Genomic DNA, 144,179 nt, shown 5'->3' with positions numbered 1-144,179 from the left:
ACAACCAACTTCAATTTTAAAAAAAGATCCCCTACGAACATAAGTGGAACAGGACTGTTGCTCTTTCCTCTGGCCTGACCAATTTAGAAATTGGGGCGATACAAAGAGATGTCTAATTTCCAATGAATACAATGGACCGATTTCAAGTTCGGTTCTCATTATACTCTTACCTTGGGAAAGCAATATAGAAAAAGAAATCTGTTCTTAAAACATCTCGTGTGCTTATATTCTGCTTCAACAGCACCAAAAAACAAACAAACAAACCATAATATGGAGGGTGCCACATAAAACTTGCCCCAAATTTACTGTCATTTTTTGTTTTAATCTTTCATTGGTTGGATTATAATAATGATCAGCTCTGTAACAGGAATCGCCGAACCTCACAGCAATGAAATGAAACTACAACCTTCCCCAAAAAAGTTACATTTTGCAATTTTATGAGCAAATAAATACCCTCTTCGGCATGTTATGATTGTCATTCCTTGTTTGTCTTTTCTTTTTTTAAAACTGAAATAAATCGGAAAAGTACATATTCTACTCTCCAATCCTATAGTTGCAACTTCAGTAAATGATTGCATTTGATCTCATCAGTGATTTAATTAAACAAGTACATTTCTATCTTTTCCCTGGTTTAAAGGAGCAAATGCAGTAGCTTAAAGCCTTTACAGGTGTGGCACTGATAACTTTCTTTTTAAGAGAACAATGATATTAGAAAGTAAGAAAAAAAAAAAAAAAGTCTCATAACTTTTCAGGGCATATAGATTTATAGGACAATTAATAAAGAACGTTCTTTCCAGAAAGGAACATGTATCTTGCTAAGTACTGTACTTCTGCTTTGCAAATGGCGATGGGCAAATGTTATTTCTGTTTTAAGTACGTCATTTTAAGTTCCGAGTTAGAGCAGCTCTGTGTTATGGATGGCCATAGGTTGCACTACAGCAGCATGTACAGGATCTAATAATAATAATTTTATTATTTACACCCCACCCTTCCGCCTGGGTTGTCCCAGCCACTCTGGGCGGCTTCCAACAAATACAGTGGTACCTCTGGTTACGTACCTGATCCATTCCAGGGTGTGCTTCGCACTCCGAAAAATACGCAACCAGAGTGGGGTATTGCGCGACCTGCGCAGAATGCTTCTGCTCATGCGGCGAAACCCAGAAGTAAACACTTCCGGCTTTGCCATGTTGGTAACCCGTGCCGTTCGCAACCCGCAGCGAACGCAGCATGTACGACTGTACAAAAGCATAATAAAACATCATTTAAAAATTCCCTATACAGGGCTGCCTTCAGAAGTCTAAAAGTTGTATAGTCAACAAGTGTGTGTAACAGACTCGCTATACTTGCTTTGTGTAGCGGCTCTTATTGGTCCATGAACTAGGGAAACCTTTTGGCTAAGGAAAAAAATGTATATTCTAAATAATGATGTAACAGCACTCTATGCAGTGTTCACTGGTTGCTGAAAAGAAGGTGTAAGGAAATGAAGACAAGGGATAACATACCCTCCAACATTTCTCCGGTGAAGATTGGAGGAAGGCAGAGAGCCTTCCCGGTAGTGGCACCCACCCTGTGAAACACCCTCCCATCAGATGTCAAGGAAATAAACAAGTATCTGACTATTAGAAGACATCTGAAGGCAGCCCTGTTTAGGGAAGTGTTTAGTGTTTGGTGTTTTGTCGCTTTTTAATTCTGTTGGGAGCTGCCTAGTGTGGCTGGGGAAACCCAGCCAGATGGGCGGGGTATAAATTTATTATTATTATTATTATTATTATTATTATTATTATTATTATACATAATACCTAAGAAAAAGCGGGGCATTTCAGGATCACATCAGAAACTGGGATGGCTTCTGTAAATCTGGGACTGTCCTTGTAAAATAGGGGCACTTAGTGGTCCTGGGACAGGTAAAAGTAAAGGGACCCCTGACCATTAGGTCCAGTCGTGGACGACTCTGGGGTTGCAGCGCTCATCTCGCATTAGTGGCCGAGGGAGCCGGCGTACAGCTTCTGGGTCATGTGGCCAGCATGACTAAGCCACTTCTGGCGAACCAGAGCAGCACACGGAAACGCCATTTACCTTCCCGCTGGAGTGGTACCTATTTATCTACTTGCACTTTGAGATGCTTTCGAACTGCTAGGTTGGCAGGAGCAGGGACCGAGCAACAGAAACTCACCCCATCGCAGGGATTCGAACCACCGACCTTCTGATCGGCAAGCCCTAGGCTCAGTGGTTTTTTAACCCACAGCGCCACCTATGTCCCTGGTCCTGGGATAAGGTAAGGTAATTGTTGCTCAACAGACTACTATTCATATTTAGTAGGCACAAGTTATCAGGCTTCTCAAGACTGTTCAGCAGTTTACCCTTTTGAGCCTTGCAGCTCTTTAAGTAACAACCAGCAATTTCAAGGCCCCCTTCATGGAATTTGTAACTCTTTCCTTCCTCTTCAAGAGACAGAAGAGGGCATGTGGAAGAGTTTGCATTGTGCAGAGTCTCAAGCAGTCCTCAGATTGATCTCTCACAGCAAAAGGGCAGCACATCTCAGGGGCAGAACACAACTGTGTTTGTTAAGGTGTCTTGTAAGTCAGGGGCATGCTGTTGGAAACATTTCCCTTGTGTGTGTGCGCGCGCACGCACACACACGCAACAACATATTCTTGACTCATAATTACTAAGTATAGAACTGGCACTTTCAAAAGCATTTAATGTCCCCCATCTGAAACTCAGGAAGAATGGTGATGAAACAGTCTTCTTCCTTGGTAATCACTCGTAGTCGAGTAAGATTGTCTTCCTTGAACATGGTTTTAACAATGAGTCCTTAAGTGACTGTGGAGGCCAATTCTGGATCCACACGTCCTTCCACAGTGGGGACAAAGGTTTCCAGGCGGGAGTTCATCATGGTGATGGTTTGCCAAGCGTGCCTTCCTCTTAGCACGTTTCTCCCTTTTGTCCTGAGTTTGAGCTTCTTCAAAGCCCATGACACCTTTGGTAAAGGCTGTTCTTCAATTGGAGCACTCGCAGGCCAGTGTTTCCCAGTTGTCTGTGTTTATACTACAAGTATACCAGTACACCAGCCTTCACCAACCCAGTGTCTTGGACTACAGTTCCCATCAGCCTGAGCCATAGTGGCTGGGGCTGATGGGAGTTGTAGTTCAAACCAGCTGGAGGGTGCCAGCTTCCTGTTCTTATTTATTAAACTTCAGTCCTACATTTCCTTCCAAGGAACTTCGGGTAGCAAACAACTAAGTAAAAAAAATTTTTTTTTTAAGAAAGCAGATTTAAAGCGTTATCTAGAAACACTGACCCAGGGGGGACAGCTGCCTCCCTAAATCAAGTAAATTAAAAAAAAACCTAAAAGTAGAAATAATCAGAATATTGGAAATTGAAATGCTTGCGGAGGTCACATGGTTGCTGCTGTGGTGGATTCTAGCGATGCAAGTGGTAACGAGACCGAACGATAGGCGTGGCTTCCACAAACTGACCAATCGTGTCGCACGTAGCTCGGTTCTGGAACAGGACAGGTGGGTGCCCTGCCCCGCCCTCATAAATCCTGGCTGCACCTGTGCAAGAATCATACCACTAGGCCACCTTTAAATTATTTTAAGATAAAATAGAACTAGAAACAAACCCATTCTCTTCCCCCATCTCCCCACAAGCACAGCTTGTGAGAGATTACAGAGGAAATTTTATTCCTCTTGCTTCCTCCCACACAAAAAAGCTCATGGATCTATTTGTCTGCAACGTGACAGGCAGACTCCACTCTAGAGGGACTCCAGTGCCTTGTAAATTTCATCCATTTTGGTCCAAAGGGGGGAATATTATTTTTATATTCTTCATAATTGTGAATGGGGATGACAGTGCTTCATCTTGTGCTGAGTGGCTCAGAACCCAAAACACACATCAAAGCAGAGAGAAACCCTTGGAAACAGATCAGAATTTTTAAAATTGCACAAGTGCAGATTTCAGGCAAATCTTGGCGCTAGTGCACACTTCCGTTATACAGTGGGAAATAGCTATTAACCAAAAACTGCCAAGGAAAGGTTGAGAAACAGGTTGAGAGGGCTTCCTTTCTCCTTCCCACATTGCATTACATTGAAGAACATGTTTGGTATGGCTTGTGACACAATGAATGTGTTTATGCCTAGCAGGTTTGCAGCAGCAACAACAAAATGCCAGGCAAAAAGGAAACCCAATGTACGAAAACAAATTTGAAGTGAAGAGCTGCAGAACTGGAATTCACTGGATGATTCTGTCATTAGAAAAAGAAGCCGAACCGAACACATATTAGTGGAAATAACATAAGAAGAATGAATTGTATTAGGGTTAATTGCTTTGCACAAATACGTATATTAGGCAAAATTGCATCTCAAAATGTGTCAAAATGTGGAGAAATTTGCCTTTAAATGCTGGTGAAGTTTCATGAGAACTTTGGTGGGGGAGAGAAAGAGACAATAATTACAAACTGATGCAGAAATGTGGAGAACTGAACTTTGATTAGAAAAATGAGAAACTGGGGGGACGGACGACCCAAATGTCCCATTCCCTAATCTAAGACCAAAATGTCGTCTCCCAGCAATAAACATGGAAAGAGCGGCACTGTCTTTTTCTGATTACCACATCTGCATTTCCTGTGTGAGGAAAAGCAGCCATTTAAACATTTTATTCGTGCATTTATTTCATATATTTGTATCCTGCTCTATCATTCCAAAGGGTTCAAACACAGGCGTGCCATGCTCAATTGACAGAACTGCACCTATATTTCCACATGTGAGTTAGGTTAATTTTCAACCCTAAATTCAGAAAGGAAAAACCTGCATGTCAGCTGGGGTCATCCAGCAGTGAAGGAAGCCAGTCGGGCGCCTGGGACAGCGCGCCCAGGGGCAGTGCGACCCACCCATAGGGGCGGGGTGCACCACAGGGCCTCCAGAGTCTGCCTGCCTCTTCCTACTCAGCCACCCTACAGCTGGGGGGAGGCAGCGGGTGGACCATTTGGGCAGTGTAGAGCCTGCATGCACCCAAGCCACTGCGTCTCTCCCAGGAGAGATGCATGGTTCGGGCGCGCTGCAGGCCCCGCAGTGAGTGCCACCCAGCATTTTGTCACCCCCCCTCAGTGGTGACACCCGGGGAGGTCTACACCCACAGCACCCCCCCTTCCTCTGCCCCTAGGGTCATCCTTCCAATATATCGTTTAATCCATGACAAATCATAAAGATGGTTGCTCCATTAAGAAATTCATCTGTGGTTGAAACTGAGTGAATTCTCACCTTTCTTGGTCTACTTGTTACAATCTGATAGCATTTATGCTACAATAAACTGGATGTGGGTGGCACTGTGGGTTAAACCACAGAGCCTAGGGCTTGCTGATCTGAAGGTTCGAGGTTCGAATCCCTGCAACCAGGGGGGGGGGGTTCCCCGTTGCTCGGTACCAGCTCCTGCCCACCTAGCAGTTTGAAAGCATGTCAAAGAGCAAGCAGATAAATAGGTACCACTCCAGCGGGAAGGTAAATGGCGTTTCCATGTGCTGCTCTGGTTCACCACAAGTGGCTTAGTCATGCTGGCCACATGACCCGGAAGCTGTACGCCGGCTCCCTCGGCCAGTATCGTGAGATGAGCGCCACAACCCCAGAGTCGGACACAACCGGACCTAATGGTCAGGGGTCCCTTTATCTTTACCTTAAACTATTTACACCTATGGTGCTTGAAATGTCTTTCTCCTTTTTTTCCTGCTGACTCACAGTTTAGCAAAGCAGCCCATGCAGAGCGTCAAACAACATTCTGTTGCTCTCTCCTCCTAGTCCAGGCATAGGCAAACTCGGCCCTCTAGATGTTTTGGGACTACAACTCCCATCATCCCTAGCTAACAGGACCAGTGGTCAGGGATGATGGGAGTTGTAGTCCCAAAACATCTGGAGGGTCGAATTTGCCTATGCTGGGACTAATCTATAGGTGTCACTGAAGTTCTGAAATACTTCCAGTTACAGGTGGGTAGCCGTGTTGGTCTGCCATAGTCGAAACAAAATAGGAAATTCTTTCCAGTAGCACCTTAGAGACCAACTGAGTTTGTTCTTGGTATGAGCTTTCGTGTGCATGCACACTTCTTCAGATACCAAGAGAAGTGTGCATGCACACTTCTTCAGATACCAAGAGAAGTGTGCATGCACACGAAAGCTCATACCAAGAACAAACTCAGTTGGTCTCTAAGGTGCTACTGGAAAGAATTTCCTATTTTGTTCTGAAATACTGTGTGCAGTTTCAGTTGGCTGCCGTTCCAATAGGAAGGGCCATAGCTAAGTGGTACAGCCTCTAGTTTTTAAGGAGAAAGTATTTAAGGAGAAAGTATTCATCAAAAAAACTAAGATCATGGCCACTGGTCCCATCACCTCCTGGCAAATAGAAGGGGAAGAAATGGAGGCAGTGAGAGATTTCACTTTCTTGGGTTCCATGATCACTGCAGATGGTGACAGCAGTCACGAAATTAGAAGACGCCTGCTTCTTGGGAGAAAAGCAATGACAAACCTAGACAGCATCTTAAAAAGCAAATACATCACCTTGCCGACAAAGGTCTGTATAGTTAAAGCTATGGTTTTCCCAGTAGTAATGTACGGAAGTGACAGCTGGACCATAAAAAAGGCTGATCGCCGAAGAATTGATGCTTTTGAATTATGGTGCTGGAGGAGACTCTTGAGAGTTCCATGGACTGCAAGAAGATCAAACCTATCCATTCTCAAAGAAATCAGCCCCGAGTGCTCACTAGAAGGACAGATCCTGAAGTTGAGGCTCCAGTACTTTGGCCACCTCATGAGAAGAGAAGACTCCCTAGAAAAGACCCTGATGTTGGGAAAGATGGAGGGCACAAGGAGAAGGGGACGACAGAGGATGAGATGGTTGGACAGTGTTCTCGAAGCTACTAACATGAGTTTGGCCAAACTGCGAGAGGCAGTGAAGGATAGGCGTGCCTGGCGTGCTCTGGTCCATGGGGTCACGAAGAGTCGGACACGACTGAACGACTGAACAACAACAATTCAGGCTCAATCTGCAGCATCTCTGGGTAGGGCTAGGAGAGACCCCTGCCTGAAACCCAGGACAGCCTCTGCCGGTCAGTGTAGACTATATTGAACTAGATAGACCAATGCTCTGACTCAGTATGTCAGTTTTCCATATTCCTAACTTTAACAGCAACACGCACCCTGCGCAGAGGAGATTCATGGTCCGCTGTTTTTATCAAAAAGAAACATTCATCTTCCAAATCTCAGACTGGAGAGCTAAAATCACAGCTAAAGCATTCCTTCTGTGCAGCAAAGCCCTGCTAGTTAGAAATTTCATGGAAGCATGTTTTTCCCCCCCATCTCTCCCCCAGGAACCGTTCATTCAACACGCACAATAACGATTGTTCCCTTTACTAAGGCTGAACACAATAACCAGATCTTTATAGAGGATAATTAACAGCCAGCAGTAAGTCTTAGCATTAATTCAGTTGAGTATGAATGACTTATGAAAATTCTCTTTGCTGTCGAAATAATAGGCTATCATACCATTCACATATGTTTGGCTCTTGTGCAATATTGTATTTAATGGATTTCATAATTCAATATGAGGAATTAAATGGGCAATGATATGATTTTATGTACATTCGTATTTATAGAACTATTGATGAATATGTTTCTCCTGCTGTCTGTTCTTAATTAAATCTATCATTCATTTGTACTTGTCAGATAACTCTTTCCTGTCTTGCAATCTTTTAGCACAAGGAGAATTGAGTTACAGTGAACCAGGAGATGCTTGGAGAATATTCTAGATATTGTGGAGCTAGGCAGGTGTAGACCTGGGGGCATGGTCTGGAGGAAAGACTTCCTTGGTCCCCTCCCTTGTAGGGCCAGATCATCTTCGAGTATTTTGTTGTCCTAATTTTTAAGCAAACAGACTTAAATATTTGCAACTCCTGGGCTACAACACGAACCAGAAAGTAATCATCAGATATTGCACTTCAATTTTGCATTCTGCAATTTTTATTTTTTTTTATGTTTTGGAAGCCACCCAGATGGGTGAGGTAATAATAATAATGATAATAATAATGATAATAATGATAAGGTTATTTTCTCTTTAAAAATCCCATATTTTAGGATAAAATAGGCTCAGACATACATACACTTAGATAAAACATTTGCGGTAAATTTTGTGATAAACTTAAGTGCATGTTTAAATACACATTGTTGGGGATTTCCTTTCTTTAAAAACATGCACACACATACTTATTATTATTGTTGTTGTTATTAATTGAATTTATATACCGCCCTATACCCGGAGGTCTCAGGGCGGTTCACAAAAAGGTCACACTATATGAAATAAAAATTGAAACAGTAATCTAATAACACCCCCCCCAAAAAAGAGCCACATTTTAAAGGGTATAGGATGTTGATCAGGTCAGCCAAAGGCCTGGTTAAAGAGGAACGTTTTTGCCTGATGCCTAAAGGTGTATAATGAAGGCGCCAGGTGAACTTCCCTGGCGAAAGCATTCCACAGTTGGGGAGCCACTGCAGATAAGGCCCTGTTCTCATGTTGCCACCCTCTGGACCTCTCAAGGAGGAGCCTCTCAAGGGCTTATGAATGTGCATGTGTGAAATTGCAATGGACCAGAAATAGACAGATCTGTCTACTCCTCCTATCCTGTGTTTGACATGGCCCGCATGCATAGTTTCTACACAGGCTCATGCCAAGCCTTATCCAGCCTTCTGCCTCCCACTGCTACTGCTTCGTTGCAGCAGCCGTAGGGGAAGTGGAGGTATCTCACTGAAAAGGAACAAAGCGCAGGTCAGTGCTGCATGCTATTGTGCCCCCTTCCTTCACCAGACAGTTGGCAAACCTCATAAATCCTCTGAGAAGATTGTAGGTGTGACCTGACCATGCTGTGAAGCATATTTGCAGCGAGAACGGACGCCGTTGGTGGAGCTAGGTGGCATCTGCCTACTAAAGCACTGCCTTTTGAAAGCAGTCGCTAAAAACTGGCCTGTTTTTAACATTAAAAAAAAAACTTCCCTATACAGAGATGCCTTCATTTGCCTTCTAGAGGCTGCATAGGTTACTTATCTCCTTGGCTCGATAACTCCATACCCTCCAATGAAAACAGGGACATCCTACCATGCTTTCCAACATATCTCCGAAGAAAATAGGGACGTCCTAAGGAAGTGGGACATTCTGGGATCAAATCAGAAACCGGGACAGCATCTGTAAATCCAGGACCATCCCTGGAAAATTGGGACACTTGGAGGGTCTGTTTAAATTGGGGGGGGGGAGAGAGGGGTTCCTCTGAATTCTCTAGGAGGGGGGGAAACACAGGTGCTACCAGAAAAAAAATGGGGAGAGTACAGAAGGAGTAAAGAACATTTCTAGGTGGGTGAACTGTTTCATACCTATTAAGATCTCTGAAGAGTACATGTTAATGATAGGAGTCCAACATTGAGGGGAGGCAAAGTAGAGGGGATAACTCCTTGTTTGAGGTGTGCTTGGCCCCCTGCTCCCCCTTTCTGGTGCCACTCATGGGAGGAAGGTGGTCAGTAGCCAAATATCTGTGGTGGAATGGGGTGAAAGGATACACCCCATTCATTTTCTTTTTTTGTCCCCCCTGCCCCACTCCCCCCACTCAGATCAGATCCAGGAATAGAACATGTGACATTTTCTAGGCCAGGAAGATGAAGGCAGCTCCAGTCATATAGTTCTTCCCTCAGACAACTGACTATAGTTATAATTATAGTTAATAATTATAATAGTTAACATTATATAATTATAATAGCAGCTATTACAGCTATTTCCCCATAACAATTATAATGTTTATGAACATGCTGTGACATCACAGCAGTTGAGCGAATGCTTCTCTTAGTATTTGATAGGCCGCCTAGAGCATTTTCGGGTGTATAAACGATGCATTCTGTTCCTAAAGGATTTGCAATCTAAACACTTATTACATTGACTGCTGTCCCAGTTTGAAACATATGCTCTGTACTTACAACCGTGTGCCACTGAATAAAATTGATTTACAGTCTATCTTAACAGTTCATGCAATATGCTCTATCTCCTAACCATTTAGAAAAACACAAGGAAGGGGAGACATAAAATGGATAAAGGCAAACGGAATAGCTCTCACAAAGTTAATAAACAGGAAGCAGCGCTTTTTTTCTAACTATTCAAAGTAGTCACTTCACAAAGCAGAGCACAGCTCCGCCAAGCTCTAGAAATTAGTGCTTTAGGCTGCATTCTTGTGCACATTACCTGAGAGCAAGTCCCTTTGAACTCAACAGAGGTTAATTCTGAGAAGAACTGTGTAAGGTTGCCTGTTGGTGGCTCATCATAACCAGCACACATTTAAAAATAGCTCTTAGCCCTTAAATGGATATGTTTCTATTCTATAATGAGAAAATAAATTGTGATCCAAACATGCCACCATAAACAGCAAACACCATGCACCATCATATTAAGGAAGCCGCATCAGGACTTTATTTCAGCTGCCCGGTTAAGACCAATCTCTTTACACAGGCCTTTTATGCTGTTTTATGGGTGTGTGATGTTCCCCGCCTAAACACTTTGTTTATTGTGCGGTGCATAAGCCTATAAAATGAATGAGTAAAAAGAAGAAGAAGAAGAAGCAGCTATTTTTTGTTACTGCCCCTCCTTTCACAGCTGATGGATTTGATGTTAAAACTGTGTTTTATTTCTGGGCTGGCTAGGTACTTATTATGGCTGGTTTTATTAATGTTGTGGTTATATTGGAATGTTTGTATCGTATTTTATCTCATCACTGTGGAAATTTTGTATTTTCGTGTACAAGCTGGCTTGGGAGACTTCTGTTCGTAAAGATGCCCTATAAATGTGAAATATGCCCAAATCAATAAAAAAATACAATATATTGTCATATCCTGGTTTATAAAAACAGGTCAGGACTACTGAAAAATCTGCATTTCTTGACTACATGCAGATTTCCACAGAATAGAAAGACCTATAGCACAATCTTATGCATGTTTCCCCCCCCACCCCAAAGTTCAATTGACTTCAACAGGACTGACTTCCAAATACAGGGGTACCTCAGTTTTCGAACGTAATCCATTCCAGAAGACCATTTGAGTTCTGAAACATTCGAAAAACCGAAAACTCAATACCCGACAGCGAAGCCTCCGGATCTTGCGCTCAGTGGAAGCCAAGCTTCATGTTCGACTTCCGAGGCGTGTTCGAAAACAGAAGCATTTACTTGCGGGTTTATGGCATTTGAAAACCAAAATGTTTGTCAACGAAGACGTTCGGAAACCGAGGTACCACAGTATGTGTGTTTAGCTGTAGGTTCCATTTATAAAAATTTTGGACCTAGAAACCGCACACATTATCTAGAAACAAAGCCAGGTGGTTAGGTTGTGTGGATTTATTTCATTTTTTTTTTCAAAAGGAAGGAGACATTGTTTTGCTCAGTGCATTAGGAGGAACACCTCAACTGTGCGAGTAATTGCTACACAGAAAGCGATCCTCACAGATGGTGCTTACAGAAGCTGAAAGAATCCACTTTTTGAGGGGGGAAACTGTGGGAGCCTACTGAGCATCAGTCCTCCTGACAAGAGATGAGGGTAGCATGAGAAACTCTTGCTGTGACAATGACCAGTATCACCTAGAACCAAGCACCTATAGCATATAGCAATCTGTGGAGTACTTATAAAACCAGGTAAGATTACCTGGAGCATTACAGGAACCTGCTATCATCAAAAGATGTGTTAAATTACAGGAACCCCCCCCCTAAAGAAAGCAGTGTGATTGTCTGGTAAGCACAGAAATGCTGAAAATAAGCTACTGTTGTTGTGAGGGAGGAAGTTGCCAAATCAAAGTGATCACAGCCTGGTTCATGAGAACATTTGGATGGATTTGTATTCCAATCAGTTTTCAGAGTCAGATTTCTGAAGTGTTCTGTAACGTTCTTTATAGCGTTCAAGTGTTGCCGCTGAATTTTTATACGGTTAAGTAACAGACCAAAAAAAAATTGGGGAAAACATCTTTAATATAAGTGTTTTGATTTTGCTCAGCTCAGAATGCAGTAAAACTATTGATTTATCTACACTTTGATAATGCTATTGGCTGCTGTGTGTAAATTCTGTTTGCCATGCGAGAGATGGCACAGGCCAATTCGCTTGGAAACTCTGTGAATAGGTGCGTGCCTGAACTTTCTCTGTGGTTTATCAGTGCTATTTTTCTAGAAAAAGAGGTGCCAGAACTCACCATGAACACCTCCCTTGTTCTCTTATAATGGCAATAGCGCCCACCTGAGAGGTGCTGGAAATGAGTTCTGGCTGGCCACATGACCCGGAAGCTGTCTGTGGACAAACGCCGGCTCCCTTGGCCTATAGAGCGAGATGAGCGCCGCAACCCCAGAGTCGGACATGACTGGACCTGATGGTCAGGGGTCCCTTTACCTTTTTAAGTTCCACCTGAAGAAAAAGTCCAGCCGTAGATCATTGCATAAGTGGAAAGGTTGGCATAACTTAATATGACAGGAGACCCTCCATTTTGAATTTTCCTGACCCTGGTACCAGTCTGATCTCAAAAATTTATCCTGGAAGATATTTAGAAATATCCTGAGCTCCTCACACCTTATACGGTATAAGGATCGGCACATGTAATTCAAGCTACCATTAAAATCTGCTTAACACCTGAATGGATGCCATCATGATAATGGTGGGATAACTTTGAGACAGCAGCCAGACAAGCATGGCCGGTTTTGTCATTTTCACTAAAACCATGTTCTTTCCACTGTTAATTAAGCAAGATGAGCAAAGTGGGAAGGAAGCAGGAGACTCTGGGATACAATAGCACAAGGAAACTCTGGAAATTATAGGAACTGCTCGTCTCAAAGCCCCCTCCCTTCTCCATTGGAATGCACTGACTAAAAATAGTACGAAAACTCTAGTTTTTGAATGCTTAGTTACCTCTCAAAGCTCCGACGAGAATTCCTCAAGGAAGCCACACCTGTGTCACATTAAGGACAGGTATACCCTCCCTCTCTCCCACCCACCATTTTAAAACTTTCTATTAGGGCGAGTTCTGCGGCGAAATTGTCACGTTCGCTTCTGTCAGCTTACGAGAATAGTTATAGATGCTTTCACTCCTTATATGTATTTCAGGATTTTGCTGGCTGCTTGAATTGTAATGTTGCTGTCTGAAGCAGCATTTATCTATTCTGTCACTTTCAAGTCCTATAATAAACCAAGCTTTCTTTATGCCTTTTTTGCGGGGGGGACTTCTTTTGGGCATAGGATAATGTCAGTCGGCAGAGAAACCAACCCCCACGGCAGGTTGCCAGGAACGGACAAGACAAGGAAAAGTTCTTACCATCTGCTTTTATTCAATATTCACAGAGGGTTGGGAATGCAGCCTCTCGGAATCTCCACCCTTTTCTCCCACTTCCTCATTTGTCAACAGCAACACCCCCCTCTTACGGTTGCTGCTTAGGACCATCTGTCTCCAAGCTCTTTGCTCTCCTACTTTCAAGGCCTGCCAGGTTCTGGGAGTTGGTGGGTCTGGAATTCTTTCTAGTGATAATGTGTCAGCCAGCTGCTCCGTCTCTGCTATATTAAAAAAAAGTTCCCCATTATATCCAAACTCAGGAAAGTGTGGTTTGTTTAAATGCGAGTTAGTTCTAAGTAGGATCAAATCACAAGTTTCTGACTCCAGATTTTTCACCAACGTAGTTGGTGATTTTTCACCAAACGTTGTTAGTTGAAACTAACTACGTTTCCCTCAGTTTGGATGCAAAGTTTGGAACCTAAAGCTTCCACTCTCCTCTCTATAGCCACAAAAAGAAATAATGGCTCACTGTGTCTTCTTCACACAGTAAGGAAGGAAATCTTGTGTGTCAGTTTATTTGGGGATTGTGAGGTTAACTTGATAAACCTGACCTGTCCGGGGTTCAAATTGTGAGGGAGGAAACCCATTTAAGATACGATGGGTGCTTGCTTAGGAATGGGCTGCCCAGTTAAAATTTTGTTTCATTTTTATCATATTACGTATTTATTTTCACTTTGTTTTATGATGTTTTTAATTTTTGTAAACTCAGATAAATTGATAGAAATATCCACCTTTAAGCCAAAAACTAGCCATTTCTACATACAACCATCAAATATGGGAAAATAAAAATATATTTTTTAAAAAAACAACCACTCAGGGACATTTAAAAGGTGGCCGGGGGTGGCGGGCGGCAGAGTGCCTGCTGCCCAGGTACAGGGAATTACAAACTTATATAGCAATTACTTTGGGTTGTGCTTGAAAGAATCAGGTAAGACATTGTTGCAATAGATTGCATTTTGCCATTTCCCTTCTCTCCCTTCTCTTACTTTACAGCAAGCTGGGACATTTGATAACTTGATCACTTTGAGAAACTGTCAGCAATTTTACATGGCCACCTAATTGGAGCTGCAAAATAAGTGGTCATTTACTCCTCTTATTATTGTTATTAAAAAAAAAAACAAACAGGCAGCCAAGGTATATTCTTCTGATTTTTTTAATAGACACATCAAGCAACATCATTCAAGAAGTGTCCCCACCCCCCTGCCCAGATCACCAGGCCATTACAAAACTGAGTTTGCTTTTGAGCCTAATATTTAATTGAGTTTTTGCTATTAACATTTGCCGACACTTGAACATAGGAAATGTCAACACGAAGCGGTAATGCCATATAACGTAATGGATGCCTTTTGTCTATATTCTGCTGTAATGGATAGAAGACAGATGACAGCCTTACTTTTCAAATCCCTGCCATGTAATAGTATGATTTCCTCCCCACCCGCTTCCTCCCCGGTCTTGCTTCTTGACAGCCTCTCTTTTAGTTGCTGTAAAGCAGACTCCGTATTTGAGAGACTGTGTGCATCTTTGTAAGTTAAAAATGGTTTCTCTTAAATGGCTTTCAATGGAGCGGAAAGCCAGTAGTCTCCAGCCTCATGTCAAGAATTACTGTCAAGAAAGTGGACCCTGGCGCCAATTACCTTGTCCTACAAATGTTCCATATTCAAATACGAAGGCAGCTTCCCCCGGCAATTCTGCTTTATGATAAATCGAAAGTTCAATAAACTGGTTGAAACAAACTGGTCTCGTCAGAACAAATGGCAACGCTAGTCCTGTAGCTGTACAGTCGTACTTTGGATCCCAAACACCTTGGTACTCACACCTTTTGGCTGCCGAACGCCACAAACTTGTAAGTGAGTGTTCTGGTTTGCGAACGTTCTTTGGAACCTGATTGGCTGCAGGAGCTTCCTGCAGCCAATCAGAAGTGGCGGTTTGGTTTCCGGACGTTTTGGAAGTCAAACGGACTTCCAGAACGGATTCCATTTGACTTCCAAGGTACGACTGTACTCGTTAAGGGGCATTGATGAAGCCGCATTAGGGATTCCTGGTGTGGTTAGTGTTTATGAACATATGAAGCCACCTTATAGGATGGCCAGACCATTGGCCTATCTCAGTGGCCGAGAGTGGATCTCCAGAGTCTCTGGCAGAGGTCTTCTCTGTCACTTGCTATCAGTGGCGTGCGGTCAGTTGACTATGGGGACTAGGCTAGTTTCCTAAATGTTCCCGTGGAGCCTCCCTCAGGGGGGGAGGGATGATGCTCCAAAGGCTCCAAGAGTCTTCCCGCCACCTTCCCAAAGCCTGCCTGACTTTGGGAAGGAGGCAGCAGGTCTCCAGCATCCTTTCAGAGGCCTGGTGCCTCCTTCCCAAAGCCCAGGAAGCTTCTGCCCACCTTAGGGAGGGAGGGGTAATGCTCACGTGCATGAGGTCAACCCCCCTATCACCCTCACAAGCTGGCACCTCTGCCCCTAACTGCTTCCTATGAAAAAATCCACTGCACGCCACTGCTTGCTTCCTGATCTTGTTACAGCTGGAGATGCCTGGCCTTCTGTGTGCTGAACCACTGAGCTACGTATGGCCCACCCCCTCCTTGCCAGATGTTTGCTGTGTGTTGCATGTGAATGCCTTTTTGTGTATTAGGCATTCCCCCCCCCCAGCAGCTGGGTGCCACCTACCGGTAATTCAGCAATTCTGTCAGCACATCATGCTCTTTACAAGGACATTCTGACCAAAATGCAATGAACAGACACCTTTAAAAAGTGCGAATTGTGATTTATGGAGAACAGATATACTTTAGGCAGCTGCTTCTAATAAGCAATGCCAAGTAACCATTCCTGTGAAGGCAGCGCTGATAACTATGCAAACCGTAGGGCTGGGGCAATATACTGATATATCATCCAAAACCAGTTTGAAGTTGGTTTCATGATTTTTGACCTGGCAGTATATTGTGAATCATGATGTGCGCTTGCATGCTATGCAAAAAGTCACAATGTAGGGAAAACCGTGAAGCCAGCGAATGCTTCTCTCGATTCCTGTAGGCCCTGCTAACTCTGCCAGATCTGCTCTCCTCTGCCTCCTGCAGGAAGCAGCAAATCACAAGAGCAGGCACTGGTTTTTCTATTGCTGGAAAACCGGTGAAGCCAGCCAATGCCTCTACATCAGTGTTTTTCAACCACTGTTCCGCGGCACACTAGTGTGCCGCGAGATGTTGCCTGGTGTGCCGTGGGAAAAATTGAAAAATTCAAGAGAATTACTTTATATATAGTCAATATAGGCACAGAGTTAAATTTTTTAACATTTTCTAATGGTGGTGTGCCTCGTGATTTTTTTCATGAAACAAGTGTGCCTTTGCCCAAAAAAGGTTGAAAAACAATGCTCTACATAACTCCACCCTGATTTCAGACATTGTGATATATTGGTATATCACGATGTTTAGCTGGTCATATATCACAATGCTGAAAACCAGATATCGCCCAGCCCTAGCCCCAACCTCTGTAGAAGTAAATAAAGTAATAAGGAAGAAAACCTAACAGGCCAATCCACATACCTACAATAGCTTAACAAAGACTGAGCATTCTCAGTGGATACAGAATACTGACCATCTTGTGGCGGGAAAACTGGCAAGGGGGATACAATGGAGGGCTTAAATAACTGGCAGGAAACCCACCCTCATTCATTCATTCATTCATTTATTTCCTTTGTAAACCAAGAAAGCTCCAATAAAAATATCTTTTTAAAAAAAGAAAGAATGCAAAGTCATCTTATCTGAATCTGAAAATGCAGGAATGACCTTATATACTGCAATTTTAGAGTTTGTATGCAGCATCCCTACACTCTGTCACAACATTTAAGTTCTATTTACAGAAAGGGCCCCTGAGCAACCGGCACCCACAAACATGAAAAACTGGAAGTGCAAACTTCCAAGTAGTCATTGCCGCCCAAAACATTGCATTGGTCAACATTGGTCAACCCGCCCTGTGGAACACCCTCCCACCAGATGTCAAAGAGGAAACCAACTACCAGACTTTTAGGAGACATCTGAAAGCAGCCCTGCTTAGGGAAGCTTTTAATGTTTAATACCAGTAGATTATTGTATTTTAACATTCTGTCTGAAGCCGCCCACAGTAGCTGGGGAAACCCAGCCAGATGGGCGGGGTATAAATTATTATTATCATTATTATTATTAATAATAATAATAATAATCTTCTGTGCTCTTGAAATTTTTAACATTGCAGCTGTGCAGGCCTGCTGTTCTGCGTTTCAGCCAGCCATGCCTTCCTAGGGCAGACAGAGAATAAAGAACAGGCATCCTGCACCATTAACAGAAACTTCAACAGGTATAGCTTGTCATGTTGTACCTTTTCTACACAACTATTAAAGGTGTAGGAGCCAAAGTCCTCCCTATGCCCTACTCCAGTACACTCCAATCCATTCTGCCCCCTGAGCTGGCAGGAACCTTGAGCAATAAGACATCACAAGCCAACATTTTGTTGTAAGTCCTACTTCGTAAATATTCAGGTCAGGTCCAACTTTTATTGCTTACGAACCAAAGACCTTTGCAAAAATCCATACAGGCACAAAGGTATGCAATAAATCACATTTGCAAATACAAATGCTATTTATATACCATGTGTATAAAAACATAGTGGATATGTGCCAGAAGGGTTTTTTAAAAAGAGTAAACAATTTTTTTAAAAAATGGGATGAGAAAAACAAGCAACGCAAAGCAATAAAACAAATGATAAAGTTATAATCAAATCAGAGCATCACCATGACAACTCTGTATAAGCTATCTCTCAAAGCACTTTTGCACAGATCCTTGCAATCTCTCAAAGCACTTTTGCACAGATCCTTGCAATCTCTGAAAGCACTTTTGCACAGACCCTTGCAACACCCAATACAAATACCGACATCTTATAAATCACCAAAGAGTCAGTTATCTGTCGGAAGGTAATCTATCTTTTCAGGGATCATTTTTGAGTGTGATCCCATTAGAATAGTACCTAGAAACTTAAAACAGGGGCCTGGGCAAGCATTCCAGTACAGAGAGCAGAGCCTGCCTTAGATTATGTCGAAAGTACAGTAGATGCTGGGGAAGTAAAACCTCCATGCACTAGAAATCCAAGGGAGGGAGAAAGAACTAACTTGACGATCTCCCTCTTTGAAAAGAGAGAGAGAGAGAGAGAGAGAGAGAGAGAGAGAGAGAGAGAGAGAGAGAGAAAGGCCTACGGAAAGGGGGTGGAAGGTCTGATCTGGGACTGATAGAATAAGTGTATTTATACACTCCCCCTTTCAGAAATAACCCAGATGCAAGCAAAGCCTGTAACCAGTTTAAAATCCAGATTCTCTGGGAAAACTTGCTTACCAAAAAGATCAGAAGATACGAAGAGCATTACAGTCAAGGGTTCTTGGAAATTATCTCCTAATGCCTAGTTGAAGACAGAACTAGTCCGTGGTCTCCCTCTAGCTTGAACCTCTTAGTGGGATTTGATGCTGACAAATCAAAAAGGGGCATATCTAGAATTTGTTCGCTTCTGATAAAGGGGGAAAAAACAAACCGGGAAATCTTTATCATCTTAATCAAAGGATCTGCCACCCCGAGCTGGGTCTGTGTCTTGTCCCTTGGCCCCGGGCGACTCCTGTGTGCGAGAGGTTAAGGGTTTGTTAAAGCATATCGGTTTTGATTAAGTGTCACACATGGTGTAAAACAGCCTCTTTATCGTCGCAAGGGGAGGTTGGGAGGCCAGGCAGTGCCTTTTTGTGAGCTTCTAATATAAATTAGATGTCTTAGGTAATGGGTGGTTTTCAAACAGGATTGATCTTCTTGTGGTCCAGGGAATGTAGGTGTGTTTGGTGGAATGTCACAAAAGCAAGATTCTTGGCACCTATACTAATAGGCTGGTTACCCCCTCCTTTTGGAGAAAGGACTTGAAATGTATCACATTGGAATCTCTCTTTCTCCCCTCCCCTTTCTAACTTTTTCATTTTCTTGATGTAATGGGCAAAGGTCTATGTCTCCTTCACTCCTTTAGTATTTCACTTCTTGTATCACTCAGTGAATCGTAGAGCCACTCCATCGACACTTACAACTCCCCCAAACTTGCATGAACTTAAAGATGAAGCTATTGCGAAGTGGGTTGTGTTATCTGCTTTTTTAAAAATATCAATCTACTGCCTATATTTCTATGTATTAAAAAAAAAAGACAGACCACAGCCCCCCGCTGTTCACCAAAACCAAATGATTTCCATCCAGTGAGAATCAGAAGCACAAGAAGCGTAGAGATGGTAAGCGGTTAGAGATGCCTTGATAATCATAACAACTCAATGACATCTCTAAAGGCATGAAACGCAAGCGTAATCTTTATGGAGGAGGTATTCCACCTTGCTTTGTGCAGACAGTGGCCGTGGCTATAAGCATAAACTCAGCGGGAATCCACAGTTCAGAAACTTGACCCTTGGACCTGAGGAAAGGAGGTATGTGTTGAATAAATGTCTCTTTTATAACTTACCAATATGATACAGAGCATTGACAAAGCAATGACAAACCTAGACAGCATCTTAAAAAGCAAAGACATCACCTTGCCGACAAAGGTCCGTATAGTTAAAGCTATGGTTTTCCCAGTAGTAATGTACGGAAGTGAGAGCTGGACCATCAAGAAGGCTGATCGCCAAAGAATTGATGCTTTTGAATTCTGGTGCTGGAGGAGACTCTTGAGAGTCCCATGGACTGCAAAAAGATCAAACTTATCCATCCTTAAAGAAATCAGCCCTGAGTGCTCACTGGAAGGACAGATCCTGAAGTTGAGGCTCCAGTACTTTGGCCACCTCATGAGAAGAGAAGACTCCCTAGAAAAGACCCTGATGTTGGGGAAGATGGAGGGCACAAGGAGAAGGGGACGACAGAGGATGAGATGGTTGGACAGTGTTCTCGAAGCTACTAACATGAGTTTGGCCAAACTGCGAGAGGCAGTGGGGGATAGGGGTGCCTGGCGTGCTCTGGTCCATGGGGTCACGAAGAGTCGGACACGACTGAACGACTGAACAACAACAACAACAGAGCATTGGGGGGGGGGGGGCGGAATGCTTTTCTATTTATGAGGGAGGAGGAGGAAGAACAAACAAAGAACATCTGCTCGAGAGTTGCAAACATGTCCGTGAATGAGAAATGTAAACAAGCATTGTTGCTAATTTGGAGCATGTGAATAGCTGACTTAACGGTGCAATCCTATGCATGTCAACTCAGAAGCAAGTCCCATTGAGTTCATGGACCTTGCTTCACCTCCCTGGGTGTTTTGGCATTGAATTCCAATAGGCCTCTTGCCAGAGCTGTCAACCTTCCTTTTTTTTGCATTGGGAAACGGTGCTGGAATAAGGGAATTTCCCGCAAAAAAGGGAAAGTTGACAGCTATGCCTCTTGCTTGCCTGGATAGTGTCTATCTAGAAACAACATTAATGTAATGTAATGTAAAATATACATTAGGGGCTCCACCCACTTTTGCCTTTGGAACCACCCACCACTAAATATTGCCCAGAAGACAATGTACCCCTTGGGCGGTGAAAAAAGCTTCCAATTCTTGGTGCATAGGATTAAAGTCTGCTATAATTTGTCGTTTTGGATTTTCACTTGGTGCCTCTCTGCTTATTTATCATTATTACGCCAGGGAGGGATGTCAATTATTTCTGTCTGCCTTCTCTGTATGTTAGAAGCCTAGCCCCCAAGTCCTCCTCCTTCAAACACGGTTGTGCTTTGAGAAAAATACATGTCAGATAATAGCTGAAAATATAAGATGGTATTGGGTGTACATGCAGGTTCCACTATCTGCTCACTTGTTGTGCAAAAAATCAAGTTATCCGAACATAAAGAATTATGTCCAAACCTCGCTATACACACTGTAGATTCAGATATCCAAACAGCCAGAGTTTGCCCACTTCCTTGTTTGCACTTTCGCTGGTCCGCAGCAGCCATTTTCAGGCAGGAAACTATGGACAGAGAAACTGGACAAATCAGGGAACAGGAGAGATCAGACAAATCAATTGTTCCTTTGTCTCTCTTTTGCCGATTGGCTGAAGCTATTTCAGGAAGAAACCATGGAGGAAGGGGGGGTGGTGAGAGATCACAAGATTAGGAATGCTGCCATAGGACATAATGGAAATTGCTAGCTTGTTATACTGCTCAGCTAGTAAAATAACCTGAGGATTTTTTTATTTTTAAGGATGGGGGAAGGTGTTTTTTGTTTTTAATGAATTGCAGCCCATTAGAAATGTGTGATGGCCTGGGACTCGGGTTCAGACTCGGAGCCGGAGGGAGTAGCAGCCTACACCGGACCCTCCGCCTGGGACATTGGCTGAACCAAGTCTGGGGCCTGGTTCTGAGGAGCCTCAGTCTGCTCAGCCTCCCCTACAACAAGAATCAGCTGAGCCAAGTCTAGGGCCTGAGTCTGCCTTGGTTCCAGATGCAGGGGATACCTCATTGCCATCAGCCGGGTCGTCACCAGCAGCTGGCCCACTGCCGGCTGGGGCTGAGGCGGCTCCTGGGTCCAGTAACCCACAGGCATCTCCCAAGCTGCAGAGACTCAGGGCTGATAGGAGAGACCTGAGTACTCGCAGGAGGAGTGCTCGCCTCCAGGCAAGCCGAGGGAATGAGTCGCCAGGGGATCGGGGCCGTCCGTTACCCCGTTCTAGATAAAAGGCAGCCAGACCCAGCCCCGGGTTGTGGGAGCAACATTGTTGGTTGCTAGTTCCTGCTTGAGACCTGTCTTGCTTTCCTGCCTGAGCTCCTGACCTGCCCAGGTTCCCTGCCTGCATACCTGTTCCTGACTTCGCCTGACTCCCTGCCCTGCACCCAGCTTCAGCTACTACGGACTATCCCTATGCTGAACCTTTGACCACGGACCGGACTTTGACCTCGCCTCTTGGGTAACCCACGGGACCAGCACAAAATGAATAGTTCTGTATACAGTATTTTAAAAACAAATTGCATACTCTCCAACTTTTCTCTGAAGAAAATAGGGAGTCCCATTCCATAATGATAATTTTACTATCTTACTATCTTACTGGGTTGCACCAACCACTCTGGGCAATTTCCAACATATATACAAACATAATAAAATATTAAACATTTTAAAAAAAAAAAAAAACATTTCTCTATACAGGATTGCCTTCAGACAGCTCGGGGGGTTGGATAACTCCATAGACTCCAACATTTCTCCAATGAAAATAGGGACATCCAAAGGAAAAGTGGGGCATTCCGGGATCAAATCAGAAATCGGGACAGCTTCTCTAAATCAGGGACGTCCCTGGAAAATAGGGACACTCGGAAGATCTGAAATTGAACTGTTCATTTTCCCACCGTCACATTGCAAAACAAAAGGATTTGGAATTGTCTCCTATTTTCCTTGCACAGGGTTCACCACTATATGGCAAAAAAGGTATTGTTTTACAAAATATGTTTATCTACTAAATCACAAGGGGGTAAAAAGTAGGGTTGTTGTTGTTGTTCAGTCGTGTCCGACTCTTCGTGACCCCATGGACCAGAGCACGCCAGGCACGCCTATCCTTCACTGCCTCTCGCAGTTTGGCCAAACTCATGTTAGTAGCTTTGAGAACACTGTCCAACCATCTCATCCTCTGTCATCCAAAAGTAGGGTAGAGCTGTGTAAATCAGTCTATAATCCAGATCCCGCAAGTAATCTAAACATAACAAAGGCATGATGTCGCACCTGTAAAAGAGGTGATCTAAGTAAAAATATTTTTTCCAGAAGTTGTAGAATGCAGGCGCTGAAGAATTATCAGGGAATTAGCAGGCGTGACTGTCCACATTGGAAGGGTAGCACCTCTTTTTACAGTTACAGTTTGGCCTTTGGGTTCATGGTAGCACTGCTTTTAGAAGTAGCATTCGGATTTATAACTCCGGCCTCACAGTTCTTTCATAGCTACCTTTCTTTTTAAAGCTTAACACTGTCGCAGAAACGACATCCGCACACACGGGAAAAGCAGAGGTGGCAAATACCTTGGCAGATATTTTCCAGCTGTTAACAGAAAGGAGCACCGTGGAATTCTCCAAAGTAGCTGCATTTACAGCTGTTTCACTTCTGTCGCTGTATGTATTCTAAGAGTTTGAAAAGGCTAGGAATCGCTCTCAGCCATGGTTGCTATGTGATTTGAAAACTACACCTGTGATTGTGCGATCTCCAGCCAGTCGGTGCTGTGGATTCCTTAGGAAGATACCTCTGGGGCATAATTATTTCATATTCTCCAATCCTATACATCTAGTTTTTCCACTCATGGCAGCTGACATGCCATTGCCCACACGCTCAATTCAGCTTCGAGAGAGCTGGTGTCTTTATATAATTTATTGATCAGCCAACCATGTATTACTTACAATTTTCAGGCACTGCCTTTGTTCTTGAGAGAGATTATAGTAGCAGTCACGTGGTCATACTTAGCTTGACCCGAAAAGATTCTTTACCTTGGGTGTGCTTTCTGATTTATCTCCTGCTGTGATAATATTACGATTCACTCATTTGGAGTCACTTTCGTACCTTAAACGGTCCTGTAAAACTCAACAGTCCTGGAGATTAAAAACAAAACACAAACTAAACTAAACCATGGGAGTTTTTCTACGCTTTCCTGCTGGTTTGAGAAAGGGGGCAGGGGAGAAGAGACAAGAATGTATAATGTGTCTACATACTTGGGTCGGCTGAGCAAAAAGGAAGATCGCCTCCAATTCAGTTTACCCTTCTTCGTTCACACTTTCCAGATCCTTTGTTTCAAAAGAGCATGAGACAGCTTTGTTAAGAACAGCCCTGACTTATAATAGCTGTTATTTTTGCTCTGAGCACCTATAGCTGATGAAGAAAATGGGCCTTAAAACTCTTAAATCGATATTTTGTTTCAATCAAATGTATTATTCCACTGCATGTTTCTCATGCAACTTTTCAAGTGTGCAATGCTTGAGGATTCTGTTGTTCTTCAGCGAAAGGTGCAGTGATCTCTACTGCTAGAAAGTGATGGGGGACAAAGGAATGGGAGAGTCAGGATGGGAGTCTTTCCAGGGGACCAATGAAGCACTAGAATACTCCCAAATCCTGGTTGTTGAAGGATGTCAAACTCAGCATATACAGTGGTACCTCGGTTTACGAACTTAATCCGTTCCGGAAGTCCGTTCTTAAACCAAAACTGTTCTTAAACTGAGGCGTGCTTTCCCTAATGAGGCCTCCCGCCGCCGGTGCCCTTCCACCATTGAGATTCCGTTCTTAGACCAAGGTAAAGTTCTCAAACCAAGACACTATTTCCCGTTTTGCAGAGTTTGTAAACCAAATCGTTCTTAAACCGGACTGTTCTTAAACCAAGGTATCACTGTAATGCAAATTTATGAAAGCTCTCATGTCACATCCTCTCAGACGCTCTATAAAAATAAAAGCTCTCTTTTGTAGGTCTTACAATTGTGATAAATCACAGCTAGAGTAACTAGATCTTCTCAGGTTTGCAGGCCGTCCAGTTAAGTTTGGGGTCTTAAGGTGTTATCTTAGATGACTGGTGCTGGACTGGACATGTAAGTATTCCATTAAAGCAGGGGTAGAGAACCCTTTTCAGCTGTCAAGTGCAATCTTCTGGGGCCCACATGCCAGGGCTGGAGCAAGAGGCAGAACAACAGATGCAACTCTTAGCTCTGTAGACTACAAAGTCAAAGATTTCTGCAGATACTCACACACATCTTTCCAGCCAGGCAAACTGAAGACACGACCAGTATTCAAGGACACATTTCACCAGGGCAAAAGCACACGATGGTGTGAACAGGGCTGGTCAGGGGGCATGGCCGAAAAGAATACTGAGGATCAAGCAGAGGTCCGGCAGGTCCTATTGTCCCACATTTTAAAATACAGGACATAGTTCACAGTGAACTAATGATTAAGCCACAAGGGGCTACTAAACGGCTCAAGGACCACCTCTTCCCATATGAACCTACCCCAACCCTGAGATCATCTTCCGAGGCCCTCCTTCGTGTGCCCCCTCCTCGAGACGTTCAGAGGGTGGCAACATGAGAACGGTCCTTCTCTGCAGTGGCCATCTGTGGAATGCTCTCCCCAGGGAAGTTCACCTGGTGCCTTCATTATACACCTTTAGGCGCCAGGCAAAAACGTTCCTTTTTAACCAGGCCTTTGTTTCATCTTATTGACATCCAACACCCTTTTAGAATGTGGTTCCTTTTGGGGGGTATTGTTTTTTGTTTGATTTTGTATGTTGTGGTCTTGTTTGTGAAATGCTCTGAGACCTCCGGGTATAAAGCAGTGTATAAATTGAATTAATAACAGTAACAACAATAATAAATATAGCCCATATCAATATGCTAAAAGAGAGAGGAAAACCACATGTGGTTTCTGAGGAATCTTGACATCTTTCATCTCATAGTCCCCATATCAGAAAGGGGACAAAGGCCTGCAGGTTTTCAGCTTAGAATCACAGCCTTGTAAAGTTGGAAGGGACCCCAAGAATCGTCTAGTCCAACCCCCTGCAATGCAGGAACCTCAATTAAAGCATCCTTCATGACAGAATAGAATACAGGTAGGATCCATGATTTCAGCTTTAGTCGCTGCTTAACTAAACCACAGCTGGTACAAGTCATTCAGCACCATCAGACTCAAAGCGTATGGAATAGTTCTCTTTGAATCACTAATGTTGACTGTTTCCCACTGACTTTGGCCACTCACCTTCCCAGCCTCTGAACAAATCTGTGCCTGGTAACCTGCTTTTGTAAGCTGAATATTCACCACCATGAATGCAAAAGGCAGTTTGGCTGGAGACAAGTTAATTCCGTAAGGTCAAAAGACTTCAGGGTGAGTTGCGTTGAAACTGTGGCAATACGAGAGCCTTGTTTTGCATCCTTGCAAAATGTTTCTTTTCATATTATGTTGGATTCTTGTATCAATGAGGATGCTCAAGCTGTGATGCCTTAAATGAGCTCCCTTCAAAGCTATAATAATACGGTCATGATTGCCCGGCAATTTCTGCTATGGGCAAAAGCCTTACCTGCTGAGAGCTGAGAGCCTTCTGCACTTTGCTTTAGCCCTGGCAGCTCAGGCAGAAAAAGCCATGAGACGGTAACCTGCTGGATAGCTTTTGCCACATGACTTTAGGCCACAGACTGGACGTTGAAAGCTATCTCAGCTAGCTACATTTCTTCTTTTCTTCTGGAAGTTTTATTATAGGAAACCACAGCACAACTTATATACAACTTGTATCACAAAGCCTTCTGTATTTGTCAGCAGTGTTAACAACTACCAGATCATTGGGGCTGTTAAAATTACTTTCATAGGAGAAATACTCTTTTTCTTTAGATGTACTACTTACCCACAGGTATTATTGCTATTAGTGACTGCTTAGAACATACCCTGGTGCATTTTAAACTTTGATCCTATGTTTTTGTTCGTAAGCCTGCTTGGTATTTGGAAGAAATTTAACTATGAGGGCACCCATCTCTGTACTGAATGGGGTTGAAATGGAATTGCTACTTTGGGTTTTAAAACTAGGGTTTATCTCAAGGTTTTCTTAAGAAGATTGACTGTTCAGCTCCTGCACCAGGTAGGTCTCATTTCCAGTTCTCAAGTTACAAAAGATCAGGGGCAGGGAGAAAGAAATGTTAGGGGTGAAAGCATCCCATCCCAAGAGGCAGATCTTAGGAATGGATAACACATCTTGCCTGTGATGGCAGAAAGCTACATTCTTGGAAAATGGACCTGTGGGGTGGTTACATTCCTCCAAGGCAGCATAGAACAGAGTATCTGGTCTGGGTAATAATAATAATAATAATACTTCTTTGTGCATCTGACTGGGTTGCCCCAGCCACTCTGGGCAGCTCCCAACAAAAACACAATACAGCATCAAACACTAAAAACTTTCCTGAACAGTGCTGCCTTCAGATGTCTTTTAAAAATCACAGAGTTGTTTATCTGTTTGACAAATGCTGGGAGGGCATTCCACAGTGTGGGCGCAACTACTGGAAAGGCCCTCTGCCTGGTTCTCTGTAACCTCACTTCTCACAATGAGGGAACCACCAGAAGGCCTTCGGAGCTGGATCTGAGTGTCTGGGCTGGATGATGGAGGTGGAGATGCTCCTTCAGGTATACACGGCCAAAGCTGTTTAGGGCTTTAAAGCTCAGCACCAACACTTTGAATTGTGCTCGGAAACGTATTCTTACCTGAACTAAGAGAGTAGACAATGTGGCAATAGAGTCCATTTCAGGTCATAATGTTCACTGCAGTATATACACTTTTATATTTATTTTTTAAGTGGAGGAAAAATATATCAGACCAGTAACATGCTTTGTAAGAGAGCATGTTGGTTAAAAATAAATAAATCTGAAAATTCTGTTCTTTGGAAATCTGTTAGGATTTCTAACTCTTAAGTGTGATCTTTCCCCTTTTTCATATAAATTGCTATTTCTTCCCCACAGTGACAAAAAAGGCACCATCTGTATGACACACACAGATTTCCTGTATCAAATGCCACTCAGGCACAGTTGCCAATATTTTACAAAAGGTAGCTTTATGGCATCATGGACTTTGATCTAGAGTCTGGTCTGCTGCAAAGAGAAGCCTAAATGAACACTGCTAGACTAACAAGAGCAGGCTGGATGCTTGTGACATCACTAGTGTTTCCTATACACAAATTATGTGGGTCTTTGTGAAAACACTTCTTCCAGGCTGAATGCCTGCAGGTGTATGACTTGAGAAATTTCTGTATGTCTTGAGAATTTTTTTCTTTATATCCCCTAGGGGTCTGATTAAAATTTTCACTCCAATGTGTATGTGTTTTCCCCAAAGTTATCTAAATGAACTGCAGTACTTCCAGAGGCTGAAATAACACATAGTTAAAACGTTTGTAGCCCATTCATCAATTCATTCTTCTACAACTCATGGACGACGACTTGACTACAGTTTCAGCAAGGCATTGGAAATACCAAAACCAGGAAAGCAATGTAGTCTCTTCCTTTTCAGTCCTGCTTCTCGAAGGGGAACACATCGCGTTAAAGCACTACGATTTGACTATTTTCAAAGAAAGCCATACTCAAAATATTGTTGCTCAAGTGCTAAAAGTATATGATTTAGCACACAATCTTTGCCCTCTCTCAAAAATCACTTAAACTGTGTATCTTTTTATCATATTAGACACCCACTTGAAGGTAGTCGCAATCTACAAATGCATTAACTTTTCCGAGACAAATCATTGGCATCCTAATCATCTGATTCCAATGAAAGGCTCCCTCTTAAGATACAATTGCAGCTGCCCCACACTGACAGTTACTGTTTCATACACATCCCTTAAAATTCTGTAATCAGCATTCGCCAGGCGCCATATCACATTCAGCACACCACATTCAGTCAATACAGACATCCCCAAACACACAGAGGCTGGTTTTGTCAAATGTTTTATTGAGTGTAGACATCTGGAGTACTGTAAAACATGCATTATCTGTAGATTCAAAAAGGAGCAAGCCATATTGTCCTCACTGTCAAACATGTCAGGCTTGGCATATATGATGGAGATTAATGAAGTATCATGAGAGTAATATGGTTCCTGAAAAGCTCCTGCAATTTGGAGTAGTCTTAATCATTTGAAATGCAGAGCTGTTCACATTTAAGTGAACTTGTACATTCACTGGAGGTGTCATAATTCAACTCAAAACAAACACAAGGGGTTTCATTTGTGGGGGTTATTTGTCCTTATGTATACAGATTTATTTATTTTTTTTGTCTTCAAGATATCCCTATCTAAATAAAAAAAACCAATATGCTTTTTTAAAGTAACAGAGTTTAATTTTGAGTAATGAACAGATCTGATATTCATTTCTTCTTAGGCTGTTGAGGTGTGTTAAATTTAAAGAAGATAACATCTCCATCTTCAACTATGTAATTTCTGCCTTGCTGTCTGTATTTCCCAGCAGCCTAGAAGAGATAGAAGAATAGATTACTGCATTAAAACGATGCAAGTATTAAAAACAACAACACTATTTTGGAATGCAGTGCGTATTTTGAATAAAATGCTATCCGCTCAGAAAAACATTTGGTAGCTGCAAACTTCTTGACTTGGGCAGAATTTGATTGACAAATATATAATCACAATTTATTCCTCACTGCTGATAGTGAAAACAACATTGCTTTGAGATTTTCTCATGTAATGTCAATTGTGCATTTGATTTGGGTCCCTCAAAACAACACCAAGGTGTTATTTTATTTTATATTAAAATAAACATAGCTAACAGAAGGTATTTTTAAATCCTCCCTACACTCCTCCTTAAAAAAAAAAGAATTCTACAGTTTTCTTGATGAACAGAAGAGCCAGCACTTTAAGAGTTATTTTCAATCAACAAGAGTAAATATGTCTTGACTAAATTGGTTAAGGAAATACATTTCTCTTCCCCTCTGTCAATGAAGCAGCATGCAATTTAAAAACAGCCAATCCCCTTTTTTTCCCATGGAAAAGGAGGGATGCAGAAACATCATTGGATCCAAAGAATTATGAGTGGACGGAGAACTCTTCTGTGTTCTCTTGCGCTGAAATGAATGGGAGACATATTGCAAATACTATTTCACAATATATTGGGGGTGCATTATTGAATAAGAAACAGTGTATAATGAAAAAAAAAAACATGTTCTCGTGAAGACACTCAAATCATAAATAGGTTTTGAGAATGAACATACACTGTTTTACATAGTCGAAAGGTACCTTGGGAGCCAATACAATATCACTTTCAGTTCTCATACTCTACGGCAGAGAGGAAAGAACTTACTGGGCTCTGTGATTCCTACAGCATGCTGAGAGGGGAGCATCAAATGAGGAACAGGCAAGGTGAGGACTCAACAAAGGAAGAAGCTTGGTTGGTGCAGATAATAAACTGGCATTTATTATTTCTCCTGGAAACAACCCAACTTAAAAAATGGAAGAGCAGAATAAGCATCTTAATGTGATGTTGTTAAATACGTGTTGGGGGAAGTATACCTGGGATCCCGTGTGCCAGTAATGAATTTTAAGGAAGCAAGTGGGCCAAGATCTACCTCATGAGTTAGCATGGATAGGTTGTAACGCAACCAGAAGCAGATGAAAAGATTTGCATTAATAAATCCACACGGAGCCTGTCCACAAAACTAAATCACACACCTGCAATCGGTATTTCAGCAAATGAATTTATTATGCAGGACTGATTAGTTCTCCTCTATGACCTAAATTATTTTTGCAAACAATTCTAAGTACTGAAGGGAAAGCATGGACCATTGCAAATAAGGTAAAGAGGCAAAGGAAGTGAATATAATTTTTTTAAAAAACAACTTTACAATTTAAAGGCAAAACTAGAAACAAGGCATTCTTATCCAGCAGTTTCCAGAGGCAACTTTTATAACAATCTATTGGCAGGAATGTAAGTAATACAAGTTATTGGCAGCTATGGGACTAGAGAATTATAATTTTAAGACAAGTGTTCTGTGAAGCTAATGGCTTTTCAAAACAAGCTACTTCTTGTACTTCAGTGACAGGAACTTTAGAGATCTATACACTTGCTATTATTGTTCTCAATCTGACATTATGCCATATTATATGTCCAACATGCTACATATAGGTTCTTGATTCAATACCCACTTACACGGGAGAAAGTCCCAGTGAACTCAATAGAGCTTACTTTTTGAGTAGACTTGTACAGGACTGCACTGAGAAGCATCTTAGAAACAACACGACACCTGGCTTTCCCAACCTGGTGCCCTCCGGATGCTGTTGGGACTACAAATTCCAAGATTCCTCACCACTGGCCATGCTGACTGGGAATGATGTGGGCTACAGTCCAAGAACATTGGGAGGGCACCCTATTAAGGAAGGATGCACTATTCTATGAGCATTGGGTGCAGCAGTAGCTGCCTTTAACCCATGACAGCACATTTATTACTACAGAATTAGTCAAAGTTCTAACTGTTTTAAGTTAATAGTCTTCTACACATTTTATTGATAACAGGCATAGCAGTATTCTGACTGCGAAGACTACACCGATGCCAAAAGTCAGGAGTTATTACTTTAATTAGTGACATGTAGAAAATGCTCTCTACAAATATAAGTTGTGGTCATGGATAAAATTTAAGATTATACAATTCAACACTTGCATCTGGTGGCCCGAGAGTTCCAATACGTGGGCTTGCATGTGTGTTTTACAGCCTTATTTCACAAGCCTCCTTTTCCTATCCCTGAAACCTTGTCAGGCAATGCAGAAGGGAAGTCCCGATCTTTCGTAGGGGTAGGGGTTGGCGACTGAGAGGCATATAAAAGTGTAAGGCTGGATCACTTGGCTTGCTTTATGTCATGCATGTACATCCTCATCATTCAGGTATAGATCCCAAGGTTCCTCACTGTCCTGCTTCTGGGTTTGGCAACCCAGGAGAGCAGGAAGCACCCAGTTGGATGAGGCAACAATATTTTGTGCTATAAGGTTTGGTCTATCTGGCCAGGATGAGACCTATCAGGCCATCGCTAGGCAAGGCTGTTTTGTCAATCCTTCCTCTCTTTCCTACAGGGAGAGGAGGAGGAGGATCTGAGAGAATTGGGAGTGGGGTGGTGAAACAGTAAAGCACAACAGGACCTGCTGGCAGCCAACTTTAGGTCCCACCAGTAAAACTAGCCGATGGCCAGGAAATTATTAGCTTTTCTGTTGTAGAGTCGCTTAATGTACAAGCATTATTGGAATAAGCCTGTTTCGTTCAAAGCGTCTGTGTTTATTGCTTTCGCAAAGTGGGCATAGTCACTTTTAATGAAATACATTCTGACATACTAATACAAGTATTATGTATTTTAGCTACCAGTTCACAATTAATTAAAAGTGGCTGTGTTCCTTTAAATTCCCCAGAGGCCATTTAATCCATTTTCATTGCTATCAGAAACACTGACTGAAAAAAAAAATCAATACCCATTTGTGAGTCTTGAGTATGTATTAAACAAGACACGTCTAACCAGTTCATTTGCACTTGAAAGCAGCCATCTGTAGAAGCCAGCTTTGCCTAAGCAGATATGATTGCTAATAATGTGATATCCCTGTAGACTACAAAGCCCACACAGAGCTATTCAGTGTATAGTTCACAGCACTGGCATTAAATTAGTTATGCTGTACTGGTGTTAGACACACACAAAATAAACTTGAAAATCGATCAGCTTCATAACATACAAAGCAACCAACAGCCATGACCACTGTTGTTTCAGCCAAATCTGGGAACTCCCAAAATCAGCTTTGATATATAAACAGAAATAAATAGTGGCCTGTATTGTCTACAATCACAATCTGTTCCAATGTAAAGCCTATGAAAAGTGTAGCTTTCCCAAGCATACACTCCTAGAGCTCTGCATTTTTAAAGTCTACCTTGTTAAAATTTACAGAGGTACCTTGCACGCTTATTTATTTAACTATTCAGATTTCCAGCTTACAAATTTGCAGTTTTACAAGATTTCTTTAAGCAAAGCAAATTTATTTAATATTCAAATCAAAACACAGAAAAGTCTTCAGCGAATTTTAGGTGATCACAAGACACCTTTTATGAAATATTTTTAACATTCGTAACTTAACAGTAATGTGTGTGCTTTGTATAATTTATTATTTGATATTTGAATAAGCTTCCTGGCTTCAAAATAATGTGAGATTTATTTATGGCTGCATTTTACTTGTTTGGCTAGAGCTCAATTTCACTTTTATAAGGTGGTTCACATGCCACAACAAACCAATTATAATGGGATTCCCCTCCCCCACATCACATACACTTCCCGGGGTTCAAACAGACCTATTAAAACCCTGCTGCTCAGCACAATCTTCTTTAGTGACACTACTGAGAATAACCTACATTTCAAATTATGTTACTGCATACCTTAAAAGCTATCAAACAGAAGACAATGGGATACAATCTTTTAAACCTTTTAATGCATTCTGATAGAATGCTTTGAATATTATCAAATTTGAACTCTCTTCTTCTTTTTTACAGTGCTGGCAAACACGATAGGAAAGCCCAAACGAGTCCACCTTAAAAGACTGAAAATCTGCTTATTTAGGTTTCAAACAGCAGAAAAGAAACATCCTTCTGGAAAGAGAGGACCATATTGCAACAACAAAAATGTGGTTATTTAACTCCAGATTTAGTAAGATCTAAATCTGATTGTATCTGTTATTATCTGATAACAACACAGTTAAGGGCTGTTAGCATGGCACAACTTTGGGCACCTAATCAGTTTCTGCCCTCTAGTGTTGGGAAGGAAGATGAAACTCCCCATCTTCATAAAGGTAAGGCAACATACAAACCATCTGTTAGAATAAGTGTTCCCTTCTCATTACTTTATGTGGCTACAATAGGAAATAATAATAAAGGAAACAACCAGGAAGTAACATTCTCAGATGCTACAGTTAGAAGAAAATCTTGCAGCTTATTATACTTCAGAATTACCTGCTTAATTATGTGTTCAGGTGTTTTATTCAATCCACAAATAGGTTAACCATTTTAACAGACTAGATCATACCCCATTCATGCTGTATATAAAACACTTCCCTAAATATCTGCCAAAGAACTGTAGTTTTGTTACACCAAACAGATGTAACAGAACAAACAGATACATATTATCTTCCTTTAACTGTCTGAAAATGATCTAACAACTGCTATATACGCTAGCATTAACAAGTGGTGCAGTTTGCAATAATAAAGTTAAAATGGTTAATATTATTGAACAGTCTGAAACATTAAATGTTATTGCTTGCTCTTTAATGTTTACATTTGTCCTAGTAACTGTTACACCATATTATGCCATATCTTTAACTGTATCTTAATTCTTGGCCAAAATATAAACAGTATGTCTGTGCTCTATTTTTAGCACTGACATTCACTTTATCAATGATGACTTCTCTCCAATAAAGTCTTACAATAAGAAAATTGTGTTAAGGGAAGGATAGGAAGCTCACCTTGACAGCTGATTCTGAGCCTCCTTCTTTAAAATCTTCAAATTTCATTACTTCAGCCATAATGAATCCCTTTTCAAAATCAGTGTGGATCTTTCCTGCAGCCTGAGGAGCCTTCGTCCCTTTCTGTCAAAGAGAAAAACCAGGAGAAAATTAATTGTATTTAGGAAGATTGATTGTGCAAGAGAGATTTCTCTATTGTAATGTGCTTTCAAGATCTGCTGAAACTTAGTTACGTATCAGTTAAAACGTCAGGAATCCAAATAGCTAATTTTCAGCATTGGGCCACAGACAGACACTTTTAGCAGAGATAAACAAACTGGTATTAAAAAAAGGCAGGCTTTGTTTCTTCCTAATGCATATCAACTGCTATATTGATTTTGGATACTGTGTAGGTTTTGCAGGAATTCAATCTTTACAGTGAAAGAGAAATAAACACGCTAAATAACTTTAAAAACTATACGGTCCCAGGTGTTCGTTCAAAATAAATGATTCTGATTATCTTAAAATTCTATAAAAACAATTTATTTACAGCATTGATCCAAAACATGGACATTGTCTAAGCATGAGAACACTGAAATAAAGTATATTAAAAATTAACATTTTAAAGTCATTAAATGGTATATTTAAAATGCGATGTAACAACTGAAACAATCCATAACCACCTATTTACATGCAAATAGCCCTGATATATTTAAATTATGAAGAATGCATTATAATTGCTTCATGTGTTAAACTACAAGGGCATCTATTCTATGCACACACAAGCATGGAAAGAAATTTGAGAAATAATGGTGACCTAAAGGCTGCTTAATAAACCATGTTAAAGTGCTAAGGAGTCTGACACTGTAAAGCATAGTTTTTACAATAAAAGATGTATTGGGTTAATATGGCTACTCACTGATGCTTACCTGACTAAATATCTCAGCACATTAAATCAAAGATACTTACAATCAGTCTTAAGATAAACCAGCTTTCAGATTTCTAGCAAAGGGAAGGCATTTCTGCTACTCTGTGAGCAAGTGTCTTTGAACGCATTATCCTGAGCTATGTCAAAGTGCATTATCAAACTAAATACGCTTTTATATTTTTCAAAATTATTTAGTGTGCTTGTTGCGAAGTATCTAAATACCTGCAGCATTATTTTAATTTAAAATTTACTGAAGTTAGTCAGGCCAAACCGAATTATCATAAAAAGATATAAAAACAGTACTAATAATATCCATCACATAGCAAACTCAAACTGAAGCAGAAGCATATTAATGGACAAAATATTGCATTTACTATCTTGAAGAACTGATGTTTTCATTAGATCAAAAACAGAGTTTGTAGTAACATGCATCTGAAAAGAGAGCTACCCTCTATATTAAAATATATTTACATTAAAAAAGCAATCCATTATACAGCTCTGCTTTTACTGTCCTCAGGGAATAAATTAGCCACCCTGACAGTAATCAGTTTACACCAATATACATTTTTAAGGCATATGTAAAGACTTGATATGAACACATAAAACCATCAAAATAAACTACTCCTAAATATTCAAATCTGTATTCCCCCCCCCCCAGCAGAACTGTGTACCCGCACAGAGTATAATCATGTTATATTGCTTTTATTGCTGAAAATGTAATCCAAGCAAAGCAAAAGGAGGAAAGAACCACCCGCAACCCAAACAAACTTAGCGAATACAAAATGAAAAGCAACATCAATTTCACTGCAGACAAACCCAGTCACACAGATTAAGCAAGCACAATACTGGTATGTCTTATCTCTGACCACAGGAGGAGGGTAGACAGATTCTACAGGATGAAGAAATTCAGACTATGTAATAGGCAGAATCAATTGTTACCTGCCTCAATCAATGCAGCTCCACTTTCACTGTTCAGCAGCTCACAAATAATTAAAGTTATCCTGGACAAAAACCTCATCTGTAATGACTAGCTAACCGCCACCATGACAAACTTCAAAGTCAGTGATATCAATCTGAATTCAATAGTGTGGAACTGGATATAGCTGATGAATAAGTATGAATCTTACCCTGATGGTCCATGCACGCACTTCATCGGGGCCTGCAGTGAAAAAGTATTCTAGTTGGAGTGCTGCATACCCAGCCTTAATGATCTTTGGTAAAGCACTAAAATAAAATGGAAACAAGGCCATTCAACTTATACACAAGGAAAAAAACCTAAATGCCTCAACCATTCCATTTTGGGAGGGGGAGGGGGGGAAGAGACTATCCATTTGGAAGATTCTGAATCTTTCTCCTCATCTCTACTTTTAAGCATACTGATAATTGTAATAAGTGCGTAATAAAAGCTCTCAGATGCTATTCTGAAATGGCAGCCATAGAAATCGTACTTGATTTCTTCATAAATTTGGCAAAATGCAGAAAGGCAGCGTTTGGGTCTCCGTTACTGGAGGACCCCAAGTCATGAGAGCATTGTTATTTGACTAAAATTAAAACACTGAAATAATTTATTGCTGTTATTCAGAGAAACTAACAGCGACAGATTCTCTCCCCCCCACCCCTCAGCCTCCTCCCTGTGGATGACCAGAGAGTTTTGGTGATCATCCCTTTTAAAAAATATACATAACTAATACCTATGGTATAATTAAAACACTGTACAGAGATGACAGATGACAGTTAAAAACTTAATTTAAAATAAATCTTTTCACTCTGTCTCATGGTAAAGAAAGGAGAAGATTCCCTCTTTATAATGGTAATTACTCTGTCATTTATTATTCTATCAGCGCAAGCAATTAAATTACTGCAAGGAAATAGTTGATAATAAAGTGTAGGGAAAATGAATGCTAATTAACCTTTGTGTCATGTTCTCTTCCAGATACTTCTGTTTCTCCTCAGCACTCATTTCTTGCAACTTGAGTTCCAAGGCCCCACTAAAAGGAATGACCAAGGCGCCTGGGTCATGCTTGTCCACCCACTCTTTAATTTTTATCAACCTGTAGACAAAAAAGGGCACAACATTATCTTGTAGTGCATGCATGACTGTACCACATTCATTATTATCAAGTAGCACATACATATTCATAAGAATTGCACGGTTTTATGATGCCATCTTTTTGTGTATTGCTTTCCAAGGTCAAGGCATTAACAGGCAGCAATTGCTTCAGGTGTACTCCATTAATATTTTACTGTTATCTGCTTTTATTCTCGCACATTATAATCTACATGGAGCACGGACGGATTTTTAAACGTTCTCGAAATTTGGCTAGGGTTAGAAAGGCATCTGAAATTAAAGCTGCACATTTTGAAATACACTTTAGGTGTGCTCCAAGCGTTGTGTCTTGCACTCAAAGAAGTAGGACTATCCTAGGTAATATTTCATTTGGTTACCGAAAAGAAAAGAAAAGAAAAATCACACCAAAAAGAGCCTTAATTCCTTGCAGGCCTTCTTTTTATTACTGTTTCCAACTGCCTAGAGCAGCTACAATTTGGAACTGTAAAAATACCTATGGACAACAGACCAAGCAATATCTGCATTCTGCCATGTGTATTGTATGACTACAAATGCATTCAGGATCTTTCTCCCAGTACTACCTACACCTCCATTAACTCTACAATGGACATACTCTTCACTGTACTACCCCTATACCTCTCCCACCCACCACCCCCAAATATGCTTACAAATGTTAATTAGTATTAGATGAAACCAAAGGCCTGTCTAGTCCAACATCCTGTTCTCATAGTGGCCAACCAGATACTTACAGAAAACCCTACAAGGACTTGGAGGGCAACAGCGCTCTCCCTGCTTGTGCTTCTCAGCAACTCCTATTCAAAGGCATAGTGCTGGCTTTGACCTACAAAACCTTAAAATGGCTCAGGACCGCAAGAACTGCTATAACCCCACCCTCTCACACCCTAAGCATTAGACAGACGGCCGATCGGAACACTCTTCGATTTGTTTCGTGGAACATGGCAGGCTGGAATAGGACCAGGAATGTGGAGTGTTTCGACTATTTATCAAAATTTGATATATTACTCCTGAAGGAAACTTGGGCCACGGTAGACGTGCACCTCTGTGGATTTAACTCATATGGAATACGGGCCCAAGTTGGGACCAGACATGGTAGGCCCAAAGGTGGCGTAGTCACACTGGTCTCTACCTCACTGCAAGCAAATATCATCCCATTACCAGAGTGCCAACAAATAGCTTCAGCCATCTGCCTTCAACATCAGGAACTTTCATTGCTAATAATCAATGTATATCTACCTCCTCAATACCTCATGGATGACATCAAATCAACCTGGGCCTTATTAGAACAATATATAGCCAATCTAGCCCCAACTTTACCCACTTTTCAAGTGACAATAGGGGGTGACTTTAACGCTACGATGGCGCAGTCTGATGATTCGCTGTACAATAAATACCAATTACTCCCTCCTGACATGGACCATGACCTTTCTCACAAACTTGGCAGTGGTTCCCCATTTGTAGAATGCTCTCCCCAGGGAGGTTCAGCTGATGCCTTCATTATACACCTTTAGGTGTCAGGCAAAAACGTTCCTCTTTAACCAGGCCTATGGCCAATTGACATCTGGTGCCCTTTTTAAAATGTTTTGAGGAGGAGGGGATTATTGGTTTTCGTGTTTGTTTCCATTGTGTATTTTGTGTCTTTATATTGTGATTTTTTATGTTGTGAACCGCCCTGAGACCTGCAGGTATAGGGCAGTATACAAATTTAATAAATAATAATAATACTGAGAGAGTGCACACTAATAATGCAAGCAGCCTTCGATAATGTCATCCTCCATAAATCACCTGTTAAAATCATCCAAGTTGGTGGTCATCGCTATTATCTTGTGGCAGGTTTCGTACGAAGAAATACTTCCTTTCGCCTGTCCTGAATCCTCAGCTTCACTGCATGACCTCAGGTTCTAGCATTTCGAGGGAGAAAAAATTGTCCACTTTCTCCACTCATGAACAATTTTATACATTTCTATCATGTCCTCCCTTCTTCTCCTCTTCTTCTAAACTAAAAAGCCCCCAAAGAATTTCCTCGCAAGAGAGCTGCTCCAGCCCCTTGACCATTTCAGCTGCCCTTTCCTGCATCTTTTCCAACTCTGCAATATAATTTCTGAGCTGCAAAAAGCAGGACTGTACACAATATTTGAATTGTGGTTGCACCATAAGATCTGCGTAACAGCATTAGGATACTGGCAGTTTAATTTTCATTTTATTTTCCCTACTGAACTCCCAACACAGAATTCATCTTTTTCAAAGCTGCCATACACCTGGTCAACATTCTGAATAAGCCATCTACCATGACCCCACTATCTTTTTCCTATTTAGTCACTGTGGTACCAGCAGTGCATGTTCCAATTTTTCGTAACGACCAAGAATGGCAAAGTTAGACTGCTTGAGCTCCCCACTACAGCTATTACCAGCAGGGCTGCAATAAAACACTGCAGTGTAAAATGCTCCTGTTCAGAGTTCTTACCAGTTATAGCCATGCCTTCTTCAACCATAACTGTATCTCCCCTTCCCCACATTTCCCCCCTTTATCCCCTCCCCAAATAGTAGTAGTAGTAGTAGTAGTAGTAGTAGTAGTAATAGTAGTAGTATTTATTGAATTTATATACCACCCTATACCCGGGCATCTTAGGGCGGTTCAGAGAAAAATTAGCATTCTGTGCCAAGTGAACGTTCTGTTCTCAATGAGGCTGCTTTTGGGAGTATTCCCCTCTTAGGTTTTATGTGCTAAACTAGTCTGTTGTTGTTGTTGTTGTTAATATTAATATTATTATATTAAATTTATATACCACCCTATACCTACAGGTCTCAGGGCGGTTCACAGGATAAAATTAGAATATAAAACCACAAAATACATAATCAAAATAAAAACAACCCAATAACCCCCCCTTGCACTTCAATATGCAAAATACTTCATAATCTATGGCTACTGTCTTGCATGCCAGATTAAACAGCAATAACCAGTATTAGTACAATAATGCATATATGGCAAAACAAACAAATGGCAGTAATATTTGAGTGTAATATTGATGCTAAGTTGGTTTGGAATAGATTAAAACCTTTTAACTTCTGGTGATGGGGGTAAGAAACACAACATTCCTCCACAAGCAAAAATGTCAGTGTGAAAATGGTGATTGGTTATAAACACAGACAAGATATTAGGATATCAAACAGCTTGCACTCCAGTCCAACAGGAGGAAGCTGTGAGCAAACACATTTCCACTTGAAAACTTCACTACCACTTATGGATAAGGCTGCTAATGGAGCACGTTATGATCACCAGAGGTACAACCTGGTGCAGAACTCTATACATGCCCGTCCCCAACAGTAAACTAGGTTCAGGCACAGCCTATCCCCTGACCTACTTGCCTATACAGTGATGAACACAATTTCTGCATGCCATCTTCTAGGCTACCGTTGGCCAATCTGGTGCTCTCCATAGGTTTTGGAGGTTAACTCCATTTAGCCCCATGTGTCCCAAAAACCCAAAACAAACTCCTGTAGGGCACCAGGTTGGGAAGGCTGATCTAGGCTGTGGAGAGAGTAATGGGCATAACAGCTTCTTGTACCACTTGTGGTTTGCCTTGGACAAGGTCTAAATCCTGCCTGAAAACAAGTGATCATCAGCGGCCAGCTTAGTAAAAAAAATAGCCAGTTGATGCTGAGCAACTACAGAGGAAAACAGAAGGCTTGTTGGCCTTTGGAGACAACAGCAGAGACAAATGAGTCAACACCCTGTAAATTAATAGCTGCTAGTGGCCAAGCAGGACCCAGCGCAGGTAGAGGGACATCCAAGGCCTGGAACAATGCTTCCAGTTGGTAAAAAGATTCACAAAACAGGGGTGTCCAAACTTTTTTCAGAGGGCCAGATTTGATGAAATGAACATGTGTGAGGGTCGACCAAAGTTGTTATCCTTTTTCGGATTGAAGTTGTTGAGCTTTTTTTGGGATTTTTACCCCCAAAACGAACTTTGGACATTCCTGCACTAGAAGGGTGCAGGCCCAGACACGTTATGTATTACTCCATTTTCTTGCTTGCCGTCTCATGTTGCTGCTGAACTCCACAGAATTCACATTAGTGGACACAGGTTGCTCACAGCATAGTACATCATCAATTCAGATGTAATGTAAATGTAGTCGTATGATTACGACTAGATGAGAGAGAATTGTAATACTGTGGATGTTACACATGCTTTGAAATATAAGGAAGCAAGCCACATACAGGCCTGAAGCGAGTTTTATTTAGATTTTTAGACCTATTAATTTCCCCTGCTTTGGACTATGGGTTTTATGCTATTTTGGTAACCTGGTTTGAAACTGTGGGCATGCAACCCTTTAAATAATCCATGCAAATGTCAAAATAAATGAAACCACAAGTTCAGCAGTTCTCACTTGTCAAAGAAAATAGCAGGAGATCAGAGTTATTATAGGATTAAGTGTACGGTGGACAAAGAATACAGAAGTTCTTTCAACAGTTTGCACACGTGTGTTACATAACGCTGTCCTTTCGTTACTTGAATAAATGCCCAGTCCATGGTTTTCAATGCTCTTTATATTGCATTGCTGTCTCCTCTCCAGAATATTGGAAGGGCATAGTTTAGCACCAAAGACAGTTACTGAGACATTGTTGGCATTTTGAGAATTTAACAGCAGCTTTATTTTATAGGTATGACAGCATTGGTCTATAAAATAATTGGAGAGCAAAAGTCCCAACACCTGCAATTTCATAACACCCCCTCACACGGCAATAGCCAGCCCATGCATTCCAAGTCGAGGGTCTCAAGATTCCTTTCCTGAAAGTTTGTTGTTCCCCCAGGACACTGTTTGCAGCTCTGCATGGTCTTCTTTGAGTAGCTGCCTGCACACTGTGGCGTTGCGGTGGGGAGAACTCACTGCTGAACGTGCACACGGGGAATGTGAAGAAAGCTTTGCATGGGCTAATGGCAATGCTGCAGGCCCCAACAAGGGAGTCAGGGGTGCGGGACAGCATGGCAAGAGGTCTATACTAACTTCTATGGAGCAGCTCTCATTTTAGTTCAACATTTATGGGGCAGCAGAATTTCATCCCAAGCTACCAGATTGCCATTCTACTAAAAAAAAATTCCCTAATAATGTGCAGAGGTGTGCAAGCATTTATTTTGGGTTTTTCATCAATGTGCTGTGTTTTTAGACTAATTGAGATAATGTACCATGTGACCACATCTAAAAGAAAGCACAAAACAAAAAGCAAAAGCAGTTTTAATATATTTCTAAAATCCAATACAGGTTTTTGTTTTCTAAAAATGGTCATCATAACTAAAACTAAGAATGCTGTGGAACAAGATAAGAAATAATTACTTTGGCTAAAACACCAATTCCGCATAATAATAGTGCTACACTCATTTTAAGGGCTTTTCTGTCGAGTCCTTAGAGAGATTATTTGCATTCCTCAGGTATTCTATTGTACAATTCAGATGAATAAAGACTTACAAATCATTCCTCCACTGCCAGTGAGAGACTTTGATCCAGTGAATACACTATTGTACCTTAACTATAATTGGCAAAAAACCTGACAGTGTGTAGAGCATCACAAGCTTAATAACAAAGGAGAATATCTCAGAGTGTTGACAGATGATCTTCATAATGCAGAAGCAGAGCTGGTACATTTTAGCAATAAATGAGCATGGAGGTCTAAAGGTCTCTGAAGTGACTGACATCAGACCTGCCACTAGCTCAGTACACAAATAGGGTACTGCATCATCCTGTAAAGACAGGTTCTTTGCTTGTACATCTCACTTTTGTGACTTTCAGTGTAAAATAAAAAAATAGTTTAAAAGATGCATTACAGAATGCTCATAACATTAATATAAACTAATGAAACTAAAATGGAAGGTGGCTGTTTCTAAGCAGCAATCTCTTATGTTTAGGTCAACAAAACCACCATTGTAAAGGATATTTTTCCAAAGCTATGTTGTTAACAAACAACACCAACAAATCACCACTCTTAAGTGTACTGTAGTAAACTGGATAGTCAAACAAGTAGTCCGTTCCATTGTATCCACTCCAGAAACCAGTTCTGGGTTTATCTAATAAGAATGACTAAATAATTAATTAATTATTATCTAACAATAACGACTAATTATTATCTAATAATGATAACTAAAAGGATTTATTGGCCAACATCATTCTTTGCACTATGATTTATTAGTGTATCCCAAAGCCCTTAAGAGAATCACAGAATATAGAGCTGGAAGGGACCACGAGGGTCATCTAGTCCAAGAAAAAAAGAGAGCATAGCAATTGGTCAGAGAGAAGGCAAAAGGCATTTAGTTTTCCATGTATGCTACACAGTGAAGCATCGCTTGCCCTGGATTGCAAGACTTGAGCCTATCCATTTGCCAGAGTGAACTTCTAGCTCTTTGGCTCTACGCATCAACCCAGAAAATCTGTCTACCAAACTTCATCTTAAAATGCTAACACCAACTCACTTCTGCAGACACAGGTATATTATTTTCTTTTCCAGATAAATACAGCAGTTTGAATCAAATAGGTTCTGTAAAATGCAGATAATGTAGATTTAAGAGGTCTCTTCTCACACCTACAGAGGTATCCAGTTTGTTGAAGAGTCAGTGATACTCTCATCCCTCAAAGCCTTGAGTGTGCAGGGAAGCCGTGCATGCCTATTCTAGTGACATCATCAGACAGTGCCTTTTCTCACCTGCCTTATCTGGAGTTGTGCCAGAACATATTTGCATGTCCACCTCAATCAGAACCCAGAAATCTGGCCAAAAATTCCATTAAGGTAGAATTTAGCAACATTTCTAGAAGCGCTTAGAATTAATTTTTTCGTTTTTGTCCCCTTGGCTAAGCGGCATGAGACACTCAAGAGGCAATTTTGCTCATTTACATTCATTTAATGAGTGGAAGAGATATAGGACAGAAGGTAAGAGTAAGATCCTTAAAAGGAGGAAAGATATATCTAATATTTGCTCAAATGCAATCCCATAAACTGAAGCTTAATTCCTGAACAGAGTCAGTTAATGATTTTCACACATTTTCACCTATACAAATCAAATCATCCTCAAAACCATGCCAAAGAAAAGAAACTATTGGCATTGGAACAAGGCACAATGAAGTAAAATACATTATGACTACTAGATACAGTGGTACCTCGGGTTGTGGACACGATGCGTTCCGGGGTGCCATTCGCACCCTGAAAAGTCCGCAACCTAAGCAGCGATATCGCACTTCTGCGCATGCACGACCTGCGCAGAGCGCTTCTGCACATGCGGTGAAACTCGGAAGTAAACACTTCCAGGGTTGTCGCGTTCGTAACCTGTGCCGTTTGCAACCCACAGCAAACGCAACCCGAGGTACAACTGTATCTGTCAGAAACTGAAAATGGATTTTCTTGCTGCACTTCTGCAGATCTCATGAAAACACACACAAACAGTAAAAAGCAAAGATTGGAAAGCTCTAGTTTTTGCTGCTTTTCTGCTTTATAAGGATCAAGGACAGTAAGCAGATAATTATACCATTTAGGAATCTTCTGTACTTGTGCAAGTTTCAAAGTTATGAAGTAAACATTGAAAACCTGTCTCTTCAGAGCGAAGCCTTAAATGTACAATTTCAAAACATTTAATTTTTAAATTTAATTATGCTGCTTCAATATTTCAACAGAAATCTGGAAATAGTTTACATTGCGGATAATGGCATGAGAAAATGAGAAGCAAAGGGTTTTAACATGGCTGCCTAATACTTATTTACACATGCAAACATTGGTGTTTGGACAGACTCAGAAGGTATCGCTACCCCATGTGAAATACTTGGATGGTCCGGCTTGGATGTAACAAGTGCATGCGTGGCTGAAGCTAGGCCAACTTCCCATAGACAGGCTGTTTTGATAGCATAAATAATAATTAATTTTCATCTTAGACCTTTCTGATTCAGGATTTCCCCCTGTTCCCTGATGCAGTGAGCCTCCATACTGTCTTTTTGAAAAGTAATCATTTCATGGGGTGTAAGATTTGACAGTTCCACAAAATATGGAGCTGTGTTTTGGGGATAGTACCGTATATATAAGCTGCTAGGATTCTATTTAGCTTGTGGATCTTTTAAAGCTCTATGGGCCGCACCCCGACATAATGCTATCCTGTCTCAGGTGCAATGGCTTGAAAATTACGGTAACCCACTTGCCAAATCTAGCACACAAGTTTAGTAGTACACACCCAGCAAATCTCCCAAGAATAAAAGCAGGTGGCAACTGAACAACCCAATGGATTCCTTCACTGTATTTCTTCAAAGGTCAACAATTAAACATGTAGAAGCAACATAAACGGGCTATCCTGGCAGCAAGGCAAAGGCTGTGTTACTATAGACATGTTCCTTAGTGATAATGGATTGTATCCGAAGCAATGCTAGCTAAGTAAATTGTTCTGTTAGCAGAAGGATTTATGCTCTCTCCTCCCCTCTCCCAGTGGCCCCTAAATCTGTTCTAGTGTTTCCCACATCCCTCCAAAGCAGATTGGGGGAGGGTTTGGTGAGTTCCATTGTGCAAACATAAATCTTTGTGCTAACAAAACAAATGCAATGGATACCACAAACTGTCCATCCTTATGTCTTGTTAGTTCCATATAAGCCTGCTCCATAAAGTCATAGTCTTTGAAATAAATATTTCTAAACAATCAAATAAATATGCTGGTTCATACATTCACCAGATTCTAGAGCTTAATTCAACATGGTGGAGGAGAATGATCTCCTTCCTTCCACCATTCAAATAACTTCCTGTGTCAACTGCAGCCTCCATATGGATAGCCAATCCCATAAATATGTCTATCTCTGTCTATCTCTCTTCTGCACCTTCTTGAGGTAGACAAACTTTGGGAATGGCATTTCCATGAAGCCTAGGAAGTGGTCACGGGAAATCATCCACATGGTAGATCATCATGAAGTACACTGCACGACCCTATTTCAGTGCCTGCTCCTGATGAATGCATGATCAGTGGCCCAGTCTCAATGGAATCTTAAACAGGAAGTCATGAATGTTGTTGGCATGATAGCAATTACAAGAATATTAATCAGCACAAGGGTTGTATCACTGCAGACGAAGAGTCGGCTACAGCTATTACATTTGGGATACATACTTCTCCCAAGACCCATGTTTAGTATAAGCAAATAGTGCACCTAATTTGTTGATTTCCTTTGGTTGGATGATTCGTCCTTATTTTGCGCGCCCCGCAGGTACTTCTGGGTTTTAAGTACAGTGGTACCTCTAGCTACGAACTTAGTTCATTCTGGAGGTCCGTTCTTAACCTGAAACTGTTCTTAACTAGAGGCGTGCTTTCGCTCATGGGGCCTCTTGCTGCCGCCAGCACACAATTTCCGTTCTCATCCTGGGGCAAAGTTCTCAACTCGGGGTAACTCTTCCAGGTTAACGGAGTTTGTAACCTGAAGTGTTCGTAACCTGAGGCGTTTGTAACTCGAGGTACAGTACACAAATACCAGGAGGAAGCATATTTAGAATTCTTCATTTATGCTTCCCTCCTCAATGCAGCAAAGCAGACATGGTGGCGGTACCAATTGATATACTAATCTTCCAGTTCACTAAAAACAAACAAATAAAAAGCTTAAGAACACTGAAAGTGTACCAGAGCAGCTCATCAGATAATGAACTAAAGTTATGCTCACATGTTCTATGTCTTTTTGAATTGCAAAGGAAGAAAACAAAGATGACCTGTTCCTATACCTTTGCAGTTTGCGCATTATAAACTTTGTTTGCTAATTTACCAGCAAAGGCGCACACTTGAAAGTCTTGAAGTTGATGATACACTTACTGTACAAGCAAGCAGTATAATTACATAATAGGCTGAAATGGCTTCGCAACAATATACCATTTTTTTTAAAAACAAAACAACAACAACCTGCTGTATAATTACTAAATTACTAAAATACTAGAATGGCTCTAGATGAAATTCAAGCTTATGAAGAAGAGTATACAGCAAAAAATGTTTTTTTTTAAAAAAAAATCTCAGCATAATGCAAGTGTTGACAGTGTCTGCCTAAACACAAATTGCTAAGTCCATCCACGTTTCAAATGTTTTCCCCCCTTGTTGCACTTAATTTTCCCCTTGCATATAGATAATTGGAAGGAAAATTTATAAATGTAATGACATTTGTAAGTACAGTGGAACCTCGTGAACGTACCGCCGTTCTTACAAATGCTTCGGGTTACAAACTCCGCTAACCCCGAAGTAGTTGCTCCAGGGTTGCGAACTTTGCCCCAGGATGAGAATGGAAATCGTGCTGCGGCGGCAGCAGCGGGAGGCCCCATTAGTGAAAACGTGCCTCATGTTAAGAACAGTTTCGACTTAAGAACGGACCTCCAGACCAAGTTAAGTTTGTAACCAGAGGTACCACTGTATACACAAAGTTTAAAATATATAGAGTAAAAAGGTTTCCCTTCAAGGTTGTTTTTTTTTAAAAAAAAAATAGTTTGTTTACAGCTACAAACGTTAACAAACCATGGTTACAAACATGAAGAGTAAAAATAAGTGCTCAGGCATCTTTTTATACATTCTTATGTGTGCAGATTCTTATGTATAAAAAGTGATGGGCACAAGATGGAACTCTAGAGAATCTCCATGCAAACTGCAATGGGTCTAAGCAGCACACTCCAGAAGTGGAAGGAGAGGAACCAGTGTGTCATTGCACCTCCAATTCCCAAAACACTGAGCTGGTCCAGGAGGATACCACAGTCAATGGTATCAAAATCCATTGAGAGTTCAAGGAAAACAGTGTGCCTAAAGTGATTTCAGGCCTGAAGCCAGGCTGAAATGGGTCTAGGTAATCAGTTTCATCTAAGTACAGGTACATCTGAAACTGCATAGCCTCTCTTGAGCAACTTGCCCCAAAAGAGCATATATGATTCAGTGAAAAATGACATTCATTGAAAGGTCCGGATTCCAATACAGTGGTACCTCAGGTTACAGACTCCGCTAACCCAGAAATAACGCTTCAGGTTAAGAACTTTGCTTCAGGATAAGAACAGAAATCGTGCTCTGGTGGTGCAGTGGCAGCGGGAGGTCCCATTAGCTAAAGTGGTGCTTCAGGTTGAGAACAGTCAGGTTAAGAACGGACCTCCAGAACGAATTAAGTTCTTAAACCGAGGTACCACTGTACTCGCTATGAGCTGCTTTGATCATTTTACCTAGGCTTCACAGCAGCTGCATTCTGATGTCATGATGGCTGATTTAGTTGGGAACAAATGTAGAGCAAACCTTTTGTTTGTGAGCACCCCCCTCCCTTCTCCAGCATCATTACGAAGAGTTCAGAAACTTTAGCTTAAGTGTTTGATTACCCACAGCTTGCCATATTATTCTACAATAAGCTGTGATTAATCTTAACTGTGGGCTTCTTGGAACAAGCCAACTTCAGACCATCAGTTATCAACAAAACATAGTTAAGAACAACCATGGTTTAGGTTTCAGACATAACACTACACTGTAGTTAACTGAAAATGGAAACAAAAGTTTTTGAGCAACCACACCAGAGGAGAAGCAGCACTAAGGTTTGTTGTTGTCAGGATAAACCACCTAACAACTGAATGTAACCAATGGTCAAATGTGCATGTAAGCGAATAATTGTGGCATAATAAAAGCATACTGAACATGAGCTATAGGCTAGTATGTGCAGCTCAATCACTTCCATTTCAGTCGTCCACTGGTGTGTAAACTAACTGGAAAGAGGAAAGTATAGCCTTAAAACATGGTTTATTGTTGGGTGCAAGAAAACAGCTCCTGCACAACTATGCATTACTAAGAAAAGGTTCTTGGGCATTACATAAATTATAAACACTCATAATTATCAATTATTAAGACAATAAAACTGTAAACTATGAAAGATAACTTAAAACTAAATTTTCTAAACAGAATACTTTAAAACACTGAACCATCTTTTGTTTCTATCATGTATAGAATTAGTCAAATTTCTGTTGTCCCTTAATAAAAGCACAGTATAAATGCTTTCTATCCCTCCAAACCTAACAGTCAGAATTACAGAAACTGAAGGTGCAATTCAATGTAGTGATTCATAGGTTCTCTAATAGAAAGATTCAGCAGTTTTCAATCAAGACCTTTATTCCTTCTCTGAATAAATGATGCCTGAAATTTTTATTCTTGTTCTAATGGAATTTCAATGGCCTTCACTGCAAATCTACTGGAAATTTTCGCATATTAAGTAGAAAAAATTAAATGATGTTAACCACATTTTAATGTGATTAACTCTGACAGGGTCATTATTTCTGCTAATCATTCAGTTTAAAGAGCTCAAACAAAAGTTTATAACAGACATGCTTTTTAATTGTGTATTGACTGTATAAGAGAATTTAAGGCCACTAAAAATATAGATTCATTGCATTTCACATGTATAGACCCAATAATCTCTTACTCTCTTGGGGGGGGGGAATAAAAATGACTTAATGGAGTATTTACTTCTATACTACCTTTCCATATAATGGGGGGGGTGTATGTGTGTTCTCAGAAAGGGTATGCTTTTCAATATTGTGTTATATTCAAGTCCTTGGCTTTTTCTTTTAAACTACCACCACTTTCCTATGTTAGCTACTATAAGAATTGCCTTGCCAAATCAAATGAAGGGTCTACTAGGCGAGCATGCACAACGGCTAGTAAGATGTACTGAGGTAACCAGTATGTCCTCAGCATTTTGATAATCAGGCATGCCTTTCATTTTAAAGCAATCATACCTAATGGCCCTAGATATCCTTTTCCTCTATAAATTTATTTAGTCCTTTAAAAAAAACCTGTTTATGATAGTGCCCATTCCCACATTCTGTGCCACTGAAACTCCTATTTTAGATATGCATTGCATATTAGCCCTGAATCCACTTCCAATTGATTTACTCACACCGTCCTGAATTGTATTGTTCTCGTCACACAATCCACAGTGCTATAAATATCTATTATACTCCCGATTGTCTCATATATATATATATATATATATATATATATATATATATATATACACTATAATGCCCCAACATCTTAAAATTTTTCTTCATAGCAAGTGAGCTCTGGCTATTTAAGTTGCTCTATTTTGTCCCTTCTCTGGTTTTAATTACCTATTTCTGAGGCCAGCTTGCAAAATGGACATGACTCCTGAACACATCCTTCAGTAGACGAGAGAAGCCAAAAGTAATACAAGCAAACATGACAGGACTGTGCTCCGATAACTTAAGCTTGCTGTATTTAAAATACCAAATTTTCAGTAACATCAAAGTTTTATGATGACCCAAGTATAGCATTAACTGTATTACTCCTTTTTATAAAGACTTGCAATCTACAAGTCCTCTTGTAAGGCGGCTGATCTAGTGAGAAGTAACAAATTTTACACAAAATCGAAAATTCTTTCTAGTAGCACCTTAGAGACCAACTGAGTTTGTTCCTGGTATGAGCTTTCGTGTGCATGCACACTTCTTCAGATACGAAGAAGTGTGCATGCACACGAAAGCTCATACCAGGAACAAACTCAGTTGGTCTCTAAGGTGCTACTAGAAAGAATTTTCGATTTTGTTTTGACTATGGCAGACCAACACGGCTACCCACCTGTAATAACAAATTTTAGTTAATAGTTCTACAAGGCCACATTTGCAGTAAGAATTATTAGGTAAATGCAGTTAATTCCATTCTCTTCCATCAGAAGGTGAAGAAACAGTCTCATGCAAGTGACTACATTATTCACACACATGCAGCAGCAGAGCGAGACCACACCATCTCCCATAACCCCTAGGTCTATGCATGAAGGGAAGCTTTTAAATATGTCAAAGTCATAAAGCTTCACAGTTGCCATCTTTTTTGGGGGGGGGGGAGTAATGATTCAAATGTCAATATGCTATCATAGAAGTGTTGAGTTGGAAGGGACCCCAAGGGTCATGTAGTCCAATCCTCTGCAAGGCAGGAATCTCAACTAAATCATACATGATAGCTGACCACCCAACCTCTGCTTAAAAACCCCCAAGGAAGGAGGGTCTGCTCCACTGTTAAACAGCCCTTACTGTCAGAAAGTTCTTCCTAATGTTTAGTTGAAATCTCCTTTCTTATAACTTGGAATCCACTGGTTCAGGTCCTAGCCTCAGAGCAGGAGAAAGCAAGTTTGCTCCATCCTCCATGTGACAGCCCTTCAGATATTAGAAGATAGCTATCACATCTCCTCTCAGTCTCCTTTTTACCAGGCTAAACATACTCAATTCCCTTAACCGTTCCTCATAAGGCTTGGTTTCCAGACCCTTGGGATCATCTATCTTTCTTGGTTGCCCTCCTCTGTAGATCTTCTGTAATGTAAGGTGAAGCAATGAATTAATTCAGCTTCTTTACTATTTGCTATTAAATAGACTTAACTGCCACCAGCTATTACTTGTGTCTGATACAAATGAAAAGTACAGTGGTACCTCGGGTTAAGAATTTAGCTTGTTCTGGAGGTCCGTTCTTAACCTGAAACTGTTCTTAACCTGAGGTACCGCTTTAGCTAATGGGGCCTCCCGCTGCTGCCGCCGCACGATTTCTGTTCTCATCCTGAAGCAAAGTTCTTAACCCGAGGTACTATTTCTGGGTTAGTGGAGTCTGTAACCTGAAGCATCTGTAACCCAAAGTACCACTGTAATGACTGGCAAGCAAATCTTACAACAGAAAGTTACTTCCCTCCCCCCCCCCCCGAAGCTCACCTGGGTGGGAGCTTCTCCTTGCCAATACCAATTGTTTTTAATCACATCTGTTGCCCTTTGTAGTTTCCACTGAAGACTGCTGCTGAATTGCAGTCCACGCGCTTCAATTTAGAAAAGGCTACCTCCGGCACGCAGTTATATGTGGCTACCACCTAAGTAGCAGGTAGAGAGAGACAAGCACGCAGAACACAAAAACATATCATCTGGCTATGAAAAGATTGCCAGGGAGTAAGGTGGGGGGAAAGATTCCACAGATGGCTAATATCACATATTTTTATTCCTGGTTTCAGGTGATGGTCTCTTGCATTATACAGCCATATAAAACAGTTGCTATGAAAGACTTAATGATGCAATACAGCAACTTATTACACCTACACTTTCATAAATATGCTTAGAAAAGTAATAAAACGTGAAAATTTGTAGCTCAGACAACATTATTCATCCTTATCCATCCATAGCATTCCAACAGATTCAAAACAAGATTACACATGGCTGCCTGACTACAAGCACATGCCAGTTCTCATCTTTTGCCTTCCTAGGGAAAAAAAAGTGGTGATAAAATGAATGAATGTACTCATTCAGGCACTGAATACACATTTAATGTATTATGCAAATTATCAAGCAATATTTCAGATTCTATCAGTGCAATACCTAAGACTGGATTCCTATAGTAATAGTCTATGCTCTGGTATTGTTACTGATTTGCTATTGTGCTGAATACAGCATGACTCATTGCAGAAGTGCTGAAATCATCTTGGTCATCTTGACAGAATGTTAATATTAAAGCTACATCTACATGTTCCTACCAGCCTGATCTCCTTCCCAATAATTCTTTACACTCCATACCTGTATAATATGGATCCAGGTCCATCATTGAGACTTCATATAGTCTGGAATGCTGAAGGAAAATAACTACACCATTCAATACTTTCAGCCCTGAAGCATATTATTGTTGATTCACCAAGGCAAGGATTTGACCCCCACCCCCCAAAAGCAAACAGACGTATGGGGAGCCAATGGCAAGCCACTGGTCAGTAACAGCTATTGTACCACAATTCTCATGGGTCAGAACCAAGCTTTGTATACTAGCAAACATAGTTATTACTAGGAAATATCGTCACTACATCACCACAGAGCCAACAGAATGACGTTGCCTGCTTTGAGGTCACGTCTTCAACAAAGACAGAAGAAAACAGTGATAACTGACTTTATGAAACTGCTCTCTTCTAAAGGTTCTTTCTCTTGTGACAGCAGCATCATGGGAACTGCTTCAGAGCAGCTCCAACCTCTACCAATATTCCAGTTACAGGTAGGTAGCCGTGTTGGTCTGCCATAGTCAAAACAAAATAAAATAAAAAAATTCCTTCCAGTAGCACCTTAGAGACCAACTAAGTTTGTTCTTGGTATGAGCTTTCGTGTGCATGCACACTTCTTCAGATACTTCTTCAGAAAGCTCATACCAAGAACAAACTTAGTTGGTCTCTAAGGTGCTACTGGAAAGAATTTTTTATTTTGTTTTGTTTTGACTCTACCAATATTGTTTCCCATTTCTGTCAGTAGCAACTGCAAAGTGTGAGAAGCCACAATCTCCACTCCTCCCATATAGCTTCCCATGTTACTTGAGCAGCACAGGAAGAAGGTGCATGGCAGTGATCCCATACCCCAAATGTAAAATGAGAAGGGACTTTAAGCGATACTTGCTGATATCACAACACTCACAATCTGGTGGGATTTCAATTAACAGAAGAGTGGACTTCTTTGCGCGCAGCAGGCAATGGACTGCGTAATGTTATGCCTCTGATGCTAGTAATCCTCTTCAACCAGGAAATGTATTTTAATGCAAACACACATATTCAGGAAAGCTGCAAAATATGATCAATGTTTGCATTCTAGTTAAACGTACCGTATATACGTGAGTATAAGCCGACTTTTTCAGCCCATTTTTTGGGCTGAAAAAGCCGCCCTCGGCTTATACTCAGGTGAAGCGGGCGGCTGCAAAGGGACAAGCGGCAAGAAAGGGATCCTTTCTTGCTGCTTGTCTCCCCTGCCCTGCCGATCCCCCATCTGTGCCTGCTCTCTGATCCCTCCTCCTGTGCCTGCTCTGCGCGAGGATTGCCTCCTCCTCCTCCTCCTCCCGTCCCTTCTCCCCGAAGGGGAACAGAGGTAGCGACGGGGCAGCGGGAGCAGGAGGAGGACAAGTATCGAGCAGGCGCAAGAGCCGGCTCAGCCCCAGAGAGCCTGTTGCTTTTGCCCCCATCCCATCCCAGCTCAGTCCGCCATAGAAACTGCCCACCCTGAAACTACCCACCCCTGAAACCTTCCCAGAAACTTCCCCCCTTAATTCCTCCCTGAATATGCCCCCTCCCCCTGAGCCCTCCCTGTAAAGAGACCTTTCTTTCCAAGCCTTCCCTCTTAACCCCTGCCCATCCCAGCTCTGCCCACTGTAGAAACTGCGCTGAGACTCTATGATCCTGTGCCTGCTCTACCCCTGCCCATCCCAGCTCTGCCCACTGTAGAAACTGCGCTGAGACTCTATGATCCTGTGCCTGCTCTACCCCTGCCCATCCCAGCTCTGCCCACTGTAGAAACTGCGCTGAGACTCTATGATCCTGTGCCTGCTCTGCGGAAGGCATCGGGGAGGGAAAAGTGGGGAGAAAGTGCTCCTCGATGCTTTTCCTCTCCGATGCCTTGCACAGAGCAGTCACTGCTCTGTGCGAGGATCGCCTCCTCCTCCTCCTCCCGTCCCTTCTCCCCGAAGGGGAACAGAGGTAGCGACAGGGGCAGCGGGAGCAGGAGGAGGACGAGCCGGCGCGCGAGCCGGCTCAGCCCCAGAGAGCCTGTTGCTTTTGCCCCCATCCCATCCCAGCTCAGTCCGCCATAGAAACTGCCCACCCTGAAACTATCAACCCCTGAAACCTTACAAGAATCTGCTCCCTTAATTCCTCCCTGAATATGCCCCCTCCCCCTGAGCCCTCCCTGTAAAGAGACCCTTTCTTTCCAAGCCTTCCCTCTTAACCCCTTCCCCCATCCCAGCTCTGCCCACCCTAGAAACTACCCACCCTGAAACTTTCCCAGAATATGCCCCCTTGCCCTTGATGCCCTCCCTAAATATGCCCCAACCACCCCTGAAACATTCCCAGAATCAACCCCCTTCCCCCTTAATCCATTCCAGAATCTCCCCCCTTAATTCCTCCCTGAATATGCTCCCTCCCCCTGAGCCCTCCCTGTAAAGAGACCCTTTCTTTCCAAGCCTTCCCTCTTAACCCCTGCCCATCCCAGCTCTGCCCACCCTAGAAACTGCCCACCCTGAAACTTTCCCAGAATATGCCCCCTTGCCTCTCATGCCCTCCCTAAATATGCCCCACCCACCCTGAAACCTTCCCAGAATCTGCCCCCTTCCCCCTTAATCCATTCCAGAATATTCCCCTTGCCCCCTGAAATGTACCCACAATATGCCCCCTTACCACCTGAGCCCTCCCTGTAAGAGACCCTTTCTTTCCAAGCCTTTTATTGGTATTTATTTTTATTTTTGAAATTTACCAGTAGCTGCTGCATTTCCCACCCTCGGCTTATACTTAAGTCAATAAGTTTTCCCAGTTTTTTGTGGTCAAATTAGGTGCCTCGGCTTATATTTGCGTCGGCTTATACTCACGTATATACGGTAGCCAGAATGAAGCCGATATTTTCTTTTATCTATCATAAGATGAAGGCATGTGCATAACAAGGACCACTAGAACTAATCATATACCATTGGTTATTGTATGGAAAATTATGGTTGATTTTTGTTTATTTTATTTTATTTGTCTGCTAAAACACCATTCTGATAAACTGTACAAGAACCTGCCTCAATACAGTAATGTATTTAAAGTTAGGGTAGAGATACAAGTTGTATTCAGTCTCATTGTGCTCAACAGAGCCTGTTCCCTAGTGTACAGCATAAGGCTAACACCTTGTGCACTTTCCACATAACACTAAACTATGGTTTAACATAACATGATAAGAGTCTCATGGTTACAAAGAAAAGATTGGAAACTTTTGCTTCTGTTTCAACTAACCATGGTTACTTGTTCTATGCAAACCCAGACCAAATGTGCTTAGCGTTAACTATTATTTAGGAAACAAGCTAACTTAAAGCATGGGTTTTTTCAGCTAGCTTTCATAAACCATGACAACTATAGCACTTTTTAAAATGTTATTTATTTTCAGAATATAAATGCATCAACAACAAAAACCAAAAGTATAACAAGAGTTGAGTTTTCAATTCAATACAATGTTCAATTACAAAGAGACTACTTAATACAATGTAAGTATCCAATTGTTTCATTATGTCTTTTCATAAAGTACTACCGGTATGTGTTATAAGGGGCTGATAATTATGTTGTTCTAATTATGTATATAATAAAACTATACCACATTGTGTTGAATGTATCTACAGACATGCTATTTACTCTAAATTAATGTTAAGCTGACCAGGGTCCAAATTTGCTGTAAACAATCCTCAAGCATGTGAGGCGATACAGATTTCCAAAATATTTCTACATTAGCCTGGCTGCTGTAAATAAAATTCTTAGTAGATCCTTATGGTACAATGGTGAATCTTCTTCATCAAATATTGAAAAGGGTGCTATTCCAGGATTCTGAGCAATTTGGTGAATTGTAGTAAGACTAACTTCCTCAAAAATCTTCTTCCAAAATGTCTCAACAAGTGGATGATTCCACCCCATGTGAATATATGTACCTAATCTGCCACATTCCCTCTAGCATGTGGGAGGGCTGGAAGAAGCTATTTGGCTAAGGGTGATCAGGTACAATCTAGATACAGTCTTTAAGGATTGCTCATTCACCCCGGTAGGAATAGATTTAAAAAGAATGGAAGACCACCGTATGTGCAGGATGTATGTTGGTGCCCAAGTTGTTTTCCCACTGGTGTCTCAGTTGAGTCTGTCACCTATTCATTTTTGAAATAAAAGTATATATAATAGAAGTAAAGTATTTCATCTGTATAGCTGAATCACAAAACTTTATCAGTTATTTTGCTTGTTTTAAGCCTCTCTGAGTTACTTTTTGTTTAAAACGTGAATATGTTTAATAATAACTATTTATGCCTAAGTAAACAGAATCAATCATCACTACTATTATAAATATCAGGAATAAGTTTCTGAAAGTAAGAGCTGTTCCAACAGTGGAATGGACTCCCTCGGGAGGTTGTGGACTCTCCTTCCTTGGAGGTTTTTAAACAGAGGTTGGGTGGTCATCTGCCATGGATGCTTTAGTTGAGATTCCTGCCTTGCAGGGGGTTGGACTAGATGACCCCCGGGATCCCTTCCAACTCTACAATTCTATTATTCTATTGACAGGAGCAAAGATGTGCATCTGCTCTTACTTCCATTCACCACAAGGATAGGAAAACTGTGCCCCTCCAGATCTTGCTGGACTACAATTCTCATCAACCTTCATGCTGACTGAGTCTGATGGGTGTTGACAATATAAATACTTTTTGAGATATTATGTATGCTTCCTCATGATGCGAATGCAGCTGCTAACAAGAACTGAGGTGAACCTTTAGAGTAGGGGTAGTGTCGTATGTTTTGGACTACAACTCCCATAAACCTCAGCCAGCATGTCCAATGCGCACAAGTAAGAATCCATAACATCTGGAGGGCATCATGTTGACTACTCCTGATTTAGACTAAAGACCCCCTTTCTTGCAGCTAGCAGATTAACACATTTAGCATTGTGTTTAGCACTGTGATCAGTCAAAAGCAGAATAGAAAGATAGTTGTCTGCTCATAAACAATTCCTTTCAAATACCATTCATTGAAAAACTTTAGAAAACTTCTCTCCAACATACAAAAATGGCTCTTAGCACAAATACTTCAATATTATAACAAAGGAATGCCAGAACTACATTAGATTCTCTAGCAAATGAATGTGCTATTTCAATATTAATACTCCTTTACTTGTTTCTACTCCTTGAAGTCTTTTCAAAAAAGAAAAGCTTATTGGCATTGTTGGACCTATTATGTCTGATACTATGCACTAGTACATCAACTAATAGTGCATCAACCTCACAAAAATTTTGAGCTCATCTAAAAAAGAGTCCCTGCTGAATGTCCTAATGCATCTTATTGTGAGTCTTCAACAAATAAAACTTCATGTATGAGCTCATGATGTGCTTTGCTGCTGGAAAGTCACAAACTCTGTGGGAAGCTTTTTATCTTCTCAGCAGTCAGTTTTCCGAGAACATCAGTGCAGCTACTGTAGTTACCTGTAGATTACTTGTATTTTCTCACATCTGTGTCCAGCAATCTAAACCATGATGATAAAGGGTCATTAGGTTTTGAGTGAGGAAGGGGACGGACTAGACAATTTGCTCTGATAAGCTCCTTGTTGTGAGCTCCAGTTTAGAATGTGAAATGCTAGGTATGTACACTATAAACTGGACAAAAATAGAGCTATCTCTGAACGCCAATTAAAATGGTGCTGCTTAATCATTTTTAAATCACTAGAACACAGGGTGTATTTTTCATTTTGCAATTAAAATACTAACGATAAAATAATTCTGCCACTGGAAAAGGGCATCAGTGGTCTATTAGCTACAAAAGAATTCAGCTACAATTACTAAGATAACTGCTGTTTGGAGCACAGCAAAGCAATTTTCCACAGTGGGACTTACAGTTCAATTTACCAGTTGGGCAAATATTTTGTGCTCTGTAGTGGTCTAGAGAGTTAACAGTTACAGCTAACATTTGAGCAGTGTTATACTTGGAGAAAAGTTTCTTCAAGCCAAATAGGTTATTTACATCCCAATCCCTGGCACTTTACTTACAATAAAACTCATTCATATCAATCAATATTATTTCTGAGGAAATATGTTTAAATTGCAGATACGCTAATTCAAATTTTATGTTTTATAAGTTTTGCAGATGTCAAAGTCAATACTGTATCTGTGAGAGGGGGAACTGCAGAAATGTAATATTTGAACTAGTCCCTTGTTTGCCTGGAAAAATCACTTTGCCAGAAACTATATAAAACTGAACATGGAGTTTTTATTTATTAACTTAAAATACTTCTAACCTGCTTTTTCGGGCAATGCTCATCCAAAGCATCTTAGAATAATAAAAAATACGGTGCAAGTAAATTCTGATCCAGAGTGTGCCATATTTCTTCAGGTCACAGTAAGACCACCGATATAACGCAACAAACATGACTTGGTAGTCATAGGAAACAGAGTATTTTAGAATTAAATTATTGAAAACACGCCATAAAAAGAAAAACCTGGAACATTTACATGTAATCCAGAAAGCTGATAAATACGAAAGATTGTTAAAATATACATTATAGCGGCAATATAATGCCTAGTCAACAATGCTGCTTTGCATTCTTGTACAAAACTTGTAACTTTATGGATTTCCTTCTTCTACAGAACACACTACCAACAGACCCAAGTTCTTTTACTAATTCCTTCTTTAAAGGTGAAATTCACTTAAGTCAGTAGATAAATATTAGATTGTTCAAAGGGCCAATCTGATGGTGGAAATGCAGGACACCAGCAAGGTTTGTCCAGAACAGTTATATTTCTAAGTAAAGGTATAATCCACTATAGAGAGTGGTGGGCTTTCAAATGTCAATGGGCGCCATTAAGGACCATTGCTTCTTTTCCAGGAACTGTTATGATATTTGATCTGGCCATTCATTCTTAAGTACATAAATGCCAGGTCTTGTTTAGTCTATTGTGTTTATAATCATTTTACACCAATGAAAGGTATCTATACTATGTATTTTAGTTTGTCAGAAAAGAATGGTAATTGCTCTACTAAAGCAAAATACACCCCCCCCCAAAAAAAACCCTAATACCATTCTAAAGAGGTTCTGCTATCATTTTATAAAGAATTCCAATCTTGGTTGCTTTTGCTCTATAAGATTCAACTAGTAGCCTGTACATAGATATCGACTTACATATTAGATGGGCTGCATTAAAGTATTCTATTTTCTTCATAGGCTTTCAAGGTTTCCATCTAATGCATTTCCAGGTCTTTTACTACTATTTCTTTGCCTTGCTCCATTAAAGTAAATATCCAGCAGCTAACAGATTAAATTAAGATAAACCAGTGTTAATAATCAACAATATTTGAAAATAAAAATCCATGAAAATATTCACGCACTAAGCCATGGTAAACTGGAGGCATTTAGAAGACCTGAATGTGTCAAGAAGTTTGACAATTATGACTGGAGCCAGGAAACTGTAGCACCACAGAATTTCTTATGAATTTCTCCAGTTACTTTTTATAAATGCTGTCTTAGATGACAGCTTAATGTGTACCACATGCAATATTTATTCTTCTTTAGTGTCAGACTGTCTAGCCATCCAAGGGAATACAAAGAATGTCACTTATTAGGATAAAAGCACAGGGAAGGTAATCAAGGACATATGTAACATCAGCCAATCATGTCTTATTTCAACATCCTATTCCATTCATAACAGTTCAACAATTATTTGCTTACTAATAACTTGCTTTCAGCCTGTTTGTGTTCCACCATAATGGTGGTTTGCATTTATTTTTGCTCTTTAGAATTGGACACTTGCTGTGCCATGCATGTTTGTCAAAACTTTGTATCTTCTGTCAGAAAAAGCTTAGCATATCAAATCATTTTGATCTGCTGCAAACCATGAATAGAACAATCCAGTTACCCACAATGTCAGCAGGGCAATGAAATAGCTGGATATTAAAACTCCTCAAAATGTATATAATGCACTGCCATTAAAGAAAAAAACACACTTAAAAAACAAGGAAGACTTTCATATATAACATATTGATACCCTAGAATATGGCAGACTTCTTGCCAGAAGAAATGTTTAAGAAGGCCCCACACTGACATATGGCAATTATTTTTTAGGGGCAGGTAGATACACACCACCCCTTGCAATGTGAATGATTTATTATATTTTTATTTAACCAAACAGAACACACAGGGAGGGATGTACCTGCTGATACATCTGTTAGACAGGCATGTGTTGTGGAAAATCAGTAATTCCCAAAGTCAAATAAGATAGACTGATAGAGGGAGCCAAAGACAGACATTTATCACACTGAAAGGTTTTTAAATTAAAAAAAATTAAGACCCCCAAATTATAGGTGATCCAACACTGCATTAACTCCTGAATTTCATATTAACTGCTAGTACCAATGAACAGAGTTTTGATTTTTGTTCACAAGACAAAGGATATTCTGTCATTTGCAGTAGGTTCAAAATGTACAATCTGCTTTTAAAGTTTCTATGAGAGGCATACAGTAATCTAGAGACTGAAAAATCTATGTATTTAATGCCCCTACTGGTTATGTTATCATGTGTGGTTCAAAGACAGTTATTATTTTTATCTATTAGCACTATGCTGCTGCTGCTATTAAACTGCTAGGCTTTTTTAAAAATTCAGAGTAGGTAACAAAAAGTAACAAAGGAAATAACACAAAATAAAATACCCAGCTAAATTCAAGTGCAACACCCTATGCACATTTAATCCTAGGTGCTGAATGGCAGTTCAGCAAGCAGATCCTTATATTCAAGGGAAAACATAAGAAAAGACTGCTGGATCGGGCCAAAGGTCCATCTAGTCCCATCAGCAGAAGCCCTGCACAAGGACTTTGGCTTGCACAATAGTGATCTTGCCAAAGTTATTCATGTCCTGGTAACTTGTGAAACATCTGCAGCGAGGTGATTTACCCTGTGATTGTCAATGTGGACTGATCTGGGAGTTGTATTTTCTGTTGCATAAGGCTGGCACTTCTCCTGAAGGACTCTTGAACAGCCTTGAGGGAAGCCAAGGGTGGCAAGCAGCCAGTGGCCAGTGAAGCCTTGGTCTGGCAGGAGCTACTTTCCCCCCTCGGCTTCCCTGCTCTCGAACACCTTACACAGCTCAATTAGCACATTGGAAGCACATGTTTTCACAATTGCTAAAATGAAGGCTGCTGACTGCTAGCCAGTCAGTAATGATGCACATGCAGCAAGTGGTTCCCACTAGAGAACCACTTAAGAGGCGGATGCTACTGGAGGTGCTTCTGGACTGACCATTGCTCCAGGTGGCAAGAAAAAAAATGGCCAGGGCTTTCCCCCTTAAGTTTAGGCTGTGGTGCCAATTGTGGCCACTCCTGGCCATTATGACAGAAGTCCTGGAAACTATGAGGCTCTTTTACTGTAAGAAAGAGAAAGACCCTGAAGACTGTTTGGAAACTTCAATTAGTTCAAAATACTTAGCTACATCTAAAGAGTGAGCCAGTGGGAATGTCTAAAACTGATACCGAGATTAATTTCTGGGCACAATTTAGCAAGTTATTGTTTATCTTTGCAGCAGCAAATGAGCATGGTCTAGAGTGCCTTACTCCATGTATTATTCCAACGGGGCCAACATAACCACTTCCACCCTTATTAATTTTAAAATAAAATGTAAATATTTTGGTTCTCTATCAAGAAGACCAAGCCTACAAAACAGCTGCCTACCCTTTGGCAGGAAAAAGTAAAATCAGTGCTCTCTTAGCTACAGTGGTTGACAGTCTGTTTCTAGACTGAAGATGATTGACAATGAAAATAATATAAGCTTGGAACAAAAAAGTATGCACCTAGATATAAATGCATTGTAGGCGAAGTCTTTTCAAAGGCCCATAGAATAAAAAGTTACAGAAGTTTCTTACAGTGTAGTAGTTTCTAGAGTCACTATTACTAGAGGAACGCAGGAAAAACATAGTTACTTGGTAACAATTGATGATGTTTATGGCTGCTATAGGAACACATATTATATTGCATAAGCAGAGATGTAGTTAATTGATTTGGGAGTCACAGCGGATGAGACACTAAATGTCAGAGATGGTTCAAAACTTGTCAACTTAACTATTTTGCTGGTCTAATGTTTTCCACAGCAACAGTAGGGCTCATCTTATGCTCTTATCTACCTTACCGTCGACTACGCAAAAGCATTTGACTGTGTCGATCACAGCAAACTATGGCAGGTTCTTAAAGAAATGGGAGTGCTGGATCACCTCATTTGTCTCCTGAGAAATCTCCATGTGGGACAAGAAGCTACAGTTAGAACTGGATATGGAACAACTGATTGGTTCAAAATTGGGAAAGGAGTATGACAAGAGTGTATTTTGTCTCCCTGCTTATTTAACTTATATGCAGAATTCATCATGCGAAAGGCTGGACTGGATGAATCCCAAGACGGTATTAAGATTGCCGGAAGAAATATCAACAACCTCAGATATGCTGATGACACAACCTTGATGGCAAAAAGTGAGGAGGAATTAAAGAACCTTTTAATAAGGGTGAAAGAGGAGAGCGCAAAATATGGTCTGAAGCTCAACATCAAAAAAACTAAGATCATGGTCACTGGTCCCATCACCTCCTGGCAAATAGAAGGGGAAGAAATGGAGGCAGTGCGAGATTTTACTTTCTTGGGCTCCATGATTACTGCAGATGGTGACAGCAGTCACGAAATTAGAAGATGCCTGCTTCTCGGGAGGAAAGCAATGACAACCCTAGACAGCATCTTAAAAAGCAAAGACATCACCTTGCCGACAAAGGTCCATATAGTTAAAGCTATATTTTTTCCAGTAGTAATGTATGGAAGTGAGAGCTGGACCATAAAGTAGACTGATCGCCGAAGAATTGATGCTTTTGAATTATGGTGCTGGAGGAGACTCTTGAGAGTCCCATGGACTGCAAAAAGATCAAACTTATCCATCCTTAAAGAAATCAGCTCTGAGTGCTCACTGGAAGGACAGATCCTGAAGTTGAGGCTCCAGTACTTTGGCCACCTCATGAGAAGAGAAGACTCCCTGGAAAAGACCTTGATGTTGGGAAAGATGGAGGGCACAAGGAGAAGGGGACGACAGAGGATGAGATGGTTGGACAGTGTTCTTGAAGCGACTAGCATGAGTTTGGCCAAACTGTGGGAGGCAGTGAAAGACAAGTGTGCCTGGCATGCTCTGGTCCATGGGGTCACGAAGAGTCAGAAACGACTGAATGACTAAACAACAACACCTGAACCGTTTACCCTCAAAAACTGTTAACTCAGAAGTAAGTAACAATGACTTAAAACAAGACTTGATCCCAAGTACGGTATTTTTTACTCCATAAGACACACTTTTTTTCCTCCTAAAAAGTAAGGGGAAATGTCTGTGTGTCTTATGGAGTGAATGCGTGGCCCCTGGAGCTGAATTGCCTAGGGGCCAAAATCAGATAGTGCTCTTTTTTTTACAAAGAGAGAAGGGGGTGTTGAAAGGAAGCCGCTGAATAGCTGTTCAGCAAGTGATCGGGAGAGAGATAAGGCTCCCTTTCCAGCCCAGCCCCCTTGCCCAGGCCTCCATTGTTGAATGCAGAGGGAGGCTATTTGTTTCCCCAGTGACATGTGACTGGCTGATTAGATTATCTGTCTGGAAACTGTAGAAATGTCTGTAGGACTAGAAGCTGCAGAACTGTGAGTTGAACCCCATAAAAACGGGGCTTTTCCCTTTGCAAAAAAGCTGCACCACTTTGAGCTGATCCTCAAAAAACCAGGGCTTTCCCCCTTTCCACCTCTAAAAACTAGGTGCGTCTTATGTTCGGGTGCGTCTTATGGTGCGAAAAATATGGTGCGTGTGCGTAGGACTGCAGATTCCAGTGCAGGTGGCTTGATATACTTATTTGATTTAGTAAGTAGTTTTAGAAAATGACAAAATATACATAAAAATCAGATTATACAAAACAAGATCAGCATCTAAATAAAACAACAAACAGCAATAGCCTCCCCCCCCCCAAAGAGTTCAGTTTGCGAAGCAGAGTTCAAGCAGATCTCTACTGGAAAAACATTATGAAGCATACTGACAGCCAATGTAGCATAGTGGTTAGACTTTCAGACTAGAACTGGGGAGATCCAAATTCACACTCAGTCCTAAAGCTCACTGGGGAACCCTCACTATTTCTCAATTATAGCAAGGGGTATTGTGAGGATAAAGTGGAGAGGGGAGCCTATGACTACTGCTTTGACTTCCTTGGAAGAAAGGTGGGACACAAATGAACTAAATATATTCAATTGAAATGCAGCACCAGAACTGAAAAGGCCCCAACTCTTCTGCCTACTGCACAATTTACAAAGGAAACAGCCTCAGGTGTGGATCTGAGTGCACAGGATGGTACATACAGGACAAAGCAGTCTTTCAGATATCTTGGCCCCAAACGGGTTGGGGCTTTAAAAGCACCAGCACCTTGAATTGGGCTTGGCTACAAACTGAAATAAATTGGGATAAAATCAGAATTATATGCTGTGAGCCCTTGCTAAATGTCTGGCTGCTGTATTTTGGGCCAGTTGTTTCCAAGCACTCTCCAAAAGCAGCCTCGTATAGAGCATATTGGTGTAATTCAATATGGATGTTACTGTATTATAGCTTGAATAATTGTGGCCAGGTCATTTTTTCAAATGATATGGTCACAGTTGGCATATCAGTTAAAAAGCTTTCCTGGCCACCCCTGCCAGGTGATCACAGAGGAGCAGCAATACATCTGTGTGGATTGAAGTCTTACTTCATTCACCTCTATCCAGACCACTACCCAAAAGCGATAACACAGATGCTGACTGGATGGCCTGGAGAAGCAGTATTCCAGCAACACCTTCTGAGGCTTCTCCCTCTAGGAAGGACTGTAGACATTAAACCACAGCATTCTCAGTTCTATCCTGGCAAGGTGCCCCAGAAGGACATTCACGGCTGGTTATATAAAAAGCCACTGAGAGGTCCAAAATAATAAACAGGGCCACACTCCCCCTACTCATCTCCAGATTAACCCATGGTGACCAAGGCAATTTCAGTTCCAAGCCAGATTGAAATAGATCCAATTAATCATTTTTTTCCAGGAAAATCTGGGAAAGCGTATGAGACCATGGATAATTCTTCTTCTGGTTCTCCTGCTTCTGAGGTTGATGTCCTCCAGTCTTTAGCATTTGCCATTGCTATCTTTTGGGGCAATGCAGACTGAGTTATTTTGATGGCCATACTGATTTTTTGGAATCAAAATATTTCTTGGTTCTAGGCTGAGCTTAAAAGTCTTCAGGGGCATTAGCTATGGCTAATGACCTCTACTCTGATTTGCTTCGGGGTGAACTGCCCTCACCTCGAGCCAAAGTGCTTTTCCCTGGGCTTGCCTTTAGCTCAGTAAAATTTGGCCATGGGATAAATGCTGGGTATTTTCACACTTATTAATCTTTCGTTCATTAACAACTGGTGTAACACAAAGTCCAGTTGTCTGAACAGGCTACTAAGCTCCAATCTTAGGCATACATTTTTAAACAGTGCCCTCTGTGCGCTGTAAGAAATGTTAGAGAAATATATGAGGTACAAATTAGTATGGATGTCGAGGGGAAAGTGTGCCCCCCGAGGACTATAATCATTTCATGTTCATTCACTTATTGAAAGAGTCTAAAACATGAAAGAAAGAAGGTAAAAGAATAGCTAACTGGTCCTGAAGTGAAAAATCTTGGATAACTTTGGAAGCTTCTCATTTCTAGGAGGGGTATTCTCCACCTCTCCATGGTGAAGCTGAAGAAATGTTATTTGGTTAGACTGTCCACATGCTGTTCAAATAACCAGTATGGATTATTTCCAGTATCATCTACAGTGAAGGCTGATGCAAGGAATTAATTTAACTCCTCTATGGTTCCCAAATCTTCCTTCAATATTCTTTTTACATCCTTACATCTCTATCAGCTGTACTAGTCTGTCTGTGCCATGACCTCAGAATCCAACTTCTCCCCTTTGAGCGACAAGGCCATGGACTTTATGGAAGAACCAGATGGTAAAAGAGAACTGCTCACAGAGCCAAGCACAATGCCCCCCAAATACAATGGAAGCTCCAGCACAGGAGGGGGGCATTTTGTCAATTCCTGGCTTTGGGTCACTGCACTGCTGCCCATCCAGCTCTGAGGACTCCAGTCCAGAAGCTCCAACAGAATTATCATGTCTCCCACACTTTAAGAGTCTATGGCTACTGGAACAGGAAAAGTCCCTTTAACCAGAAGCTCCTCCTACTAGGGGTGGGGCTAACCACCCAGACTGAGCTGCCTTATTTAAGTCCATGTGGGGTTATGTATTGCTGAAGCAATGTTCTAAACTTGCTTCAGCTTGAATCCCACACTAAGCTGTCTGTTCCAAATGCCTTGCCTCCTCTTGTCTACTACATCCACTTGGAGCAGATGAGTCTGATTTTACTGGTTGTTTTTATTATTACTTTTTTTGCAGACATAGTATATGACCACAGAAGGCTCAACGGGGAGCGTTCCCTCATTTCCATCATTATCCATGCATTATGACAGGTGCATGGCGAGAAATGCATGTCTCATGCGTTAGTATTGAGCCCCCTTGATGCATATTATTTTCCTTCCTTGATGCAAATTTCTTCATCTCCAAGGCTTCCATTTCTAGTAACGGCATGGTGAATACATGCATCATGTACTCACTAGGGAACACTGGCCTGTGAGTGTTCCAACAGGAAAAGAGCCTTTACCAAAGGTGTCATGGACTTTGAAGAAGCACAAACTCAGGGCAAAAACTAAAAAAAGCCAAGAAGAAGGTGTGGCGGAATAAGGCCTGGTTCATCATGGGTTAACCTATCACTCCCATGTTAAGTAGGTGTTCCCTGGGAGGCGGAGCTACTTGGCATTCTAAAAGGAGGGGGAACAACCTAGAAAGGCAGTTGGGGGTTTGGCAGTTGGGTGTGGAGGTTAGAAAGAGAAACTGCAAGGTTAGGCTTTGGGGAATGGGAGGAAAGGTCATTACCATTGCTAACGGGATGCTGGAAAGATTATAACTGAGCTGAATTATATAAGAAGATTTGTACCAGTATTAACTCAAGACATCCATGTTTTCAAGTTACCTTAATAAAGTTTAAAGTGCTTAAACGTTCGCTGACTGTGGCAGTGCGTCAGTGCCTCAAGAGGTGTGGCTGAGGGGAAAAGCACTAAGGGTTTCCTGTGATAGAGGGAACGGGTGGCTTATTTTCCTGGCATACAGAGGACTGGGCAGGGAAGCCAAAGGTGCCACGCAGTTGCCAAAAAGGGAGGGCAAGCTGCAGTAGTTGGGGAACCCAGGGCGGGAGATCCCAAAGGTGGCAAGAGTTGTTTCGAACGTAAAGCACTGAGGTACCCCAGAGACACTCCCATATAACCACTGAAGGATTCATCCTAGTGGACAGTGAAACTTAGGGAGAGTCACGGTTGGGGAAGTATCGAAAGGGGAGGGAGTGGGATCCCTCACAGAAGGCACGCTTGGCAAACCCTCAATGTGATCAACTCCCGCCCGGAAACCTATGCCCCTACTGTGGAAGGACGTGGGGATCCAGAATCAGCCTCCACAGTCACTTACAGACTCACTGTTAAGACAGTGTTCATGGAAGACAAACATGAATCACATGGGGACAAGGACATTAAATGTTTAAAGCCCTAAACAACTTAGGCTACAAATATCTGAAAGACTGCCTCCTTGCCTACAGACCCTCTCAGAAGTTATGGCTAGCTGAGGGACCCTCTTGGTAGATCCACCGCCCTTAGAAACGTGGGGAGTAGCACCTCAGGAGAGGGAATTCTCTGTTGCAGCCTCCCTACAGGTTTGCATCTGGCACCTTGATTGCATAGCTTTCATAGGGTTGCCATATGTCCGGGAATTCCCAGACATGTCCTCTTTGGGGGGGTCCTACATGCCCATCCAGGGGGAGTTTTACATTTTAAAGCAAATGCCCTGGATTTTTTGTTTTTAATTTTTTTTTAAATTTTGTTTGGGTGGCTCTGGTTCAGGCTTTAGCAATCTGGGCTTTGATTCAGGCACTGGCTCTGGCATGGACGACCTGGGTTCTGGTTCAGGCTCTAGCAACTCGGGACTCTGATTCAGACTCTGCTGTGGACGGCCCGGGTTCAGGCTTGGGCAATGGTAGGGCTATCAGGCAGTTGCCCTAAAAAAGCTCAACAACTTTTTGTGTCTGGATTTTTACCTCTTGAAATATGGCAACCCTAGCTTTCATCATATGCTGGCAATGCAGCTCTTTACCCTCATTTTTGTAACCCTATATATGACCCAATCTATTCTTCTTGTATGTTTAATATTGTTGTAAACCGGCCTGGGGCCTTATGGTGAACAGTGAAGAAGAAAAAGTAACAACAATAACTCTACAGTGTTCAGCAACACTACAACAGCATAGGAAGTAGTTTCATGGATTTTTGTTTCCATCCTTATACAGTACCATGAAACTGGTATTGTTTTCATCATTAAATCATGAAATTGGGAAACCTGTTGAGAAGCAAATAAACCTTAAAGTTAAATACTTTAAAATATGTTCACCTTAGAATTAAAAATACAACTAAAGATAACCATAAATATTCCTAAAATGTCATGGTCATCATGTGTGTTGGGATTTTCAAGAGCTAAGAGCCTAAAGCCCAGACTAAAAAAGCAGTCACCTCTCCAAAATATTCTTTCAAACCATTGTTGCTTGATTTGGATGTGCAAACTTATTAACTTACTTAACTTTCTGAGGTTCAAAAATAATATTAAAGTAGAATACAAAATTATCTTTCCATCTGCAAATGTTAGCTCAAATAAATGCAAGCATTAACAGAGAAGATGTGCTTCCAAAATCTGCATTGGGATGTGTACATAATATACAATTCATTTTATTGTTCTAAAGGGAGAATGTGTCAACATACTGAACACATGGGTGACATATGTACTCTTGTATAAGATGATCAGTCAGCATGCACTGCAATAGCCCCCTGGTATACAAAGCTACAATAAATTTAATCCACAATTGATTCCACAAGAATGTTTGTGCCCCATCCAGTTTCATAGCTCAGGTTTTACAAGGCAGCATTTCACTAGCAGAAATCACACTTTATTTCCAATATATAGTATAGAAATAGAACTAGATAAAAAGTTACAATTCTACATTCTCTAAAGAAAGCTTAAATTACTGTGAAGGCTTTTGATTATTTAACTATTTGTTTAAAGAATAGTAAGTTGTATTTTAAAATGCTGAAGTAGATTCCTATATACATCATGATTAGTGTCATCTGATCATAATAAAAGTGCAACTAACACAGCTGCCATGTCAGCTTCACCTCAGGAACAAGGTCTTAATCATAAATCAACTGAATGACTAATTTAACATTGTTAATACCAATAAGTAGTTCCTTGGAGTCATTCCAGTTTTTATACCTTTCAAAAGGTCAATACGCTACTTTCTCTAGTACACAAAAGTCCTATCATTCACACTGTTTTCTCCTCTAAGATTGAAAAATGACATGTTATTTAAATGTTAGTGTGTTTTACTAGCAATTAAAAATGTTCATTTGTTGAAAAAAGGTGATATACAGGAAACAAACAAAAAATGATCACTTTAGCTTTCCATATTCTCCTTCTGCCACAACCTTAAAACAACTCTTTGATGTTGATGTAAATACCACTCCATTGTAAAAAAAAGGAAAAAACCCTATGAAAATATTTACTGCTGCATCCTTCCTGAATTAACATTAACCTCCTTACAGCATTACCACAAATTAAATCAAGAAATATGTCGTGCTAGCTGAGCAACTAATCCAACTGTAGTTCAGATTAAGAGCATGAACCAAAAAGCAAATTAAAATACATCTGCCGATAAAATATATTCTAATTGTTTGCATCTGCTTACACTGCCAAAAACAATGAAAGGCTCATCATTACACAATTCATAATAAAAAATATATATTCTGCACTTTAGTGCAAAATGTATATATGACATAAAAAGAGTGGATTTAAAGATCAGCAACTCTGCCAGGAGGAAGGAAAAACTGGTCATCATTCCGACTTCAGTAGATGCCATTCCATATCAGACGATGTTTCCCACTCATAAATACATGACAAATACTTCCTCAATCATTTTTTACGAGCAGGGATGCACAGGGGGTTGTCAATGGCTAGCCTGAGGGAAAATAGGAACAGCAGGCGGCAGAAACTGTACTGAAAATGGCTATGTGGTAAATTTTCTTCTGGAACATCACTCAGCTATCCCAGGCTTTGATCTTTCAGCTACAATTACACTAACATCCGCAAAACCAGGATTTTTTTAAAAAAAACTAAACCTCAACCATCAGTTCTGCATGAACACAGTAAGATTTTTTTACTATGATTTCACAATATAAATAAAATAGTTATAAATTTAAAAATTGGTAATATATATGCTAAGTTTTCCATTGCATCATCACAACTTGGTCTCACCAAAAAAGGCTGTGGTTCTGGAGACGGCTAAATCACAGACTGGCGTCTCCTAACAGACTGTCTACCATTAAGGTCTGAGGAAAGGTATTTACTATACGATTAAAGGCAGTGAGCTCTACCTGTGATCACTCTAATGTAGGTGTGATGATCCATTTTGTGTAAGGAAACTAACCTGCCCATTTTCAAATAAATTCTGATGCTTATTATCTTCACTGTGGCACTTGAGAAACCTTACAAGAGCACTTAATAAAGAATGCTAAGATTTACTGCATTACATTTGTGTGAAACTTGAAAATGTCTTCCAGACCACAACACTGAAAGCACAGTTGCTTGATTGCACAAAGTTTCTTGAAGGCTAGATGCAGTTTCAAAAACAGTAACTCATTATAGGGAAAGATTCTGAACCAGAAGTTTTAAAATGCCCTTAAAGTGATCATTTTTAAAGTTGCATTAGGCTCCTTAGAATAAATATAAATGCACAACACTAGAAGCAGGGCAGTTTTCGGCTGAAATTATTTTACAGAATTTATTCTAATAACTTATTGGAGTTAACCATCTGACATTAATTATTGCTTGGGCTTCCAGTCTATGAATGTTTATTTTTCAGTTTAAAGCCTTCTCACTCTTTGATATCATATGGAAATGAGAAATTTTAATGGAAAATTGAAACCATGTGCATCTAAGTACTTAATGAAGTACAGGGAGAGCAAAAGGGTATGTTCTAAGAGAATTCTGATACACTGGTCCGGATACTTTGACAAAGCAATAAGCAAATCTTAAATGTGTTTCAGAGTGATATTTTTGTAATTTTGTATGCTATGAAATGTGTAACAAAACTAAAAGTAGAGTGATTTAATGTTACCTTCCAAAGCAACAGTTTAAGCCCTCTGCCCTAAAACTACTGTTTTATCTCATCTGAAACTTTTAAACAAAAAGCAAATGCAGCATGATTTTCAATCTCTCCATTTCTAATGTATCCTCACACTCTGGGGTTGGATCTTAATCCCGGTCACTGCTTGCTTGACAGACATCTTATTCTTCAGCCATTATATAGGCATTCGTACTGACAACATTAATAAACTTTCTGAACAGCATATAGCAAACCATATGCATGACATCTGCTGCATTTTAAGAAGTGGCCCAGCAAGCAGAATGTTGTAAACACCTTGAATTTTACCCTGAACTATATGGGACACATGATTCTATGCATATATATGGAGCACTCCATTTCCTTTTTATCATATTACCAACCATATTATGGTGTCATTTTTACCCTTCAACATCCAATAAATAGAAGGCTGGCATGAAAAAGGACTTATTTCTAAAGTTAAATATTACAGACAACTTACAAGACTATTTATGGTTATTTTTCCTTCAATATTGCAAAATAAACTAAAAGGTAGGAAAGAAAATTGCTACTTTAGTTTTATAGATCTTCCAGGGAGTTTTTTTTTTTTACTTTTACTGCATTCCAAAGACAAGGTAATAGGTACACTGCCAATATTAGCTTTAAGACATTTAGATTTACTCCAAGTACAAAAAACCCGACTAACCATTATTTTGACAAAGGTGCCTTTCAGAAGCATCGTGAATATTCTACAAAATATAAAGGCAACAAACTCACCATTTGTTTTTCTTTCTAATATAGTCTTTTTCAGAGAGGTTAACCAAGTAGATCATTGGTTTTGAAGTTAAAAACAAGTGTTTGTTCAGCACCTCAATCTAAAAGTAAGAAAATAAAGCTACGTTAACACAGACAACAAGAAACAAGTGTTGTGAATTAGATTGTAAATAAATAAATAAATAAATAAATAAAACATCTGAAGTATAAAGCCGATTGTTAAAAAGAATGCACATGATTTCCAAATGTTGGCATTAATTTACTGGAGGTAAATCAAAAGGTTTATACAAAGATCTGTTATACTGTTGTTGGTTTTTTAAAGGAAAGGCATTAGACAGTGGATGAGGTAATAGTCATAAGCCTACCTCTTTGTCATTCCAATCATGATAGAAACGGACAGGCTTTTTTTCTTCTATTACCCAGCTTTTGATTTTGCACATTATGTCCTGCACAGAATTAGGAAGAAACAAAAGACATTAAAGTAGAATATACTCAGTTATATGCCAGACTGTTATCAGTTATTTCTCATGAGGGAGTCGTTTTAGGTAACAAAATATTATGTGCCTTCTAACTGAAATTTCATATATAATGAATGAGAAAGGGACACAGGAGTCACGTTAGGGCTAGAGCAGATGATCAGGAAATAAACCTTTTAGTGACTTCATTGAGAAATACAAATGATATTTTCTGATCCCCAAGCTGAATGAAATATTATATGTATAAATAAATGTAGTAATTAAGAATCCCTTATAAGAAACTATATATGAAAGAAACATGCTGCTGTGACAAAGGAATAGGTGCAAAAAGTGATGTGTGGTTTTTTAAAAACACTGACAGCCAAAGAAACTGAGCTGATTATTGATGATCTACCATTCAAGATATTAATTCAAATGGCCAAAGGCTTCAATATTCTACATTAATTTTTTTTTGTCAACACCTTCTCCTTTCCTCCAAAAATGAAACCTGCCAAAGCTTCCATTACACAATGGCAAGAGCCTTGCACTAGTGACCTCCAACCAGCTGCATTCACTTTCAGAACATCTCTCCCTGCAGGAAATCTAAAGGCCTTTTAGTTAGCAAGCTAGTGTGCATTCAGAAGGAGTAACTGCAGGAAGAGCCCAATGTGCTTTGTTTCTCTGGCCTTTCTTCACAGAAAGATTAATCATCTGTGAAATGGAAACGGCAAACAGCAAGTGACACAAACTGAACCCTTCAAGCCTTTCCTCATCAGTTTTGTGGCTCTGAATCTGAAAGCTGCGTGTGGCAAGGTTTGCCTTACAGGCAGGTGTTAATAAAAGGCTCTTAGGTCTGAAAGGTCAAACCAAGCTCTTCTAGAAGTAGTGCGTTTTAGTGTCAATTTTTGCCAGAGATAATTTATGGTCATGCTTTAAATATTGCATTTCACGAAATTTACCACCGGTATGATATTCAATTAGATAATTTTAAATGGATTTCTAGTCATCAGAATTTTCTCAAAAGCACATGTTTACCTTCTCAATAAATAGGTTAAACATTTACAAACACACAGCTTCAGTATTTAGTGTACTAATATTTCCCATCTTGCAACTGCTTCAGGGGAAAAACAAGAGGAAAGCTCTTCTAAATCCTTAGATCCTGATTTGTAACCCTCCAGGAACAGGGCTCCCCACAGATTTTAACAAGAAAGGGGCAAGCTGAAAACTTTTAATGAAATATAACACGTTCTGCCTAAGAATAATCACTTTTACTCTCCTATAACTGATTTTCACTCATAAATGTTTTAAAAGTGGCTAATGTAACACCATTTCCTACAAGGAGAAGATCAAAGTGCTATATTACAAATGCATTATGATTAAAAAAGCACTGTGCAGCCTTGCTATTAAATGTTCTTTAAACCCTAAAAGGCTTCCCATAGATCTCACTTGGCACTGCATATACAACCTTTGACAAGTAATGTAGACCATTTTTATTCATTGCCTAAAATTGTAGGCAATTATGTGCGTCACACTGGCCACCTGCAAGTTCTGAATGCCTGCTCCAGTTGTCATAGCTAAAAACTAATGTCGGAGGGGATTAATCTAGGGGGAGAGAGTCCTCTTTAATGGCTCCAGCAGGTGAAATGGCCCAGCTGGTTACTATGATGAGTGGCCAGAATAGCTTATGTAGAGACATGCAACAAGATTACACATTTCAAAAAAAAAAAATAGTAGAACTATCTTATCATGGGGACCAATCCATGTTTTGTGCTTTATTCAATAAATAAATACTTCACTTAAGTTTAAAATATGCATTTCTAAAGCTAAACTTCTCTTCGTTATAGAATAATTCCTCAAGTAATCCTTCTTTACTAGTGGTGGAATTTTATGCAGTTTTACAATTTAGAACAAAATGTTAGTTACAAATTTCATCTTTAAAAAGCTATTAGTATTATAGTTTTCCCCAAAACATTGATATATTCCATTTTGTAACGTAGATGGTAAAATCTTTGGGACTGAAAAGTTCAGGTTCTAGACTCTACATGATAATGACTAGAAAGCTTCTTTTATATTTGGTTTATCCTTTAATTATCTCTGCACAAGGAAACAGCAGTTAAAGTGTCAATGTAGATTTTCCATTCCTTCCCCAATTGTTCAACTGACGGTCTTCATTGTTAATATCAAAAGCAACACACAATATATTACTCGAGTTTAAACTTAGGTACCTCAACTCGTATTTGGCAAACTAGCTCTAGTTTAAAGGTAATTCTAACAATATTTCAGATCAGTGAAATACCCCCAAAACTAAAAATAAAGAATAGGCAAAGAGCCACTCCATAGATGCTTCTCAACAGTCACACTCAATTCATCTGGAAATATGTCACAAGCCTGAGCCTAACTATCTGCTTAAAACTGTTTGTAAGACTTCTCTGGGCTGGTTTACAATGACCAGGTTGAAGCAGACATGAACATGGATATTTAAGTACACACACTACAATGTTTTATATTTCATTTTATATTTCACGTACTGCATTTATATGCTACTCAAATCAAGCTTTCCAAGGAAAGTAACACTGAACATGAAATAACAGAGAGAAGTTTGAAGTCCTATCCTTAAGTGGTTAATATATTAGTACAGTCCCAAATCTAAATCTAAACAGATGTAATAAAGATGCATTTGAGATTTTTTTTTAATTCAGAAATCTCGGAAAATAAGGTTTAAAAGATAATCCTGAGCAATGTGAATTATAGTTGGTCTTCCTCTTGTTCCATCTGGTGGTTTTAAGAGCTTTCAAATATTCTGCTTCATAGGAATAAGAGCACACAACTACCAAATTAAACCAAAATAATGCAAAGGTTGGAAAAGTTACCAGCAAACCTTACTACATGCTGTCTATGATCCAGCAAGTTATGTTGTGTGAGCTGCTGGGATTTCTCCTCTTCTTTCCATTCTAGCAGGCTCCCCCCCCCATCCTCTACCACCCCCACTCAAACAGAAAAGCCGTACTTCAAAACCTTTGCAGGAAAAAAAACAATAAAGTCACCAGCATGTGCTCTGGAGACTTGCTGGACCATGGCCATTATGAATGATTATGGTATTCTACTAAAGTAAAGTACTGCATGACATTCCTTCTGCTTTTGAGACCAGATAAATAACTCAAACAAAGAAACAGAAATTGTATTTTTGAAGCAATGTTCAGGCTTTTAGAAATGTAAATAAAATTAGTATAATGTAATGTGAATAGTTTGAAGGTACAGAGGGAGCACTTCTGAACTATTATCCATATATGAATAGTGGTTGAAAAGGGAACTTTGAAGTTAGTTTTCCATTCTCCTAAGTGTATGGAAGGCAGTCTCTACCAACCTAGTTTTCAGAGGTGGCTAAACCTGTGTGTGTAACACTTCACATACCTGAATGCTACTACATGTTTTTTTTTAAAAAAAAAAAATCTTGTAGGTATAAAGCTGAGTCTCAAGAAGGAGGGTTCTAACCCCTGCCTTCCTCCTTGGCATGCCCCTTTTCTTATATGCCAGGGGAGGGGGTTGTATGGAGGGTGCCATTATATTAGCAGTTGAAGACACATCTCTTTGCAGGCCTTTCGTCGGGATTGAGTTAATATGCTGGTGACTACTATTCATTTTATCACTTGTCCATGTTTTGTGAATTTTAATTGGTGTGTTGTATTTTGAATTTAATCACTTTACTGTTTTATTTATAACCTGCCTTGGGGTAATTTCATTCTTTTCAGCTGCTTTATGCCAAGCAGAAAGGTTCGATATAAATATTTCAAAATAAAACTGGGATAGCATCTTCTTCTGTTAGGAAGAGACGAACAAAATTTGATCTTATCAACATGATGATTTCCCTACTTGACCGGAACTGGAAGAGCAGGAAGCAAAGTACTTGGTGTGGGAGTGCGGGGGATGATCACAGTAACTGGAAAGCAAAGTATAACCATAACCAGATACCAAAACAGTAACATTTAAGAAGAGAAAAGAACAAAAGCAGTAAAAACAAGAAACTGTGTGTGGTGCCTATGAGTATGGATCATGCAAAACACAAAGTTATGGGGAGACCAGCAACCTTTGGTACACCTAGAAGAACAAAAAAATATGCTAAGTAATAGTCTCACTCTCCTCCCTTTCACCGTGTATAGAGGGCACCCTCTCTATCTGGAATTTTTTGTTATTAAACCCAGTATTCTCCCTCAAGTAAGTTTCTGCTTTATGCAAGGTTACAACTCTGGAAACAGAAGCCTCCATCCATGGGATGTCCACCTATGTGAGGAGATGCTAACATTGCATATCTATAGAACTCCTCCAAGAGAAACCTGCCCTCAAATGCTATGTATCAATGTGTGTGCAGTAATACCAGCAGCTGATATCCACTGCTTCCCAAGCAATAATGGTGGCCTCCTTAAGCCTTCATGACTCATGACGTTTTCTGGCCCGCAACATGAACCCTAGAAAATATATTTCATTTCTCTGGTGTCAGCTGTTCTCACAGGCTAGAATGCAAGAGCACTTCTCACATCAGCCTGGATAGCTCAGTTGGTTAGAGCAGTGTTTTTCAACCTTTTTTGGGCAAAGGCACACTTGTTTCATGAAAAAAATCACGAGGCACACCACCGTTAGAAAATGTTAAAAAAATTAACTCTGTGCCTATATTGACTATATATAAAGTAATTCTCTTGAATAGGAATCAAATAAACACAAATTTTCAATTTTTCCTACGGAACACCAGGCAACATCTCGCGGCACATTAGTGTGCCGCGGGACAGTGGTTGAAAAACACTGGGTTAGAGCATGGTGCTGATAATGCCAAGGTTGAAGGTTTGATCCCCATATGGAACAGCTGCATATTGCTGCATTGCAGGGGTTGGACTAGATGATCCTCGGGGTATCTTCCAACTCTATTATTCTATGATCAAGCTAATGCCATTGCCACCCCCTTTGAATGAGTGCAGACTTTTGGTAAATCTACCAGTAATTTCCAAGACCTGTGAAAAGCATGACTTTTAGCACATGCAAAGGCTAAGACCTGAGCAATACTTCATTTTGACCAAGATACACAATTCCTTATTGGCTGACAGTGCACCCACCTATGAGAACCTCTGAACTGCAGTGTCAATTCAAAAAGGAGAACAGATCAGAGTCTGATTACCCAATTCAGAACCTATTCAGGAAGTCCATGGACAAATGAAGAATTCTTTAGCACAACACATTGCCCATCTCAGGGAAGAGACCTGGGTGCTGAGCCTTTTCTGCAGACCTTCAGAACCACCCTTAGCTCTGCCTTGTCAAGATGAAGACTTTCTTCTTACTTTGACCAGGATAGACAAAAGGCAACTCCCCAAGGACCTTACTGCCTGCCAAAAGAAAACTGGACAAATGTGACTGAAAGCCTCGTGGTATTGGGGCACATCTAGTTCTGCTCTCCAAACCAAGGTACACTCCAGTCAACCTTGGTGAACAGAGAATTGTTAAATATGCAAAACTGCCACAGCTGAAACTTCAAAGCCGTTCTTCAGAGTCTGTGAAATCCTTTACCATCAAGCTGGCATGATTGCTTGGGGAGCAAGGCTATTATATGAGCTCCTGACTGTGGGATCCTAAATTGCTCCATAATGCCATCTGCAAAAACAAAGTGCTTGTTAGCTAGTTTGGGTGTAATCTCTCTCTCCTGGATTTCAATATTCTAAAAACTATTTTTAGTTTGGCAAAGTGATGACAGTAGCTTTTGGGGAAACCAGAGGAAAACTAGATCTGTCTCCTAAGGGTCCTCCATTTGTAAAAGCTTATGGTAACTAGGGCCTGTTGTGCTACACTGCAAATACAGGAGAATTCTTTCACCAGTGACTTATTTCCAAAAATCCAAACAGTCTTAAAAAGAGAACAAGCAGCCAAAACAGATCAGAAATTTGAACAAAGCTTGTAAATCAACTTTGTCACCTAGAATTGAGACCTAGTTCAGAGCAAGGAGTTAGTATGCAGAAAGGCCTGTCACACAAACGAGAAATGTGGACATCTCACATGACATCTATATATATAAAATGCAAGTGTCTCTGCGTCCAGTCCGTGTGTCTCTGGGTTTGCGCTACTGCGCATGTGCCCCAGGGACACAGGGATTGGATGGAGAGACATTGGCCAGGAGCAGAGGCGGCAGTTGAAGCGGGGCCGTTGAAATGGAACGCCAGCCTCCAGAAGAGAGGGGCGGCCGAGGAGGAAGGCCACGCTGCCGCTGCCGCCGCTACAAGGAGAGCCCCGAGGCCTAGCGGCCCGGGAGCGGCCCAGAGCAGCCCGGCCTGTGGAGCGCCGCAGCTCTGGAGGCCCCCACTCGCTCACAACCTCCGCTTCCATCACCACCCCCGCTTCCCTCCTTGCTCCGCTCTTGCAGGCCGCGGCCTCTCCTCTGCCGGAGCCTGGGAGTCGCGGCTGCCGCCATTGTGCAGCGCATCAGACGCGGAGGGAGGGAAGGAGGGAGAAACGGGACGTGGGCTCCTTCTTTTTTCTCCGCCCCGGATGAAGCCGCTAGGACCGCAGCCTTGCCCCAGGTACCTATTTGACCCGCTGCATTGGGCGGAAACCCGCCCGCCCGCCTACCTACCCGGTCTCCCGGATGCCCTCGGTCAGGTTAGCTCAGGCAACGGCCACGGGGACCCAGCCAGTCACGGTCTCCAGCTGTAGGGAGATAGGGTCAGGCACCACGGAGCAGCTGCGGGTCGGTTCCGAGCCGGCAGCGGGGAAGAAGGGAGGCGGCCAGGCGGCCTGCTGCGCGATACTGGGCAGGATCAGGGTAATCAAGAGCGTGAGTCGCGCCATGGCCGGATCGAGGGACGTCCCTGCCGCGACTCGCGGCATGTCCAAGTCCCACATGAACCGCTGATGCAGCCGGAGGAGCGCTGAGGCGAGGCAGCCCCTAGCCGCGACCGGCGCGCTGTCCCCGCGACGGCCCCAGGGGGGAGCCCCAAGCTGCGCCCCTGGGCCTTTGAGATTGGGGGGGGGGGGTTTGAGGCGGCGGCAAGGGTTGCAGAAGCCCGGCCTGCCTGTCACCTGCCGAACTTTGCTGCAGCCCCCTCTGCTCTAAAGCCCGGACTGGTGGAGGAGCAGGAGGAGGCAGCAGCATGGAGAACAGCCCGCCCGTTTTCGACAAGCCCAAGGTGAGAGAGCTGGGCGTCCCAGAGCTCGCAGTTAGTGCAGGCAGCTTTCCCGGGCCGCTGATGTTGCAACCGACCGCCGCCGGGCTCGCCCTGCCCAGGCACCTCCGCGGACCTGCCGGCTTCACCAGGGCCGCTTGCTCGGGAGGAAGCGCCTCAGCGCGACTTACTCCCAGGCAAGCGCGCCCGGCGGCAGGATCCCTCCTGCCCTTCTCGCTCTGCCTGTTCAACCCCTCCCCACCTTCATTTCCCCCTCAACGTTATTTATGCGTTTGTCCACAGACAGCTTCCGGATCATGTGGCCGGCATGACCACATATGTTCTAGCGCCCGTTATTTTAACGGGCTGAATCCACTAGTATTTAATAGTTTAACAGTAACATTTTAACAGTACAAGGAGAGGGTAAGATTTTTAAAATCATGAAGGACAATCTAATCAAACAGTAACATTGATAAACAAGTTAAGGTGCCCATTTCTAGTACACATATTCATGGAATAAAGGTGTGAGTTGGGAGCCAACAACAGCATTTCAGATAATTTTACATTTCTGGCTTTAGGGGGTGAGACACAGGGACTAAATTTCATTTCTTTTTAAAAACAAATCCTAACTTACTGCCTTTAACTAACAGTGTTTTCTATAAATACTTAATTATCCTAGTTAGCTTAACATTGCTTTAAACTAAAAGACAAATAACTTGATACTGTGTTTTCACCCCCATCTTCAGACTTTGAAGTAATTATGTGCAGGAAGAAAGGTCTGTTCCTCCATGCTTAACAATATGCATACAGATGAATGCCTCGCTAGACGGAAAACTCGGTAGATGAAAGGCATTTGCTAACGAAAGGCCGACTCGCAAGACGAATTTTCGTGACTCGCAAAACGAAAACGTTTTGCGGTCATCCCTCTCGTAAAACCGTGCTTCCACCGACCGTGCTTCGCAAGACGAAATTTCCGCTATACGACAGCACTCGCGGAACGAATTAATTTCGTCTTGCGAGGCACCACTGTATACTCTTTTTGGGGGGACAGCCAGACTACAGGAGCATCATGAAAATAAAATCGCATGCCATAATAATAATAATAATAATAATAATAATAATAATAATAATAATGGATGGCCAACTCTTTTTACTCTTTTTCAAAAAGAAGATTAACTGTCAATAGTAGTGTAACCAAGCCTTCACATTCCATACACACACCTTGAATGTTTTCCTGTTTACCCATGACTTTAAATATTTGTTTAAGGAAAGTATTGCCATTTCTGAACTTAGATTTTGAAGCCACTGGCCTCATCCAACAGGTTCTTCATAACTCACCCATTTTGGTATCGTCTGCAGATCTGATGAGCGTTCCCTCTCCTTCTCCATCCCATTCACTTATAAGGATGTTAAACAATGGGCCCAGGACAAAATCGTGCTATCACATCTCTCCAGGGTGACAGGGAGTCATTGATATGTGCTCATACAGTCCATCAACCAGCCACAAACAGCAGTAGCAGCATCTAGCCCATATTCTACCAGCTTGTCAACAAATTTATCATGGGGGCCTTTGCTGAAATTAAAAAACTACACCCCCATAATTTCCTTAATCTATACCAGGCTAGTAATTCTATAAAAAGGAAATTGTGTGTATATGTGTGTGTTAGTATGGAGACATCAACAATTGTGTGCTATACAGTACTGACAATTCCCTTGCAGTTTTTCCTTATATGTCTGTGGGAACTTTCATCACCGTCCTACTTTCACTCACTCTCCTGGTAGTACATGGAGTCATGCTGTCTAGCACCTGCAAAACACATACTTCCAAGCCTTTGTCATGTGCCTCTGCCAAAAGTCCAAATCCAACTTCTGCCAAATGTCCTTGCCCTTGAAAGCAAAGACCAGACAGAAGGTGTATCAGGGTCCAGTGGTAGATGTCCAGGTGATTTTGCATTTCATTGGCAACTTTTGAATCCCAATCGTCTAACAGCAGCAACAACTAAAAGGCTTCCTAGACATCTGCTAAATTAGGCTGCTGAAACTTACAAATGTTGAAGAGAATGGAGTTTTGTTCTGGACTAAGCAGGTGCTCAGACGGATCCTGCCCTTAATTCTTAGATTTGGGTAGAATTCAACGTAGTACCAAGGAGATCATTCCATAAGCGCAAGCATTTCTGCCTTCCCAATAGAACAATCTTCCCTCTTCTATGGGCCATTCTGGGGGTTTTCCCCTCCCTCCAGTACATATTTGGGAGAAGGGACAGCAGCTGCACAAGGGAGGAAGAGAACGGGGAAAGCCCTTTGCACCAGTAGGACTCCTTGAGCTGGCTTCCGCTAACAAAATGAGTTAGTTGAATCCGGACCACAGTCTACCCATCCTGGCATAAACCATGTTCTAAGAATTCAAACCTTTCCCAATGATACCAAATTCATAGCCAGTATTCTATCTCTTCTTTAACAGGCAAAGTGACAAAAACACCACCCATGCCCCAATATTCTTCCTCTTCCTACCTAGAGCCAGTGGCTTGTAACACTTTCAATGCTGTGCCTAGCAGGATTATTTGTTCCCACATGGATCCGCAGGAAGGGATAACACTAAGTAGACTGTAGACATTTTGAATGCACACACCTGGGAGACCACAAACATCCCACAACTTGTCAAGAGGACACACTACTGTCTCGGTCCCTCTCAGTAAGGGGGTCACCAACTACCACCACAAATCTCTTCGGAGCAGAAACAAGAGTCCTTCTATCTCCAGGGGTCTTCAAATCCTCCTTCACATTTTCCAAGTGGTCTAGAGACAATGTCCATGGGAAGGCCCTGGAATCAATTCACCGCTTCAAAGACAAAATTGTCTTGTTCCTGCTTGTAGCATTTTACCATGTTCTGCCACCTGCGTTGGGTTTCCCCCCCCCTTCTTTTTAGAAACTACCCTGTCCCATTGTCCTTTCAGAAGCACTAAAATTATAGGGTTTTCTTGATTTTTAACTGTGGTGAGCAAAATTTTAAATACACAGAGAGGATATTATATTATTTTTAGCAATTTATTTGAATTTAGATCATGAATACATCTATATTTCTAACATTAAACAGCCAAGCTGACAGTCTTACTTACCTGGATATACACAATCACTTATATTATTCCAATTAACAATGTGATTAATCTAGGAATTCTGCATTAAAGTATCCTTTCACCTTCATGGAAATCAATCTATAGTTCAATAGTGTTAATGTTACTATACCACTTTCAATTCTTAAACTACAGTGAATACAACTTGCTGTTCTAAAATATTTAATGAGAAACTTATATGTGAAATCAGATGCAATACCCATATTAGATTGTATTATTGGAAATGTGAGCATGAAGATGTTCACACAAATGAATTTCCTCTTCCTACTGCACTCCCAAAAATCCACTCTTAAAGCTTGGGGGAGCCTCTAAAATGTGTGGGATGAGTGTGAGAGCTGCACAAAATTTCAGTCGCCCACCTTCATTCCAGTGGGTCTCCTAAGCACCAGGGAATGGCTTTCTGGGAGGCAGAAGAAGGGGTGCTTGCAATTCTATTGATACAACCTATTGTGTACTCTGGAATTGGTATACAAAGACATATCATACAGAGACCAAATTTTAGATACAGAAATAACTAAAGAAATATGAATAGAAGAGCAGAACATATGAGGAGTGTTTTTGCATAATACAGTGGAAAGTATAGAGACCAGAACAATTATGACTTCTCCTAAAATACATTAAGTAGTAGAATCGGAAACTGAAGATGAAAACACTGATACAGCATTTCCAAGCAATTTAATTTCTTGGAAAAAAATGTATAGGCATAGCAAATGGTCTTCACTATTGAACTGTTTTATGCAATCAACATTTATATATGCAACTAGAATTGAGGTAACTAACACATTGCAATATGCTACGTACTAGATGGAATAATTTTGAGGTAGAAAGTTGATGTGTCTTAAAACTGAGACTAGCACCTTTTTCCCAGTACAATAAAGCCTGCAGCTGATAAGCACCTGTGTAAAATCAATCCTACACTGGAAAAAAATCTTTTAAAAATTGAAGATATTCTTACTTACATATTCAGGTTTTAATTTCTTGTCACCTCCTCGTACAGCCACTTTTTCTAGTTTGTCTATAATGGGCATGATCATTTCCTCATCTTTTAGCCTAAGTTCTTCATGTATTATTTCAATGTCACGAACAGGTGCAACACTTCCTTCAATGTGTGTGATATCATCATCATCAAATGATCCTTTGAGGGGGAGCAAAATTCAGATGTTAAGCAGTATTCTGAGTGGAGGGGGGACAGACGAAAGAAAGAAAGAAAGAAAGATACACAAAGTAGAGACAATCTACCAGTCATAGGCACCAGGGCAGAGCAAAACTTAATTACAAGCATTTTAAGTGTTTTTCAAACAAGAAATCTCGTCAGTAATTTTCAGTATCGGGGTCACTGTATCTTACAATGTATTAGAGGTGGCCAAATAAAAGTATTTTTATATAGCACTTAATAAATAAATGGCTCAGAATAATATAGGAACATTTTAAGTCACTCATTAGATACAGTAAACATTAGAATTGCTATGAAGTTTATGTCAAAGAATTCTTAAGTTCTACACAGTACTAATGGGTTTCCAAGGGAAACAGGATTTACAAAAAAAGGGGGGGAGGCCTGAAATCATCTGGCAGACCTCTTCTCTGCTTCAAACTACTTTATCACTATGGTTCTGACGGTGATTAGATAATGAACCACTCAGACACACAATTTACACAGCAGCTAATTTCATCGGTCTGATTTGAGGGTATGGTTTTTAGGGGGCCATCAAAGAAGCAGATGAAGGTGCATTTGTCATATATGAGTGACAACCATTCACACTATCTCAACAAAATGGTGCTGGCCCTTATTAGAAACACATGCTATTATCACATATTTAAAGTGCAGTTGAAGCCATAATTTCAAATTGCCAATGGAAACATAAGGGTAAAACAACCAGATATTACTGAAGCATGTGTACTGACTTTATGCCCCTCTAAAGACATAATGTGGCAATGTAATTCAACTGAGATACTCTTGAGTTATCAATAAATAATAGCATGAAAACAAAAATTAAAAATATGTCTTAGTAGCAAACTGTAATTTAAAAATTTAAACCTAGTCATGAATTAATGCACAACATAAATTTTAGGCAGTATTTAGTAACAATCCCACTGACTCTAGAAATGAGACTTTAAAACATTTTAAAGAATGAATGCTAGCTACAGTATTATTATTTTTTGTATTTTTATTTAGATTTTCCAGCATACAATTTAATAAAAAAGAGAAATAATACATAACAGAAAAGAAACATTAAATCATTATAGATTAAATCAAGCTACAGTATTTTCATACAAGGTCATATAAAATAAAGCAACATCTACTACTACGGGTGGTGCTGTGGATTAAACCACAGAGCCTAGGGCTTGCCAATTAGAAGGTCGGCGGTTCAAATCCCCACGACGGGGTGAGCTCCCGTTGCTTGGTCCCAGCTCCTGCCAATCTAGCAGTTTGAAAGCACATCAAAGTGCAAGTAGATAAATAGGTACCACTCCGGCAAGAAGGTAAATGGCGTTTCCGTACACTGCTCTGGTTCGCCAGAAGTGGTTTAGTCATGCTGGCCACATGACCCGGAAGCTGTACGCCGGCTCCCTCGGCCAATAAAGTGAGATGAGCACCGCAACCCCAGAGTCATCCGCGATGACCTAATGGTCAGGGGTCCCTTTACCTTTACTACATATTTCTAGACAGATGCAAGTCTACCACATTTTGAGACAATTCACACATCACTTTCCCCTCACATGGGGAATGTCACAATACTTACACCTCAAGACCCATTTCCCCCGTTTAGGGAAGTTTTTAATGTTTGATGTTTTATCACGTTTTTAATATTCTGTTGGGAGCCAGCCAGATGGGTGGGGTATTATTATTATTATTATTATTATTATTATTATTATTATGCCAAAGGCCTGGAAGAAGAGGAATGTTTCTGCCTAGCACCTAAATATATGTAATGAAAGCGCCGGGCAAGCTTCACTCGGGAGAGCATTCGGGAAGCCACCACAGAAAAGGCCTATTCTCGTGTTGCCACCCTCTGGATCTCTCATGGAGGCAGCACATTTTGAAGGGCCTCAGATGATGATCACAGGGTCATGGTTGGTTCATATGGGGAGAGGTGGTCCCTGAGGTATTGTGGTCCTGAGCCATTTAAGGCTTCATAGGTTAAAACCAGCCCTTTGAATTTCGCCCAGAAACTAACTGGCAGCCAGTGCAGTCAGGCCAGGATTGGGGTCATATGCTCAAACTGTCTTGCCCCAGTGTTAGCTGTTAGTTTTCTGTATTTACTCTTTTCATTCTTGTAATTGTGTATAAACCACCCTAGGACAATTTGGTGAAGGGTGAAATTATAAAGTATTATTATTATTATTATTATTATTATTATTATTATTATTATTATTATTACATGTATAATAATAATAATTGCAGGTTATTATATATAAATGAAATAATAATAACAACATTCTTTGACATTTAATTATACGAATGAACAACTGTAATAATAATTTTCTTTAACATTTTATTTATACAAATGAACTGCTAGGGTCTAGCTTAAATATGTATAGTAATCACAATGTGATTACAATGTGAATTTTAGGAGTGCTTACTCTAACATAAATGTGAAAGCAGAAATAATGGCTCCAAGCTGCTGAAACTATTTTCTCATTTGAAACAAACAAACTACAGCAAGTGAAATCTTATCAGTTAACCCGGGGGTCTGCAACCCGCGGCTCTGGAGCCGCATGCGGCTCTTTTGCACCTTTGCTGCGGCTCCGGGCAGGGCCGGTGCGTTTAGCGCCGAAATTTAGGGGGCGCTGCGCCGCGCTGCTGGCCCACCTGCGCCCACCCACTTCTCTACATTGCCGGCGGCTGTGCTGCTCATGCGTGCCTCGTTTCGTGCCAGCGCAGGCACAGCAGCAGACCGCAGCAGCTTCCCTCCCTGGCGCCTGTCCCAGCGCCTGTGTTTGGCTGCTGCTGGTGGAGCTGCTGGCTGCTGCGATTCGATGAGGCGTGACGACTTGACGAGGTAAGGAGGCAGCTGCGGGCTGGGCCAGGGGCGGCGGGTGGCGGGAAGCCCTCTTTTAAAAAAGTGGAAGGGCCCGGCTCCAGGACACGTGGCAGTCTGGGAAGGAAAAGGAAGCCCGGCTGTTCAGCTAAGGGTGGCCCAACGGGATGAGATGGGCATGGGAAAAAGCTCAGGGGACGACCGGTCCCGGGCTCTGTTTCAGGGGCGCGCAGGAGACTTCCCTTAAGCAGCGTGGCGAAAGGGGCCCGAGCATGGGCGTACCGACGGGGGGGGGCAGGAGGGGGCAGCGCCCCCACCTAGAAGCCCCCTGCCCCCTAGATGCTGGAGTCCCATGGACTGAAAGAAGGGTTTTATCCATTCTGAAGGAATGTTTTCCCGCGCCTGCAGGGGGGACGTGATCAGCCCCCTGCTTCAGCCCCTCTCAGCTGCCTTGCCCAGCCCCTCTGCTGGCCAATGGTGATTGGGGCAGTGTGCATGCTGTGTGCTTTTGCATAAGTTTGCTAAACTTTTAGGGTTGCATTTGTGCTGTTCATGGGGCGGAAGTATTCTGGGGGGTTGGATTTCCCTTCTAGATTTGCCCCTGCAGCGTCAGGCGTTCGGACGGTTCCTTTAATACAGTGCTTGTTGTTTGGCTGGGGGGGGGAGCGTTTCGTGATATTTTGCCATTTTGCCTTCATTACCTGCTCTTCATTACCTGTCTAAATTGTGCTATGAGCTTCTGGGTGTTTATAGTGCTTGGAGCCTGTACTTGCATCCGTGTTGGGCAGTGGTTTGGGGACATATTGGAGGTCACCATTTTTGGTGGGTAAAAAACTTCGTGTTTTAAAAGTCACCCTGCTGCATTTTAGAATTGCCCTTTGACTTTTCCCCCCCAGGCACTGTAGCTTAATCGCTGACCTCTTTGTTATTCAGTTGCCTTGGAATTAGCTACATTGTTCTTTAATAGTTGGGTATTACCTCACCGCAACTGGATTCCCAAATTGTTTTTTTTTAAAAGATTTTCTTGGTTTACAAAGTGTGCGCAATGAGAGAAGGGGGAAAGAGGTTTTTGTGTTGTTCATGGGGCGGAAGTATTCTGGGGGGTTGGATTTCCCCTTCTAGATTTGCCCCTTCAGCGTCAGGCGTTCGGGCGGTTCCTTTAATACAGTGCTTGTTGTTTGGCTGAGGGGGGGGGGTGTTTCGTGATATTTTGCCATTTTGCCTTCATTACCTGCTCTTCATTACCTGTCTAAATTGTGCTATGAGCTTCTGGGTGTTTATATTTTTGTGGGCCGCAATGGTTTTGCGGCTCCCAGTTTTTTTTTCTCTTCGGAAACGGGTCCAAGTGGCTCTTTTTGTCTTAAAGGTTGCAGACCCCTGAGTTAACCACAGAAGAGATAATAGGCTGCAAATCCTCAGAACTTGCAACTTCTCCCTCAGATTCCATGAATAGATGCATTATTCCCCCCTCCCCTTGCCTTTTCCATTCAACTAACACAGTCTAGCAGATTTGGTAAGAATCTTAAAGGTTCAACTCTCCGCCAACTCAGGAAATGTACTAGTACTTCATACTTGATTGATGGCCATCAAAACTTTCCTACAGTTTGTAGCATTTTCCCACATATCCTGGAAATGTATTTTACAAACAAAAACAACTTCAGATTAGCAACTACTCAAACTAATGTCACCTGGCCAACAAAAGGAGTTGCTTTGCCAACTCTTTATGCACATGGCATATAGTGGTGGGAAAGCAACAATAGCTTGTGTCTCTTTGCCATTTGGTCTCTTTGCCTAGAATTACCGTATTTTTCCGTGTATAACATGCCCCCCGTGTATAAGACAACCCCTATTTTGGGGGACTCCAAATTAAGAAAATGGGGGGGGGGGATTGCCCAGAGTTGTTAAGCTTTTTTGGAGTTTTTGGGGGGAGGATTGCCCAGAGTTGTTGAGCTTTGTAGGGGGGGTGGATTATGCCACTCGCCACCAGCAGCCACCAATCACCTGCACAACTGCCGTAGTGGCAGCCAATTGACAACAACCCTTGCCACAGCCGCCAGTCACCCGCTCAATTGCTGCTGAAAATCTCCTGCTCGCAGCTCCAACCAATCTCCCATGTCCTCTCTGCACTATCCATGTATAAGAAAACCCCCAATTTTGAACATTCTTTTCTAATAGAAAAAAACTAGTCTTATACATGGAAAACTATGATATCTGCTGTTTATGAATCATATGCAAAATGCTTTACATGAAGCTTGTGTTTCTCTGTAGCCTGAGGAAGGAGGATAAGGAGAAGGTGTTATGCAGAAGGGTTGTGGCTTCATGACAAAACAGCTGCTTCACATGCAGAAGATCCCCAACATCTCCAGGTAGGGCTGGAAAGGACTCCTGCCTGAAATCCTAGAGAGCTGCTACCAGTCAGCACAGACAACAATGAACTAGATGGATCAACAGGCAGCTTATTTAAGTGTTATTTCTAGACCAAAAAAAAAAAGGTTTTTAAAAACATAGTTAAACAAGGCTGAATGACTGTAACAAGCCAGCAGTAAAGAGAAGTAAACTCTTTATTAGGAGGAGGGAACAGGATTTTCACAGCAGTGTCAGGCTAATGAGCACAGCAACTAATCTCCAGTAGGTGTTGCCACCATGAAGCAGTTGCTGAGACAAAAGGTCCCAGCCTCTCCCCCCAACTGCCTAAGGTCACCTCCTCTCCAGGGTTTTCCCTAAGCAATCTGAGACAGTGTCTGTGTGACGCGAATTTCCCCTCTGCCCTCTTCATGCCTCTCCTGGTTCTGGGAGACTAGTGGGGACAGGAGCTTGTCACAGCAGGAGGGGGAGGCAACCATGCCGCTTCACTAGCCAAACTCATCTTGGCCTCCCTCATCCCACTCTCCTGCATCAGCTTCTGATTCTGGACTTCTCTCTGCCACAGACTCTCACTGATCATTAAGCCCTGTAACCTCTTCAGCTTCCAACACCTCTCCTCCCTGTCTTCGCCCTCTGACCACTAATTGTTGTCCCACCACCAATCCCTGGGCTCTGAGCCTTCTTCCCTTGAGGGTTCTGCAACTGGTTCCTCCCACCATTCCTTCAACCAGCCCCTGACATCGAATAAAACTTGCACTGATGAATAGTGACCAATATACCATCTACAATGAGAACTGAGAGACTCCCCATCCTAGCCAGAGCTCTCTTCAGTACTCTAAAATCCAGGAATGCACTCCCAGCTACTGGATTAGATAGGGGAAATACATGTGCCACATCTGGTTATACACATGGTCCTCCATCCAATACATAGTGTGCCACACTGGAACAGGGTAATAAGATAGTACTAAAATGGTATTATTACTTTATTCATTACATTTGTAGCTCACATTCTACCAAATGCTGCTCAAGATGGCTTGATGAAGGGAACTCCATGAGTAACTGCTGCACTTGCAACTTTTAGAAGCAGAGCTCCAGAATATGGCCTTCAGGGTTCTGAAATCCAGAGTTTGTAAGAGGAACCATATTATAGTTCGGCACAACATCCAATGAACAGGTGTACACATAATTACAATATACATCATTCTCTGAAATATGTGTACTGTGTAGATTGAAACAGCTGCCTTCTTTCTCTTTTTTACATTTGCAGAAAAGATCTGGAAAATATTGTCTGATATGCAGAAAGCACTGCAAGAGAATGCAGAACTAATCAACGAAATGAATGGTGCTGTTGCTTCAGAGAGTACAAACTGCATTAGGTAGGGCACTGAATACTGTATCATTCATACAAGAACTCAGTGAGTTCCATTTCTGGAAGCAAATGCTTGTCAAAAACTCTGAAGAGTAAGTTTTGTATGATAACAGAGGAAATCACAAACAAATTCACTGAACATTGCAACATTATAGTACATTATTACACTTCATGAGTTTTGCATCTGTTGACGTATAAAGCAGAAGTGGGGAACTGGATCTGTCCAGTAGGTCAGACTGTTATCTATCCCACCCCTTGCAGGCCAAATGTGACATACTGGTAATGATGACATCAGTCAACACTTATTCGCCCACACGATTTTAAATCCAACTATGCAAACAAATACACAGTCTACAGCACTGATCATTAGGTCTTGTGGGGCACTTCATAAGGGCTTCACAAGACCCAACGATCAGCTGATTGTCAGGTCTTACGATGGCCATGTAAAGCACCCCTACCAATGTTTCCAGGGTTCACACCTGGGGCTTTCTGCGTCTAAAGCAGTTGCTCCTTTACTGAATTACAGCCCCACCCATATCTCAGTGGTAGACTGTTGGGTGCAATTACAGTAAACCAAAATAGGTGGCTATCAGAGCACAGGTTACCTCTGTCCAGGAATGACTGTAGAATGGCAAACCAACTGAAGCTGAAAAAGGCACTCTGCATCACTGAAGCCACTTGAGCCTCCAGTGAGAAAACTATTCCCTAAATATTCCCATATAAAACAGGTCATCTATCCAATTCTTTAAATAAATAAAAAACAAAATTTTATTATGACGTTGAAATAGCAGTTCAGTAAAAAATATAAAAGAAAAACTATACAAAACAAGAAACTGGTTTCACAGCTGTTACCACCTAAAAGAAAGTACAATTTCAAGAGACAACGCAACAAATTGTATGTTACTATAAAACTGACCTGATACAAAGAGAATACAGTGGTACCTCTGGTTACGAACTTAATCCGTTCCAGAGGTCCATTCGTAACCGAAAACCATTTTCAACCTGAGGCATGCTTTCACTAATGGCGCCTCCTGCTGAACATGCACCTCCGGCATGAGATTTCCGCTCACATCCTGGGGCAAAGGTCGCAACCAGGAGCAACTACTTCCAGGTTAGCGGAGCTCGTAACCCGACAAGTGCATAACCAGAAGCGTTCATAACCAGAGGTTCCACTGTACAAAAAAGGGTTATGAGTATCAAATAAAGCCGTATTTCACCAAGGTTTGCCATTCCCATAATTGGCATAAATAATGTTATATAAATAACAAATGGCTGCCAAATGGAGGCAAAACCCATAGGTTTAGCTGCAGCCTGCGATATCTGTAATTTATTTTTTAAAAAATCAGAAATGAGGATAAAAATAACTTTATTAAACCAAATATTTAAAGAAAAATCTGAGGATTCCTTCCAGTCCTGTGATCTACCATATCAAAAAGCTACTAACAGAAAACTTGCAAGTTGTTTACACATTAAGTGCATATAAAAGACATAATTTGGGGGTTTAAAGGCACTGGTAAAACTATTACTTCAGAGATTTCCTTCATCATCTTTTCCCAAAATGTGTATACATGTTTACAACACCATCACATGTGCTAATAGCTTCCTTTTTCATTACATCCCCTCAGAACACATAGGGGAAACAAGTCTATTTATATGTGCAAGGTGGACTGGAGTTAAGAACCATCAATGGGATATTTTTAAGAGGTTTTCTTGGATATTTGCAGAGACAGATCTAAAAGTGGGGTAAGCCACATTGTACAAGCAAGTTCTGAATTGTACACTGAGAGTGCAACTCTCAAATGCAAGAGCAATATTCTGCCTCTTGGAGGACACAGTCACAAGAGAAGGAAGAAGGATTCAATGCCTGAGGTTCCTATGACACAGGCATAGAAAGCACAAGTGTTCTTCCTGTTTAGGCTCAAAATTCCTAAGACAGCAAGCCCCTATTGAAACCATGGAACCATGCCTAATGTATGAAAGGAAGACATTATGTGAACATCTATAAAGGCCATCTTTATCTAACTAGGTGCAAGAACACCTTCCAAAAACTATTCAAGGATATCATTACAGATTTTAATAAACCAAATAAGCAACTCAATTCCATTTGATCTGAAATCCCAGCTTTGCATGGGTCACACAGTAAGTTTGCCTCAAAAAAGTACTCTTGTAGTTCGTTTGACCCCTAACAGATAGCAAATTCCCTTTATTGCATCATTGCCAGGAGCAAACATTTCCAGCATCCCACCTCTCAGCATCTCCAGTTTGTCTTCATCACTTTACTCCTTTGATCTTGATAAAATGTTGTGAACCAGTCTCAATGACTGTGCATTCCTCCTCCCATCCTTGCCCAATTCATGATTCACCTAAGCAGAACTTTTAAATACCGTATATACCCGAGTATAAGCCGACCCGAATATAAACCGAGGCACCTAATTTTCGTACAAAAACCTGGGAAAGCTTATTGACTCAAGTATAAGCCAGTTCACCTTTGCCGCTGTGGAGGAGGAGGAGGAACGAGCAGCCCGAAAGCAACCCTTTGGGCTGCTCCTTCCTCTTCTTCCTTTGCCAAGTTTGCATTTATGCGAGCAGTTCAGGAATGGAACAAGCTGCCTGGGGAGAGTAAAGAACCGCCATTCTTGTACACTTCTTAAGGAATGGTTGACTGGGGAGAGCGGGTGGCGGCACGAGCGGAGAGAAAGGGCTTCTTTCTCGCCACCCCCACCACCCGCCTCACTCGAGTATAAGCCGAGGGCAGCTTTTTCAGCACAAAAAATGTGCTGAAAAACTAGGCTTATACTCAAGTATATATGGTAACCACAAATATTCAGAGCAACACTTTCTTTACAGAGTTCTTTCCTTACTCTATGCAGCTTTATTTAGGGCCTTTTTCCCAACCTTAAGGATCACACCTCACCAACTGCATTTTTCCTCAATCACAGGCTGAATTTTCTATTTCTGCACTATAGTAAAAGCACCATGATCTTCTAAGACATTCTGAGCCGTCTACCTTCCTTCTCCCCACCCCCATATTTAAGTATGGCAAAGTCTATCTGCATTTTGTATGCACACTTTAAATTATAAGTTGCCTTCAGATATATTCTACAATATGCACACTCTTCTGCCATTTCTTACACCGTCCATATGACAATTATTTCAAAACATCCAGGGATTTTGCCAGTGCTTATGTTATACCTGTCAAGATCTGATGACTCTATGTTATGTATTCCTCTGAACAGAACCACTACACTTAGTTACAGGCTATCATCAACCAATTCATTCTCTTGCTAAAATCAAGTCATCCAATTACTCCTTGACTAATCAAGGCTGTTTTGGCTTTTTCTTTTTTCAAAAGGTACTCAACAGCATAAACAGTTCACTTACAAGAAATGGAAAGGGGCTAATCAGCAGAATTATTGTTTTGCTGCTACAATTTGCAGTATTTAAATGCAGTTGCTGATTGGACTGAAAGTTTTATGATACAGCACAGGAAGCTAGTTTGACTTAAATATGAAGGAGCCTGTGCTTTGTCTACTGTGGAAAGTAATGCAGAAAACTAAAATATGTGCACCAATTCACTTTTGATAAGCAAACATGGAGTAAATAACTGTTATGGTCCAATAGACAGATCTGCACTTTCGCGTTTTTCTAAACATGTCCCTTTTACCTACCAATTTGCTTATTTCACTTTTATACTTTCATTAGAAAGAAAATGGTCTCTTTATTTTGATACATACTGTAGATGAAAAAATACTAATTCAGCTACAAAACACTAGCCTGTATTAAGTATACTGTAGCTTCTATATACACCTTAGAAAAGCTCAGCAACATGGGAGCCAACACCTAGGGGCCATTGGGGCTTGATCCCCCAATAAAATGTTTGAGTAGGCTGGGCCCCCACAAAGTTGATGGACATTCCCATTCAAATTGTGTGTGTACATTGCATCATGTGATGCAAGGGTGGGGCTTACCTGGGCCACCACAATTTTTATCAAGTTGGCACCCCTGCTTAGCAAGCATGAGGGATGAATTGCTCTCTGACAAAGGAGCTCTGACCTGTGGCTATTGATGCAGAAGCACAAGAGTTGCCTAGCTGGATATCTGGACTCTCACAGAAGGAGAAATGTGAAAATGAAACCACAAGGTGGGATCCAGAGACAATCAAGCAGACCTCTGTTTGCACAGGAAGGCTTTCCTGCCTCCTATTCTATTCTATTCTATTCCCCGTCCCCCCCAAAAACACCCCACTTGATGATCCACCTAAAATGGTGTAGGGTGGGCTACAGGGGGCTGTAGAAGAATGGGAAAACTGGAGGAATTTGGCAAGCCTGTATTGTACAAGAGCAAGTGCTTTTCTGATCATGCAAAAGACCTCTAGATCCAAGCAGCATTCGAAATTAGCCCGGCTCCAGTCGCATTTTGCAATTGGCAACCGGCCTTTTGTGACTGGTTGGAGATGTCAGGTGGCACCCTTGGCACCTAGCATCTCCAACTGCCTGGCGGCCGTCAGCTGGTCTGCCGGGCACAGGGGCAGCAAAAGACGAACATATTTTGCTGCAGCGCTATCCCTGCCAAACACCTCATCTGCCCAGCAGCACGAGACACTTTTTTTTGCTGCCACTCTGCCAGGTGAATCAGGTGTTTGGCAGTATACAGAGGTAGCAAAAACCTCTTTTTCCTACCGTGCTACCCTGCAGACCACCTGATTCACCAGCAGCAGGAGCAACAACAAAAGGTGCCTAGACATTTTGTTTTGGTGCCCACAACCTAGGTCCCAGGAGCCACATGGTTCTTAGCATTCCTACCCCAGTTTCTAACACTGGATCCAAGGCCTGGAAAGTACTGGTATTTATGCAAGTTCTTTGCTCTTGTTTCAACTCTCTGCCAAAAAAAAGAGAAAAGCTCATTCCTGGTTTAATCAGGTAACAGGCAGAAAACACTGGCTGAGTGACCTGAACTACTTTCCCAGCATTTCTGTCCATTTTCGCTTTGGCTTCCTCTTCATAAAGCCAAAGTTATTTCCCCTAACTCATCAGTAATTAGGGCAAGATAAAACACTGGTTCCTCAGTCCAATTCCTGGTATTATAAAAACCTGCTCAAAACTTTCAATTGAAAGGCCTTCCCTCAGCCTAACACACTATCTTCCCAGAATTGTTCCATAAAAGTACAGAATCTGAGACCAGAATAAACATTGTGGGAGATAATATTGTGAAGTCAGAGTGGAAGTCTAGCTTTGATTGCATGACAATAAATTTCTATGTAAAGAGGATAACACATAAACATATGCTGAAAGAATTAAAAGTCAATTTATGCAATCTCTACTTGAGCGTTTTGTAAGAATGAACATTTTTTTCAGCTAGAGGCATGCATGTCAACAAGTTAAATATATAGCTGAAAAAGAAAATTCTCTTGACAAATGCCTTCGGAAGAATAATTTTTCAAATACTTTATAACTTTGGATCTACAGTGCTTCATAAAACACTAACTAGTTGTAATCATTTGCAGTGTAATTGTGGACATTTATATGCTTTTCTTATGCACAGAACATAGCTATTAAGAGCTGAATGGTGACGGTGTGAAGTATAGGTTAGATTGGGTGAAATTAAAGCAAATTACTCAGGGATGTGGAATTCTGAAAATAGAAACAGTCAATGATTTGCAACCCTCTTGATGATCAGCTTCATAGAACCCTAAATGGCAAGAACTTACATATTTTAAAGTTAACTAGATTTTTTTTCAATATTATGTATAAATATAGTTTAAATGAAAGTACTCAGTGACTTTGGAAATAATCTTTTTGTTTGATTTACAAGTCCTTTTTAGAGTTTGTGCCACTAAAGCATATTTTAATTCTCAATTTTTCACTGGTTCTAATGAACTAGTAACTTGTAGTGTGTGCAATTTTTAATATATATAAATTTTATACATACGTACACACACACACACACACAGATATCATACTAATTCAATTGCTAATTGAAATTCTATTAGATTGTAATAGATCAAGGGACCCAGCCACTGACAAATACAAGAACTAGGGCAAAGGCTCTGAAGTGCTTCCAAGTAAACATGTACTGTATAGGTTTGAGTGGCAGCAATGCTAGCTTACTCACCTACCCACCCACCCCATCTACCATCATCTTGCAAGGATCAGAGAGGATCCCTTTGTCCCAATTCTCCCTACCTTTATGAACTGTAAGACTAATTATATGAATGTACTAAAATTTATGTCAGAAATGCACTGCTGGTGAATGGGAAGAGCTTAATCACCATGATAACTAACCCAGTTGTTCACAAACCAGGGCAGGGTTAAAAGATAAAAATGGCTTCCTAATATGAAGTGGGGCACTAGCACAGGAGAAAAATTTGGACTGTGTGTGTATGTCAGAAGGAGATCCAGGATTTGCCAAAAATGTGTTCTCCAACCTCATTGGGATCATGGGCCTCCCATGGTCATTAGTCCAATTATCTCATATTGGAGATGAAGCAATAAGGTAGGGCACAGGAGCTATGCAGGGGGTAAAGTAGAGAGAGTAGAGTAACTGGATAATACCACCTGATTATGGGGAGGGGTTATCTAGCCATTTAGAAAGAGGGCACAAATTGAGTAAATTCTGCAATCGTTGCAGGTGCATAAATGTTGCATAGTGATCTGCTATGGAAGAGGAGCACTCAACTGTGCAGATGCTAATAGTGGCATTTTCTTTTTAAGAAAGGGTAATGAGAACTAAGAAATATGCTTTTTCTTGCTGCTGAAACACCTGAAAAGGTTGATCCAGTCAATAGTGAGCGGCCTAGCAAATTCAAGCTGTCTTTATTATTATTATTATTATTATTATTATTATTATTATTATTATTATTTGTACCCCGTCCATCTGGCTGGATTTCCCCAGCCACTCTGGGCGGCTTCCAACAAAAATCAGATACAAAAATATCACACATTAAAAACTTCCCTGAAGTTTTGCATGTTGCAATTAAGTACAGTAGTTATCAACTTTGCTGCCTAAATGGGACCGTTGAGAGCATGATTGGAATCTGCCAATTAATCTGTAAAGGGAGATTTTGAAGTCTGGAAGATGCTTGCTTGGATCTTAAAATGTGAACAGCAAAAAGCTAACAGAAGAAAACTTTTCTATCTTTTCCTCACACCTGCGGTACCCAAGTCTCCTGAAAAGCCTCAGTGAGGAGGCAGGATCTGCTACAGCCCCAAACCAGTAGGTGTCTCAATTTGGGCAACTACCCACTCTCCCCAGCAGCAATCAATCCATGACTGATCAAACACATTGTTCATGGTGGGCTTTCCTCAGATTAGAGAAATTAAGTACAAGTTGTAATATTATGATAAAATATACAGAAAATTGCCAAGATGCCAAAGAAACTTACATACAGACCTACTTACATGTAAAGAGAAAAATTGTGTTAAATGCATCACCTTCTGATAGTAATGACATTATGTAACCATTTTGTTCTTTGTGTTTGTATTTTGGAAACAAAAATTTTAAAATAAAATAAAAGATTGCTTGAAGCAGAGAAGGGAAACTTTTTTCCTTCCCTTATTGTAGGATCCAAGTCACTACCTTTAATATCATCCATTGTGAATTAGCATCCTTTATATATAGATTTGATTTTGTTCCAGATTTCATCTCCTGTTTTTATACCTCATTGTCTGAATTTAGACTTGTAAGCTACCCAGAGAACATACGTTATTGGACAATATATAAATTAAATAAATAAGTGAATGTAAGCAAGTCAGCTGTGTATGGAACACAGGTCCATCCTACCGGATAACAGCAAATAGGGGCTTTGCTAGCTGAGGTTCTTAGCTTCTCCATCTTGAACAACAAGATGCCAAATAACCAAAAGAAAATAAATCCTTGCTCAAGACCCCAACTCAATTGTAGTCTACTTCTTCATAAGCAGAATGTAACCAGCATATTTCCTTGAAGGGCCAAGAACAATTGGGATTTGCTTGGTAACAGGGCTCATTCTAAATATTGTGTGGATCCTGAGCTACAATAAAATCACATTTTAGTAGTATTACAATTATTATTATTTTAAAAAAATTGTGATTATGAATACCCCACCCAATGCACACACCATATTCCCTTCATTCTTTAAAAAAGAAAGAGGTTTTTCCCCCAAATGGATGCTAGAAGGCCGTATTTCCACTTCTATCCACTTTACATGCCACATCCATCATGGAGCAAATTTCTGTCTTTAAAAAGGCTTCCAGATAAAGCAGTTCTGTTCTCCCCCATTTAGTTGACTATATTTTTACAAGCACCAGACTAACAAACTAAGATTGAGAAGCCATCTCATGCATATTGCTGTTGTCCCACATCATTCAGAACAAACCTTTTTAGATCGTTAACTACCACAGGAGTGCTGATTACACAGGCACCAGCAATTTCCTAACCAATGACCACCTGAACAATGATGTGTTCAGCTTCTCAGACCCTGAAGCCTTTCAAAGGTGAATCATTTCACAGTTTGGAACTAGATCGCCATAGCAACTTCCCTTTGAGGGTTTTAGAATCACCATCCAGTAATTCTATGATCATCAAGCTCGACCATTCCCAATGGTTCTTTTCACAGCAGATGGAAAAGGAAGCCTTGAAATTTTACAGTCTATTTCAAGCAATTCATCTGGCAGCCTATTAGAATTCAAAATATTTCGACCTTCAATCACAAAGCATGTTATCTGAAGCTGTGGTGATCTCAAGTCAAGACAAGCAGACATTTTAGTCTAATCATCCATGATGAGAAGAGACTGACAAAAAAACTCTTAATTCAACCACCATCAAAATGCTTATTTTAACTGCATGCAAGTCTTTCAACAGGCAATGAAAACACACCATGCACCATTTTTATCACAATCATCTGTTCAAGGGAAATATGAATTCTGAATACTGACATGCATCTCTGCACTCTAAGCCTGCTTCTGTAAATGTTTCTTACAAACAGTAAAAAGGCTGTATTCATACTTTTCTTTAAAAACAAATGCATGGAAGCAAATAAATGAAAATTTCTATATACTAGATTTAGCTTTAAAGTACTTAAAAAGAATTGAAATGATCAGTAAAATTCTGAAGCAGTTTGATTATGTGCCAGTAAAGTTTGTAAACTAAAGCATTAATAATGTTCCTAAGGTACCAGTATTCCTCATATTGGTTTGCTTCTGAAAAGCAACATTTTTTCTCTCTTAAATACTGCAGCCATTAAATACTAAAGCATTAAATGTGGTAGGTGGCACATTCTTAACATTTTAGTCCAACATTAATAAAATCTACACAATAAACTTCAACAGATTTGCTTTCTTATTGAGAAATCTGCATTTACTGCTTAATAAAAAAATTAGTTTTAAATTTTTAAATGTTTAAATCTTAGTAAAATATACCAAGGACAAATTCAGAGAGATTCAAGTCCTAATATTTTAAAAACAAATACAACAAAAACCTATAAAATTCAATTACCCAGACTGAATAAGACCAAAAAGAGGTTTAACCAGTAACTGCCAATAAAATGAAATTGGTCTGTTTCTAATTATTAGCTTATGTTTGGACTAATATGCATCTGTGTCTAAAACCAATATTAATCTGCACTGCAAACATACTTGGCCCGGATCAAACAACCAATCAAGGCTTCATAAGCCACAGTTTGTTGATCTTACTCAGATTTAATAAGTCTAAAGGGAAGCTAAAATAGTTTTAGCTTTGCATGAGTCATGCCATGGTTTGTGAAGTTGGGTGTGACCACCTAGGCCAAGCATGGCTCTCTTGCAACTCCCCATCTCTCTTCTCACTGTGCACCAGCTTGTGAACCAAGATCTAAGATGGCACTATGCCCAAGTTCACAATTATTTCCATAATGAGCAACTCTGGCTTAATGCTTGTCAGTTAATGAACCAAGAAAATAAGCCATATTTATGAAGCCTGAAATGACAGTCTGAACCAGGCCCTACTCACTTTGATACTATATTTTCTATGTGAGCCAGGCTGTGTTATATATCACAAAAATGATCTGATTTTTCATATAGAATTTTCATATGAAGTTCCGGAGATTGCCTATTATAGATCCTTGTTGTGGAAACCCCCTGTATAACCACATGTAGTTACTGTGACATAAAAATACTTTTGTATCGTGGGCACAATTGTGTAAATGCTAAGCAGTGTTCATTCTTCATTTACTGCTCTTGATTTGTTTTGGGGTTTAAAACCATAAGCCCAGGCTCAGATGACATATGTGATGTGGTTTGTTGCTCCTGGCATGGCTAGGAGTAGAGAAGAAATGAAGCAATGACTTTTGAGAAGCATGCACCGATACACTTCCCATTCATATTAACAATAATTAAACATTAACTATAGTTTAACATGATGTGTGAACACAGTCAGCACACCTTATTCCCTTTTGTTTTATACTGTATATAGAAATCCATTTTTGCTTAAAATATGAAGCAGAATAGGATGAACCAAAAGGTCAAGAGCACAAACAGAAGTGGGTTCAATAGGCCACAACTTTACAGGGGCACTCCAATATTGCAAACAGTCTGTAACTGCCAAGTCACCTATTAGATAACCGAGGAGAAGGTACCATATTTTTGTTTACCTCTTCTGCAACCACCCAAATCTCACTGATATGCTAATACAGCCTTCAACAATCCAGAAAGCTATGACATTTACTTCAAAACATACAGTCATGGAAGAATAATGAAAACAATATTCACTAGTTAATTAATAGTATAAAAAACTTCACTTAGCAAAGGGCCAGTGATATTATAAAATATACATATATTTTCAATTTCCAAATGGACAGAATTTCGCTTATGGAAAATCTACCTGTTAGGGAATTGAGACTTGGGCTGCAACCCTAAATCCCCTTACCTGGGAGTAAATCCCAATTAATTCAGTAGGACCTACTTCTGAGTAGACATAGTTAGGAATGTGCTGTTGATCTTTGAACTGCCTATTGTATAAGAAACCATGGAAGAACCAGACAATGTGCTGCTAGGTTACAATTTGTGGGGCAAAACATCACCAGCCCCTTTGCTACTAGCAGCAACACTCACAGTACCTTACTCTTATATGCATGCCCCATTTCACTCCATGTAAAGTAGCAGAAAAGTTGATACATGGAAATTTCAAAATAATTTCTCTAACAATATTGATGACAGTGCATGGTTTTTTAATGGGAAAATCGGATTCTCCTTATTTGGCAGTGGTGAAGAATATTTGAACAAACAAAACAAAATAAGGAGCCCAATACAATGTATGGAACAGGTTGTTTACGTTTTTGATTTTTGCTTACTTTTTGGAGGCTACTTTCTTAAATAAAATATTTTAAGGTCTTAGTTTAAAAAAGAATCTCAAAGCCACTCCTCTGCAGATGTATCTTCAATCTCAATTGCAAAATTAAAGAACTTGCAATTGTTCTCAGAATTCATTGTTCTCAGAATTCTGAGACATACATTGCTGTCCCACACAAATAGCACAGGAATGCACACTGAAGCTAGCAGTTCTATATATCTATACAAACTTTTTCTTCCACCACATTTGCCAGTATCCGCTGGTTTTACTTCTACAAGTAGATGACACTTTTACCACGGTAACATCACACTAAGCACACCGCAAAAATAGGGAGAAACTACAGGAAATTGTACTCACATATGCTTAAAGCTTCCAACTAGTTCCAGGTTGTCATTTAGAAAACAATCAAAACAGGTAGTAACCTTGTTTGCATGCTCCTTTTAGGGTCTAATCACTGAAATCCTGTAGCACTTTAGTGAACAAAATCACTGTGGGGGTTGTCAGGTCAATTCAGTTTGAAGGTGTACCTTTACCTTACTAAATGTACTTACACTGTACTTTCAGTTTGTAACAATAGCCTTAAAGAAGCCTAACAGCAATACTTTAAAAGGTTTCTTTAAAAATCAACAATAATTTGCTTGAAGATAGCAATTCTGTTCCATTAACACTCAAAGCTATTGTAGTTTTAAAATACAAAGGTAAAATGTAGTCTTCCACTCCCACCGCCTTTCTGGCAGCCAGCACCACCCTAGTAGCTCCTGGGCGGCTTAATGGGTTAATTTACTAAACAGCAGTTTTAGAACCAGGTATAGTGTGCAATGCCTTCCATTTTCCAGCTTCAACTATTCCCTTTGATTATGTGGGACTAATGGCACTGCCCTACATTGCTCCTGACCATCATCACCAGTTATGCTAACCATCACTGGAAGATTCAATTTCTGCTGTTTGGAGTTTTGTAGCATCTTGGCAATTCTCTTCCTACACGCTGTTGCTGACCATTATTACTGATCATCTCCAGCAAATTATGGGGCAGATGAAAAACATCAATGCAAGAGGGCGCTGGTTTCCCTTTCCTATTTCCACAACCAAGAAAACAGGAATACCTACTTCCTACTTCCACTACCAAGAAACCTGCTGGATATGCCTATGCCATAAAGCAAATCCAGAAACAACTCAGTAAGTTGGTAACTTCCAAGCATGCTACAGAATCCACTACCAAAAAACCTGCTGGATATGCCTATGCCATAAAGCAAATCCAGAAACAACTCAGTAAGTTGGTAACTTCCAAGCATGCTACAGAATCCACTACCAAGAAACCTGCTGGATATGCCTATGCCATAAAGCAAATCCAGAAACAACTCAGTAAGTTGGTAACTTCCAAGCATGCTACAGAATCCCCCACAAAGAAGGTTGTCCTGCAATATGGACATATGTTAGCAGCTGAAGTGATACATGTCATATTATCCACATTTGGGGGAGGACAGAACCAACCTTGTTTTGTAGAGCTTTGGATTCCTAAATACACAAATGCTTACTCACATAAGGGACGTGAGTAGCGCTGTGGTCTAAACCACTGAGCCTAGGGCTTGCCAATCGGAAGGCTGGCAGTTCAAATCCCCATGACAGAGTGAGCTCCCATTGCTCGGTCCCTGCTCCTGCCAACCTAGCAGTTCGAAAGCACGTCAAAGTGCAAGTAGGTAAATAGGTACCGCTCTGGCGGGAAGGTAAACAGTGTTTCCGTGCGCTGCTCTGGTTCGCCAGAATTGCCTTAGTCATACTGGCCACGTGACCCAGAAGCTGTATGCCAGCTCCCTCAGCCAGTAAAGCGAGATGAGCGCCACTACCCCAGAGTCATTCGTGACTGGACCTAATGGTAAGGGGTCCCTTTACCTTTACTCACACAAGCACCTCCTGCAACCTGCAATGATTCTCAGGACTCACATATAAAGCCTTGAAATCTTATGCTAGTATAGGGCAACTGTTTAGGTCTGTTTAGGCCTGTTGGAGGCTTGCTTTTAGCCCAGGTCAGCTTTCCTCAGCGTGGTGTCATCCAAATGCTGTGGACTTCAACTCCCATCAGCTCCAGCCAGCACTGCCAATGATCAGGGATGATGGAAGCTGTACTCCAAAACTTCTGGAAGGCATCGAATTGGGGAAAACTGGCCTAGATTCTCCACTCCCCCCCCCAAAAAAAAATTGTTCTTAGCTTCTTATTTTACTGTATTTCATTAAAAAGATACCAGAACAAACTTGTAGAAGATCCTGATCATAGGAATCCACCTTATGCTGAGTCAGACCATTGGTCCATTGAGCTCAGTGCAGTTTTAATCTGAAATTTTAGGCGCAGTACTGTGCCCAGAGCTCAGAAACTGCTCGCGCTCATGAAATTCCCTGTCACAAAATGCACCTAGAAACAATGGGGATTTTCGAATGCTGATCTTGGGCTTTCCTCTATATTTCTGCTTTCTAAAGAAATGTTCTCTGGAGAAACTAGTTCAATTTCAGATTATTCTGGCAAGTCAGAAAAGATTCTTCCAAGCTGCATGTATTTTTAAAAATTATGTGGCAAAACATTTTGGCTTCCACCTTCATCAGCTGCTGTATTGAAGATGGAATGCTCAAAACGGCTTCACTTCGTGCTGCTAAGTGATACTAGTATTATCTTCCTGTGTGTACACCGGACACATTGGTACCACATGGCCCCAATCTGACGTTCTCCCTCTTAACGAAAATTGTTGGATCTGTTAGCACCTTTATAGCAGTTATTGATATGCCTGACAGTCTGCATTTTAACAACTGATTGCTTGACTTTTTGTCAAAATTGCAGATTTGTGGTTTCTAACACGTGTGCATAGGTCAGTTGTGGTTTTACCTATGTACTGGATATGACATCCCTTTTTGCACTCAATAGAGATTGTACTGCAGGACCTGCAAGTGATATTCTGCTTGATGTAGTATGTCCTACCTGTCCTGGTGCTTTTGAAAGTAGCCGTTTCCATGGGATGCAAACAGGTGATACAGTATTTAGTGTTACAAAGATGAGATCCAGGAATGTTGTTTAGTGGATTCAATAAAGCTCTCATTGATAGTCTGCATAAATTTAGTTGGAGGCTGGCAAAGTGCTGTTAACAGGAGGCTTGTTGACTGCTTTAGCATGACATTCAGAATTTACTAACCATGGGTATCTTTCTCTGATTTCCAGACAATGGAAGATATATGGAACGCTACCACAAATGGGACACATTCTTTGTTTATTGACACCTCATTTTGATGGAGGAGGATTTCTCTAGACACAATGGAAGCCCAATAGATGTTGCAATCAATTACATGTGGATATGTAGAAGGTGCTCTTTAAGTTCAATGATCCTTTTTTTGATATTTATCTTTGTTGTTGCAAATTCATTTAATTCCAAGAGCCAAGCTGTAGACAATGTTTCTCTTTACATGTTTTGGATGGGAGGATTTTCAATATAGATAGGTGTAAAGGTAAAGGTAAAGAGACCCCTGAGCATTAGGTCCAGTCGCAGACGAATCTGGGGTTGTGGCGCTCATCTCGCTTTACTTGCTGAGGGAGCCGGCGTACAGCTTCCGTGTCATGTGGCCAGCACACACATATATATATAAAGAATTGCAAAGTTTGGAGGTACAGCAGACAGAGTCACTTAGCATAGAGCTGCACCTGGTACATGAGCCCAATTGCCCTTAAGGGACTAGCACAGTTCTAATGTTACACACTATAACTGCTAACCATGTTGTGAAACATTATACAATCCCCCTTGAAGTATAAATTACTTCATTTTATGATAGATCTCAAAAGCACTTAAAATGCTCTTAGTTTGCTATTTTAGAAAAATATAGGGAATAAAAGACTAATCATAAATAAATGAACTTTTTAATGAGCATGAAAAGCTTTCCATACTAGCAGGGGGAAAAGCACTTCTCCAAGGGACCTGTCATGTTAAAGCAGTAGTCAATAGCTGCATACAATCAGTAAACAAATTCAGCTCTATGAAAAAAAAGAACTACATCACCGTTTAGTGGCTGCAATTTAGATTATTCTAGCGTGTAATACTTTAATTGTATAAAACAAAGCTGGTGTCACAAACACAAAAGAACTTCTTGCAAAGCAAGCACCACAAGTAATTTTTATGCTGCCACTGATGGCTGACAAGTGATGAGCACTTTGTTCAAATTTATACACTTATGCATCTAAGGCAACAGGTGGCTTGTAAAAAGAAACACTGGAAAGAACTGTTTTAACCCATTCAGAGCAGCATTTTTACAAAATGATTTATTAGATCACCTATAAAGTCTCCAACAGCTAAACACTCAACATGTTAGTTTGATAGACTTACAATACAAAGCAAAATTATTTAAATGAAACCAGTACAATAGCGCTGACATTTAAAATCAAGCTTAGAACTGGAATATGCAAGTATTAGCTACCTAATGCTGAAATATAAAATGTATGAAGCTAAAATCTAGTGTAATAAAGTAAATAAATCATATGGTATCATGACTATTCAATGTGAGTGAGCACTTTAGTAGAAGATATTATCCGAGGCATTATAATAAAACCAGGAGAGAATCAGTGGGGCACAATTATCTCTGGGTACAAAATCTATAGCAGGGATGGCCAACTCCCAAGAGCCTGCGATCTACTTACAGAATTAAAAAGTAGCAGTGATCTACCCCTGTTTTTAGGGGGTTCAGGTCAAAGTTGTAGAGTTTTTTAGGCAGGAGTAAAGCCCCAATTTTTAGGGGTACGGGGCAAAGTTGTAGAGCTTTTTTTTAGGGAGAAGGAAAGCCCCGTTATGGGTTTTGGGAGAAAAAGAGGAACAGCCACTCACCACCTGCAGATCTTTGGGGAAACAAACAGCCTCGCTGTGTAACCTCCCGTCTTCCGTTCTGCAGATCGTGCAACAATGGAGGGCGGGGCGAGGGGGCGGGGCTGTATTCTATTTTACCAATGCTAAGGAAAGGGACCCAGCAATCGACCGTGATCTACCAAAACCTCCCGGGGATCTACTAGTAGGTTGCAAATGACCTGTTGGAAATTCCTGGTCTATAGGAAGGGAATGGCATGCTGGAGACGATGCTACTCTGCACCATCAAAGAGGACATAGTGTTCAAGGAGCTGAAAATCCCAAAAGGGGTAGATTTCACCACAGAATAGATGTGAGTGGCACACCAAGTCCCAAGAGCAGCTTAGGAAGGAGGAGGTATTACCATCCCCATGACCAAGATGCCCAGAGTGGTCTTGAGATAATGAATTTGAAAAAGTATCAAAGGAGGAAACGTTGTAGTAATGGATGACTTCAACTGCCCAAACAAAAACAGGATAAATGCCTGCTCCAGTCACAACTAAGATAAAATTTCTAGATACCCTATAAGACTGTGCTCAAGAACAGTTGGTCATGGAGCTGATCCAAGGGGTGGCAACCCTGGACTTAATTTTAAGTGGTGCCCAGGGCCTGGTGCAAGATATAAGCGCTGTGGGCTGTTTAGAAACAGTGACCATAGTGCTTTCAAATTTAACACATAAGTGAGTAATTGCTCACAAAGCCTAGTACAGTCAGATTTCACTTCAAAAGAGAAAATTTCTTTAAAATGAGGGGATTGGTAAAAGGTAAGTTGAAAGGAAAGTCAAGAGGGTCAAATCTCCCCAGAATGCTTAGGATGATAATTAAAATCCACAACAATAGAAGCTCAGCTAGAACATATACCACAGATCAGAATACTCACTACCAAGGTCATGAAACTTCCAGCATGGTTAACAAGTTGAATGTCAGAAGCTAAGGCAAGAAGGCTTCCTTCAGAAAATGAAAATCTGGTCCAAATGAGAACAAAAAGGAACACAAACTTTGGTAAAAGAAATGCAAGCAGAGAATGGCCTGGTTCACATTTCGTGCAAAGCCAGACTATGATTCAGTGGGACCTTGTGAGAATGTGGACTCTTGAAGAATTAGTACTTCCCTTACAGTACAGGTGGGGTGACCTTTTTGTGCATGTCCAATTGATGAGCAGCCATTGACATGCAGGTCCTTTTGGACCCAGAACATGGAACCATGAGGGGTGAGGTTGGCTTGCTCCACCAATGTTTGCAGAGGCCAGGAACGGAACCCTCGAGCAAAATGGTTGCTGCCTGTACTTTCAATTATAACAAGGTGGGATGCACAATACCCTCACAGAGCAGGGTATTTTTAATATTTTGTTTTTATTAAATTTATATGCCACCCTTTATCCGAAAATCATCCAAAAAATTTGGATCCTTGGTGGATAAGAAACAGAATGATAAGCTTCCCCCTGGTCTTTCTTGGGTCTGTTCCACCAGATTGTTGTTTCAATTACATACGATCTTTTCAATTTCAAAGAACTTGGATTAAGAAGTTAAAACTCACTCCAAAAGAAGCTACAAAAAGTATAGTAAGCTTTGCAAAGGCAACACATTACTCTTCAACCACCTTCGTACAATATATGATCTTGTTATACTATTTGGAATAGTAAGAAAAACTGTCATTGTTGCTTAGCAGGCAGCTCTTTTGTTTCTGGACTACAATGTCAGATATATAAGTCCCTGCTGGGAAACTTAGCAAATGCTGTCTATAAATAGCATGCCACTTGTCACTACTATATTGCCAGAGATGGTTGTCCTTCAGACATATGGGCTTTTTGTGATTTATCTGCTGTGTAAAAAGATCAGAGGTGCTTAAAACAATCTTGGTCCAAAAGCTAGGCTAGAACAGGGTGATATCATCAAATTCACGCCAAGAATATAGTGTCGTCCACTTAATTTGACAAGATTGATGACTAAAGTGCAAATTGTATGCATATTTTATTGTTAAATGCCACTTCCTAGTTTTTTTTTGAAAAGTAGCAGAATATAAGCTTCTAAAATAAATCTCACTTGGATTTTAAAGTAAAACAAGAGTGTAGCTGCATGAAGTCTTCTCTTCACCAAGAACTGCAATATTTTAAGTTACTTTCAAGAATGTACAGAAGAAAATTTTCCCATGCCTTTTTTCCACTGAAAGCATTCAATTTCCTAAGTTCATTAGTAACAATTAAGAGATGCCAGTTGTAACTACAGTGGTACCTCGGGTTAAGAACTTTATTTATTCTAGAGGTCCGTACTTAACCTGAAACTGTTTGTAACCTGAAGTACCACTTTAGCTAATGGGGCCTCCTGCTGCCGCTGCGCCACCAAAGCACAATTTCTGTTCTCATCCTGAAGCAAAGTTCTTAACCTGAGGTACTATTTCTGGGTTAGCGGAGTCTGTAACCTGAAGCGTCTGTAACCCGAGGTACCACTGTACAGTACTGGGCAAGCACAGCAGTTTCAAAGCTGTATTAATGTTTTTCAAGTGATTATGCCTAGCAAATCTGTAAGTCAACAAATATCATGAACAGTTCTTTGGGTATTAGTGTGTACCTTTGGATTCCAACCCTCACTTTTAAACAACGTAAGTTAAGAACATGCTATTCTCTTTGTTTTCTTACAAATATTCAAATTAAAAAATTATACATAAAGCCACATCAGGTGTGCTTTAATTCCCCCCCTTCAAATATTTCAGATCATATACTTGAGGTGTATGGGTGGGTACATTTTTAGTTTTGTTTGTCAGAATTTTTTTCCAATGCAAACTGAAAATATTCTGGTGCAAACTACTGATTTGTATAAGGTTATATAGGGGAAGGGGAAGAATGAAATCAATTTCTTCCCGAAAACCAACATCACTACCACATCTAAGCACAAAAGTGCTGACGAAAGGAGAAACCATCCTATAGGAACAACATTTTAATCTCATGTTGCTGAAAACCAAACACAAAATGAGACATAAACTCCTATTTTGAATTGTGAGAAATTACATGCTCAGGATACCATTCCCACCCCAAAACACTTCCCTCCAAGTTGTTTGGTCCTCCTTGTGCCTTCTTCTGTCTTTTAGCCAAAATCCACAGGTTGCCCACTAGGCTGTTTGCACCAACTGTTAGAATAGCAACTGTGATGAAAATTCAGACAGGAAGCTGAAGGGAAAGGCAAGAAATTCTGTAACACTAAACTAATCAACACAGACTATGTCAGGCTTCCTCAGCCTCAGCCCTCGAGATGTTTTTGGCCTACAACTCCCATGATCCCTAGCTAGCAGGACCAGTCGTCAGGGACGATGGGAATTGTAGTCTCAAAACATCTGGAGGACTGAGTTTGAGGAAGCCTAGATTATGTAGATATCTGTCTTCAGATTCTCCAGAATCTGTCACGTACGTCGGCCATGTGCTGTAGGTCACACTTTCTAGCAGTTTTGACCACTTTAAAAACAGAGTAGTACACAATTTAAAATCATACAGCAGTATACAAGTTCCCATATTGTGAAGTTACTCAGACCGTGACAAGCTAGCAAATATTAAAACAGGCCACCCTTAGCCTTCACCTATGACTTGCCAAAAACAAGCCTGTTGCAATGGCAGATTAATAAATAATAATAATAATAATTTATACCCCACCCATCTGGCTGGATTTTCCCAGCCACTCTGGGCGGCTTCCAACAGAATGTTAAAATACAATAATCTATTAAACATTAAAAGCTTCCCTAAATAGGGCTGCTTTCATATGTCTTCTAAAAGTCTGGTAGTTGTTTTCCTCTTTGACATCTGGTGGGAGGGCGTTCCACAGGGTGGGTGCCACTACCGAGAAGGCCCTCTGCCTGGTTACCTGTAACATCACTTCTCGCAATGAGGTAACCACCAGAAGGCCCTCGGTGCTGGACCTCAATGTCTGGGCAGAACGATGGGGGTGGAGACGCTTCTTCATGTATACAGGGCTGAGGCTGTTCAGGGCTTTAAAGGTCTATGTGAATAAGATTGTGGCCTGTAAATATTTGGAGTTGATGTGCTCATCATCATCATTTTTTTCATTTATTGGTAATTATATTAAGTAAATCAATTTGCAAATGTAAAATGAAGGTATCAGATATTTATTTTTTAAGGGGGGTGTTGAATTACTAGCTGAGGGAGAAGCGACAGGGATAATACCATATGCTCAATTGGTTGTAACCCACCAGCATGTGGAGCTGACAGCAGGCACTTCCTTCTTTTCTGAATGTGTGCATGGTGGGGGGTTTACTGAAGTGTGCTCTGCGTCAGAGACAGAGATGGAGAGGGGTAGGTGGTGTAGGCAGGTGAGAAAGACCAAGAGCATGAATTTGTGATCTGTGAATAGGAGGGAGAGAGGAAGAGGCATGTATGGTGATGGACTTAACCACATGATGCTGTCTGGGTGTGAAGAGCAACAGCAAATGACCCATAATACTCATAGTGGCACAATCTTTCATACCTCAAGTCAAGCATTCCCACCCCCACCCCCTGCCAACAAACAGAACCATATAAGATGCAAAACTAAATCGCGCGTTACACTGTAATTTAAATGTTGCAACATTCCTTGGCCACAAATATTTAAGACACATGGGCCATGCAGAGACATCATGCTAAACTTAAAAGTGATGTGAACAACCAGAAACAACTGCAACAAGCCCCCTCCTCTCTGCTGCTATTACAAAGAGGGGGGAAAAGGAGGGGCACAGCAAGGAGTACTTTAATGCAGTGTGGAAGCAAAAGCAGGGCCAATATGACACTCCTGCCAGCAATGGGAAGATAGGTGAGCAATGCTTGCCCTGCCTGTGCTGCCGAAGCAGCCACTACTATTTACACACACACACTGGAGGGGAGGAGCTGCTCATTTTCATTTCCAGAAGAATCCCATTATACCACATTAAATCTCATTCTAGAAGCTCCACAACCTTCAGAAGCAGCTTTATGGATGGCATGAGGCGAAACTGAAAGGCTCCAGTGCTTGTACAGCATTCCCCCTGCATCCATTTCAGCCCCTGCCATTGTTATCTATGTAATCTGCTGCATAGGTATTGGTTTGCATCAATCAAAAACTGTTTGAGGGCAAGGTATTAGCCAAGTCTAAGCCTTCAGAAGCTGCAAATGAGATAGAAGATTTTAACTAATAATGACAGTTTCAGAACAGTATCTAGGTATGTATAGTGGAAGATTTACAGTCCTTAAATCAAGAGTAGTTAAGATAGCGCTCACTCTTGGCCAGCTTTCTAGGGGTAAGTATGGGTAAACTTAGATGTGGGCACCCCACACATGCACCACACAAACCCAAATTTACCTCTCTTCACACCCCCAGTACTGTGCCTTCTTTTTCTTGGGGTGGAGGGAAGATAAATCTGTTTCAGAGGCCTCAGGCCAGAGATTAGACACTCCTGCATTAATGAATAAAAATATATCCTACCTGAACAATGCATTACAGTATACGCTGACACTTCTGAGATTTTAAATTCATCTCAAAATGCATGTGACACCTAAAGTTACAAGTTTTCAGAGATGTGCTAAAGTGTCACAGCGTAAATAGAGCTGCACAAACAGTACTACTATAATTGGCAAAGGAAAGCCACACATGCTGAGGGGATGAGATGTGGCTCTTGCTTTGTTCACTAAAATGGTGGTGCAATGGAGTGTGGCTAAGTGATATCATCATACGTCTCTCCTCTGCTGCAAGCAGCTTCCAGCAATATCTATCAGCAGGGATGATTTCTACTTTGAGAACATAAAAATACAATGTGCCTGGGGAATACAGAGTTTGAAAAAAAAGGAAGATGTTGCAAATGCTACATCCAAGTCCCTTTCGACAGAACTGGATGAAATTTTCATGCAAAGTTGCCCCTCTTGACTAAATAAAGTCTGCAAAATTACAGACAAATAGGTCCAGAGGTTTGGTGGCTCATCACCTTTAGAAATTATTTTTTTAAGGAACTGTCTTTGATTTTGGGGGGGCGGAAAGAGCAGAATTGGATTAAATTTGCAGGACTGTTAGTCCCTTCTGAGAGGTTGAGTCCTGCCAAATTTCAGAAGGAAAATTGCAGCAGCTTTCCTGAAAGGCTAGCCTTTACAGTTGGGGAGTGATTTTTAAAAGGATTCACTTGACCTCTATTCTTCTATAAGCAACTTGTATAAAATAGCATACATGACAAGAGTTGTCCCTAAGTAAGAAATCTGCCAAATTACAAATTGGTATATGGCAGTTTTTGTCCTGGGCACCTTTAAAGTTGACTTTGTTGACATGGGTGAACTTAAGGGGATTTGCCGCCCTCTCTCCAGTTTTGCGGGCAACAACTTTCTTATGAATATGTGCTCCTGGGAAAATAGCCTGCAAATTTTAAGAAGGCTGTGTGTAAGGGCTAAGGAGTTCTGATGCATAAAATGAACAGCTTCGGGCTTGCGTTCTAATGAACTGCCACCCAAAGTCACAAAATCTAAATGCCAGGCTGGCTTGACATAAGAGGATTTGTGGACATGCTACACAAAAGCAGGACTTGAATGTTTTGGGATTTTCCAACCAAGCACCACTAGACCAGTGTTTTTCAACCTTTTTTGGGCAAAGGCACACTTGTTTCATGAAAAAAATCACGAGGCACACCACCATTAGAAAATGTTAAAAAAAATTAACTCTGTGCCTATATTGACTATATATAAAGTAATTTTTCAATTTTTCCCACGGCACACCAGGCAACATCTCGCAGCACACTAGTGTGCCGCGGAACAGTGGTTGAAAAACACTGCACTAGACAGAACTAGCAAATGACCACAGAACAGACAAGAAAAAATGTTACATTATTTCAACTTCCCTACCCTAAAGCAATCTTATTGGAGAGACCTGGTTAAATCCTGGTTTTCTCTGGTAAGAAGCAAGATGTGTCAGACACAAAAGAGCTTCCTGACAGTGTTTTCCTCCCATGACAAGCTTGGAGAGAAATGTTTCAGGTTTTGCTGACACAGTGTCTGCAGAGTTTAACACAGAAATCTCAAAAACGCTTTGGAGATCCCCTCTTCAGTTTAAAGAGCTTAAGAAAGACTCCTCTTTGGCTTGGATAAGCCCCAAATCCATCTGAAGTGGCCCACTTGAGTTTCAAGATTACTGAAAATCCAATGCACACCCCTAACTTTTAGTCATTGTAGAAGTTCTTTCCTGAAGTGACTGTCAAACCAACCAATTTCTCTCACGACACTGCATTTTCAAGTCACCTTTAATGCAGAACACATTGCTTATTTTTGCTGTGACACATTCATGAAAGTGTCATTTCTGAGTTCCAACAGCATGTGTTGGCAAATTGCACTACTGATATACATTTCAAGTCAGAAAACTTGCCAAAGGTTCAAGCAAAAAATGTATACATAGCATTCAACTAATTGTGATTTGTTACAATAGTGTGTTAACCACAAAGATGGCATCTAGATAAGCTGTCACCATCTACCAACCACATTATACAAAAACTCAGCTTACAGGAGGTAAAACAAACAAGTCTTACGAAATGTATTTTTTAAATTGGAAGTGCAAACATTTTCCTGGATGTATCTTGAAAATGAGCAGAGTTTATATAAAAAATAAAAAACCTTTACAAACTAAACAAGTTGCCCTCAGTTGTGTTTAAAGAAATATATATATATATACCTGCTTCATTCTGACTTCATGGAAGAACCAGAATGCTCTACAGTGGTACCTCTGGTTATGAACTTAATTTGTTCCGGAGGTCCGTTCTTAAGCTGAAACCGTTCTTATCCTGAGGCGCGCTTTCAGTAATGGGGCCTCTGGCGCGCGATTTCCGTTCGCATCCTGGGGCAAAGTTTGCAACCAGAAGCAGCTACTTCTGGGTTAGCGGAGCTCGTAACCTGAAGCATCCGTAACCAGAAGCATTCGTAACCAGAGTTACCACTGTAAAGGATAAGAGACCAATATTGTTTCATTGGCTCCCACGGAGAAAATAAGATATAAAGTAGCCAGCATTTCATAACTGAAGTTACACCTCAGCATTGCTTGTTGAACAGCAGATAACTGTTTAAAAGTAGGTCTGAAGTAGGACTACAAGAGCTGAATTGTCCTGACAGCAATTTTATCTTTCCATTGCTTTACAGTGTATTGACCTTGAAGAAAATTATTTTTCACTATGTATGTTGTCTAGTTTACTTTGTGTAGCAGAATATCAACTTTTATTCCCATAGGAAATAACATTTGCTGAATACTCAATCTAGCACTATTCAATAATTTCATATGAACTGACTCAGCAAACGAAATTCCAATAATCAATATCAATATTGATTTATTTACGGATTTACCTTACAGTAGAACGAACCTCTGATCCTCATTACATTCAAACCACAATTATCCTAATGAAATTTGATTCACCACTATGTTTTTACCACTCATGGGGAATGGGAACTTCCTCTAACCAAAACCAAATTTAATCTGCATATATTTACACTAGAAATGTTCTGGCAATCACTGCTTTCCCAAAATGGAAAAATACAAACTACTACAAATCCATAGCAGTGGGAAATTATCCTAAATATAACTTAAGTCCAATACATACTACTTATCAGTGGCAGCATCTCTAGGGGCCCCTGGGGGCCCGAGCACACACAAATCACATCTGAGGCCTCGCAAGATCTTGGAGATATTTTCCGAGACCCCGTGAGACTTCAGGACCTGACTTCCAGTGATAGGTCCTGAGGCCACAGGGCACATGGCGTCATGACGTCATGTCACACACGCTGGGCACCCATAATCTGGGGCCCAAGTCGGTGCCCCTGCTACTTATTCTAAATGGATCTGACTTTTGAACTTCAAATGGTTATTTTCACTGGGACAGAAGAAACGTTTTGCCCCAAAGTATTTAAGCTGGGTGAATATTTTACTCTTTATGGTTAAATAATAATTCCCTAGTCCTATATCTTAATAAATACTGTTACCTTGCTCAGCAATTTGAAATGTTATGAAAAATATAATTCAGTATCTCTGAAATAAATTATTCTTCATGATGTACTAAATGCAAATTATATTTGGGCAAAGCCATCCATTACAAGGGAAACACAATATTGGGTCCATATTTTCCAGCACTGAAACTCCACTATCAAGATATTTCAGCTTCTAGAGGGTGGGTTATTTTTGCTGATACTCCCTTCCACCTATATCCTCCTGAACCCCTAAAATCTGCTTGGGTGGACTGGGGACTCTCTAGAATAGCGTAAGAAATGGCTAGGGAGAAGGTGGCTTCAAGAGGAAAACAGTCAAAAAATGGGTTTTACCCACACCTTTCTTCAGCAGAAGCCTCTACTGTGTTCTCCTCAGAACACCACTGTGGAGCAAGCTTATCATATTGTCATGACTTAATCATAGCAGATTCACATTTAATATGGCTTGAGCAGCTTGTCTTTGGAGCCCCCAGTTCTTAGGCAAGCCACAGCCTTAAATAATATAAACATTTTTCAAAAGTAAGTTTACATACGCAGTAGATGAAAGATTCCATCACAGGCGCTAATGTGTGACAAAAAGGCATTTCCTAGTCCCTGTCCAGCATGGGCTCCTTTCACAAGGCCAGCAATATCCACTACATTCAGAAAGGCTGGAATTTTGCTGAAAGATAATTTAAGATTTTTGTAATTAGAAACATAGTTCAATATTACCACATATCTGTAAGAATCTTCAGAGCACACACCCAGAAAAATCTATGCTGGGATGGGGAACATGTGACCCTCCCATTCTTGATGGACTAATAATAAGAATAATTTTATTATTTATAGCCCACCCAACTGGCAGGGTTTCCCCAGCCATTCTGGGATGCTTACAACACATACAAAACCACAGAAAAACACCATTAAAAACTTCCCTATACTGTACGTCACATAATCCTATATATCCTCCATCTGTATCCTCCGTCATCCCTGGGTACTGACCATGCCGGCTGGGGCTGATCCAAGCTGAAGTCCAGAAACACCTGGAGGGCCACAAATGAGCCACCCACCCTGTACTCTGAACACCTACATGCAGTTTTAAGTGAACAACTGAAACTAGTAATAAAGAAAACATAACTTCAATATTTGCTGTTGGGGACTTTTCAGTTTGCAGATCCCGAAGTTGGGGAAAGGACTCTTTAAAAATTGAGGCCCATCATATGCACACTAGTGGCCAAAATTGTGGAAACCTTTAGGAAAAGTTGCATTTCTAAGGTCTGATGGCTCATAACAGCAATCTTTTTTAGAATAATACCATAAAATAATACAGAAAAATTGTGTATCATTAGAAAGATAATTTAATGCAGAATATAATGCAACAAACTTTGTCAAATTATCTTTATTCTATTAAAAGTTATAGTCCAATAATCAGAAAAAGAAAGAACAGCTGCCTTATGTAACATGAAGTGGATTTCTTTCACTAAAAACTGACCAATGACAAACAGAGTGAAAAGAGTTGACTAGTCACCTAGAAAGCGATGTACTAGCCCTGACCTGAATCCGAAAGTAAATATGCGCAGCTGATTAAAGAAAACCTGTCAGTCAGAAGCAAGCAAGGAATAAAGCACAATTGATGGATGCAATCATGCAATCTTGGTTACACGTTATAACATCTGGTGAACTAAAATTCTTTGGTTCACTCAATGGGATGCCGTTGTAGGGCTGTAATTGCAGCAAAAGGTTTCCACACTAAGTACTAACAGAAATGGTGAGAAGTTATGAAATACCCCTTATCATGGTTTTCTAACTTATTTCATTTGGCTATAACTTTCACTAGAATAAAGATAATTCAACAGTTTATTGCATTAAATTATGCATTAAATTATATTTCTAATGATAGATAATTTTATGGCACTATTCTAAAAATGACTCATGTCAAAGCTCAGAAATATATATTTTCCAAAAGGTTTCCACAATTCTGGCCACTAGTGTACGTTCAACCCTTGTCCTTCCTGGCAAATAAGATATAAGAAATAAATAAATAATAATAATAACCATTATTATTATTATTATTAATATTAGCAGCAGCAGCAACTAAAATAATGGAAGTGGTCAATGCCTCTCAAGAAGAGGGAGATTTTCCACTGGGCCTAAAGAGATGGTGGTAAGGCCTTTATTTTTAAAAAGCCACTTATAGGGAGTTCATGACTCCTAGATTACAAATCCTAGATTACAACTCCTTCCCAAGGTACATATGTTTAGCCCCTTCAATGCTGGCTATTAAACAAGCTTTTATAACCTATTTATTCTGAGCTACTTTGTGCTAATCATTTTAGGGTTTTATATTATTGCTAGTTTTAAACTAATGGTTTGCTTGATATTTTGTTTTAGATGGGTGTGTGCTGGCTTTTGAAATATTTAATCATTTTTTAACTTTGTATTATATTGGAATAATCTTTTTTTATGTAAGCCACTCTAAAAAGGCCTTCCCAGTCTTTGAAACTTCCTACTGCCTTCCACCAGCAAAGATAAATCTTATTTTAATGGAACTTAAATAGCCGCTCCATAACATAGGTTGCCTGGCCAATTTACAAAACAAATACAAAACAACTTAAAAAACAAAAACTTATAATACATTAAAAATGATTTTAAACTAAAAGCACAATTAAGACACAGATTTTAAATATAAGATGATCAGATAATAATACGTAAGTTGTTGTGTGTAGTTTTTAAACTCTTCCTCCAGTTCCAAAAAGACTACAAAGGTGCCATCAAGTATGAGAAGACTTTCCATAATTGGGCTACTACCAAAGAGGTCTCTCCCTGGTGGTTACCTGCCTCATCTTGGATGGTGGTGGCACTTAGACAACGGTTTCTGGGGAAGATGTTAAGCTTCAAACAGCTACATATGTGGAAAAACAATTATTTCAGGTAACCTTGCTCCACACCATTTAAAGCTTTAAAACAAGAGTGCATAACCTGTGGTCCTCCAGATGTAAGTGGACTACAGCTCCCAGTCAACATGGCAACAAGATCTGGACGGCCTTAGGTTAGCAACCCTTGCTTTAAAGCTTAAAACCAGCACTTTATGTATAGAATTGATTTTAATCAGACTTCTATTTGGCAAACATTCATTTCCTAAAGAAAAGTATATATAAATATTTAATGTTGCTGACATATAGCTAAACTATGCACTATATCTAACATGTTTTGCAACACAATAGCAATAACCCGAGTACTTACAGGTTAATAAAAATCTGAAATATATTTCTAATGGCATTTTGCTAAGTATTAACTTAAATCATAAATAGTTATGATTAAGTTTGTCTTTAGGGTGGGACAACTTTAAAAAAGAATTGATAGAAAATTCCTCCTGAAGGGGCATTTTGAGAATGTTAAGCTCCTGGGCTTAATCTTCAAGTAATACCTAAATGGTTATTTAAAGTGAGAAACTTTATCTCATGACTTAAATATTAGAGCAGGGTGAGGAATGTTTTTCAGGCAGGAGCCACAGTGCCTCATAGAATCACAGAACTGTAGAGCTGAAAGGGACACCAAGGTCATGTAGTTCAACCCCCTGCAAAGCAGGAAACTTTTGCCCAACAAGGGGCTCAAACCCACAACCTTAAGATAAAAGAGTCTCATACTCTACCAATTGAGCTATCATGCCTTAACAGTGGGCAGGACCAGAGACAAAAAAGGGGGGTGAATTCTTGTCTTTGTACAATAGATCAGATTTGGGTTTTTTATTGTTTATTTAATATTTTAGGGCTATACACCTAAAACAAATAATTTCCAAACACATCACACCATGCAGACAAGCAAGACACATTATCACAATTCAAATACACAGCACAACACAAGCACTCATGGAAGACACACAGCAGAGCCAGTGAGGCATCCTAAGAGCCAGATAGAGAGCATTGAAGAGCCAAATTTGACTCCCAGGCCTGACATTCCCCGCACTTGTGTTAAAGAGTCAAACACAAAGGAAACATCATACAATACTTCACATACTGTATATTCTTGTAAAAACTTTGGAATGCATTCTTACCCACAACCAAAACAAAAACTGAAAACACATCAAAATGTTTAGACACCAAAAAAGTTATCTATGTATGATTATAAAAACTGGAATTTCTTGTTCTTTACTAGTGATCTTCAACTAAAAGAACGTCCTTTGGAAAAATAGGATATTTACTAAATCTTTACAGACATTATATTCAAGTTAGCATGCCTTAACTCCATTAACAACCTAACTTCTTACTAGCAAAAATGATTTAAGAGACTATAAGATTAAAAGAGCCAGGAGCTCAACATAGCTTTTTTAAACAATACAATTGTGAAGCCTGTTTACTCAGAAGTAAGTCCCACCAACTGCAGAAGAACTTCCCCCTACAAAGCATCCTAAGAATAATGGCTTAAGTTCTCTACAGTCAACACCAAAGAGAGCCCAGAAGGTAATGCTACACTATACAGAATGGTGATAGAGGGAGATTAGGTCACAAGTAGAGGACTCTACAACAGGGGTCAGCAACCTTTTTCAGCTGTGGAACGGTCCACCGTCCCTCAGACCATGTGGAGGGCTGGACTATATTTGGGGGGCGGGGTGAATGAATTTCTGTGCCCCACAAATAACCCAGAGACGCATTTTAAATAAAAGGACACATTCTATTCATGTAAAAACACGCTGATTCCAGGACCGTCTGTGGGCCAGATTTAGAAGGCGATTGGGCCGCATCCGGCCCGCAGGCCTTAGGTTGCCTACCCCTGCTCTACAAGAACTAGTTCCATTGGAGAGAATTTTGTTTGATCCCAGAAGGCCCATCAGCTCATATAACAGCAGTGGGAAAGTAGTGGGAATTGATGCTCCAAATGTCAGGGGCAACTGCAATTAGAAGTTGGAAAGAATTTCGTTTCAGTTTTTAAAACTAAAGGAACAAATTGTGGTTTTAATTTCTTGGTTCACTGTTCACTCTGCCTTAGATATAGGGGTATGAAGAAAATAGCCAATAGTGAAGCTTTTTATGTGATCTACTTTAAAGGCAGACATCTAAGCAGCCACTTGTATGTGGTAAATACGAATAATATCTAGGTAAGGAGAATTTTGTAGATGGAAACAAAGTCCTTTCCCCCTCTTTTCAGCTGTTCATGTGCCACAATGGCTTTCACACGTTAAGAACAAGCAGGCTAATAAGAAATTTCAGGCACGTTGACTTGCTTGCAAGATTATTTCAAGTTGCCTGAAGAATTCCTCTTTTCAAACTATGAAGTCCTCTCACTAGATTATTGTTCAAAAGCCAAAAACAAACCAAACAACACAACTTCAAAACACTTAAATACTTAGAAATGGATTTTGTGAAAATATTGCTTATTGAGAAGCTTATTTCTTTACGTAGACACATTATCACAATTCAATTCTTTACATAGAAACAACCAACTGATAACATGTGCAGTACTAACCTTGGAGGCTTGTGGTACTGGCAAAGGAAATCAAATCTTTCATCTGGTACAGGTACTCTGCTCTCATTTGGATCAATAGTGCAGAAAGGAAAGTTCTCTGCTGCAGCTTGACTCTTGGTTAATACATTGAAAAAGGTAGATTTCCTTAAAAAAAAGAAAAGGTTGCAATATTTTGAGATCAGCTTCTCAATAATACCACATGTACAACATTATATAGTGTACATTTGTGTTGGACACAATATAATGTCCTTTTATGCTTTTAATGCCGCCTCTATACCTTTGCATTATTTTTGCACAGACAGCATGGGAAACATCTAAGTCTTTCCAGGTTTCCACTGGAATCTCTCCAAAGTTGTATTATCTGTAGCTCAGCAATTCTTTAAAGTTACATTTCAACTTCTTACCCACTGTAATGACTTTCTAGATTTGGACAGCTCATGTTCAGGCTTTGGTTATCACATTAAGCACCCTACTCAATCATACAGAAGCTCCATTTAGTCCAGCATCCTGCTTCCCTCAGCAATCCACCACATGCTTCTGAGAAGCCCACAAGCATGAAAACAATACCCATCTGCCAGTGTAACTTCCTAGTTACAGGGACTCTACCACGTTTTCTTTCTTTCTGCGAAACAGTTATTCATGCTGAAACTTTTTTAAAAAATAAGAAGTTGCTTTTGCTAAAACAATTCCAACTATTTGTTCAAATGCACCATTATGGCATCTATGGCATAATCTGAAAGAAGCTTAGACTATAAAAGCAAAGTCAGCCTATTTACTCTGCCTATTTTGCAGATCAGCAAAAACTTCTTCTACCAAAGATGAGTGTGTTTTAGGTTACATTGGTATCTAACTCAAAGCACTTATTTGAAGACCTGAAGTGCAATAATGTATCCACAATACAATTTGTGACCACTATTTCATCAATATCTCATGACAGCATCTCCTACCACAGAAATCAGTGGCGAAATTCTTATGTATCTCCGTGTCTCTTACATCTTAACCCATCATAATTCTATTTACAAACAACTTTAAATGCTGTCTCCACCTTCCAGTACTATTCCCCGTTTCAGCTATACTGCTCCATTTCCAAAACAGGCCTCCTTTCTGTTTGTGAACCACACCAACATCACCCTTCCTATATTACTATTGCTACACCTCTGTCCACTACTACTCCCCAATATTTATCTGTCAATTCTTGATCCAGACTTCACAAGCTCTAGAAAGAGGCCACAGCACCAGTTCTTCAGAACATCTAGTACACTGTTGGCACTAAATACTGAAAGAGACAAACCCCAAAAGAAAGATTGTTTCTATATAAACTGTGCCCCTTCTTTCTGCGTAGTATAATTACCTTTATCAAAACAAAACAAAAAAATAAAAAATAAATCTTCCAGTAGCACCTTAGAGACCAACTCAGTTTGTTCTTGGTATGAGCTTTCTTCAGAAGTGTGCATGCACACGAAAGCTCATAACAAGAACAAACTTAGTTGGTCTCTAAGATGCTACTGGAAGGAATTTTTTTATTTTTTATTTTGTTTTGACTATTGCAGACCAACACGGCTACCTACCTGTACCTTTATCAAGTAGAGTTTAAATACCTAACTAAACAGAAAAAAATGTTGACAGTCTGACAAGGTTCTTTACCTTCATCTCTCCACCCGTTTCTATAAAAAGCTATTACAGCCCATTCTGTATCCATACAGCCAGATGGGCGGGGTACAGATAATAAATTATTATTAGTATTATTCTGCATGGATCAGCCATAAATAGTTTAGAAGCTGTCAGCTAATGTGCTTTCAGTGCAGCATTGTTTTTAATGCTAAATGTTTAAACTTCCTCACATCTTTAAACAATTCAAGGAAGCTGGTCTAATGAAAAGTGCCTATATGAAACAAAGACTTGTGTTCTTTTACACGTATTTCCAATAAAAAATAACTATTCATTTCCAGATAATTTACAGGCAAAGTAACATCACAATAAAAATCAACTGTTAGATAATTAAGGTTAAAATGTTTGTAGAGAAAATTCAATTATTGATAAAGGTATTTCCATTCATTAAAACAATTTCATTTCTTATCAGTTATCTATCAGTCTATTTATTTAGCCCAGTCCATTAAAATATATCTACTATTTTCAAACAGCAACAAAGAACATCTGAGGGTCTTCAAATTTAGACAACCGCAGCTCAAAATTTGTGCAAAAATGATCTAATTTAAGTAAAACATAAGCATAAACGTATAAACATAAGCATAAATGCTAATCTCTACCAATATTTCACAGTGTACATACTGCAGCATAACACTAATTTATTCAGGAGGGCCTACTATCTTTAGGATGACTAAGCAAAGTTTATCCCCTTTTAATCACCTACCCAACATTTGGCAAGCCAACAATGCCAATTTTCAGGGTTGTCCCGAATCTTCCAACGATTGGATGTGGCTTGAGTCCATCACCTCCCTTTTTGGGGGGCATCTGAAATGAAAAACAGAAGCCACTTAAATCCCAAACTCCCTTGCTTACCTCCAGACAACATGCGTTCTGATACATAAACTGATGCGAACAAGTCAGCTTTCTAAAACATGCCCAATACCTTTTTGGGAGCCATTGCATCTACACATAACAGCAAGGCAAGGAGAATATCCTCTGGGATGCCCAAAGGCCAGGCTCCAGCCAGGCACAACAGGGCTGCGCATGGCACCCTTCTTGCAACCACAAATCCCAAGCCAGTTGGACTGGGCTGCTGCTGCTGCTGCAACTTCTGCAAAGTCCCTAGAAATGCCGTGCTAAAAATAACCGGCTCGGATCCCAAAAGGACGGGTTGAAATTCAGCACCCGCTACGGCTCCACTTCGGGGCCTGACGTGCTCGGTTCTGAGTGGCAGCCGCAGAGGCTTTCCTGGGCAGTCAAACGAGCTGGCGGGAGGGCTGAGCGGAGGGAGCAGCACAGCACACCGGCAGGGCGAGAAGCACAACTTGGCGGCTCGCGAGGAGAGCTGGTTCCTACAGCAAACCCCGAAGCCGAGCGAGCCAACACCACCCGCTTTCCTGCCAGCACCGCGCCTGCGCGCACGCGGCTACCGGCTGCCTTAACTCGTTCGCGACTTCGCTTCTAGCTCAACCTCACGGCCTCGGGCGGCAGAGAACAGCGAGCGGCCCATTTCCCTCAACCCACCCCGCCGCCTCACGAACCGGGCAAGGGGAGCACCTTCGCTTTCCTCCCCACCCCCACCCCCACCCCCGTCCCTTACCCGGGCTGCGCATGGCACCTTTCCTACAACCAAGCGGCCCACCCCACCCCAGGCGGCTCGGCCACGGCCCCCCCCCCCCCAAACCACAGCAGGTTGGCAGGTGGCGGTGGGCAAGCGGAGCCCGACGCAGCCTCAGAGGGTCGCTTCCCAGCCACGCAACGCACCGACGGGGGGCAGCAGCAGGCCTCTCTCTCTCTCTCCAGCCGGCCCGGCCCGCGTGGCAGCCGCTGCTGCTGCCGCCGCAATAACTAAGGGGGGTGCGGGAGCTGTGAGGCGGGAAAAGCCGAGCTGGGCCTCCTCCTGCTCCTCCGAGCCGCCGCCTCGTCCGCCGCCTGAGAGGCACGCGGCGAAGAATGAAACGCGGCCACCCCACCCCACACTCCGCCTCCCGCCGCCCTCGTGAAAGCCGCGCGGGCCCAGCTGAGCGTCTTCACCGTTGCCTGTGAGGAGGGGGGGTGGGAGGGACGGTTGGGACTCTCGCTCGCGCTCTTCCCCCGCCGCGAGACCCCTCGCGCACGCGGACACGCTGCCTGTCGCCCTACTCAGCCAAGGAACCTGCCAGCCAGCCAGCCGGCGGAACAGGCGGGACGCAGCTTCCCTATTGGGCGGGGACTCGGCCCGAGGGCAAAGGTCGCGCAGGGATAGCGGAGGGACGCAGGGGGTGTGCGTGCGTGCGCGCGCCTGTGTGTGTGTGTGTGGAAGGACTGGGTTGCCTGAGTACCTGCGCGGGAAGGGAGGAAGGGCGGGTCTCTCGAGGGGTGGGGGCGGCAGGAGACAGGGAAAGGTGCCGGTGCCGCTGCCGCCTCTTACTTCCGGGTTCCGGGATGCCACACCTGGAAAGACGCAAAAGGAGGTGGAGATTCCTGTCTCTGAACGTGGCCCAAAAAGTCTCATCGCTTCCCTGCTTGCTGCTTCCTGCTGTGCCACCTCCACCCGACTCTTGCGCGTGGTTCCTCAGGGGTTTTGCCTGCCTGCCTGCCTGCCTGCTTTGAATGGAAACTGCATCAGCCGGTGTTCCCAAACTTGGGTCTCTCCAGCTTGTCTTTTTTTGTTTGCAGTTCCCATCATCCCTGACCACTGTCCACAACAAACACTCTGTGAGGTGAGTGGGGCTGAGAGACTTCAGAGAAGTGTGACTAGCCCAAGGTCACCCAGCAGCTGCATGTGGAGGAGTGGAGACACGAACCCGGTTCCCCAGATAACGAGTCTACCACTCTTAACCACTACACCACACTGGCAAATTTAAACTGAATCAGTGTTTTGCTGAAGAACCATATAGTCCCACTGCTGCGCCCTCACAATAGCCTTACCATGCAGACCACTAAGCCAAACTATAGCTTACTTACTGGAAACACACAAACATGCAGGCTCCTGGAGAGAAGCACATAGTTGCTCTGGTTTCCCCTGGAGTTTTTTTACTGCTGCACTGCACTGTGCTAAGGCAAGGTTTGTTCTTGGCTACAAGCTCATGGTTAATGAGCAGAGAGCTTAACCGTGAGTTCTGGTTTGGATGGCATTCTAAGCCAAACCTTGGTTTAGCTCAGCTTGGCAGAGGAGCATCTGTGAGCTTCTTTCCAGGATCATTGGTTCATCCATCTCAGCACTCTCTTCTTACTGATTGGTAACAGCTCTTCAGGATCACCAGCTTTTTCCTGGTCTGCTACTAGAGATAATTTTAACTGAAGATGCCAGGGATTGAACCTTGCTTAAAACTATGCAAGACATGTACTCAGCCACTGAGCTTTAATCCATCCCCAATTACAGTACATGTTTTCACAGACCTAACTGACCTATTAACAGGTGGCAACCATTTTAAAGACTCTGGGGTTGCAGAGCTCATCTCGCTTTATTGGCTGAGGGAGCCGGCGTACAGCTTCCGGGTCATGGCCAGCATGACTAAGCCGCTTCTAGCAAACCAGAGCAGCGCACAGAAACGCCGTTTACCTTTCCACCAGAGTGGTACCTATTTATCTACTTGCACTTGACATGCTTTCAAACTGCTAGGTGGGCAGGAGCTGAGACTGAACAACAGGAGCTCACCCCGTCGCAGGGATTTGAACCACCAACCTTCCGATTGGCAAGCCCTAGGCTCTGTGGTTTAATCCACAGTGCCACCCACGTCCCTGGCAACCATTTTAGGTGCATCCAATTGATGCAAAATCCCCGATGCATGGGTCCTTTTGGACCAGGAATAGAACAGGGGTGTAATGGGGCAGTGTGCACTTATGCACGGTCTGCCTAGACGCGTGGGGGGGAATGGCACTCCCACATGCAATGGTCATTGCCTGTATAAACCAGTGTTTTTTTCTGTGGGGATGCAGGGGTACGCATACCTCTAAACATTTTGTGAATCTAACGGGAGAAGAAACTATTTTTAAAAAAATTCTCTATCACAGTGAATCGTCAGTTCTGTTGCTACCTCCGATGGCAGCCTCATTTCCTGTCATGGTTTTTCCTGAGTCTCAGACAGAAGCAAGCATTTAATGCGTGAAGTAGGAGTTGGAATCTAGCACGGTGATCGGTCAGTTTCGTTGCTACCACCTCTGATGGCGGCTTCATTTCCTTCCCCGGCGATTTTCTGGAGTTAAAAAGAGAGTACCCCTAATCATTTTTAAAGAAAAAAAGCACTGGTATACATGGTAACCAAAACTAACATTGTTCTATGTACAGCCTGAGCCTCTGCATATTTACTCAGAAGTAAATTGCCCTGAGTTCAACAGAGCTTCCTCTCAAATCAGCATGCAGAAGATTACAGAGTTAGGCTTATGAAATTTACGAAATAATTAGCACAAATGAAACCAATACCTCATAAGAGTCACTTCAAAGTCCACCACCACAGTCACTTCTTTGGATGTCCTTAGTAACTGCCAAATTATCCGCCAGTAATCCCAAGAAAGCAGTTATCCCCAAAACGAATCTGAAGAAATACCAGCTAGATCGAGGCAGCAGGATCTTGCCATGATGCTCAAAGGCGCAATTTGCTGTCTAGCCCACTTCCAATACTAGCAAGTGCTACTTCTCCCAAGTTGTGAGGAATTACCGGTAATATGTTTTCTTCCAAAATGTGCTCTTTTTCTTGACAGATTTGACCAGACAGCCCCTCGCAGCCAACTGCTAGTCCAACTTGTTCTTCCCCCAACCGCTAGTTAGCCGAAAGCATGGGCATAGCCAAGGCGGGGCAGGTGGGGGCAGCTCCTCCCCTTCAATAGGACTACTTAACTAACTGACCAATCACGTCGGTTCTACCCCCTCCCAACAAAAGGCCTGCCCCCTGCTAACAAAAATCCTGGCTACACTCATGGTTGAAATCCCAACTGTCAGAACTTCCACAGAATAGAATCTATGCAAATAAGCCTGTTGGAGAACAATTGGTGGAAATCTACTTCCATTGGCTTATTCAATAAGCACAACAGCTATGATCTGACTGCACATGTCCATCCATCTTGCATGGCCTCTGCCATGAATGGTGGGGCCAAGTGCTTGGGATCCAGATTTTGGCTAATTTCCTTTAAAAATAGCTCCAAAACTACTACTACTACTTCTCCTTCTCCTTCTCCCTTTTCCTCTTCCAGAAAAAGCTCAACAACTTTTGTGTCCAGATTTTCATTTTTGAAATATAGCAACCCTATTACATGGATGCGGGTGGCGGTGTGGGTTAAACCACAGAGCCTAGGGCTTACCGATCAGAAGGTCGGCGGTTCGAATCCCCACAATGGGGTGAGCTCCCGTTGCTCGGTCCTAGCTCTTGCCCACCTAGCACTTCAAAAGCACGCCAGTGCAAGTAGATAAATGGGTACCGCTCCGGCAGGAAGGTAAACGGTGTTTTCGTGTGCTGCTCTGGTTTGCCAGAAGTGGCTTAGTCATGCTGGCCACATGACCTGGAAGCTGTACACCGGCTCCCTCGGCCTATAGAGCGAGATGAGTGCCACAACCCCAGAGTCGTTAGCGACTGGACCTTACGGTCAGGGGTCTTTTTACCTTTACCTTCCACTCTATTACAGACAGTCTTCCGCCCGCAGGCTGGAAATGTTTCACTCAGTTTCAGGAGGCTGTTTTCCCTGCCTCCCCATGGAACAGAATGCTGACTTGTATGTAGAAACCTGTTTTGTGCAAGATATTGGACTATGCAGAAGTGGCAAAACTAACAGCAAAATTAAGAGAATCTAACAATGAGTGTTTTATGGAAGAATGGGTGCCTTTTTGGATTACTTAAAGAAACACTGCAGTATGATGAACTCGTGAGCAGGATTTGAGCTATGAGCCATAGAAGTAATTAATTATAATATTGTGGTTATGTTTTAATTGATAGAAGATAGAGTGCAGCAGAAGGGCAGAAACAGCAGCTCCATGGAAAACGGGGTTGGGAAGTAAAAAATAATAATAAGAAAAAAGGCATAATTGTGTTTTGATTGTATGTGCTAAAAATGTTGAAACTTAATAAAATATGATTGTGCAATGCCTGCTCTTAAACCTGCTTTATTTATGCAGAGTAACAGGACTAATTCATATATTTTGCTGTGTTGGTCCAAAGTAACTCAGACCTGATAAGCTGATAAAAGGGTGAAATTGTTATGTTGCCAATAGTCTTTTGGTAGCAGACCGAGTGGCGCCCTGTGCTACCCTAAAATTTGGTGTTCCCCCATTTCTCACGCTCTGTTCTTTGGCATTGTTTTGGTGTCCCCTACTGTATGGCACCCAGTGCGATCTCACTAGTTGTGCTACCCTAAAACCACCTCTCATCTTTTCTCTTTATCAAGTTAAGTGACAGGTAGAATCATGGAATCATTGAGTTGGAAGGGACCCTGAGGATCATCCAGTCCAACCCCCTGCAATGCAAAAATATGCAGCTGTCCCTTATGGGGATAGAACCTGTGACCCTGGTGTTATCAGCACCATGCTCTAAGCACACGCCGCTGCCATCAATCAGAGAAGCTGCAGATAAAATAAGCATTTTGGGTCTTCATAATCTTCAGAATAAAGGGATAATGGGTATTTTCCTCACCCAGTGCTTGTTAAGTCAGCAGTTTCTCTGTAACGGGGCACGGTTACAACGTGCCAACGCGCCAAAAGATCCTTGTCTGTTCGGAACAGCAATAGGTCAGAGAAACAAATCCTCGAAGGCATTTTTTTTTTAAGAGATAATAGCAAAATGCATTTCCGCTTCTCGGGGAAGATTCAAGCCAGGAACGAATGGCGGAGGAAAGTTAATACGAAGCACTAAGCATGTGGAAATGTCTAACAACCTCGAAGAGTGAAATGAAGCATGGAAATGGGGTGGGGGAGGGGGGGACAACATTCAAGGACAAAGTGGTTGACAGAAAGAAAAGGCTGGTGGGAAACCGATCTGAACGGATAATAAATTCCATAGTTGCATAACGCTTGCTTCAACACGTAGGGTGACAGGCTCAGCCACCAGTTTCTCGTCATTATGAAACTTCTTTTTCTGGAAAAGCTGATCTTTGCTCAGTTGTTGAAGAAAAGTGTTCAAATGTCCTGACCTAGCTGGGGAAACATTCTTCTCAACTTTACAGTGTTGCATTATTGTGTGTTTAAGAAAAATGGGTGCTAAGATAACAAATGAGATTGCAGGAATCTTCTGAGCCCCCTTTTTGGATCCTAACCCCCCACTTTAGAGGCTCATTGGTAGTGACCAAATAGGTTCAATTTGTGGGTGCAAACCATGAAACTCCCTAGCCATGGAGGCTTCCTCGGTGCCTACTTTTTTATTGGCACCAGGTGAAGATTCAAAACAAACACTTTAGGCCTTTTAATAATCTGAATATGGCTTTAACCTCTGCTGGCATTTGTTCTGTTTTTATGCTCTGCTGTTTTAATATAGTTTTACTGTTTTGACCGTCTTCTTATTGTGATTTATTTGTCAATGTCGTAAGCTGCTCTGAAAATGGAAAAATAACAAGTTGTTGTTGTGTTGTTGTTGTTCAGTCGTTCAGTCGTGTCCGACTCTTCGTGACCCCATGGACCAGAGCACGCCAGGCACGCCTATCCTGGCGTAAATAACAAGTTACCGGTAGTAAATAAGTAAACAAACAAATGGTTCAAAAGAGGAACAAATAAATTCAGACAAATTTATTTAGGAAAATTATAACCACGCCAGGCGATATCCCAAGTATGCATATAATACACTGGCCTTAGTAACCACCCTTGGGTTTTGTCATGAATACTGCTTAGTAGCAATTATCACTGTACTGTATGAAGTTTTGCCTTGGAAACAATGCTTCTTCATGGATGTAATCTTAAAACAATTTCTTCATGGATGTAATCTTAAAACACCTTGGAAATCACATAACTGGGATTTCAAAACCTCTTAAGTTTGGACAGAGATAAGGAATTATTAGGAGAACTGGAAGTGATCTAACAAACTATTTACTTTCCATGTCACACACAAGTTTTTATTTTGTCTAATGGGACTGAGCTATGTTAGTCAAAAAATATGTTTTGAATGCGTTATAAGCATGGAACACCAGATGGTGCTGGAGAGCAAAAAAAGATCTAATTGGTTTTCCATAGAGCTTTTTTTTTAAAAAAAAATTGTGATAATGATTTAATTTCTTACTTATTTATAGTGGGTTTTTTCCTGTGTGTAGATCCACCCCTGGTTACATCTAGTCATACAGATTTTGTTGGTGCAATTAGATGTGCGAGTGACGCACACCAACTGGGTCTTGCTCACTGGAAGGACCTATCAGGAGTGAACATAGACTGCTGGTACCAAAATTTATGTGAAGCTGTCCTACTAGAGAAGTTAACCAACAAACTGAAACTAGCATGGGGACAAGCAAAGGAAGATGCCTTCACCCTGGTATGGCTCCCCTTCATCACATACACAGCACAACAGGACAATGACCTATTCCCCCACAACAGCATATGAATCAATATGACTAACCTGACCCAACAACCTACCCCACCACACACAAACAAGCCACACTGCAGTCAACTGAACACAGCCAACCAAGCTCGGGACCCCTAACCTCTTGCACTATCGACAAAAAGAAATATAAATATATAAACAAAGGACCTACCCCCACGTGATGCTGACACAAACCCCCTACACACTAATAATAGGCAATAGAACGAAAGAACAATACCCCTCATCTCTCTCCACTCCCCTCAATGCAAGACGTCTATGACAAAAGTGTCTCTCACTAAATGTAAACGGACTGTGAAAAAGACTACAAATCAAAAGTGGAGGCAATAGATGTTACCTTTCCCTCTTTATTTGTTTTGTAACAACAACAAAAAACTTTAATAGAAACTAAAAATTAAAAATATAAAAACCTGGGTCTTGATGAATTCCTATAAAGAAAGGAATGGGTGGGAGATTAAAATTCCAGCGCTGCTGGGGGGCAGCAGGAGGAAGAAGCTGGACTTTCTCCCAGCACACACATTGGCCTCTCAAGCTGGTTTTTGCCTGGGGGTTACCAGGGCCGGCGCGTCCATTTAGGCGAACTAGGCAATTGCCTAGGGCGCCAAAATGGAGGGGCCGCTGGCCAGGCTTGGGTGGGAAGGGCTAGCAGCAGCTTCTCCGCTGTAGCGGAGAGGTGCTGCTTGCCCCCTACACCACCACCCGGCTCCCGCTAAAGCAGGCTTTGGCGAGGGGCGGGCGGTGGGGCGGGCGAGCAGCAGCTTCTCTGCTACAGCGGAGAAACTGCTGCTTGCCTCTCCACCACCCCCACCTCCCGCTAAAGCAGGCTTTGGGGGGAGCGCCAGAAGGTGGTTCGCCTAGGGCGCAAGAAGCCCTAGCACCGGTCCTGGGGGTTACTTCCAGTCACAGAAGCCTCCCACCAGGAAGAAGAAGAACCCAAATCATCCATGACTGAATTTTATTATTATTGTATCTTTACTATATACCCTCCAACATTTCTCCCATGAAAATAGAGACATCCTATTCCATTTATTATTATTATTATTATTATTATTATTATTATTATTATTATTATTATTATTATTTATACCCGGGCAATCTGACTGGGTTGCCCCAGCCACGCTGGGTGGCTTCCAACATATATAAAAACATAATAAAACTATACAGGGCTACTTTCAGAGATGTCTTCCAATGGTTGTATACGGTAGTTATTTATTTCCTTAGCTCAGGGCCACATAATTTCATACCCTCCAACATCTCTCCAATAAAAATAGGGACATCCTAAGGAAAAGTGGATCAAATCAGAAACCAGGACAGCTTTTGTAAATCCAGGATTGTCCCTGGAAAATAGAGACATATGAGGGTATTGCTCATGGTGCGGTTGCATGACTTCATCAATTCAATTTTGTTGTGATTCAGCCACAGCCCAATCCTTACACAAATGGTTGCTGGCATTGCAGCTAGTTTAGCCTTTAAAATACAGAGGTGACTATGAACACCACAATCAGGGATTTCTCTTTTGGACTACAGTGGTACCTCGACTTACGAAATTAATCCATTCTGAAGGCGCGCTCGTAAGTCGAAATCTTCGTAAGTCAAAGGCGCCATCTCGGAACGGGGGAAAAATTCGGAAGTCGAAAAAAAAGCGCATTCAAATTTTCGTAAGTCGAGGTATCGTGCTGCCGCTTTCCCTTCGCAAGTCGAAAATTTCGGAAGCGGCGGCCATTTTTTCGCTTCCGGAGGTCATTCGGAAGTCGAAAAATGTGGAAGTCGAGTCACTCGTAAGTCGAGGTACCACTGTATATTCAGTTCTGCGGGGTGAGTATAGACTCTTTTCAATCCCAATCATTTAAGGAAGCTGTCTCCTTTTTGACTTGGCCATGTTTCTTTGCTGACCAGATACCGGTATATATGACTACTCTCAATGTATCCTCAGAAATATATGCATATTTCAGCATTGTTAGAATATCTCTATTCTTTTTTTTTTAAGTGTTTGGTTTAACAAGAAAATGGCTCTAGTTTTGATTCTCAGTTCATATGCCACGTCCTTCAGCGAATATGCCAAGTAAAATAAGCGTTCAGCAAGTAAACAACAATTCTTTCCACCTAAATAGGCCCTGTCAAAATACATGATGCTGTTATTTAGGACATCCTTCTACCTAGGCTTTTTCAGGGACTGTGATCTCCAAAAGCTTTTTGAGATGATTACTGCCTGTAAAGAAACTGTGAACAACAGCCTAGACACTTCTGGAAACAATAACTTAAATGAAAAGGAAATGTCAGGGCCAGTTTACCTAGAGAGAAAATATGGTGTGCCACCTTTTGAGAAATATACTTCCATGTTCCTTTGTTTTCTTTTTGGTTTGCAGCATCCCAGAAGCACAGCAGAAGAGTACCGTAATTCACAAATCCTCAAAAGTTGGGCTGAACAGCAATGCTTTTCACCCAGTTCAAAGAAAGGTTTATAACCCACCCACCACATTTGTAAAGTGGATGCGTCATGTACACATAAGCAGGTTATCAACATGATTTGATTTGATTTGATTTATTGTACTGGTATTTCTATGCCACTTTTCATTCAATCGAACCCCATAGTGGCTTATAAACTACAAAAAATAGCAACATGATAAACAGGGGTCAGCAAACCTTTGTGGCAGGGGGCCAGTCCACTGTCCCTCAGACCTTGTGGGGGGCCGGACTATATCTTGAAAAAAAATATGAACGAATTCTTATGCCCCACAAATAACCCAGAGATGCATTTTAAATAAAAGCACACATTCTACTCATGTAAAAACACCAGGCAGGCCCCACAAATAACCCAGAGATGCATTTAACCCAGAGAGCCAGTGTGGTGTAGTGGTTAAGAGCGGTAACTCGTAATCCACACCTATTCGCTTGGGACTCTCAGTGAGAGTACCACCACTCAGCAAAGCCGGCACACAGATGAGGTGCAGGGAACCCACCGCCTCAGGTGGAAGAAACACGAGAGGCGACACCCCGCCTGCCCCACAGCTTCTGCAGCCACCAGAACACTAAGCTCTTGCCGAGCTTCGGAAAGAGCAGGGCATTCCGCTGCTCCCATTTTGCCGCTGGTCTCCCCCCTCCCACCACTTTGCCCCCTCATTCTCATCCTTGATAGCAACAACCTGGCTCCCCTTATTAAATCTCGTAAGGCCAACTGCATACAAACTTCATTCCCACGGCATGCATTCTTCCCGCAGCACAGAATGTGTTTAAGCTGCGCAACAGAATGAGCGCTGATCTGCGCTGTGCAGTTTTCAAGGAATGTAGAGGTGTGAACCCATGTGTGCATAAACAACAAACCACCACACAATGGCTGAAAATGTAATGAAAGATTTACTGGAACACTCTTCTAAAACGCCAATGTTCCTTCAACTAAGCCACATGATAAACAGAGCCATGTACAGAACATATAACTGAATACATAATATAAGATGAAATGTTCACGCAACTGAACCATTCAGCTGTAGGCTGGGTATAGCAACAAAATCTTAATGCCACCAAAAAGTTCACAAATAGTTGATGGTGAAATGGTGAAATGACGGTAGAATTCTTCAAAGGTGTACACACGAGTCTTGCAAAATCACCAATCAACAAAAGTGGCAAGGGAAGAAATCATAGAATTGGAAGAGACCACAAGGGCCATCCAGTCCAACCCCCTGCCAAGTAGGAAACACCATCAAAGCATTCCTGACAGATGGCTGTCAAGCCTCCGCTTAAAGACCTCCAAAGAAGGAGACTCCACCACACTCCTTGGCAGCAAATTCCACTGTCGAACAGCTCTTACTGTCTTCCGGATTACTCACAGGTTTCGCTGTATAGCTTCATCAGTTCAGGTTAAACACTGTGATCAGCACAACATGCAAAATACTCCACAGGCACAGCTGTGAGTAATCCGGAATTTTGTCTTTGCCCTGCTCTTCATCTTTTTTGAGGGTGGGAGATGAAAAAAAGGAAAGGTAGAAGCATTTACAAAAGCCACAAATATTTTCCCTGGGTATGCGGATGTTAACATACATTGTGGATAGATCTCCGTTGTGGAAGTCTAGCATGACTATGGTGCATGGCACACTTTTTGTATTTTATCTTTTAGGTCTATAAAAAATGCACTCAGAAAATGGGCACGTCAGCGTTCTGAACGTGTTTACGGTTGTTCAGAGCAATATCAGAGGAAGACATTACAGTTAATCTTTAGCGAGAAGATCTGAAAGTCTCTATACACTGAATTCCCACCAGTCATCTCCAACATTGCCAGTTTTTGTTCTTCCGTTTTATCTATCCTCCAGACTGAGGTGTTTGTTTTCTTTTTGGTAGAAAGTTTATTCTTTCAAGGACATATTTGCATGTGCATGCACACACCCTGCAACAGGGGTTTTCTCACTCGCCCGTAAAATCTGTATGCTATTATTTTTATTTAGTTTGAAATTCTCAAAAACCAAATGTCTTGCATTCCATGTATTCTGTAGTTTTCCTTACATACCTACTATTATTCCCCTGGATCATCAGCAAAGAGCATTGCCAGTTTCCTTCCTTCCCATTTTATTGATGTCATCCTCTATAAATATGTTAAATGGTACAGGGAACAGCAAGCACCCTTCACAGACCTCTTTACTAATTTTGGCTCTTTGTTCGATGTAATTTACTCTAAGAATAGCTGCCTGGGTTTTGTGTAAATTATGATTCTTCTGTCCTCATAATCTATTCCTGTTTTCAGCAACATGGTGAACGTTTTACTCGATCTGAGCTTATCAGTGCATAACTTCTGGGCACAAGATGTCAAAAATCAGAAAGTGTCCAGAGAAGAGGGAATAATTCTGCAGTTGTAGTTTTTCTATGCTTGCTCACAAGCCCGATTGTAGGCATGTTGTAAGCAAGCCTTACAGACTTCATTGTACATCTGCAGTACGTAGTTGCTTTCTGAATAAACGTATGTTTGGGCAGCACAGCTGAAATCCCTAGCAAATGTACTAGGACATAGGACACACAGAATTCAGAGGTAAATGTCTAATTTGGCACCCACATGCTCAATGGAAGAGGAATGCATGGGTTTTGTGAATGACAACAGACTGGATATGAAAGGTGGTAGATGATAAATTAATATTAGCTGTTTCCTTGGCTATAGATCTTCTTGTTTTTGGAATTGGGGGGGGGGGACCATACTACTATCATATTAGAAAATTATTATCCGACACAGTAGATAAAGAGACTTGTAAGGATATTAAAAAGAAACCCAAACCTAAGTTTTTGAGTCAACTATTAAAGAGAGACTCTGTCAAGTGTTTGCCTGCTAAGAAAATTGAAGGACAGAAAGCTTATAAAAGCTGTTCTTACGGTATGTCCTAGTTTAAGACTATGAAATAAAATTCCCATAGAGATTCTTTGTAAAGTTGTCAAGGTTAGGATATAGCCACAAAAAAATATGAAGAAACGTATTTGTGCCATTTCACATGAAAAGTCTCTTGATGTGTTGAGTTTTTATTTTATTTCAAATAGATAACACAATCTGACATCAATGGCAGATACAATCTTAAATAATAATAATAAAAATCTTCAAAAAGGTGAATGCAGCACAAGTAACCCATAAGGAAGCCTTTAACTTTGCTATCCTGTGAAAACTATAAATACATCTTTAAAACTTGCAGTGCTGACGCTACTTTAAAATAAATATTGAAGGGTTGTAATCTAAATGTCAAATTAGGAAAATGGTTATATAAAAGTTACACTGATCCCTCATTTTGATTTTATTTGTGGATGGAAGATACACAAAATTACATTACTTTTTTTTTTTTTTTACCTCATCCATCCAGGACAGTTTACATAATATTTTATCCTTACAACAACACAGTGAGGTCGGTTTGGCTGAGAAACCATAACTGGCCTCAAGTCATCAAGTAGGCTAAGCTTCCTAGCTGAGTGTATACCCTCCAACAGTTCTACGCTGAAAATAGGAACGTCCCATTCCATAGTGATAATTATACTATTTATACCCCACACATCTTATTGGGTTGCCTCAGCACTCTGGGCAGCTTCCAACATATATAAAAACATAATAAAACATTAAACTTTAAAATAAATAAATAAACCTTCCCTTATACAGGATTGCCTTCAGATGGCTCAGGAGTCAGGTAACTTCATCCCCTCTAACATTTCGCCAATGAAAATAGAGACATCCTAAGGAAAAGCGGGACATTCTGGGATCAAATCAGAACCTTTCCTGAACAGTGCTGCCTTCATATGTCTTTCAAAAATCACATAGTTGTTTATCTGTTTGACATATGCTGGAAGCGCATTCCACAGTGCGGGCGCAACAACAGGAAACGCCCTCCGCCTGGTTCCCTGTAACCTCACTTCTCACAGTGAGGGAACCACCAGAAGGCCCTCAAAGCTGGACCTCAGTGTCCAGGCTGAACGATGGGGGTGGAGATGCTCCTTCAGGTATACTGGGCCGAGGCCGTTTAGGGCTTTAAAGGTCAGCACCACCAACACTTAGAATTGTGCTCCGAAACATCCTGGGAGCCAGTGTAGCTGCATGGCAGTGCATCGCTCACTTCTTACAGATGGTTCAGAAAATTATAGCTCTAGATACAGAAATGTTCCACTTCTCGTGGAAGTTATGGAAATAAAAGAGTGCCTCAACAGAATGACCTGAAAACCAATGTCACTCTCCCAACACAGAGCTCATTGTACAACGGAAACACGTGCCGAAGTCAAGCAGTCTTTCAGCAACTCTGCTTGATTAAAAACAATGTTTAAGGCAGCACAATGATACCGCAAAAAAATAAAATAAAAAAGACCCACCTTGTGGTTTGTGTCACCAACATGCTCTTTCCCTTCTCCTGGGTAGAACATATATTTACCGCAAAGTCTGCAGCAAAAATAAGGGGTTGGTTTTCTTTAGAATATTCTCTGGGCTTCACTCAGGGTAATAAGTACTGTGTGCTGCTAGGAGGTTTTAGAGAGGGGGGCAGGGAGTGACATTGCTAACCTTTCGCCAACTGCTGCCTGGTGACTAGCTTTTCATATACATTAAGCTCCAATTCTGTGCGCACCTTACCTGGGAACAGGACCCACAGCGCCCACGGGATTACTAAACATGGATAGTCTCAAGCATCAAGGCTGCAGTCCTATGCATACCAAACAATCATTTACATGTCTGCTGAGAAATAAATCATATAAAAGGTAAAGGACCCCTGGATGGTTAAGTTCAGTCAAAGGAGACTATGGGGTTGCGGCGCTTATCTCGCTTTCAGGCTGAGGGAGCCGGCGTTTGTCCAAAGACAGCTTTCTGGGTCATGGGGCCAGCATGACTAAACTGCTTCTGGCGCAACAGAACACCGGGACAGAAGCCAGAGCGCACGGAAACGCTGTTTACCTTCCCGCCGCAGTGATACCTATTTATCTACTCACACTGGCGTGCTTTCAAACTGCAAGGTTGGTAGGAGCTGGGACAGAGCAACGGGGATTCGAACCGCTGACCTTCTGATCGGCAAGCCCAAGAGGCTCAGTGGTTTAGACCACAGCACCACCCACGTCCTGTCAAATCATATATGATGCTGCAAGGAGGTAACAACAACACAGCTAAGCCAAGGTGGCATGGGTCTCACCTGCAAAACCCCATGTGTAATTGGACCTACCATACCTGTAAAGAGTCACTAGATCAAGATAGTGGTTGCAAAAGGATGGTAGATTATAGATCAAACGAAAGCCTTGAGGAGGAGGAGGAGGAGGAGGAGGAGGAGGAGGAGGAGGAGGAGGAGGAGAAGAAGAAGAAGAAGAAGAAGAAGAAGAAGAAGAAGTAGAAGAAGAAGAAGAAGAAGAAGAAGAAGAAGAAGAAGAAGAAGAAGAAGAAGAAGAAGAAGAAAATTTTTATTATTTATACCCCACATGTCATAATTTTGTGATGTGGCTATCAGGTTTGCTGTCAGAAAGCGAAGGAAAAAATATGTATGTGAATTAGTGAAATATGTTTGAACAAAGGACAAGGGATGAGGTTAAGCAAATGTTTCATTAGTCGGGCAGGATGGCTGTGCAGGAACAGCTCTCATGTTGCATAAAAGGCAAATAAAGCGATAACAGCCTCAGCAAGCCTGCAAAAAACCTGTTCAATGGCTTTTCAAAGGAAGTCTGCAAGACAAAACTATGTTTGGCACAAAATTGTAAAATAAAGGCAGTAGATGCAATCACTATATACCGGTACTTGAAAAATCACACTGTTAAGCTTCTTTGATTTTTGTTGCCCTTTTAAGATATGCTTTAATTTTGATTTTGTTTTATAACATGCTTGGGGCTGGTGAGTGTGTGTGTGTGTGTGTGTGTGTGTGTGAAGGAAAGAGAAATACAAGGACAACAGCTGGAAAGAGAGTGTTATTCAAAAAATAACAGAGTTCTCTAAGATCTGGAACAGGCTGCAACCTTAACGCAGGTCAGCCTGAGTTCTTACAAGATTGAAACAGCTGTGCCGCTTAAAAGGTAGCACTTTCTGCAATAATGATGGAGACTAAAACTGGCTGTATGCTATCAGAGGTCAGTATAGTGCACTTAAAGGAGCTGTGACATGTTCCTGTAGCCTTACTCATTAGAGCAGCAAAGAGCATCATAGCGATGCTCTAAGGAGGAGGGTAGTGGGGAGACAAGACTGCATCTTGAGGGAGAAATTCCACTGCAGGGGAAAGAAGGGGAGGGGGAGAGGCACAACCCGAGACTTTTAAAGGTGTCCAGAGTCTGATCGTCTCCCAGAAGCCTCGCCTCACATACAAGTACATTGTTAGTACAATCCAGGGAGTATTAAACTCAGTGGACCGTTCCCCACTGAGCAGGGAAGAAAGTGTGCTAAGATGGTGATGCTGCTTTTGGCACCCGTGCGCCTTGAGAGAAAATGGAAGAGTGTGCCATCAGAGGGGGGTGGGTTAAAGTCAAGCCATTGGAGAGTTACGGCGGCTGCTGTGGCCGTAGAAACCAAAACAGTGATTATTTCAATTTATATCCCACCCTTTCTCCCAAAGGAGCCCAAAAGTGGATGCTACATATTCAGTGGTCTGTGTTTGCCTGAGCTTGAGTGAGGACTAAGGATTCTGAGCCCCTGTGCTCTGATTTGATATGTGATATCCAATCAGAGAACATTTCAGGATTTGGGCCTCTGCCATTGGCCCTTATACTCTTGAGTTATGATTCGCAGCTTGGAAGTTTAGACAGCCAATCACGTTGGGAGTGGGAGAGGCCCAGGCCTTCAAAAATGTATATAAGCAGTTGCTTTACCCCTGTTGTCCAGTTCTGTTAGTTCAATAAAGGTTATTGCTGTAATCACTGTGTCTTGTCTCATGGGAACCCACCTACACCTCAATGGAGTCCATGAAATATTATTAAAAACATTATGAAAACAATCACATTATCTAAGCCAATGATTTCAGGGTTGCCAAGAACAGTATATTTCAGCCATCAAATATCTGGGTAAATGGGAATGTTATAAAATTCATCCAAAAGGACAGTAATAAGGGAGGCAGGCACACATCGCCAAGGAAAGCCATTCCACCAATGGAGAACCACCACTTAGAAGGCCCTGCGACAGGTCAATGCCAACCAGGCAGCCCTAACATTGGCACCAACAAGCAAAAACTCAACAAAATATATTTTTTCATGCACGTTGTTTATGTGGGAAATGTTTTTTCTTCCATCCATGCAGCCTCTAATATGATAGAACACCCCCAGATTTATTTGATGTTGTTAGAAAGGGATGTAGCCTGCTTTGGAATCAGGAGTCATCCTTTGCAGGGAGATAGCCCTCTTCCCCCTTCTTCTGGCTGGACTTACATTTTATTTGTTGACACTTATTCAAAGATATACAGAAATGCATGCCCATTACAAAGCGTTATATATATATATATATATATATATATATATATATATATATATATATATATTACACTGAGACAAAACAGCTGCTTAATCAAAAGAAAAGAAAAGAAAAGAGCAAAACCAGAAGGAAGAATATGCAAGAAAAGGAAAAATCTAAAGAAGGAGAAAGCAAGAGGGAAGGGACAGAAAGAAAAAGCTAAAGCTAAAGTAGAATAAAAGGACTTCTGTCTCTTTGCAGCTACATATGATATTCATTCTTTAGAATCCAACCATTCTATCTTCTATAAGCCAGCATTTTTTTCAATCTTCATATCCAGATATTACAAGTTCATTTTCTCTTTCAAGCAAAAAGTCCATAAGGAATTTCCAGTGCTGAACAAACGTTAGTAATTATTTTTCTCTAATTGAACATGTTAGCTTAGCCATCTCAGCTAAGTCCAATAATTTTATCATTCTGGCTGGACTGACAAGAAGAATAGGAAGAAAAGTCAGTTGAGAATGTGGTGTCTTTAATATATATGGTTTTATTGACACACATACAGTATATGTAACCTGAGCATAGGATGGAGAGAATCAGCCACATTAACTTGCTTCTCCATTAGTCACAACTTTGGATCCAGAACAGAGCAATACATGTCTCTGTCCCCAGCTCCTGCAGAATCTCCTCTCCAGCTTCCAGCTGACTCACACAACTTTCTAGTTTAGCGCCTGTTTTGTTGCTCTTTTGGTTGCTTCTCACTTAGATGCAGCTATGGCAGGCCTGCTCATTCCTTTGAAATGCTCATCGCGGGCACTAAGATGGCCAACTGGTCTTCATCATCTAAGAAAGTTGCCTGACCCATTCCCTAACCTGTCCCAAACTCATAACAAGATGAACCCTATATCTGACCCTCATAATAAGCCTGGCTTCAGCATTTTGAACCAATGGAAATTTTGAAACAGTATTCAAGGCAGCCTCAGATACATAATATTACAGTAATCAGTACATGTCTAAGCCATGGATGTTCAGAGATAGTTTGGAAAGTTCTAGAAAAAGATGCAGCTGGTACTGTCATTGAAATTCTACTCAATAGTGATCCAGAGCAGAACTCCAATGAATAGTTAGCAGAGTAAAATCTTAAATACGTTGCAGGATTCCCCAAAAATAGAGCAGAGGCAATTGTACGTTATCAATCAGAGCTTTACAGCTACTGAAGGCAATGAGCATAATGGTCACAAATCCAATACATCCAGGATTGGCACTGTCCATAAGAAATCCAGTTGCAGCAGACTTAACTTAAACTTACAATAACTTATAACAAGACTAACCCTTAACACTATATACAGAACACCACACCAAGGAAAAGAGATAGAAAGAGAAACCCAGGCTCCTTCTGGCCCTACTTTTATAGTCAGCATGACTGAAAGAGATAACAGAACCAGTTTAAGCCAGCTGTAATCAGCTTCTCTGAAGGAATAACCCAAACACCATGAACCTTCTGCTTGCTTCTTTCACACAGAGAAGCTTCCAGAACCCTCTTGAATTAAGCAGAATAGGAAAGATCTCTACACATCAGATCACTACATTCTGCACTAAGATAGGCAAACTGTCAGACACACCAGTTTTAATTGTGCAAAAATTCTTCTGGCTATGGAGGAGATCTGTAAATCCAGAGCTAAGGCTGGATCCAAGAGTCCCTGCCCCCAAAATGTGAAGCTGAATTTTCAAATGGAGTGCAGCTTCTCCCGTCGCCTGAACACCCATCCCGTCATGACACAAACCATTTATAAGAATTCGATTTCAAATTATTCTAGCAACATTGAGGACAAAGTGACTCACAACAAAACAGCTCAGTTAAGAATTCTTAACCTTTCTACAGTGGTTTTAGATGTTCAAAGCATGGATGGACTACCTGCTCCCTTATGACTCCTATCTGTTCAGATCTTCTGGGAATATTCTGTTCCATATCCTGCTGCTGTCTGAGGTGTGTTTGGTGAATTTGCAGGGCAGGGCTTCTTTGGTGGTGGTGCCAAAGTTCTGGAAGTCACACCCTCAATAAACTTATTGAGCCACAGACTTTAAAAAAAGTTTTGTTTGGATTTTTTTTTTTACATTGTCAGATCCCCAGAGGTGTTCTTATGTTTTTATGGTGTTTGGGTAAATTATTTGTTTTTAAAACCAATTTTATGGTTACTGGTTGTTTGTGGGCTAATTTTGGGGGTCCCAAGAAGTGACATATAAATGGGGCTTTAAAAGTAGTATACAAATATTTAGCTAAATCGTTTA

At 41.1% G+C, this 144,179-nt stretch overlaps 1 protein-coding gene across 3 annotated transcripts; it reads right to left on the bottom strand.

Moving 5' to 3' along the window:
* Window positions 1-28,771: 28,771 nt before the first annotated feature.
* OLA1 (Obg like ATPase 1) lies at window positions 28,772-125,696 on the bottom strand. 3 transcript variants are annotated; one of them, XM_033167898.1, is made up of 11 exons: window positions 125,592-125,696; window positions 124,282-124,382; window positions 121,911-122,054; window positions 117,002-117,129; window positions 84,596-84,771; window positions 73,280-73,360; window positions 72,918-73,015; window positions 37,143-37,283; window positions 36,360-36,456; window positions 34,326-34,448; window positions 28,772-29,304 (listed from the first exon to the last, which is right to left on the bottom strand). In XM_033167898.1, the coding sequence occupies exons 2-11, from the start codon at window positions 124,380-124,382 to the stop codon at window positions 29,203-29,205; spliced, it is 1,191 nt and encodes a 396-aa protein (XP_033023789.1). In that variant the 5' UTR covers window positions 125,592-125,696; the 3' UTR covers window positions 28,772-29,202. The 3 variants fall into 3 exon arrangements, with proteins under 3 accessions (XP_033023789.1, XP_033023782.1, XP_033023797.1); XM_033167891.1 differs by lacking the exon at window positions 125,592-125,696 and adding an exon at window positions 124,501-124,640; XM_033167906.1 differs by lacking the exons at window positions 117,002-117,129; window positions 125,592-125,696.
* Window positions 125,697-144,179: the final 18,483 nt, after the last annotated feature.

The sequence above is a fragment of the Lacerta agilis genome, chromosome 1 (genome assembly GCF_009819535.1).
Source record: "Lacerta agilis isolate rLacAgi1 chromosome 1, rLacAgi1.pri, whole genome shotgun sequence".
Taxonomy (NCBI): domain Eukaryota; kingdom Metazoa; phylum Chordata; class Lepidosauria; order Squamata; family Lacertidae; genus Lacerta; species Lacerta agilis.
The sequence above is the reverse complement of the archived record's forward strand: the minus strand, read 5'-3'. Positions and strand labels throughout refer to the sequence as shown.

Excerpts from the sequence above, each read along its gene's own strand:
- OLA1 (XM_033167891.1), bottom strand. Across the intron at positions 122,055-124,281 it reads GTTGGCTTGCCAAATGTTGG|GAAATCTACCTTTTTCAATG; the intron begins GTAGGTGATTAA and ends CTTTTTTTTAAG. Across the intron at positions 117,130-121,910 it reads CAGTACCACAAGCCTCCAAG|CAAAATTCCAGCCTTTCTGA; the intron begins GTTAGTACTGCA and ends ATTATCTTTCAG.